The 144179-nt window shown below is 35.2% G+C and overlaps 1 protein-coding gene and 1 pseudogene across 5 annotated transcripts; one reads left to right on the top strand and one right to left on the bottom strand.

The window, feature by feature from the left end:
- Positions 1-70062: 70062 nt before the first annotated feature.
- On the bottom strand, positions 70063-138713 carry PTBP2 (polypyrimidine tract binding protein 2). 5 transcript variants are annotated; one of them, XM_019747019.3, is made up of 14 exons: positions 138570-138713; positions 136925-136955; positions 115551-115626; positions 103226-103398; positions 101957-102100; positions 96580-96744; positions 96387-96497; positions 90916-91111; positions 79041-79195; positions 77571-77604; positions 77086-77178; positions 72003-72219; positions 71824-71901; positions 70063-71654 (listed from the first exon to the last, which is right to left on the bottom strand). In XM_019747019.3, the coding sequence occupies exons 1-14, from the start codon at positions 138575-138577 to the stop codon at positions 71522-71524; spliced, it is 1614 nt and encodes a 537-aa protein (XP_019602578.1). In that variant the 5' UTR covers positions 138578-138713; the 3' UTR covers positions 70063-71521. The 5 variants fall into 5 exon arrangements, with proteins under 5 accessions (XP_019602578.1, XP_019602579.1, XP_019602580.1 ...); XM_019747020.3 differs by having other exon boundaries at positions 70063-71651; positions 138570-138698; XM_019747021.3 differs by having other exon boundaries at positions 79041-79180; positions 138570-138698.
- Positions 98468-98567, top strand: LOC141568713 (U6 spliceosomal RNA; annotated as a pseudogene).
- Positions 138714-144179: the final 5466 nt, after the last annotated feature.

The following is a 144179-nucleotide window of genomic DNA, read 5'->3' as shown; positions in this document are numbered from 1 at the left end:
CACGATATATGATTTTTTAAATGTACTGTTGAATTCATTTTGCTACTGTATTGTTGAGAATTTTTACATCTACATTCTTCAGGGATATTGGTCTATTGCTTTCTCTCCTTGACATGTGTTTGTTTGGCTTTAGTATGAGAGTAATGCTGGCCTCATAAAATGAATTTGGAAGTTCTCCCTCTTCTTCAATTTTTGGAAGTGTTTCAGAAGGGTTGGTATTAACTCTTCTTTAAATGTTGGCAGAATTCTCCAGTGAAGGCAACTGCCCCTGAGTTTTTCTTTGTTGGAATTATTTTAATTACTGATTCAGTCTTCATACTAGTTGTGGATCTGCTCAGATTCTCTATTTCTTCATGATTCATTCTTGGGGGGGTTGTATGTTTCTAGGAATTTATCAATTTCTTCTAGATTATCCAATTTGTTGGCATACAATTGTTCATAATAGTCTTTTATACTACTTTTTTATTTCTGTGTTATCAGTTGGAATGTCATCTCTTTCATTTCTGATTTTATTTGAGTATTCTCTTTTTTCTTTAGCTAAGAGTTTGTCAATTTTATTAATCTTTTCAAAAAAGCAAGTCTTAATTTTGTTGGTTTTTTTCTATTGTTTTTCTGTTCTCTGTTTCATTTATTTCTGCTCTCACCTTTATTATTTCTATCCTTCTGCTAATTTTGAGCTTAGTTTCTTCTTCTCTTTCAAGTTCATTAAGGTATATAGTTAGGTGGTTTATTTGAGTTGTTTGTTCTTTTTTTATATATAGACATTTATAAGTATAAACTTGTCTCTTGGTGTTATTTTTGCTGTATCCCTTAAATTTTGGTACCTTGCATTTTCATTTTTATTTGTCTCAAGGTATTTTATAATTTCCCTTTTAATTCCTTTGACTGATTGGTTGTACAGAAGAGTGTTAATTTCCAACTTTTTGTGGATTTTCAAGTTTTCCTTCTACTTTTGATTTCTAGCTTTGTCCCATTGTGGTCAGAAAAAATACTTGGCATGACTTCAATCTTCTTAAATTTGTTAACACTTCTTTTGTTGCCTAACATGTGATCTATCCTGGAGAATGTTCCATGTGCACTTGAGAAAAATGTGTATTCTGCTTCTGTTGAGTGGAATATTTGTGTATATGTGTGTTAGGTCAATTTGATCAAAAGTGTAATTTAAATCAACTCTCTACTGATTTTCTGACTGGATATTCTATCCATTATTGAAACTGGGGCATTGAAATCAACATTGTGTTGCTCTCTATTTCTGCCTTTAGTTCTTTCAGTGCTTGCTTCATATATTTGGGTGCTTTCAAGCTGGGTGCTTATATATTCATGATTGTTATAGCTTCCTTTGAATCGACCCTTTTTAATTACATAATGTCCTTCATTGTCTCTTATGACACTTTTAGACTTAAAGTCTATTTTGTCTATTATAAATATGGCTATCCCTGCTTCCTTTTGGTGGCCATTTGCATAAAATGTGTTTTTCAGGTAGCCAGTTAGCTCAGTTGGTTAGAGTACAGTGCTGTTAATAACGAGGTTGCAGTTTCGATCCCCACATGGGCCACTGTGAGCTCTGCCCTCCACAACTAGATTGAAACAACTACTTGACTTGGAGCTGATGGGTCCCGGAAAAACACACTTAAATAAATAAAAGTTTTTTTTAATGTATTTTTCTATGTTTTCACATATAGCCTATGTGTTTCTTAAAAAATAAAGTGAGTCTCTTATAAAGAGCATATAATTGGATCATGTTTTTTTTTTGTTCATTTTGCCTTTCTATGTCTTTTGATTGAGAAATTTAATCCTTTTCCATTTAAAGTACTTATTGATAGAGATGAACTTACTATTGCCATTTTGTTAATTTTTTTCTTCTGTTCTGTAGCTTTTTGTGCCTCTTTTGCTCTCTTTTGTCTTCCTTTGTGTTTTATTGATTTTGTAGTGAAATGCTTTGATTCTTCTCTCTCTCTCTCTCTCTCTCTCTCTCTCTCTCTCTCTGTCTTCTATAGATATTTTCTTTGTGATTACCATGGGCTTACGTAAAACATATTTATAGCAATCTACTTTAAGCTGATAACTTAAATTGCAAATACTTTTGTTTTATTTTACAAATTTAATTTTTCTGTGTTGCTTTTTTGCCATGAGTATATATAATTTTTAGTAATTATAACAAATCATAAAGCTGTTATTATTTTTGAAATAAATTAATAAAGTGAGAGCCACCTAAGCAGTCCTTGATGAGGCAAATTGCGCAAGTAGTTAACAGGCCACATTTGTAGCTCCTTTAATTTCCTACAGAAAGTTTTGGGAAAAATTTAGGTCTAAATCAGAAGCTAAAAGGGAAATGAGAAACTACAACTGTTTCCACAAGTTCTAACAAAAATAGAAGAGATTTAGAAAAGAGGAGGCAGAAGAGGGAAAGAAAAATGAAAGGAGACAGAATACTTCTCTGTCTACTTACATTAACAGAGATGATGGAAAAACATAGTTTCTCGAAGTGCACTGCTCTGAATGAGACAAATGACTCTGTAGAATTACCGGATTCAATCAGGCTTCTAAGAACTAGGCATTTCTATTTGGTTGAAATGGCTGACATTCCACAAGCAAACAGGAGTCCTAGCTCTCAAGTTCTCAAAGGGTTTAATTGAATTGAAATTGTCTTAAATATATAGCACTGTTATTTACTTTCAGAAGATGAAAAATGAATAAACTAAATGGTTACTGTACATTTTACAGTTAAAATAGTCACAAAGTTTACCAAAATTGCTGCTTTCTAGGAAATCTGTAATCTACCCACAGAGAGGCCAAGAAAAACAAAATAAAATAATTTTTTAAAAAAATTCTACATTCATAGGCATTTCCATGGATATCTTGAAAGCTGCCCTACACAGACAGACTCATCTTTTCAGGATGATTCATCAGGGCCAAGCTCCGTGCATATGACAGCCATTTAGTTAAGAAGTATTATCTTTCTCAACCTTATATTTGAGCAATAAAGGACATCGCTCTATAAAATGGAGAATAACAGACATCTTTCCTCATGAAATTGTACAAGAAGAGATTTGTGAAATAGACTATGACATTCTGTTAACTATTTTATCCCAGAATTATCTAACATTCAGGTGAACCTGAATTAATCTTTCAACCTAACTAATCTAGACCAAAGATGTGGCAAAGAAATGAAACATTCACACAATCAAATGCTTTATAATAATTTGGCTTAAGACAAGTTTCAATATGATGTTTCAACTACTCAGTAACCCAAAGCTAATTAAAAAAACAATACACCAGACATGTATATGTGACAAAAGAGAAAACTCCAGCAAGCTTTTAGCCTGGGAAATTAAGGAGACAGCACAAAACCTGCTATTTTCGATTAACACCCTATGTTTCTTCAATCCCATGGCCTATCTGAAATTAATGAAACCTTTTCTACATGCTGCCTCAAGTTGTATGAATCAATCCAGAGTGTGAGAAAATAGAGCAAACAAATACTTCTCTCTAGTCATTGGCACTGATGTAAATATTACAGTTCTGAAACAACAAACACAAGAAAATAGCATAAACCACATGAAAACATACCTGTGGGGACTGCACGAAATAAGTCTGGATTCAGGTGGATTAAGTACAAACTTTATTTTAAAGACCATCTATTGCTCAGATCAAATCATCATAATGGCTATGATTAATTCTTTTATTTTCCATATAACTTTCTGGCACCCCTATCCCAAAATACAATTTCTGTTGCAGAATTCTCATAGCCCCAAGGAGAAAAAAAAAAGAAAACTTTATTGATCAGTGTTTTTGTTCAATTCTAATTAGGATTGGAAAGGTACTTGCACTGAATTTAAATCCCTTATGTTTACATAGTACACATGAAAATCAGGGTTATTAAAACAGACACTTCTGTAGATAATCTCTATAGATGCTTTAATCACACATTCTGCATTTTTAACCCAAAATTTCTGTTCTTGTCACATCTTTTGACGTTGGCAATGGGTAGGGCACGGGGAGAGATGACAATAATTGAATTTGAAGTTGATTTTGTGAAGCCTATTGAACCTGAGCCAAAGAAACAAAACAAAAAACACTTCACATAATACAATTCAGAAAAATAATCTTGTTTCCAAAACTCTACCTTAAAAAGAATAAAATATTATTCTCCTTTTTTTATCCACTTGTATTTCTGGTGTAATTCATCATACAGTTTTTATGGACAGTTTTGAAAGAAATTGTCTTATCTGTATTTAAGCATTGAGTAAGAGTGATCATTCCATTCCTGCAACACTTGCATTGCTGGTCATGAGGCTCACATTTCTTCACCCTATTCGTGTGCATGTGACACAGTTCTCTGTGGTAATAAACCCCACTGTGAGAAGTCTAGGGAAATAGAATGAAACTAGAAAGTCAAAGCAAGGTGGAGAGTTTCAAATGATGTTTGAAAGAAGACAAATCTATGAAACAGAAAATATCTATTAGCTAGCAAGAGCTGGAAGAGGGCAAGTTCTTGCGTAATGTGGAGGGCTCCACGCCATCTCTGGCTGAGTTTGGACAAAGAACAATTTTTGAAAAACTCTCACACTCCTTCTTTTTTCTTTATGTTTACCTCCCAACCTCACCACCCTTCAAAAGTTCAATTTTTTTTCTCACAACAAGCTCTATCCCATTCTTTCCCTTCCCTTCCAACTTGAAAGATTTCATTTCCCCTGGTACATACTTTTCTACTTCACTTTAACATCCTTTCTACTTAGCAATCAATAGCACCTTTTCCTTTTCATGCCAACAACCTAACAAATGCCCAGAATTCCTGACCTTCATTTTCATCATAATGTCCCATAATCTGACTCTCGCCCTTACCGTCATCACCTCTCCTGTTTACTATGTCCCATGACTGTCTGTCAGTCAGTATTATTGATATTTTGGGAGCATATTTGATACTAGAGATTCTACTGGAAACATTCTGCTCCCTTTTTAACTTTCATTATTATCCTACAATCCTTCTCTGTATTTTTTCTCTTAATCAGAATAATTATTATAATGATTATAAAAATTAAAACCAATAATTTATGGCATTTTATTGTATACATTGCATACTCATTTACTTGCCTTATTTGAATCTCCAACACTCCCGTCATTGATTTACTTCCTCACTGAGCTTAAGTGTAGTTAAAATTTCAATCATAAAACTGTTGAGATTAGATGCCAAAACTACCTCTTTAGTCCTAACCTCCTACCTCTACTCTAGTTTTTTTATTTCAAACTATTGTCATAATATTTCCTCTTGGAAATGTGCTTACTGGATCCAATTGAAATCATCCAAATTAAACATATTTTCTTCCTTCTATCTAATGTGCCCACCTACAGGCAAGAGTGATCTTCTCCTACCTTATTCTATCCCTAGATTTGGAATTTCTAGTGCAGTAGCCGGTGATATGACAAAGGCAAATTAGCAAGAAAAAGCCCCATCTGCTTCTCAAAATCCATTTTTCTTTATCCTTGCCCTGAGACAAGGGCCATTAAGCACAGAACAACATGCAATGTGAATAAACAGGCCCCAAACAGTGGATATTGATCCAACGCAAATGGGCTTGGTCCTCAAAATAAACAAACAAATTAGGTTTGTAAACAGAGTTTGGGGAGGATGGTTTTAGAGGAAGATATCCCTAGAATTGGCTTTTAACAAATTAAATGGAGTTTCTGAAGTGAATGGAAAGGTTTCAAAGGGGTTGAAGCATCTGGAAAAAACTCCAAGCTTAAAGAGTAATGTTTGATTCAAACTGACCAAGAGTGTCACCCAAGCTAAATATTAAACAAAGTATAATGAATATCTGTACCCCCAAGAACTGAAATGCTGTGAGAATGCAGACACATACACACACTTATCAATTATTCCTAGTGCTCTATTAAGGAGGGACCTATAGAGAATACTGGACTAGAGAAACACACCTAGCCAGCCTGGGCAGGGAGTCAGATTTCCTGGCCAAGAAAAGGGCTCTACTGCCAAGAAAGGGGTGTGACAAATTATTTCCCAAGGATGTCTCTGCTCCCAAATATATTTTATTATCCTATCCAGAGGATGCAAGATATGATCAGCATATAGTATAGACGGACAATTTCCTAAATTTCCCCCTAAGTGCAATTTTTTTTTTTTAACTGTCTTGTCTTTTTCCTTTACTCCTAATTGTTAGCTTGGTTAGTTTTGAGTGAGTTTTTAAATTTAGTCTATAAATTGTTTAACCATGAGGATCATGGTATGTTAAAGCATCTTTGGAATTGGATATGTGGGAAGAAGGGAAAGTCTGAATTGGGCAGCAGGTAATGAAATGTAATAGATAGCTATTGCAAAATCTTCCAAGGCCTCTTTTAAAAATATACAATAGTCCCCCTTATCCATAGAGGATATATTCCAAGACCCCAGTAGATACCTGAAACCACGTATAGTGCCAAACCCTATATATACTAGGTTTTTTTCTATATATATATACCTATTAAAAGTTTAATTTATAAATTAAGAACAGTAGGAAATTAACAACTAATGATGAAATAGAACAATTACAACAAAATACTCCAATAAAAGTTATGGGGATGTGGCATTATTAAATAAAATAATAGTTACTTAAACACAAGCACTGCGATACTACCATGTTTCCCCAAAAATAAGACCAAGTCTTATATTAATTTTTGCTCAAAAAGACGCCTTAGGGCTTATGTTCAGGGGGTGTCATCCTGAAAAGTCATGCTAGGGTTTATTTTCCAGTTAGGTCTTATTTTCAGGAAACCACAGTATGACAGTTGATCTGATCATCTAGATTACTGCTTAGTGACTAATGGTGAGTAGTGTATACAGCAAGGATATGCTGAACAAAGAAATGATTCACATCCTGGGTGGGATGGAGCAGGACAGCACCAGATTTCATCATGCTGCTCAGAATGACACGCAATTTAAAACTTATGACTTGTTTATTTCTGGAATTTTTTTCATTTAACATATTTGTTCCAAAGTTGACCCAAGGTGACTGAAACAGAGGGAAGTGAAAGCATGGATGGGGGAACTACTGTATTTTTAACCCACAGAGGAAGGCTCTGGGAAGACATATTGTTATTATGTGACCCATCTATGATGAAGGCATCATAGCTGAGGGGAACAGGAGTAGACAAACTGTTATACACATATTGAAACACACACACAAAGAAAATACACACACAATTTTAAAACAGTATTATAGGTTCCATGAGGAAGTAAAAGTAATATGTCTATAAGCTGCATGTAGCACAGTACTCAGAACAGAATAGGCATTAAGGAACAGTGTTTCAGCTACCTGGGCATTTTAGAAGAAGGTACAGAACAAGTAGGTGTAAAGGCAATTAAATAGGAATGTGTGGGCTCTGTGTTCGCACACTGAGTAACGGCTTCATGATGGATGAATGGTATGGTTGGTGAAGGGGAGTAGAAAGAGAAGAAGGTGCAACTTCCAAAAGCTACCACCTTAAAAAGGAATTAAGATTATAAACCATAAACTACAACATTTAAACTGTAAAATATTTCTTAACCTCTGTTGTTTCAAGTTTATTTCAAGTTGCGCCTGTATTATAAATGCCTTAAAATGCAAAAGTTCTGCGTTTTTGTGTTCAGAAACATTGGCAAAGAGAAGAACTTTGACCACGTCCTATCTGCAACCACTCTTTGTGGGATGGTGGTGGTGGTGGTGAGGGGAGTCATATACGAGGTCTGACAATTAAATTTGCAAACTCATCCTAGAAAAAGTGTTACTTACCTCATTGCTGAATATCACTATGGTCACCTTTGAAGTCCTCCCCTTGGGAAGCTATGCACCAATGCCAGTGCCTAGTCCACCCTTCAAAGCCATTTTGGACCTCTTTCTGGAATGGCTGTCAGAGCTGTCATCATATTACCCTTGATGTCCTGAATGTCATCCAAATGTCTTCCTTTCAATATTTCCTTTATCTTTGGGTAAAGAAGGAAGTCACTGGGGGTGAGGTCAAGTGAGTAGGGAGGATATTCCAATACAGTTATTTTTTAACTGGCTAAAAACTCCCTCAAAGACAGTGCCATGTGAGCTGGTGCATTGTCGTGATGCAAGAGCCATGAATCGTTGGCAAAAAGTTCAGGTAGTTTTCACCTAACCTTTTCATGCAGCCTTTTCAGCACTTCCAAATAGTAAATGTAGTTAACTGTTGTCCAGTTGATACAAAATTCATAATGAATAATCCCTCTGATATTAAAAAGGTTAGCAACATCGTTTTGACTCTTGATTTGGACCAATGGAACTTTTTCAGTGGTGGAGAATTGGCTGACTTCCATTGTGCACTTTGACGCTTTATTTCAGGGTTGGATTGGTACATCCATGTTTCATCACCAGTGATAACACAGCCCAAAACATTGTCTTGACTTTCCAAAAAAGTCTTGGAAAACTTTGACTCTCCTTTGCTTTTGTTCATCAGTGAGCTCCTTTGGGACCATTTTTGCAAATACCTTTCTCATGCCAAGATTTTCAGTTAAGATTTTCTTAACTGTTTCTCTATCAATGTTCACTTGGTCTGCTATGCTTCTCAGTCAGCTGATGATTTGGATGAACAATTCCATGAGTTTTTGCAATGTTTTCATCAGGTCTGCTCATTACTGGCTGCCCTGACCTCTCTTCTTCAGTGATGTGTTCTCTCCCCTCAGAAACACATTTAATCCATTTGTACACTGCTGTTCTCTTCCTGGCATTATCCTCATAAACTTGGACTAACATGTCCCTGATTTCACTTCTACTCTTGCCAAATTTAACAAGAAATTTAATGTTTGTTCATTGCTCTAATTCAAGCTCAGACATTCTCGCGACAGCACACAAAAACACTCAATAATGAACTCCACTGAGAAAGATACCACCACATGTCAACACGAACACAGCTGTGAGACACAGATATCCCAAGCTTATGAAACCTTACCGAGCTGTTTGTACAGTGCTTCCAATGTAAGTGCATGGTGGCAAGTTCGTGAACTTAATTGTTCCTTGTATGAGAGAGTGGGAAGGAACAGATACAGGAAAACAGAGTAAGCTAAACCTCTATAGCCAGTGAAAATGAAGAAAAGCTGAGCTCAAAGACCTCTGGACCTGAGCAGTCATTCTGGAGTTTTACAGTATGAAGGTCTTTTCCTCCTGGGCAGGAAAGTGTTCTGGGAATGGAATTACTGGTCAGGGAGCTCTGACAAAAAAGCAGGCAGTCTTAGAAGTTTGTATATAAAGTTGCCTCCTCTCCTGTGGAAGGGAAAGAGGTCATAAGCAATAAGGGTAAAGAGAGAAAATAAAGAAAAGTGCGCTGAGACAGAACCTGTAGTGCTTAGGGCGTTGGCAAAGGTGAAGAACACACACACACACACACACACACACACACACACGAGGCAACTTCAGAAATAGAAGCTATGCAGGCACAGAAGCCAAGGACAAAGAATGTTCCAGGAAGAAATAGTGAGGTATCAAAGAATGCTACAGAAATGTAAAGGATACAGGAACTGAGAATGGTCAAGATGAAGGTCATTGGCATGGCCCTGTCTATCTCTGGCAGGAGAAGAAAGTTGATGAGACAGAGTATGGGTAGAGTAAGGTACAGGCTTAATGGGAAAGCACCTGTTGCACAGAGAGACACATGTCTCTTGGCTTCTTGAGGAATATGGGTAAACACAGGCCAGAATCTTAATTTATGTCAAAAATGCTTAGTAGCTGCCTCATAATCATAGAATTGAAGTACCTTATCTTAAACCTGATCTGTAAGGCCCTGACAATGGGTTCCCAATTTCTCACTTCTCAGTCTGACCTTTATTTACTCTTACATGATCTCTTGGCTGCACCCTAAAGGGACCACTTGCTCTTTTAAAAAGTAACTTGTACTTTTCTATCTCTAAGTCTGTGATCTCACTGACCTGTTCAAAATATCTTCTATTCCAACTCCACCCTTCTTGTAAGGTCTGTCTTTAATTCAGCCCCTTTAAGGCGCATCTGGCCAAACCTACGAACACTCGAGCTCCGCAATCTGACTACCTGGGCTCCCTCCTGGTCTCACGCTTACACAAAGCATGACTGTCATCAAGGTGCTAAATGTCCTTGTGCTTTAGTTTCTTCATCAGTAAGTTGGAGTAATGGCATCTTCCTCTTAGGGTCATCATAAGGCTTACATGAGATAAAATGAACAAAGCACTTACAACGGTGCCCAGCTCTAATAAGCTTCCAATAAATGTAATAAATGTTAGTTTTACTAACCAGGAAGCCTACTTTAATCGCCTATTTGGAAGTTATCTCATCATTTTTGTTCTTTTAAGCAATATTGTCTGGTCTACTTACGTGTCATTTTACTACTTGAGATTTTCAGTTATTCTATTTGCCTTTCTTTGTTTCTCTTTTCAATTGGATTAACAAGTTCTCTGAGGAGCGAGGTCATGTCTCATAGCTTCCTTCTTACCCCTTACCTAAAATATTCCTTTGCAATACATAAATGCCTACAGTTATTTAGATGATATATATCTACCTAAGTCATCTGTAAAAATCCAAAGAGAGACTTTATTAGGAAACTGCTTATATACGTTTCGCTATACACAAAGACTCTTGAACATCTAAGATATTATTCAAATGTTCAGATCTGTAATATAATTAACTTTCACAAAACTAATAACAAGTAGAACCTGTGTGTGTGTGAGAGAGAAACAGAGATTACTGAACCACTAGGAATTGACCACAGCCCAGAAATTCAAAAAATAGTTTTAAATATTATTTTCCTCTTGACTACTTCTATTAAGTGCTACTTGAATTAATTTTTATCCACTGGGAAAGGCAATATAGTTTAGCAGACTTTATTCCATCATTGAAATGTTATGATGAAAAACAATAATTTCATAGGAGGTGAGATGGGACATGAAGATATTGTTAGATACTATCCAATCGAAGTTTTGAAGTTATTTTATCTTTCCAAAACTGGCACAGGGCTGCGTGTAGGATGAGGGTGGTAAGCAGCACTGCCTAATCCTCTCCCACCGTCAGGAGACTTCAGGGTCTGAAGTTCTCTGACCCTGTGAAGAAGAAAGACTAGAACCTCAGTGGTTGCCTTTTCCCTTGACCTTTAGGTACAGAAGTTCAGAGCTTCAGAGTAACCCTTCAGGGGACTCCTCTAGATAAAAAGAGACTAAAGAGAAATGACAACTAAGTATAATATATGATTCTTGATTGGATCCTAGATATTTTTTTTAACAAAAGGTGATTTTTTTAACAAAAGGTGAAATCCGAATACGTGTATTATATAATAGAACTATATCAGAGTTTAATTTCCTGAATGCAATAACTGAAATTTATTTATGTAGGAGATTTTACTATTGCTAAGGGATATTTGAGGGATATTTGAGGGAAAAGTGGCAAAGAATAAATGTATTTACTTGAACTAGCGTAGTTGCAATTCTAATGTTGATGGATAAATGGGCAGCCCTCATCATTCGTGTTGGAGTGAACTATTTCATTAAACTCATTTATTCAATAAGTTGTATTGAGCATCCATCATATATCAGGTTCTATGCCAGACTGAAACTACAAAAATAAATGTTAATCCTGCCCTCAAGGAACTTACTTTCTATAGAGTTCACTGTATGAGTCATCAGTTTCCAACATCATACTTCTTTATAGCATGTTTTGTTGCAGTATTAAATTATCTCATTTTCTCATGAGAAAAAAATTCTAATGAGACCAAATTCTAAGATTAAAAAGGCTGTTTTTGGCAATTCCAGATAGGTATGTGGCATCCATTTCTATTCTTTTCCTTTTTCCTTCTTATGAGCTTTCCTCTGGGGGATGGAAAAACTATAATCTTCATTCCTCACACATCCTGTAGCTAGAGCTATAAATGCAAATTAATTTCTGTCAGTAGATGCACTCTCATGAGACCTGGAAGGTGGAAGAGAATTAGAAAGCAATCCTGCTAACTAGCGCTGGCAAACATTGCCAAGGAGACAGTGGCAGTTGTGGTGGCTGGACTCTGCTTCCTGGGGTCTGGTCATTGGTTTTACCTTGGTCAAGTGACAGTTCTGGCAGCAGTTGGGGACTGGGAAGGGGGAGGTAGAAGCATCTTCCTGACTCCTGGATTGTAGCTGTGGGGGTGTATCCTTAAACTCATTAGTTAAGTTAATCATTAAGCCTTGACTCAAACTTCTCCTTTTCCAACAATTTTTACATTTCTAATACCCTATATTATATTCCTTACTGTTTACTGCTAAATGTTTCAGGTGTTCAAAGAGATCTGCCTACTAAATTAGTCTGAGCAGACACACTTTCCAACCCTGTTTGAGGTCTGAGAATTATTTGCCTTATCATGCCTGTAGTTCTTTGCTTATTCTAGTAGAATTTCGTGGTATGCACACACAGTTTATTCGTCAAGCAAATACACTGTGTATTCCAGTGCAGATTTCTAGAAATCTTGCTCTAGCTAACTCTCTCCTCTGCAGGGCAGTGCCCACACACTCTAACCACCTCAGCCTCCCTGGACTTTGACCTGACTCCACTGTTCAGTGACATCTCTGTGCTCTGTTTGGGTTCAGCTTCCTTTTGCTGCAGTATGGAATGGGTCGGTAGGCAGAAATCCAGGACAATTGTAGGAATAATTTTATCTGTTTTCCTTTTCTTAAGAGTCACAGCCCTGCTCTGCAAGTAATACAATGTCTGACAGCCACTGTTCAACATACATTTGTCCAATTTTCTAGTTGTTTAAAGTGGGCAGACACTTCAAGTACGCGTTATTCTATCATGGTCAGGTATGGAAGTAACTAAAATTTTTAAAGAGAAAATTTTCGTATTTTTAAAATAAAAAAGTCTTTGAGAGTAAAATTCCTTTAATTCACTTTATAGAACTCAATGAGAATTCATATTCAGAATGATGATCCAGAAACACTGTAATATTCTAAATCATCAAATAATCTACATTAAAAATATTGGAGCTATTTTATAAGAGTAAGACTACATAAAAATACTTTTTGAGGGCTAAAATGATCACTTTTTGGTTGTTTAAGTTCTCTAGAAATTACTTTATATGCCCTTTTCATTACCTGAGTATTCTGGTACATAAACTGTTTTATTACATTTTGTTGCTATTAACATTTTAATCATTTATATTTTCATGCTTACATGTGTATGCTTTATTTTTCATTTACCCTGGGCTGTGTGTGAATACTAAAGTATATTTTTTCATGTCTTTGATAAGTTGTTTTGGGGACAAATTCTGATTTATCTTTCTGCATAGCAGGGCAAGGAACACCATAAAAAAGAGTCTCATTTATTTCCCCAAGTAGATAATTGTCCATAGTGAGTTTCCTGAAAAAGAGTTGTACCTGGACACTAGAAAGAAGAAAGCTCAAATCATGCCAAAATGAAAAATTGAATCAGTGCCTGAGTAGGCTAAAATGGCCTTCTCCGCCCTCAATACAGCACTTGGCCTACTTTTTTTTCTTAAGATTTTGTTTCTGGCTCCCAGTTTGTCATTTCTGTAATGGGCTTTTAAATGACTTTTTCTTCAGGAAGGTAGCATTTATCATGGTGGTAGAAAGAGCCCTGGGATGGGACTTGGGAGAACTGGGTTATGGCCTTGCTGGTTCTCTACTTCTATGAGCTGTGTGATTTGGGGAAAATTATTTACCTTGTCTGAGGTTTGGAATAGAACAGGAGTTTTTTCATTCTGTTTTTCTTTTGCTTATTTGTTTTGGCAGTGGTTTTTAAGCTGCAGGATACTGTATCTAAAATAATATTTTATGAAAGTGCAATGTGAGCAAGAGATGAAAGTGGATCTTTCCTGATGGATGGGAATGCTTGAGGCTCTGTAACCACTCCTCCTCTCCCACTGGCCCCTGAGGGTACCTAAAGACAGCCCAGGGCTTTCAAGAGAAGAATGGAGAACCACAGGACTACATGAACCACCTTTCGGTTATAGCTTCCTCTGATTTCAGTTTTCTATGACATTTGCTCCACTCCATACCTTTCAACCATGACAGCCCAGAAGACAATTTCTTCCTCCAAGAATGGTATTATCACATCATAGAAAAAATTAAAAGAGTTGAGCACAGTCTTTTCTCTAACTCCTCTTAGTTGAGGGATCTTGAATGCAAAACTTTTTTCCCTTTATTTTAATTTTCTCAGTTTTATTAAGATATAATTAATATACAGCATTGTGTAAGTTTAATGTATTCACCATAATGAATGACTTGACTTACATATACTGTGAAAAGATTACAAGTTTAGTTAAAATCCATCATCTTATATAAATACAACATAAAAGAAAAAGAAAATTTTTTTTTCCTTGTGATAAAGGATTTCTCTCTTAACAACTTTCACATATACCACAGAGCAGTGTTAACTACAGTCATCATGTTGTACATTACATCCCCCATACTTATTTATCCTATAACTGGAAGTTTGTACCTTTTGACCTCCTTCATCCAATTCCCTCTCCCCTCCCCAACTCCTTGCTTCTGGTATCCACAAATCTGATCTCTTTATTCCTTTAAGTTTTGTTTGTTTGTTTGTTTGTTTTAGAGTTCACATATTAATGAGATCATACAGTATTTGTCCTTCTCTGACTGACTTACCTCATTTACCATAATGCACTTAAGGTCCATCCATGTTGTCTCAAATGGCAGGATTCCCTCTTTTAATGGCTGAATAAAATTCCATTTTCATATATATGTGTGTGTGTGTGTGTGTGTGTGTGTGTGTGTATAAATACATCCCACATTTTCTTTATCCATTCATTTGTTGATGGACACGTAGGTTGTTTCCATGTCTATTGCAATTAATGCTGCAATGAGCATGATGGTGCAGGTCTCCCTTCGACATACTGATTACATTTCCTTCAGATAAATACTCAGAAGTGGAATTGCTGGATCATATGGTAGTTCTAATTTTAATTTTTGAGTAACTTCCATACTGTTTTCCATAGAGGCTCTAACAATTTACATTCCCACGATTTATAAAGGATCCCTTTCTCCAATTCCTTTCAGCATTTGTTATCTCTTGTCTTGAGGATAGCCATTTTAACAGGTGTGAGGTGATATCTCATTGTGGTTTTGATTTGCATTATTACGCTACTAGTGATGTTGAGTACCCTTTCATGTATGTACTTATTGGCCATTTGAATATCTTCTTTGAAAAAAATGTCTATTCAGGTCCTTTGCCCATTTTTAATTGAATTATTTGGCGGGCATTGCTATTGAGTTGGATGACTTTCCTGTATGTTTTGGATATTAACACCTTATCAGAGACATGGTTTGCAAATATTTTTTCCCATTTCATAGTTTGCTTTTTCATTTTGTTGATTTTCTTTTTAGTTTGATGTAGACCCACTTATTTATTTTTTTATTTTGTTGCTTGTGCTTTAGGTGTCATTGCCAAAAAGTTATTGCCAAGACACATGAAAAGGAGCTTGTTTTTTCTAGGAGTTTTATGGTTTTGGGTCTTACAGTTAAGTCTTTAATCCATTTTTGAGTTAATTTTTGTAAGTGAAATAAGATAGGAGCCTAGTTTCATTCTTTTACCTGTGGATATCCAATTTTCTTAGCACCATTTATTGAAGAGACTGTCTTTTCTCCACTGAGTATTCTTGACTCCTTTGTCAAATATTAGTTGACCGTATATGCTTGGGTTTATTTCTGGGCTCTTTATTCTGTTCTACTGGTCTATGGTAATGACCACTGTAGACTTTGACATTTGTGTCTTCTAGATTTCATTCATCAATATGAGTAGAGATCTTTCACCTCCTTGGTTAAGTTTATTCCTAAATATTTTATTGTTTTTGTTGCTATTATAGATAGAATCATTTTCTTTATCTTTTTCAGATAATTGTTAGTGTATAGAAACACCACCAATTTTTTATGTTAATTTTGTATCTTGCAACTTTACTAAATTTGTTCATTAAATCTAACAGTTTTCTGGTGGCATTTTTAGGACGTTCTATATATAAAATCATATCCTATGCAAATAGAGACAAATTAACTTTTTCCCTTCCAATTCCAATACCCTTCATTTCATTGTTTTTTCTTGCCTGAATGATCCGGCTAGGACTTCCAGTATGTTGAATAAAAGTGGTGAGAATGGGCATTCTTGTCTTGTTCCTGATGTTAGAGGAAAAGCTTTCAACTTTTCACCATTGAGTATGATGTTAACAGATGGCCAATCATATATGCACTTTATTATATTGAAGTACATTCCTTCTGTACCTACTTTAAGAGTTTTTATCATGAACAGATATCAAATTTTGTCAAATGCTTTTTCTGCATCTATTGAGATGATCATATAATTTTTTTCTTTCATTCTATTAAATGACAGTACATCGATTGATTTGCATATTTTGAACCATCCTTGCATCTCTAGAATGAATTCACTTATCATAGTGAATAATCGTTTTAATGTGCTGCCGAATTCAGTTTACTAATATTTTATTGAAATTTTTGCATTTACATTTATCAGGGATATTGGCCTATAGTTTTCTTTTCTTATAGTGTCCTTTTCTGGCTTTGGTATGAGGGTAATTATGGCCTGGTAAAATAAGTTTGAGAGAGAGTCTCTTTCTCTTCAATTTTTGATAAGAGTTTGAGAAGAATTAGCATTAATTATTTTTTAGGTGTTTGGTAAAATTCACCAGTGAAATAAGCTGGTCCTGGGATTTTTCTTCATTGGGAGATTTTTGATTACTGATTCAGTCTTCTTATTAGTAATTGGTCTATTCAGATTTTTCTATTTTTTCCTGTTTCACTCTTGGTGGTTATATTTTTCTAACAATTTTTACATTTTTTATAGGTTGTGCAGTTTGTTGGTATATAGTTGTTCATAGTAGCCACTATGATCCTTTGTATTTCTATGGTATCAGTTATAATGTCTCCTTTTTCACTTATAATTTTGTTGATTGGGAGTTTTCTAGCTAAAGTTTTATCAATTTTATTTATTCTTTAACAGAACCAACTCTTAGTTTGGTTAATCTTTTCTATTGTTTCATGTTCTTTATTTCATTCATTTGTGCTGAACCAATTTGAGTTAATTTTATATTATAGACAAAAGTGGACTAACATATACAACATATGTTACACAAATCTCTTTATAGGTCAGGTTACTAGGTTCTTATGGTGAAAGGGATTCTCAAAGAAAAAAGCAATGTTATAATGAAAGTATTAGAATAGAATCAAATAGAATTTGATGTTAGTCTGAACTCCGTCACTTGCAAACTCTGTGACCTTGGGCACATTACTAAACATCTCTAAATGTCAGTTTACTCATCAATAAGATATCTATCCTATCTTTTTCAAATGAAGATAAAGATGCTTAAGCAAAAATAAGGGACTCTTCTTAAAACAGAAGTGCAAAGCAATGTAGACAAATTTTGCCTTTTTAATGCTTTGCCTAGAAAGAGTTATCTCTACCCATATTCCAGTCAGAAATGCTCAGAAAATCCTGTAAAGTAAAAAATTCTGTACACCACACACTAATTTAAATATATTTCTAGCAGTACAGAATTTTGTGAAGGGATAAAGTGACTTTGAATGGAGTGCTGTAAGCACAATGTTCTCTAAATTACATTATATGAAAAAGTAAAGGCTATTTCAGACAAAATAAATCATGTTGGTGCATTTCAATACCTCTCTATAATTAACATTCAAGGGAACTTCATTAGGTGATTATGTTATCACTGTGAAATATTACTTGGTTAAAAATATAATTCTGAAACTGTAATATATAACCTGAATGCTTTGGGCAGATGGAATTACTTTCCTCTAGGACCTCAAGGTACTTGGCAAACATTTATTCACTTCTGCTCAGTCTCTGTAAGTCAGATCAGGGTTTTTGTTTTATGGATGCAAAAATTAAGACCTATGGAATATTTGGAAGACTTGGTAGTGATAGTTCATCATACTTCCAACCCTGAAAGGGAGATTATATAAAGTTACTTACATCCATTTCTTGTCAATCTACCATGCTGTGCTTGGTGTGAGTGTTACAGAATTATACAGGTACAAAAAGATGCCTTTCTAAAGTTCAGAGTTGGGCTCTTGTTATGGGTTGAATGTGTCCTCCTAAAATTTAGTCTGAAGTCCTAACTGCCAGTATCTTAGAACGTGACCCTATTTGGAGATAAGGTCTTTATAGCGGTAATTTAGTTTTTAACCTCATTTCATGAGGTTACAAGTATGGGCCTTAATACAATATGTCTGGTGTCCTCATAATAACAGGAGATTAGGACACAGACACACTCAGAGGGAAGACCACGTGAAAACACAGGAAGAAGACAGCCAAGGAGAGAGGCCTGAGAAGAAACGAACTTCATTGGCACCTTTATCTCAGACTGCCAGTCTCCAGAATCGAGAGGAAATAAATTTCTGTTGTTTAAACCATCTGGTCCGTGATACTTTTTTATGGCAGCCCAAGCTCACTAATACAGATCCTATGGGAATTTGGATCCTAGAGCAAAAAAGGTATATATTGGAAATCCCACCTTCTACCTGGATTCACAACTGCTATTACTGAGACAGGAGTCAGCATATTAGAGGTGAGCAAGGCTTAAACGTCTGAACTCACCAATCCTATCTCTAGTAAACTTCTGCCTTTCTGTCCTCAGCATCCAACTCGGGCTGCACTTTGTGATTTGCAATGGTAGGAAGTCCCACAGATATAGTGTCTACTATGGGACCTGTCACTAATGAGCTAGATTGTGACAGCAGGTCTGTTTACTATTGGGCCTAGGTTTATTTATTTTTACAATGAGTGACATGATTTTGACATTAGCTTACACTACATTCTGCCTCATAAATTTTGATCACTTAAGGCAAGAAAAAATATTAGCAAAATATGATCCACAATCCAAATACAACCCATTGTCTGTTTTTGTACAACCCATGAACTAACAGTGATTTTACACTTTTAAATGTTTTTACTAAATCAAAAGAATGATAATGTTTATATCAAGTACTTTATCATATGGCATGCATTATTCTAACTCTTTGCATTTATTAATTCATTTAATTTCTAGAACAAGCCTGCGAAGTAGGCACTATTATTCATTTTATCAATGAGCAATCTGAAGCAAGTAGTCAAAGATCACACAACTAATGGGTTCCAATTGGACTGGAATTCACACTCAGGGAATCTTACCCCAGAGCCTGTGCTCTGAACGCGCCTCCCCATGTTGAAAAGGGTCGAGCACTAAGAGGGCAATACTACGGGACTACCTAAGGGCCTACCTAGGGGCCAAAGAGAGGTGCTGGCAACACATTTCAGAGTGTTCCCTGGGAAAAAAGACTGCTGTGCTGCAGACAAGCAAAAGAAGGTTTTGGAGGAGAATGAGGACACGTTTCTACCAGGATGACAGGGAACACTAGCTTTGAATCCCAATTAAGCAACATACTACCCCCAAAACAATTTCAGGCTTCTCATGAATAGACCTATCATACAAAAAAAAATGTATTCAATAATTATTATACTGATTAATAATATTCAATTATTAGTTTCAAAAATTGTCAACATTTGTTTTCTCTCTTTTAAATAAATAACTGCATAATATCCTAGATTTTGCCTCTAGGCCCACAAAACCTAAAATATTTACTATCTGTTCCTTTACAGAAAAAGTGTGTTGACTTCTGCTCTAGAATATTAAACTGTGAAAATAAATTTGGGCAATTGGAAAGATAATTGTAATCATTAATATTAACCTTCTTCTCCTATATTAGCAAGTTGTCAGTAAAATTAGGTACACTTCAGCCACCATGATGCTAATTATGTTTTAAATTTTAATATATCATTTTAAGTTTAAGACGTGACTATTGTTTGAATGACAGAAATACAAATATCTTTTGAATGAAGACAAAACAGAATGAATGAGGGTACAAAGAAGCACCAAACAGTGAGTGTTTTAATCAGATATTCATATTTTGTTCCTGTGGCCATGGGCCATGTAATGACAAGTGATAGCATTCTATAGACAAAAGGTAAAGACAGTATAAATCTTAGCGCAAGATGCCCCAGACGCAAGGTAGACATGCTCTCTACATCCTTATTTGGATGGTTGTTAATTTATTGTTTTGCTTATTTATTTACCTGGATACCCTCATATAGAAATTTTCCCACTACACACACTCTTGATTTTCATGAAAACATTACCATTATTTGTGTGAAATTAAATGTGAATTAGAAACTAAGTGCAAGTAATTCCTATAACTTTATCTAGATACTTATGCTTTAAAAAAAAAAAATACATGTAGTCCAATGAGCTGAGTTTCAGCCCTGAGTTCTTTTTCAGTTTGACATAGCCAGTCAAAATGTTCAAAATCTGTTCCACAGAAATGCTAATATATCACTATTTCTTTAAGTGTTAAAACTGGGTTTTGATTTCTTTATACAACTATACTATATTAGTGATTCTACTTTCACCATATTGAATAATACATAAAACACCTCAAGAGGCAAATTTCGGCAAAATTAAAAGCCAGTGTGTTTTATCATCTCCTCAAATTTAACATGGGTGAAACTCAGTTCTAGCACCTTGCCAAACTAATAAAGTCTCCTTCTGTCTGCTCTGTTTCTAAAAATAGTACCAAAATCCACTCAAGAATAAAATCTCATTGTGTTTTATTCTTTTTCCTTTATAGTTTCAACAACCAGTCACTAAAATTGTAAACATTTATCATGGACCTACTATAGGCTTTTTAACATCTAAGTGCTTCACACATGTATTATTTCTAATTGTCATAATAACCTTGCAAAGTGGGTTTTATAATTTAATTGATAAAAAATTCTTAGTCTCAGAGACGTTAAATACACTGCATGTATGTATCTTCTAAGTACTTGTCTAGATTAAAATCCATTGTGCCTGATTGTAAAGTGTTAATCTTCCAAAGTATTATTGATTTTTCCTTCACACAAACTTTCCTATCCTTCTGTTCTTTTCCATTTCTGCAATCCGGTTAGCTAACTCTGGTGCCAATTTCCCTCTTACCAGACTCACAGACTCCAGCTTCTCCCCATTCAATCACCTGCCCCCTCCCACTCTTACTGACCTTTGTATGAATGGAGTAGAGCTCTTGGAAAACTTTCCTAATTGACTCACAGAACAAGATCCCTTCTTTTGAACTTTTATTCTTTTATTGTTCTAATATTAGTTTAATAATATTAGTTTAATATAAGGACAATTTTGTCCTTGTATGATGATTATTTCATCTCTTTTCCTATTATAGTTAAAGATTTTACAGACAGGACTTTATACTCAAATATTGCTTAACATATGAAAACCCGTAATTTTTCTGTTCCCTAAAAGAATTTCTTTCTTTTGTTATAAATAGCTATTCTTTTATTCTTGAAAGTCAACAAGGAAATATAATAGCAGGAGGACCTTGCCGTGAGAAAACTTTTTTATAAATGTATGGTTGCCTGGAATAAGAATAGAATTGCACTTTTCCTAGAGAGAACTGTGCATCATTTTGAGTAGCATTCAAATGACTATCTTTGCTAAATCTCCCATCTTATTGCCGTCTTTGTTAAAGTCAGGGCACCAGGGACTTCAAGGTGAGATTTTACCGACATGGTGTCGAGCAACACGCTGTCCTCTCTTGTGTTTTCTAAGATTGCTTTATATTGTCTTCACATCTCAAAACAGCACTGCCCTTCTTTGCCCTGGCATTGCACTGTAAACTCCTATTCAATTTGTCATCCACCATGCTCCCAACATCTCACTCAGCATGACAGCTTCCTGAGTAATACCCCCACAATTTGAATCTGTGCTAAGAGTTATTTTCTCTCAGGTGCATATATTATCTTGCATGTCTTTATACTAAACCTCACCTCACTTTTGTTCAAGCCGTGCCCTGAATTACCTATATACTGCTGGCTTGGTAATATGTCGTCACCTTTATCTCTTCTACCAGCAAGCTTTGTGCTATTTGCAAATTTGGTCAATATCACTTTGACCTTCTATTCAAGGTCAGTTGTAAAAAGGATTGGATGGAAATGGTGGGCTCCAGCTCATGCCTTGATGGAGCACATAGGCCCATCCTGATAACCACTCTTTGTGTCATCTTTGTAAGCCATTCCAGTGTATCACCAACTCTCATTGTTCTCCAGACAATACTTATCTAATCTCTCAGCCAGTTGTGTGTGATTTGGGGTCAAGTGCCCTGGGAAAAACAGAAAAGCATCAAGACTATTCTAAGTGCCAAGGTGGAAAGGGCAAAAGGAAATACAATGTCCAAACTTTTTTTAGCTCTCCAATACGGGTATTATAAAGATGAACACCGTTTAGTTAAGGGCTGTCAGCTGCCTTATCCATCATTTCATGTATTGGATGTTTTAACCCCACTCTGATTTTTAAACCCAACATCTGCACTTTGTTCTTGTAGAGTCCATCAGGGTATTTACTTGCAGCTGAATGCTTATGTGTCACTCCCCAAATGTATTCACCACTTTATCTCAGGTTTATTTCAAATTGTTTATTAAACTTTCAAACCAAACCAAGTTCAAAGGTTCTCCCCCTGTGTGTTTGGATTCCAAAGACGATAGCAGCTAATGTGTAATTCCTTGAGAGGGTAGCAGAGCTCTGGTCTGGGGTGAGTAGATGGAGCAGTTAAAGACAAAGGGCTGTAATTATGTATTTCTGTGACCTCAATTCAATTCATTATCTTCATTCTTTTCCCCTGCCATGGGAACACTAGTATTATTTATTATTAAGAGGAATTTTGTGGTATTTTAAAAATTTTATTTAAATGTTATTCTTTTATTTCAGTTTTATTGAGATATGATAAACATAAGGCACTATATAAGTTTAAGGTATACACCAAAATGAATTACTTGACATATATATTGTGAAATGATTACAATTTTGGTCAATATCCATCACCTTATATAGATACAAAAAAAAAATGTTTTTATTCCTGATGATTATAATTTTTAGGATCTACTCTCTTAACAACTTTTACATATGCCATACAGGAGCGTTAACTATAGTCATCATGTATATTACATTCTCAGTACTTATTTATCTTATAACTGGAAGTTTGTACTTTTGACCGTCATCCAGGTCTTCCTCTTCTGACTGCCCATCTCTGGAACCACAAATCTGATCTTTTTCTATGAGTTTGGGAGTTTTTTGTTTATTTTAGATCTCACATATAAGTAGGATCACACAGGGTTTGTCTTTCCCTGACTGACTTATCTCATTTAGCATAATGCCCTCAAGGTCCACCCGTGTTTTCACAAATGGCATGATTTCCTCTTTCTTTTTTTTTTTTTAAAGGAAGAATAGCATCCCCTTGTGTGTGTGTGTGTCTGTGTGTGTGTATAATCACATTTTTATCCATTCATATGGACAGTTAGGTTGTTTCCATGTCTTAGCTATTGTAAATAATGCCGCAATGAACATGGAAGTGCAAATATATTTTTTAATTAGTATTTTCATTTTCTTCAGATAAATACTCCGAAGTGGAATTGTTAGATCATGTGGTAGTTTTACTTTTAATTTTTTGAGGAATTTCCATACTGTTTTCTGAAGAGGTTGTACTAATTTACAATCCCATCAACAATTTGCAAGGGTTCCCTTTCTCCGTATCCTCATCGGCATTTGATAGATACATCACGTCTTTTTGATGATAGTTATTCTAACAGGTGTGAGGTCATATCTCATTGTGGTTTTGACTTGTGATATGATTGCATTTCCTTAATTATGAGTGATATTGAACACTTTTTCATATACCTGTTGGCCATTCGAATGTCTTCTTTGGAAAAATGTCTATTTTGTTCCTTTGCCTATTTTTAATTGGATTATTTGTTTTTTTCTATTGAGTTGTGATTTTGTAGTATTTTCAGTATTTTGTAGTACTTTTAATATTTATGGATTTTAATATCTCTTATCTATAATTTTTGACAGAAGTAAAATGGCTCTTATTTCCATCTTTATTTCCCTTTTCACATTCACCTCTCAGGCATTGCCACACTTTTTTTCCTCAGACTTTTTAAAGAACTGTTTTACATAGAAATGCATCCCCAAGCGAACATTGTGCTTATCAGTGTGCTTATTATACTCAGAGAAGCTGAAGAATTTCTCAACAGGTGGTATAAAATTTCAATTCATTCTACTCTAACACTTGGAACAACCTAGAATCAGTATCATTTCACTATCAAGAAATTTTCTTCTCTACTTTAGATTCCAGAAATGGCAGGGCTAAAAACATAAGTGAATATCCAGCTAGTAGACCCCCGCCTGCAGTGGTTCTCAACCAGGGGAGACTTCACCCCCAGGGGACATTTGGCAATATCTTGGAGGCATTCTGGGTTGTCACAACTTGGGAGACTGCTGCAGGTATCTAGTAGGTAATAGACCATGGATGCTGCCAATCATCCTATAATACACAGAACATTATTGACCTCTACATGTCAATAATGTCAGCGATGAGAAACCCCTGGTCTAATGTTTTTACAACATTACACTACTCCAAAAAAAAAAAAAAAAAAATCCAGTAAGGTAATTTATGTAAATTTACATATCTCTTAGTACTCCCTATGTCTCAGTTCCTCCCAGTAAACTTGAGGTATTTTCCCCAATACTTTCCTTTCCATCCAACTCTAGCTTGTCTATTCATCACAATTCTGACGTCAGTAGAAAAAAAACAACAACACATGTCACCACTCTACATGATCATAATCCTTTCTTAGCCCTAAAGCAGGGGTGTCCAAACTGCGGCCCACAGGCCAACTGTGGCCCACGATCCATTTTTTATTGACCCACAGCAAATTCCAAAAATATATTTAGTTTACTTAAATAAACCAGGTGAGGCAATACGTACCTCACCTCGAGTGAGTGGCCCGGCTGTTTGTGTGTTTTACCGCATATGGCCCTTGGTGAAAAACATTGAAAAAAGTTTGGACACCCCTGCCCTAAAGCTTCATCGAGTGTCCTTCAATTTCCATTTCTCTAGATCTAGGACCTCTTACAAAATGATTCCTTCTCCCTTTCTCCCTTCTGGATGCTATTGAAGGTTTTGGATTTTTATGTCATCATTCGACAAAAGCTCCTTAACCTATGGCTGCCCCAAGGCTGTTCAACTAATGGATATGTAACAAGGGGTGGAAGGGATTGGTTGGTGAAAAAAGAGGAAGAGAGGGGAAGGGGTAGAGAGAAAAGAAAGAGAAGACTGCTGAATCATACAGAACATTTCATCCCATTCTTATCTGGCAATTAATTTACACAATTTCTTTCTTCTTGCCAAGTGCAGCATATATCAAGTCACCCTCTTGGTTGCCTCACACCTTCATGGTGGGTCTATTCTCCAATTAATTTTCTACCTCATGCAGACAGACACTTACTAAGTATCTGATTAGTGATGCTGATGTCACTTGCTTTAATCGTTCCAAGCAGTCACAGCCACAGACCTCTCCAAGGAGTCCAGTGTCCTGTGCTGTGGTCTGATGTCCCAGTGCACCCAGAAGGTGTGACGACTGGTGTGACTGGAGCATGGAGAGGTGGCTGATGCTATCAGAGAGGAGATATTCTGCTCCTTCTCCCTCCTCCTGTGAACAACAGTCTTCCCTTTCCTTTCTCCTTTGGAAAGAAAACTCTACTTCCTGACATTTGTAACAGCCATTGGCATCTCCCACATGATGCAGCCCTGCATTTCTCAGTGGCCTCAATATTATTTTCAGATTTAACCAAATGTCATCAAGATAAAGAATGTTGACGGTGTTTTGATCTGTGGACAGAGTAGAACTGAAAATTATTTTATATTCTTTAAGCTTGAATCAGAGCCAGAATTTGCACTGGTCCAGAAGATAGGAGATAATTGATCTCATATTCCAGATAAGAGCATCTGATTTCTTTGCCAAGCAACTTTTTATTAGATAATTAATAAAAGAGATCTCTCCCTCTGTTCCATACTTTTACTGCATTTATAGGTTACATGCCACTCTACAAATATAGGGAGAGGTACATAATCATAAATATGTATATTTTATATGGACCAACCTTTTTTATTAATGACATCATAGAACATAGTTCAATTCATATGTAAATGTCCCCATTCTGCCAGGCATCATGCAAACAAAGGTGAGCCAGACCAAGTAGATACAGTCCAGTGGTTAGTGAGGGCTGTCAACAAGTTAGGTGCTGTGTTGTGTCTTTTACAAACAAGCTATCATTAATCCTTACAATAAACTTATGAAGAAGGAATTTTTTATTCTTTTATAAAAAGAAAGAGCCTTTTACTTTCCCAAGGAGATTTATCAGAAGGTTTATAAGATGATGTCAAAGACCTTTCTTAAAGATTTGTATGGGTTGGAATCTGTCTGCAAATTCTGATGTGCAAAGCATTTTTTTTTTCTTTAATTCAACTAAATTTCTGTCTTATGTGTCCGTTCTGCCAGATGGTGGAATCTTCATCTCAGTCAGTTTGGGGTTGCAGTCACTTCCTGGGGATGTTCATAGTACCTAGGTAATACGTGTGTGGAGGGGAAAGGTGGTTGGCATCTACAGCGACAGCCACCTTCCTACCTGCTCCAAAGGACTGGTCCATGCAAGCCACACCCAGCGCATCCCACACATCCAGTAAAAGGCCACTTCCAATGTGCCAAATCCCTCCTGCTGTTGTTGCTGCACTTTGGGGAACTAAGGTGCTAAAATCCTATGGCACTTTCCTTCATGAGATCATTTTGAGATGCCATAGTCCCATAGACTGGAGAATCCTGGAAGAGCTTTAGACCTGTCTGCTGAGGTGGACCACATGCCATTACCTATCTGGGTACTGCTCCCCTCAAGGATATAGCCTTTTATGCTGTCAATCACACATCTCTCTGAAAAAGCTGCCATCTTCTCTTCGTCTGGGACCCTCCCCTGCTGCTTACTCATTTCTCATTTCTGCTCCAACTCCTTCCTCCCCACATAGGAGAGAATTCATGTCTGGTGCTGGGGAAAAAACTGCTTTTATGCTTTACTATTTTCTCAAATCTATGCCCTGTCTTCCCCTGAGGGCCAAACTAAGGCTTTTAAAAATCCAAAGGCAAGGGTGCACTTTCTTTTTGTTTGTTTTCTGCTTTTCCTGAGACAATAATGCCTGAGACAATTTATTCCTGAGAATAAATGTCGTAGCTAACAGAATGAGGAAAAGTCAATGGATAAAAGTGGGTAGAGGAGAGAGGCTATCTTTGCTGTTTCAAAAGACTAAGAATTATTCAGGTAGACAAGTTAAGGAAGGGGTTCCAGGCCAATGGAACCTAATGTATAAAAAGTCATCAGAAAACACACAGCGGGTGTTTTGGAATAGATGAGGGGCGTCTTGTAAGGTGAGGGATGACCGACGTGTTGGGAGGCAGTGGGGAGTCAGGGAGCAGAGTGTGAAAAGTTTGCTAATTCAAGGATTGAGTGTTTGTGACGCGCCCACCAAATTCCTATGTTGAAACCCTACCCCTCCCCACCCCCCAGTATGATGGTGTTAGAAGGAGGAGCCTTTGGGATGTAATCAGACTTGGATGAGGTCATGAGGATGGAGTCCCTATAATGGGATTCATGCCTTTGTAAGAAGACGAAGAGACACAAGAGCTTCCTCTCTCTGACATGTGAGGACACAGCAAGAAGACAGCATCTGCAAACCAGGAAGTGGGCTCTCACCAGATCGCAAACCAAACTGACCCCAGCCTTCCAGCCTCCAGAACTATGAAAAGTAAATGTCTGTTGTTTCAGCACCCCCACCCCACCCCATACACACACACCCCCCCAGTCTGTGATGTTTGCTATATAGCAGCCAGAGCAGTAAGACAGAGGTAACGAATGAGTTTGGGTTTTAGGAAGCACGTCCTGGCACCATGAGAACAGAAACCAGATCTCTTCTGGGTTTTCCATAATTGTAATGCTGAAGCACAGGGAAGGTGTCCGTAGGTACATTTAAGAGAGAGTAGCATTTCACACATTAGAAACGCTGCCAGTGAAACTGTCCCATCATTTATGTAAAATGAATCCTCAAAAGTGATGCAGGCCTGCAGATTTCAGAGTAACACACCAGACAGGAAACTTTGATACTTACTCCCTTAATTTCTATGTCTTGTTTACCTTCTTCACAAATGTCTGTGATATTTTTTAGAATCTTTTATTTTAAATTGTGGTTATTAACCTAATTTGACTTTTCAAATTAAAGAAACTGAAATGTAGCAAATACCTAACCGGAGTATAGGTATGTTTTAAACTGAATTTAAGTGCTTACATGCTTTGATTAGTCAATAGGAGATTTCCCCCAGTATCAAGCCCTCATTTTTAATTAAAAAACAAAACCCTGATTAGTTGCTTACCGCATGTACTTAAATAATTCAGGAAGGGTATAGATAGAATTATAAAAAAATTACTGAGGAGAGATCTTATGTCTATATATGGGTTATCATTTATATAAAGCCTTGGGTTTTTTTGTTTGTTTGTTTGTTTGTTTTTTGGCTTTATTATTTAATTTATAATATTCTTGGCAGCTCTTATTTTCTATGATTTCAAAAAGGGGTACCTCATTGTACACCTGAAATCTATGTTATTTTACTAACAATTTTCACCCCAATAAATTTAAAAAAGGGGTACCTCATCTTACCTCCAGACTGAAGCCTCAAACTGTCTGATTTCAGGGTATGTACTGAAATTATAACCACTAAAAGCACTTTTAACTCTACAATTGAAATAAAGCAAAAAAATACAAACAATATGCCTTTTCTGTGTAAAACAAAATACACTTAATTTATGCTATTGTGTTATTTGATATGTCAGACTTTTTGATGAGTACAGATTTTGATAGGGAAAAGGGAAAAGGGGGAGCAAAGGGATTGGGTAGTTAAAGTAGACAAAACTTATAAATAAAGGATTTTTGTTTTTTTGTTTTTTAATGTCAAAAACAATTCATTGAAACACAGAAGACAAACACATTTTCACCAGTCTGCTGGGAACATGCTCACTTATTAGAATCACAAATATCCTCAGAAACTATATTCTCCCCCAGTGTAAGTAATTTATGTTGATGTTTAAGTCATTGGCTGCGTCACTATATCTAGTCCAGTTCTAGTACTGGAGTTACAATGCACTTGTGTGGTACAGTCAATTGTGAGATGTTGTAAGTAATTTGCCACCTTTAATAAATACAAAGGTATAGGGACAATTGGATTTTTCATAAACATTAGATGATAGTCAAGATTATATCACTATAATATGAATTTCATTCACAACTCAATATGTTCTTTAGTGAAAAAGGAAAAAGTGGACTAAGAACTAGGCTGCCAGGATTTGCATGTAAACTGTACCCCACCTGGTCTTTGCTGTACCCTATGACCTGGGTATGTCCATAAGAGTATACTGCACATACAAAGACCATCTGTTTTATGAGTCACAGCAGAAAAAAATGGAAAACCGTTGATCTATTGTCACCAAAATCAAAAGTAATCTATGTTCAGAATCCAGGTGATTTTCTCAAGGCAGCCAGGCCCAAATCAAGGTCAAATCGATACCCTCAGGGGCCCTTGTGCACCACTTGACCTAGTTAACAAATATGGAGGCAAAGCAAAAGGTGACATTATATTTGAAACTTGAAAGACTGCTTTTCCTCTGGCTTTGATGAATTGCATAGATATTTTCCTTAATCAAGTCCCTGGGTCTGAGAAAGGCAAGTTAAAGCAAACAGTCTGAAGACAGGCTAATAGATTAATGGAAACATTGAAGAGTTGAGAGAGAGTATAGCATGAGATAAAGTGAATAAATAACTAAAATGTAACCACTGGGCTCTCTCTAATAGCCTCCTGGGCTACACGATGGCTTTGGTTGATTGGGTACTAGGACACTGCAAATACATGGGAATTTAATTACATCTAAAGGAAGGGCTTTAAAAGGCTATGTTCTGAGAATGTTTAATGTTCTTACAATATCTTTCAAATTGTGGCTCTAAAACCACATGTGGCATTCCCACATAAATTGGATATACAATGTCTACTGTGTTTTCATGACACATCAGTGTGATGGCCATACCGCAAAGGGAAGTGGGGTGAGTTTGGCATGATTTACTCTTAATTAATAAGGTTGATTCATGTTAATTGTGCTTCCTTTTCTAACTATTTGTAAATATTTTTCTAAAAGCAAATCCAGCCGGCAACTCATCTGCTTGTAGTTTGAAAAACTTACCCTTCTTTCCCCTCATATTTTGTTTTTGTTTTTATTTTTTTTAAATCAAGACCAACATCTTCAGTTTGAGGGTACCTCTTGAGGACTTCTCATTTCCTCCAAAACACTAAGTACCATTTGAAGGTTGTACCTGTAAGTTTGGAGAGCAATCTGGGAGGCAATCCCTCCACACTAGGACACTTGAACTTTTCCCTCTCTCAGGACTCATGTCTAACAAAATTTTCTGCTAATGATAATTTTCTTTGAGAGGAAAATATCACGTGAGTTTAATGACTCTTTCCTGTATGTCTCTCACAAGTAGACCCGAAGCATCGGTTCCTCTCATTGCTTTCTTAAACTTCTGAGAGATAAAACTGTCAGTAGAACAAGTCAAGAATTTATATCATAATGTTTCCTTTAAAGATGGATTTCCTCTTCTAGGCCATAAGTTACCTGAAGGTTAAGACCATACTTTGTAATTTCCTATTCCTGAATCTGAGTCATAATACTTAACAGAGTGCCTGGTGCAGAAGAGATACTCCATAAAGGCTGAATTTCTCTATTTTATCGAGTTGACTATAAGGGGAAATGTCAAGGGAGATTGTCCTAGTTATTCAGATTCTGATTCCATTTCTCCCTGACCTTGTCCAGGAGGATAAAGGAGATCCCAGGCTACTGAGGATTTCTGACACTAAGCACTGAGGGGAAGAAGGGTCTCTTTTCCCAAGTAAAGTTATCTATTCATGACATGGTTCAGTAAGTATGTGCTTTTAAGATTCTTATTAATACCGTAATTTGCCATGTACAATCTGCACAATTTTTGCCCAAATTTGTGAGGGGAAAAAAAAAGGATGAGCATTATACATGGGTAGTACTAATTCTGTATCTATATAAATGTTTTTAATTCTTTTATTTATGATTATGAGTTAAAAGTGTAAGTCTAGAAATCAATAACGATATCTGTACGCAAAATAATACCCTGGAATGAACTTACTTATGACAAAATTGCAACAACGAAGAATTCTTGGCCGTCTAGAATACAAAAAATAGCATAAATTTGTTAACAGTACATAAAATTTCTTGTACCTTGTAGCTGTTCTTCTGTTTTGTAATTATTTGTTACATAAAATTTCTTGTACCATAACATGTTAAAAAGCAAATGCTAAAATTCCTTTATAATACAAAAAACAAGTACTTAAATGTAAACAAACAAGAGACATCATCAAAATAGCGGCGTGAGGTGAGCCTCTGTAAATCTACCCTGAAATTTACAACTAATTGAACAACTATAACTCCACAAAGGACTGCCTGCACAGCAGACAGGCAAGACGAAGAGGCTCACTACTGAATTCACTTAGAGGTGGGCGAATCGCGTGAGCGGGGGAGGAGGGAAGGGAGAAGTGCTGAGACGGAGCCACGGGGGCACAGGACACAGACCTAGCTCAGTGCTCCGAGCTCGCTGCATCCCAGAACTACCACAGCTGCGGGAGAGGGAAGAACTCGGACTGCTAGGGCTCCGCTTATGGCCTACAGGGCTGAGGGGGCAGCATATAACACGGCTGAACCCAACGCTCACGGCAGAGACGGCAGAGCTAAGACTGAGGGAAAAAGGCTAAAAATGGTGGTTAAGCCCTCACTGCCGAGCAGAGAACGGAAGCCTTAGGCACTGAGACTAGCCGCCCCCTCCCTACCCTCCCAGAGCTCACCCCGCCCCCACCTGCCCAGTGCTTGAAGCGGAACGGTAACAGTGTCAGACCAAAAGAATAGAATATTTGCTGTTCTGAGAACTGTGGACCACAGACAACAGATTCGCAGCCCAACTAGTTCTGGCAAAGAGGAGGGAGCTGTGGAAGCAGGACCGGCTGTGGTGGTGGTCGCCGCCATTGCTCTGGGCCACCTCTCACAACTCACCCCGCTCCTGGCCCCACCTATCTGGGCGGATCTCTGCAGGAGTAAACAGAACTGCTGAAACATACAGGCTCTGAATCAGGAGCTGGAAGAGCTTTGGAACATCAAAAGCTCTCCGCATACCCACCGGGACACTGCGCCCTGTGACGCAGGTGAACTATTAACAGTGGAGAAGCATGACTCCCAGGGAATCCCCCCATTGTGTGAGAAGCTGGAATAGTGCAGAGAAAACATAGCACTACCATGTGAGAGAAAAAAAAAGGGCTGCAGCCGGAGAAAAAATAAAACATTCTACCAACAAGTAATGGAAAACAAAAGAAAGACCTCTTCCTATCAACCTGTTGCAAAGGCACTCCTGTAGATGTCTAGGAAGAGAAATAACAAATCAGTAATTGCCATGAATAACCAAGGCAACAAGACAGCTCAGAAAGAAAGTGAAAAGTCTCCAGAAAAGGATCTTAAATGACATTCTCTTAAATGACAGAGAATTCAAGATTGCAGTTCTGAAAAAACTCAACGACATGCAAGAAAACACAGAAAAGCAGTTTAATGAACTCAGAAACAGAATCAAAGAACAACATGAGCATTTTACAAAAGAGATTGAAATTTCAAAAAGAACCAAATAGAATTTCTGGAGAGTAAGAACTCAATAGAAGAAATTAAGAATGAAATAGCAAGCTTAGGCAGTAGAGTTGACCAGATGGAGGAAAGAATCAGTGACATCGAAGATAGAAACCTGGAAATGACACGGATGAAAGAAGAAAGAGACTTGAGACTTAAAAGAAATGAAAGAACTCTACAAGAACTTTCTGACTCCATCAGAAAGAGCAATATAAGAATAATGGGCATACCAGAAGGAGAAGAAAGAGAGAAGGGAACAGAGAATACATTCAAAGAAATTGTCAATGAGAACTTCCCAAATATGTGGACAGAACTGGATCGTCGAATCCAAGAAGCAAATAGAACACCTAATTACCTCAATCCCAACAGGCCTTCTCCAAGGCACATTGTATTGAAGCTGTCTAAAATCAATGACAAAGAAAAAATCCTCAAGGCAGCCAGGGAAAAGAAGACGGTAAACTAAAAACCTACAAAGGAAAGAAAGCCCATTAGATTCTCATGAGATTTTTCAGCATAAACTCTACAAGCCAGGAGGGAGTGGAACCAAATGTTCAAACTATTGAAAGAGAGAAATTATGAGCCAAGAATAATATATCCAGCAAAGATATCCTTTAGATATGAAGGAGGAATAAAGACCTTTCCAGGCATACAGAAGATGAGGGAATTTTCTAATACACGACCTGCACTACAAGAAATACTAAAGGAGGCTATTCGACCACCATCAACATGGACTATTGTGGCAACCAAAACATAAAAAGGGGGAGAGTAAAGGCCTGAACCGGAATATGGGAATGGAGAAAGTTAGCGTGCTGAAGAAAATGGGATACTCTAAAAATCAAACTTTCTTTTACATAAACTTAACGGTAACCACTCAAAAAAAAACACACAAAAAACAAACAAACAAACAAAAAAAAACAACAACAACCAGAACTGAAATATATACTGTAATAAAAGAAGAAACAAAGGGAAACATCCCAGACTACCACCACACAGAAAAACTAGACAACAACAAAAAGGCAAAGAAACAATGGAGACACAGCCTTACCAGAAAACTAAAGATAGAACGACAGGAAATCCTCACATATCAATAATCACCCTAAATGTAGACTGATCTCACCAATAAAAAGGCACAGAGTAGCAGATTGGATCAAAAAACTAAACCCAACCATATTTTGTCTCCAAGAGACACTTCTCAGCTACAAGGACAAGCATAGACTCAAAGAGAAAGGGTGGAAATTGACACTCGAAGCAAATTGTATCCAAAGAAAATCAGGTGTAGCCATAATGATATCAGATGAAACAGACTTCAGGGTGAAAAACATAACAAGAGACAAAGATGGACATTTCATAATGGTAAAGGGGACTATACAAGAAGAAGACATAAGAGTCATCAATATTTATGCCCCCAATCAGGGAGCACCGAAATATACCAAGGAACTACTAACAGAACTAAAGGGAGAAATTGACCAAAACACAATTATAGTAGGGGACTTAAATACATCATTCACAGCTATGGATAGATCATCCAAACAGAAAATAAATAACGAAATAGCAGCCCTAAATGACACATTAGATGAAATGGACATAATTGACCTATTTAGAGCACTTCATCCTAAAGCATCAGACTATACATTCTTTTCTAGTGTACATGGAACATTCTCAAGGATAGACCACATATTGGGACATAAAATCAGCCTCAGCAAATTTAAGAAGATTGAAATCATACCAAGCATATTCTCTGATCACAAGGCTTTGAAATTGGATATCAACTGCAAAAAGAAAGCAGGAAAACCCACAAATACATGGACATTAAACAACATACTTTTAAAGAAGGACTGGGTCAAAGAAGAAATTAGAGGAGAGATCAAAAGATACATAGAAACAAGTGACAATGAAAATACATCCTACCAAAATTTAGGGGATGCAGCGAAAGCAGTTTTAAGAGGGAAATTTATCTCATTACAGGCCTATCTCAAGAAACAGAAAACTCCCAAATAAATAACCTCATGTTACACCTTAAGGAACTAGAAAAATAAGAACAAGTAAAACCCAAGGTCAGCAGGTCAGCAGAAGAAAGGAAATAACAAAAATTAGAGCAAAACTAAATGAAATAGAGAACAAAAAGACAATAGAAAAAATTAATGTGACAAAGAGCTGGTTCTTTGAAAAGATTAACAAAATTGACAAACCCTTGGCTAGACTTACTAAGATAAAAAGAGAGAAGACACTGATTAGCAAAATCAGAAATGTAAAAGGAGAAGTTATCACGGACACCACAGAAATACAAGGGATCACCCAAGAATACTATGAAGGACTATATGCCACCAAATTCAATAACCTAGAAGAAATGGACAAGTTCTTAGAAATATATAGCCTGCCTAGGCTGAACCATGAAGATCTGGAAAATCTAAACAGACCAATAACTAGTAAGAAAATTGAATCAGTCATCCAAAAGCAAAAGTCCTGGAGCAGATGGCTTCACTAGTGAATTCTACCAAACCTTCAAAGAGGATCTAATACCAATCTTTCTCAAACTCTTCCAAAAAAATTGAAGAAGAGACAGTACTCCCTAACTCATTTTATGAGGCCAAAATTGCCCTGATACCAAAACCTGGTAAGGACAACACAAAAAAGAAAACTACAGACCAATATCTCTGATGAATACAGATGTAAAAATCCTAAGCAAAATTCTAGCAAATCGAATACAACAATGCATTAAAAAGATTATTCATCACAACCAAATGGAGTTCATCCCAGGGGCACAAAGATGGTTCAACATCCGCAAATCCATCAATGTGATACATCACATAAAGCAAATAAAGGACAAAAATCATATGATTATATCAATTGATGCAGAAAAAGCATTTGACAAGATACAACATCCATTTATGATTAAAACACTTAATAAAATAGGTACAGAAGGAAAATATCTTAACATCATAAAGGCCATATATGACAAGCCCTCAGCTAATCTCATAATTAATGGTGAAAAACTGAAGCCCTTTGCTCTACGTTCAGGAACACGACAGGGCTGTCCCCTATCACCTCTGCCTTTCAACATAGTGTTGGAAGTCTTTGCCAGAGCAATCAGGCAAGAGAAAGAAATAAAAGGCATCCAAATTGGGAATGAAGAAGTTAAATTATCACTCTTTGTAGATGACATGATGCTATATATAGAAAACCCTAAAGACTCCACCAAAAAGCTATTAGAAACAGTCAACAAATACAGTAAAGTTGCCAGCTACAAAATCAACGTACAAAAGTCCATTACGTTCCTATATACTAACAATGAAATCTCTGAAAAAGAAATACAAAAAACAATTCCTTTTGCAATTGTAGCAAAAAGAATAAAATACCTAGGAATAAACTTAACCAAGGATGTGAAAAACCTACATGCTGAAAACTATAAGACATTTTTGAAAGGAATTGAAGAAGACACAAAGAAATGGAAAGATATTCTGTGCTCATGGATTGGAAGAATCAACATAATTAAAATGGCCATATTACCAAAAGCAATATACAGATTTAACGCAATCCCCATCAAAATCCCAATGGCATTTTTTAATGAAATAGAACAAAAAATCATCAGATTTGTTTGGAACCACAAAAGACCCCAAATAGCCAAAGCAATCTTAAGAAAAAAGAACAATGCTGGAGGTATCACACTCCCTGACTTTAGCTTGTACTACAGGGCTACAATAATCAAAACAGCATGGTCTTGGCAGAAATACAGACATATAGACCAATGGAACAGAATTGAGAACCCAGAAATAAAACCACATAAATATGGAGAGATAATTTTTGACAAAGAAGCAAAAAACATGCAATGGAGAAAAGACAGAATTGGATAGCCACGTGCAAAAGAATGAAACTGGACTGCTATCTGTCACCATGTACCAAAATTAATTCAAAATGGATAAAAAACTTAAGCATAAGACCTGATACAATAAACTGCATAGAAGAAAACATAGGTACTAAACTTATGGACCTTGGGTTCAAAGAGCATTTTATGAATTTGACTCCAAAGGCAAGGGAAGTAAAAGCTAAAATAAACAAATGGGACTATATGAAAAAAAAAAAAAGAAGTTGTGGTATATATACACAATGGAATACTATTTGGCGGTAAGAAAAGATGATATAGGAACATTTGTGACAACATGGATGGATCTTGAGAGTATAATGCTAAGCGAAATAATTCAGATAGAAAAAGCAGAGAACCATATGATTTCACTGATATGTGGTATATAAACCAAAAACAACAAAAGAACAAGACAAACAAATGAGAAACAAAAACTCATAGACACAGACAATAGTTTAGTGGTTACCAGAGGGTAAGGGAGTGGGGGGTGGGAGATGAGGGTAAGGGGGATCAAATATATGGTGATGGAAGGAGAACTGACTCTGGGTGGTGAACACACAATGGGATATATAGATGATGTAATACAGAATTGTACACCTGAAATCTATGTAATTTTACTAACAATTGTCACCCCAATAAATTTTTTGAAAAGCTAAAAAAGAAGTTCATAATTACATTAATCAATGTTATTTTTGTAAAATTAGAATAAATTTTGTATATTCTCAAAAAAATGTAAACAAATAAAAATGTGAATTGAAAAATTAAAATGAAATATTTTTTCCCTAAAAGTTTGGGCCAAAATTGTGGGTGCACATTATACACGGGAATGCATTATGCACGACAAATTATGGTATATGAATAAAGTGGGCTTAGACTTAGTGCAGAGAGGACCTCCTCATCCCTAGCCTTCTGTGTTAGGGGCCACGGAACCCTTGTTTGGAATTTTTCATCCTCCCTAGAGCAGTCATTGTCTTATGGTGCCCAAAGCTTGCTGCTAAGTTTAGACAAATCTGTACAATGGCTATGTATTATTCTTTCAGGATACTTCTATTTCTAAAAGTGTACACATCCAAGAGGAACTTGCTTCTCAGAAGATGCTGAGATGCCCTGCTTGTGGGAAACTGCCCTGCTAAGGCCTTGGCAATGTGCATATTGCTTTGTGTTTGCAGAGGGCTCTGTGAAACATGCAGGCAAGTAGGAAGTCATCCTCACTTGGACAACATACAAGCACCTCAAAGACGACATGTCTAAAAACAAACTCATTTCCTCCCCAACAAGCCCAGTCCCCTGCCTTCCCATCTTAATTATTGTCACCTTCATCCATTGACACACTCATAGGAGAAATCTGACAGCTACTCCTAATGTTTCCATCTTTCTCATTACCAACCCCACTTCCTTTCCAAGGCACCAGAGTCCTGTATATTATTTCTACTTAATTGCTGTAAGCTGTCCACTTGTATTTACTGTCGTACCCAATATATGTAATCTCCTCCTAAGTACAATCTTATCTACACAGTCATCGTTTATCCTTCAAAACTCAACTTGAGCATGTGGATGAAAAAGGGGCCACATACTAAACCTGACAAGCTCCAGGGAGGCCAGCATGGCAGGCCCTACAAACTCAGAGACCGAAAGTAACTACATAGGATGGTCTGAACATAACAATTCCTTAAAGTGGGTCATGGCTGGTAGTCAAGTCCTAGGCCTGTAGCTTCCTTGACAAAGGTCAACCTTTACCTTAAGTGAGCCTGTCTTTTGTCTTTTTGCATCTAAGATAAAATACCCTTTGGAATGTCAGAGTAATCCCTTTTTCCGGACCCCTAGGGCACAGCCCACCACACCAGAGCAGGGACTACAGAACCCTTCATTATTATCTTATTCCCCAATACCATCTCTATGTGCTATAAATGTTAATTATCAACTATCCTGTACCCATCAATGTAAAAGAAGTATGTGTCTCTCCCTTTTACTTTTTATCCAATCCCAGAGATTTCCCTGCTTTGCTTTCTCCCACCACCTTAATCTACCACCAATGGATTTAATGTAACCCTCCTAAGGTCTCCTCCTTTGATTATAATGTGTAAAAAATAAGCTGCAAAACTGCCATTCTCCAGAACATTTTCTTAATCCATTGAGATTTTGTTTCCCAGCAATTGTCATCAATTTGGCTTAAATAAACTCATTAAAATTCCCTACAGGTTTGGACATTTCTTACATCGACAAACATCACTTCCTCCAGGCAGCCTTCCCGAACCCAACACTCTGATTTTGATGCCTCTTATAGATATATCTGTCAAGCACTTACCTTCTGCATCTTGAGCACTGACTACCTTATGTCTCCTCCATTATCTCCTGAGTTCTTTCAGTGCTGGCATCGTGGCTTTTTAACCCCAACATCCATAAGACTGTTTTCAGACTGAATGAATGAGGTGGGTTTTGTTTTTTTGAGATTCTTCTTCCTATAGATTCTTGCTTGTAACTGAAATTTTTTGTTTAAAAAAAAAACCCTGCCTTTAATCACAGATCTGTGGGCCTCAGGCGTTGCTAGAAAGCCAGCCTGTGAGTCAGCTCTTAACCTGCCAACTGGGAGCCACCTGTCTACCAAGCACACACTTGAATTCTCAAGGGCAGTGGCAAGACCACAAAGGAGAGACTCTAGTGAATAAAAAGAAAGAGGGAGCACCAAGAGTTGAGGAAAAGGGGGCCTTCATCCAGCCGGGTTCACAGAGTTGCTGTGAAGAAAAAAGGAAGAGTCCCTGCAGTTCCTTTGCCAGGGATGGCAGCAGGGAGCAGAAAAGCAAAGATGCCTGTATTAACCTGTAGGAATACAAAGAAAGGGGCTGGAGAAACCATCTGTGTGTGTGTGTGTGTGTGTGTGTGTGTGTGTGTGTGTGTGTGTGTTAAGTTGTATGAGTTTTTTAATAAATTCTGGATATTAACCCATTATCAGATGTATCATTGGCAAATATCTTCTCCCATTCAGTAGTATGTGCAGTAGGACTGGAATCGGAGTGTACCCAGCCAAGCCTCTGTGCTCAGAGGAGGTGATGAAGCCGGTCCCCAACTTTGTAGAGAAAGAATTTGCTCATTGAGGGAAGATAAAGCTGACCCTCCCATCACACCCCGCCCCCACACCTCCGTCCCCCATCCCCACCTCCAAACACACACAAGTTCACCTGGCATCTTTTGACTACAGGCAAGGAATGCAAGACTACTAGGAGCTGTGGAGACCTCTTCCATTGAAGGAGTAAGCAGAGATCACCCGTTGTTCCAGAAACAGTGGATACAGATAAGGGGTGGCCCTAGTTGGCAACTGACCCCTAGAGGGTTACTAATTTTGACACCAAATCCCTTTCTGTGAGTCATACTGCCATTTCTGACTGCTATTAAGTAAGCATCCATTCCCTACTTAGCCATGTGAAGAGTATCTTCTGACTTAGTTGAGCCCCGTTGGGACAAATTCCTTTGATCAGAAATTTTGTTTTGTTTCAGCTCATGGAGACAGATCACAGTGAGGCTTCTGAGAGTCAATAAGGAAATGTTAATAGATTTTCTCTCACTGGGGAGGAGTACCAGTGTTTTAATCATCTTGTGGCTGCTTAATTAACATTTGTTGGCATTATTTCTGCTACTGTTAGCAAAATGTAAATATTTAAATGGCACGTATTTTTCATGGAGCAGAACTGTGAGCACAGAATTTGAGGTGAAGATCTGGCCTCATCTTCATCTCAGCTTCCATTAAAACACCCTCTTAGCTTTTGGCAAATGTCTTAACTTCCTGGCTTTTCTACCTCGATTTCTTCACCCATAAAAGAGAGAGAATGCAAACAGCTCTAAAGGGGGTTATAAAGATTAATCACCAACTGTCCGGAAAAAAATCTTTGAAGCTGAAAATGGGAAAATGTAGCACTTCCACCTGTAAGCAGGACTCAACAGAGGAAGAACATGAAGGGACTGGAATTATATACAGAATTTATTCCACCTACTTTGTATTCACTCCATGTAGCTGCTCAGGGTGATGCATTTAGCTATACAAGCAGAACTCCGAGATATTGTGGGTTGAGTTCCAGACCACCATAATAAAGTGAATATCACAATAAAGGAAATCGTCATCTTTTCTTTTTTTTTTTCTTTTGTGAGCATTATTTAGATGGATTTTTATTTATTTTTTATTTTTATTTATTAGTTTAGGTGTACAAAACAACATGATTAGACATTTATACATCTCGCAAATTGATAACCCCAATAAGTCTACTGCCCCTCTGACACCATACATAGCTATTACAATACCACTGACTGTATTCCCTATGTTGTACTTTACAACTTGTAAATATATATATATATTTAATTATAGTTGACATTCAATATTATTTTATATTAGTTTTGGGTGTACAGCACAGTTGTTAGGCATTTATATAATTTATGAAGTGATCCCCCTGATAAGTCTAGTACAAATCTGACACGTTATATAGTTTTTACAAGATTATTGACTACATTCCCCACATTATATTTCATATCCCTGTGACTATTTTATGTCTACCAATTTGTACTTCCTAATTCCTTCGGCTTTCTCACCCATCCCCCTAACCCCCCTCCCATCTAGTAGCTATCAGTTTGTTCTCTGTATCTATGAGTCTATTTCTGTTCTATTTATTCATCTAGTCTGTTCTTTAGATTCCACATACATGGTCTGACAATTAAGCTCATGAACTTACCACCGTGCACTTACATTGGCAGCACTGTACAAACTGCTCAGTGAGGTTTTATAACCTTGGTGTATCAGTGTCTCACAGTTGTGTTCATGTGAATGTGTGGTGGTGTCTTGCTGAGTAGCATTCATTATTGTTGTGTGTTTCTGTGTGCCGTCGCAAGAATATCTGAGCTTGAATGAGAGCAACGAACAAACATTACATTTCTTGTTAAACTTGGAAAGAGTGGAAGTGAAATCAGGGACATGTTAGTCCAAGTTTATGGGGATAATGCCATGAAGAAAACAGCAGTGTACAAATGGATTAAATGTTTTTCTGAGGGGAGATAATGCATCACTGAAGAGGAGAGGTAAGGGTGGCCAGTAAAGAGCAGAACTGACGAAAACGTTGCAAAAATTTGGCAAATTCTGCGTCAAAGTTGTTGGTTGACTGTGAGAAGCATAGCAGGCCAAGTAAACGTCAATAGAGAAACAGTTAGGAAAATCTTACCTGAAAATCTAAGCATGAAAAAGGTGTGTGCAAACATGGTCCCAAAGGAGCTTGCCGATGAACAAAAGCAAAGGAGAGTCAAAGTTTGCCAAGACCTTTTGAAGAGGCAAGACGATGTTTTGGACCATGTTATCACTTGTGATGAAACATGGGTGTATCAATCCGACCCTGAAACAAAGCGTCAAAGTGCACAATGAAAGTCAGAAATTTTCCACAACCAAAAGAGTTCTGTCAGTCCAAATCAAGAGTCAAAACAATGTTGCTAACCTTTTTAATATCAGAGGGATTATTCATTTTGACTTTGTACCAACTGTACAAACAGTTAACCAAGTTTACTATTTGGAAGTGCTGAAAAGTCTGCATGAAAAAGTTAGACGAAAATGACCTGAACTTTTCGCCAATGATTCGTGGCTCTTGTAACACGACAATGCACCAGCTCACATGGCACTGTCTGTGAGGGAACTTTTAACCAGTCAACAAATAACTGTATTGAAACATCCTCCCTACTCACATGATCTGGCCCCCAATGACTTCTTTCTTTCCCCCAAAGATAAAGGAAATATTGAAAGGAAGACATTTTGATGATTCAGGATATCAAGGGTAATACAATAACACCTCTGATGGCCATTCCAGAAAAAGAGTTCCAAAATTGCTTTGAAGAGTGGACTAGATGCTGGCATTGGTGCATAGCTTCCCAAGGGGAGTACTTTGAAGGTGACTGTAGTGATATTCAGCAATGAGGTATGTGGCACTTTTTTTAGGATGAGTTCACGAACTTAATTGTCAGACCTCATATCAGTGAGATCATAATATTTGTCTTTCTTAGTCTGACTTATTCCACTTAGCATATCTTCTAGGTCTATCCACATTGTTTCAAATGGTAAACTTTCATTCTTTTTTATAGCAGAGTAACACTCCATTGTATAAATGTACCGAAATTTCTTCATCCAATCATCTATTGATGGACATTTCAGTTGTTTCCATATCTTGGCTATTGTGAATAGTGCTGCAGTAAACATGGGGAGCATATATTTTTTCGAATTAGTGTTAGATTTCTTTGGATAATACCCCTGACGGGAATTGCTGGGTCATAATGTAATTCTATTTTTAATTTTTTAAGGAAACTTCAGTAGCTGCACCAATTTGCCATCCCACTGACAGTGCACAAGGGGTTCCCTTTTCTCAACGTTCGCTTCAACACTTGTTGATTTATTGATGATGGCCATTCCGACAAGAGTGAGGTGGTATCTCATTGTGGTTTTTATTTGCATTCCTCTGATGCTTAGTGACATTGAGCATTTTTTGATATGTCTATTGGCTATCTGCATGTCCTCTTTGGAGAAATGTCTGTTGAGGTCCTCCACCTATTTTTAATTGGATTGTTGTGTGTGTGTGTGTGTGTGTGTGTGTGTGTGTGTGCACGTGTGTGTGTGTGTGTGTGTGTGTGTGTGAATGTGTTGAGTTGTATGAGTTTTTTAATAAACTCTGGATATTAACCCATTATCAGATGTATCATTGGCAAATATCTTCTCCCTTTCAGTAGTATGTTTTTTTGTTTTGTTGGTTTCCTTTGCTGTGAAAAAAACTTTTTAGTTGATATAGTCCCATTTGCTTATTATTTCTATAATTTCCCTTACCCAAGGAGCTACATCAGTAAAAAATATTCTAAGGGTAATGTTTGACAGTTTACTTCCTATATTTTCTTCTAGGAGTTTTATGGTTTTAGATCTTTCATCCATTTTGAGTTTATTCTTGTATATGGTATAAGAAAGTGGTCCATTTTATTTTTTTTGCATGTATATGTCCAGTTTTCCCAATACCATTTATTGAATAGACTATCTCTACCCCAGTTTAAATTCTTGCTTCCTTTGTTGTAGATTAAATGACCATATATGGATGGATTTATTTCTGGGCTCTCGTACGTGTCTGTTTTTATACCAATACCATGGTGTTTTGATTACTATGGCCTGATAGTACGGTTTGATATCAAGGTAGCATGATACCACCATTTTCTTCTTCTTTCTCAGGATTGCTGTGGCTATTCGGGATCTCTATGGTTACATATAAATTCTAAGATTATTTGTGCTAGTTCTGTGAAAAATGTCATTGGTATTTTGATAGAGATAACACTGAATCTATGGATTGCTTTGGGTAGTATGAACACTTTAACTCTATTAATTCTTCCTATCCATTAGCCTGGTATATGTTTCCATTTATTCGTGTTCTTTATTTTCTCTCTTCAATGTCATAATTTTCTGAAGACAGGTCTTTTACTTCCTTGGTTAAATTTATTCATTTTTTTGATGCAATTGTAAATGGGATTGTTTTCTTCATTTTTTTTCTGATAGTTCGTTATTAATGTATAAAAATGCAACTGATTCCTGAATATTACGTTTGTATCCTGCTACTTTACTAAATTCATTAACCAGTTCTGATAGTTTTTTAATGAAGTCATTAGGATTCTCTGTATATAGTATCATGTCATCTGCAAATAATGACAGTTTTACTTCTTCCTTTCCTATTTGGATGTCTTTAATTTCTTTTTCTTGTCTGATTGCTGTGGCGAGGACTTCCACAACTATGTTTAATACAAGTGGTGAAAGTGGGCATCCTTTTCTTGTTACTGATCTTAAGAGAATGCTTTTAGCTTTTTCCCATTAAGAATGATATTAGCTATGGGTTTGTCCTATATGGCCTTTATTATGTTGCAATACGTTCCCTCCATTCCCACTTTGCTGAGAGCTTTTGTCATACATCGATGCTGGATTTTGTCAAATGCTTTATATGCATCTATAGATATGACCATATGATTTTTATTTTTCATTTTGTTTATGTGGTGTGTCATGTTAATTGATTTGCAGGTCTTGAACCAAACTTGTATATGAAGAATGAATCCCATTTGATCATGGTGTATGATCTTTTTAATGTAATGCTGAATTTGGTTTGCTAATGTTTTGTTGTGGATTTTTGCACTTATGTTCATCATGGATATTGGCCTATAGTTTTCATTTTTTGTAATGTTTTTGTCTGGTTTTGGAATCAGGGTAATGATAGACTCGTCAAATGAGCTTGGGAGCCTTCCATCCTCTTGAATTTTTTGAAATAGTTTGAGAAGGATAGGTGTTATTTCTTATTTCTTATTTGAATGCTTGGTAAAATTCACCTGTGAAGCCATCTGGTCCAGGACTTCTGTTTGTTGGGAGCTTGTTGATTATTGATCCAATTTTGTTGGCGATAACTGGTCCATTCAGATTTTCTTTTTGATTCAGCCTTGGAAGATTATATGCTTCTAGAAATGTATCCATTTTTTCCAGATTGTCCAATTTGTTGGAGTATAGTTGGCTCATGGTATTTTCTTAAAAGTTTTTGTATTTCTGTTCTGTCGGCTGTCACTACTCCTCTTTCATTTCTGTTTTTATTTATCTGGGTCCTCTCTCTTTTTGTCTTGATGAGCCTCGTAGAAGTTTTGTCCATTGTGTTTATCTTTTCAGAAAATCAGCTCTTGGTTTTGTGGATCATTTTCTTGTCTTTTTTGTTTGTTTGTTTGTTTGTTTGTTTGTTTTAGCCTCCATTTCATTTATTTCTACTCTGATCTTTATTACTTCCTTCCTTGTAATCAATTTGGGCGTTGTTTGCTGTTCTTTTCCTAGATCCCTTAGGTGTAAAGTTAGGCTGATTATTTGACATTTTTCTGCTGTCTTAAGGTAGGCCTGCATTGCTATTAATTTTCCTCTTAGGACTGCTTTTGCTGCGTCCCACAGATTTTAGGTCATTGTGTTTCATTGTTGTTTGTCTCAGGGTATCTTTTAATTTCTTCCTTTATTTCATTGATGATCCATTCAATATTTAGTAGCATGTTATTTTGCCTCCATGTGTTTGTGTGCTTTTCAGTTTTTTTCTTGTAATTGATTTCTAGTTTCATATGATCTAACCCTTCATATGATTTCAGTCTTCATAAATTTATTGAGACTTGTTTTGTGGTCTAAAATGTGGTCATTCTTGGAAAATGTTCAGTATGTACTTGAAAATAATGTATATTCAGCTGCTCTGAAGTGAAATGCTCTAAAAATATCAATTAAATCCATCTGGTCTAGTGTCATTTAAGACCTCTGTTTCCGTGTTGATTTTCTGTCTGGAAGATCTGTCCATTGGTGTTTGTGGAATTCCTCCTCCTGGCATAAGACCCCAGGGCTGGGGAGCCCAAGATGGTGCTGGGACCTTTCCCTCCTTTGGGAGGACCTCCACCAAGGCGGTGTCCCTTCCAGTGTTCAATCACTATCTGTGGGTTTGGAGTCAGCCCATTTCACATCTTCTACCAATCTCAATGCGGCCTCTTCCCCAGATCCCGAGTTATAGAAGTTCTGTTCAGCTAGTCTTGAGATGATTATTGAGGTTGATTGTTATATAATTTATTTGTAATTTTATTGTGATCCTGGGAGGCAGTAGGCATAGCATTTACCTAATCCACCATCTTGGACCTTTCAAGTAGTCATCTTTTTGCTGCTGGCGGGTCTTGCCTTCAATTTGCAAAAAACACAACATCTGTGAAGCACAATAAATTGAGATGCCTGTATGTACTCACAGAGCATGGTGAGCAACAAAATATTCAAGAGAATAGGCTAGATAATCCTAAAAATATTGTTGTTCACTGAGAAGCTGTTTATTTCCAACTGTAGATAATGCCCAAATAAATCCATTAAATAGATCCAATCACAGCCTTTTTGCTTAAATTTCTAGATTCAAACTGTTTACCTGACAGGAAAAGAGAAACTGCAAAAAACAAGGATTTTAAATGTCATAGAACAGGCAGTCCTGAAAGAGAAACATTATCATTCATGTTCAGCCTGTAAGAAGGGAGTTTTTAAATATCTTGCAAGACTGCATGGAGATTGGCCCATCTTCAGTGGACTTCCAGCCCTTAAACTGTGCTCATATAACACAGTGGTTTCCATGAGCAGGGACCCATTACAAAAGGCTGTAGGAAGATGAAAGGGGCTGGAAAGTGAAGTCTGGAACATCTTACACTGTCTTTAATAGTGAAAAATTACCTTCATTCTAAGTCCACTTTTATCCTAGTCCCTAAGTTAAAGCAGATTCCTAGGGCTTCCATTTTGAACTTAGCCAAAAAGTGCTGCTTTAAAAAAAAGGGATATTTTAGGAGGTGGAAAGATTATTAAATTAGGTATTCTATTTATAACTCCAACATTGCACAGCAGTGGTGGAACCTTTGCTTCCATACCTGTAAAATAGAGACACTATGGAGACTTACAGTGGAGTGATGAATGTGCAGGCTTCAGATTGAACCTTCCAAGTTTAATTCCATACTCAATTGCATGCATGCAGCTAACATATCTGGGATGAATTACTTCTTTCTTAATTTCCTAACCAGTAAAGCAAGAATGTAATAATCATAGGGGATTTTGTGAGACTGAAATGATGACATATATAAATTGCCAGAACAGACAAGGGCCCATGGTTAGCGGTCCATTAAAAGTTAGCTACTATTATCATCTTTGTCATCATTCCCTTCCTCCAGATTCCCCAGAGTGTTTTCTGTAAAGCCCAAGTGAGTGTAGAAATGCATTGCAAACAGCAATGAACTACATGAGTGTAAGGTATAAACATTTTAAATAAAAAGTCCATACCTGAGAGTCTGAGATAACCCAGACAATGTAAAAGTCATAATAAGCAGCTCTCAGAGAGAGGTAGCACATTCCACCTATGGCTTGAAAGAGTCTTCTTTGTTCAACAGATTGGAGCTAGGTGTCAGGAAAGCTCACTGCTTGTTGCAGCCTTAATGTTGTATGCTAGCGAAATTCTTTCACTGATCTATGCCCCTGTTTACTCTTCTCTCCAGTGTGCCATGGTTTCCGCTGCCTCATTCAGTGATCCACACAGGCAAGGAGGCTACTTCTGCCCTGGGAGAGAGCAGTGTTTCCCGAACAAAAAGCGTGCGGAAAGTTCAGGAGGTGGAAGAGGAGAGTAAAGATTATGAAACGTGGAAGAGAAACATGAGGATCTGTAAGCCCAGAGCTGCTTTTCCAGCAGCAGGCCTGGGGCACGTGTGATCTACACAGAATAGGCATCAACAGTGGAGGCAGGATGGGGAATCTAAAGTAGGAAGGGAAGGAAAAAGAGAAAAGGCAGATTGCCTATGTTATTGGTAGAGAATGTACAAATTTCAGTCTGTCAACTCAGCTGAGAAAGAAATACAACACTGTTTTTCTTTTATGGAACTCATTATTGGGTCCCTATTTCTAAGCAGAAGATACGCTCAAGCAGTTCCTGTCCTGGTCTTTGTAGCTCTCAAACACCCCCTTATCAATGAAGTGTCTCCTAATCACATTATATAAAATAGCATCCTCAGACCTATTCCAATCTCTCTCTACCTTGTTCTGCTTTATTTTTTTCTCCATTGCACTTGTCACTACTTGATATATATATATATATATATATATATATATATATATATATATATATATATAAATAATCTAGTTTATATATATATATCAAATATATAAATTTGTTTGGATATATAATTTATAATACACATACACACACGTATATATGTATATATACACACATGTAGATACATATATGTGACAATTAAGTTCGCGAACTTGTTGCAACGATGTTGCTAACCTTTTTTGGTATCAGAGGATTATTCATTATGGATTTGTACCAAGTGGACAACCAGTTAACCAACTATACTATTTGGAAGTGCTGAAAAGGCTGCATGAAAAAGTTAGATAACCTGAACTTTTCACCTACAACTCATGGCTCTTGCATCACCACAATGCACCAGCTCACATGGCACTGTCTGTGAGGGAATTTTTAGCCAGTAAACAAATAACTAGATAAAGAAAAAATTGAAAGGAAGATATTTTGATGACATTCAGGACATCAAAGGTAATAGGACGACAGCTCCGATGGCCGTTCCAGAAAAAGAGTTCCAAAATTGCTTTGAAGGGTAGGCTAGACCTGGCGTCAGTGCATAGCTTCCCAAGGGGAGTACTTCGAAGGTGACCATAGTGATATTCAGCAATGAGGTGTGTAGCACTTTTTTTAGGATGAGTTCGCAAACTTAATTGTCTGACCTCGTGTGTGTGTGTGTGTGTGTGTGTGTGTGTGTGTGTGTGTGACTTGTTTATTGTCTACCTTCTCCCACTAAAATGGAAGCTTCATAAGACTTATTGAGCTTTAAGACCACCTGTGGCAAGCCGACTTAGATGACTGTAGACCACCTATATCAGCGTAACTTAGTTGTTTGTTACAGAAAACCTATTCCCAGAAAAGGCAAAGCTGTAAGCCCATGAATAACACTGCTGTTTACTTCAGGAAATTCCCTCAGAAAAATTTATCAAAGACAATGACCAGCTCACCTGAACAAACAGTTTGCTTATTAACCCGTTTCCTTAGCAAGACTCACTTCCAAGCTCACTCCTCTGTTTGTCAGTCCTGAAATATTATGTCACAATCTGTTCAATTCCATTCAGGTCTCCACTTTGAAAGACCCACCTTAAGCTACTTGAGCTCAGACCCCAAACTCAAAAGTTTACTTAAGTTTACTTTTCAGTTCTCCTTTCTGAGACATACGTACCTAAAACTCCATTAAGGTTGTGTTCTCTCTTACTGCAGCAAGTTCTAATAAATTTGTCTGGTGATAGAACTGACAGCTCATCTGGTGATATTTTGGGAAATAGCAGCGTTGTTTTAATTCAGTGTTGGCTGTGCACAAACCAATAATAGAAAGATAATAGGTGCTCTATGCGTATCTGCTGAATGGATGAATGAACAAAGAAATAGGCATAGGGTCTCCACCTCCTAGTTTCTGCAGTTCATTGGAGGGAGGTTATTCATTGGCACCAGGTCTGTGGTCCAGACTGGCATCTGTTTTGACATGACATCAGTCATCCTTTTGAGTCCTTGGCCATTGAATCCTAAAGGATGCTGATAGGGCATTCCTTTGTTCTTATTTGTGCTGGCTCTTTCAGGCCCTGATGGCATTCTTGGTTGTTTTTGTACAGTAATCATTGTGCTGCTTCCATGCCGCACAAATTGCAAAAAAGTCACTAGGACCGACTTAGACTTTTCTCCAGCTTTTTGCCATTTTGAGTTTATGGGAAGTAAGTTAACTGTTATGTGCCATGCTGGTTGTTTTAAGCCCATCCATCTCAGCACACTAGGCATTTCTTCTACGCTGTACAATATTCCAAACTTCTACTTGGGGAACTGGAATTTGCCAGTGCCCAAAGCCAAGGGTTGGTAAATGTTTTCTGTAAAGGGCCAGATAGTAAGTATTTTAGTCTATGCAAGCCATAAAGTCCCTGTTGCAACTGTTCAACTCAGTCATTTTAACATAAAAGCAGCTACAAACAACATATAAATGAACAGGCATGTATTTACAAAAACAGGCAGCTGGCTCATGGGACAATCAGAATTTGCTGGCGCCTATCCTAGGCTTTCCTAGGGAATAGAGGACAGGCCTTCTCTACTCTTGGATCTACAAATTTATTGAGGTTTGATCACTTCTCCCCAAGTCTCAACCTACTTTGGGGGGCAGGATATATAATTCCTCCTCAGCCCTTGTAAACGTGCTAATTTCTTTGTTTTCCCTTTAAGTATTTCTTTCTTCCAAGATAAAGTATTGGGGACAAGAAAAAGCTGGCTTTGACAAATAACTTCTTCTTCCAAATCTATTATTTTATCTTTGAACCTCAGTTTTAAGAAATGCTAAGTATTTGATTCTCTTATCTATTCTTCTCGAGGAAAAAATGTATTATTTGTCCAAGTGGGAGAAAGTAAAAATATAATAAATACGATATTCCAGGATGAAATATCAACTAATGTTTCAAAATATCATTGGCATTTTATTATAGCATGGTTACTAGGGAGGATGGTAGATGGAGATGGGAAGAAGACTCATGCAGTCCATCACTGGGATAACTGAGGGAGTGCATTGTGACAGCAAAACATCCACGAGGGGTCCCGCTTTACAGGGGATGAAAGCAGCTGTGAGTCATGATGTGGCAGGCCTTTCTCTCACTAACTCAATGGATTGAGGCCAAAAGGTAGGTTTTCTGCCATTCAAACTGAGGAGAGAATTTTGGTGTGACTTCTAGAAAGAGAAATTTGACGCTTTCTGGGGTGGAATCAGAAGAAAGGAGGCAGATGAGAATTCTAAGATGATGTCACCTAGGCACTCTGCTCATTTTCTTCAGGTTTGAGAACTAGATAATGATGAATTAACAGTTTAGTAAAATCAGAGTGTGGTTTGGCCTGGAAAAAATGAGTGTGAATTGAACAATGGCAAGGGAATCTTCCCAAACAGGTATAACCAAAGATATATTATACATATAGTTGAAGATCCCCCACGTGAGTTTTAATACATATCACAGAAAGTGGCTACCATTTGGAAATGATCACAGTGGTGCCTCCTCTAAAAAGATGGCTTCCCACTTGGGGGTAAAAAACCTGCCTTGCATTTATATAGTGTCTTAGGATTTCCTTGTGCTTTCTTATCTATGCCCATTGACACGTGTGCCTCATAATAGGAGTCAAAGGTCTAGGATTAAGAAAAGAAAAATATATTAAACTGAGTAGTATTTTTCTAAAGGAAAGAAACCACTTTGGAGGGTGGGGAACATTGCAAGGAAAGAAATATGAAAAAGGAAACTTTAGAAAGCGATAACGAAGGAAATGGATTTCAGAGTGATCATGAGCACAAAGGCAAACGAAAAACTAATTTGAAGCAATCAGTGGGATACAAATATTTGGAAAAAGAGGAATGAAAATTAAAAGTAAAGAAGTACAGGTACATATGTAAAATTTTGATGTCAAAGAAAAGCTTTTACAATAGATATTAGATGGAAGATGGTGGGTATCAAAAAATTATGAGTTTTGAGTTCCATGAGTTTTATTTTAAAGTAACATTTATAATATTTTGGAAATTAAATCTTATAATTATTCAAATTTATAACAAGAAATTTTAGATGTCAACTTAAAATACTTTAAGGGGTACATTTTCAAAGTACTTTTAGAAGGTACATGAACAAAAAATACTGAAGATCATAGTTATATAAATATATAAATGACTTTCATTTTCTTTTTTTTCCATTAAAGTTTATTGGGGGGGACAATGATTAGTAAAGTTACATAGGTTTCAGGTGTACAATTCTGTAATACATCATCTACATTTCACATTGTGTGTTCACCACCCAGAGTCAGTTCTCCTTCCATCACCATATATTTGATCCCGTTTACCTTCATCTACCACCTCCTCTATTCCCCTTACCCTCTGGTAACCACTAAATTATTATCTGTGTCTATGAGTTTTTGTTTCTTTGTTTGTTTGTCTTGTTCCTTTGTTGCTTTCAGTTTTATATCCCATATACCAGTAAAATCATACGGTTCTCGACTTTTTCTGTCTTACTACAGGTAGTAAAGGCTATGTATGTCTTGTTTGTATACTGTGCCCTTCGGATCTAGTGCAATATCTAAGACATAGTACAAATTTCATACATGTTTGGAATTAAGGAAGATTATTTTTTATAGAAAATTTACTATAAAAAGGGGGAAGAAAATAGTTTTTTGATACCAAAAAAATTTGTAGCATAAAAAAATCACAACAGATGTAAAGGCGGTAGAATGTCCTTTGGGAAAGCGCTATTTCTCTATTCTTATGTGCTAAGAACTTCAGGGGCTGAAGCAAGTGATTCAGTCTTGGCCAATCAAAGAATCAACACCCTAGCTACTGGGATTGGTTCAGAGGAAGGCACATGACCCCAACTTATCCAATCAGAGACATTCTATACTCGAGCCATAGTGATTATCTCACACATTGGCATGTGACCCAAACTGATCCCACTAGGCTAACTTCTGAGGCTGGAGGAATTACCTGGAAGTGAAGTTCATCATCTGCAAAACTGGGATAAGAATATACACTCGATAGGATGTTAGAGGATTAAATGCAGTGACATCTGTAAACTACTTCCTTAGTAAATTTGGCAGTTAAGTCATTAATGATTTGGTAAGAGAAGTTTCTGTGGGATGTTGGTAACAGAAGTCAGACAGCAGTTGACTGAAAAAGCAATAAGTCATGAGAAATAGTGAGTGTAGATTACACCTGTAAACAGTGTGAATGTAAAGGGGAGATAACATTATAGTTAGAAAGGGGCATAGACCAAAGAGGTGCATATGTCTGTGTGTGAGGGATTATTTTATCAATTTGAATATGTTTGTTTATAGGCTGAGACAAAATCCTAAGGGACAATTTATAGATAGAGAAGACAGAGTAATTCATGTAGGAGTTTCTAAAAGGACAGGAAGAGGGGCATTAAGAGAAATTTTGACTAGAATAGGCTCATTCTCCGAGACTGAAGAAAAGGGCACATGTGATGGTAATGTTGATAGGGAGAGACTGAATTTCTATTTTGATTATAAACTTGGGTTGTGAGTAGGGAGTGATATCACAGGATCATACCTCCCCCCCAATTCAATTCAATGAAGATTTTTAAGTTTTTTAATTTCAGGTTTATTGAGGAATTGACAAAATTGTAAGATATTTGAAGTGTACATTGTGGTGATTTGATATATATTATATTCATACATTGTGAGAGAATCCCCCAAATCTAGTTAATTAACATATCCATCACCTAATTTTTTTTGCAGAAAAATAATAATTATACAAGTGTTATCAATATGTCACCGTTTCACATTAGAACCTCAGAACTTATTCATCTTATAGTTGAAAGTTTGTATCCCTTTACAAACTTTTCTATTTCCCCCATCGCCAGCCCAACAAACATGGCAACCATTTTTACTCTGTTTCTGAATTTGATTTTTTAAAATTCTATATGTGATACTATGCATTATTTATCTTTCTTTGACCTATTTCACTTAGCATAATGCCCTCAAGGTGCACTCATGTTGTCACAGATGGCAGGATTTCCTTCTTTCTCATGGCTGAATAATATTCCATTTCATTCTTTCATATATACATGTAATTTACATAAATAATATGCATATATATATATATAAAATCTCATATTTATCTGTTGACAGACATTAAGGTTGTTTCCATATGGCTTTTGTGAATAATGCTGCAATGAACATGGGAGTGCAAATATCTTTTCAACAACCTGTTTTCATTTCCTTTGTATACCCAGAAGTGGGATTACTGCGTTACATAATAGTTCTAGTTTTTACTTTTTTGAGGAACCTCCATACATTTTTTCATAGTGGTTGCACCAATTTACATTTCTACCAAAAATGCACAAGTTTTCCTTTTCCTTCACATCTTCACCAACACTTTTCTCTTGTTGATGGTAGCCATTCTAACAGGTTTGAGGCAATATCTCATTGTGGTTTTGATTTGCATTTCCCTGATGATTAGTGATGTTGAGCACCTTTTCATGTGTCTGTTGGCCAACTGTATGTGTCCTTTGAAAAATGTCTATTCAGTTTCTCTGCCCATTGATTTTTCTTTCTTTTTTTTTTTTTTTACCATTGAGTTATATGAGTTCTTTATATATTTTGGATATTAACCCCTTACCATACATAAGATTTGCAAATTCTTTCTCCTATTCTGTAGGTTGCCTTTTTATCTTGTTGATGGTTTCCTTTGCTGTACAGAGCTTTTCAATTTGATGTAGTCCTGTTTGTTTTTGTTTTTCATTGCCAAGGAGCTTATCCCCCTTCTTCTAGTTTTATGGTTTTAGGTCTTAAATTTAAGTCTTTAATACACTTTGAGATGATTTTTGTGTATAGTGCAAGATAGGGTCTAGTTTCATTCTTTTGCATGTTTTCCCAACACCATTTATTGAAGAGACTATCTTTCCCCATTGTATATTCTTGACTCCTTTGACATAAATTGACTATAAAGATGTAGTTTTATTTCTGGGCTCTACATTCTCTTCCATTGATCTATGTGTTTTTATGCAATACCACAGTTTTTATTACTCCAGCTTTGTAATATATTAGGTTGGTGCAAAAGTAATTATGGTTTAAAAGGTTGTAATTGCAAAAACCGCAATTACTTTTGCACCAACCTAATAGTTTGACATCAGGAAGTGTGATGCTTCCAGTTTTGTGTTTTTTCTAAAGATTGCTCGGGCTAGCAGTCCTTTGTGGTTTCATACAAATTGTAAGATTGTTTTCTCTCTTTCTGTGAAAAAATGCTACAGGTATTTTGATGGGGATTGTATTGAATCTATAGATGGATTTGGATAGTATAAACATTTCAATATAATAATTTATTCCAACCCATGAACACAAAATATCTTACCATGTATTTGTGTCTTTCTTTCATCAATGTCTTACAGTTTTCAGTGTACAAATCTTTCACCTCCTTGGCTAAATTTGTTCCTGGGGACTTTATACTTTGGACACAATTGTAAGTGGGGTTATTTTCTTCACTTCTCTAATAGTTCTTAGGTATAGAAATGCAACTGATTTTTAAATATTGATTTTATATTCTTTATTGAATTTGTTTATTCTAAGTTTTTTGGTAAATTTTTTAGGATTTTTCTATATATAATATGTCATCTGCAAATAGAGACAGTTTTACTTCTTCCTTTCTGATTTGGATGACTTTTCTTTTTCTTGTCTAGTTGGTTTGGCTAAGACTTCCAGTACCATGATGAATAAGGGATCATCCTTATCGTGTTCCTGATCTTGAAGTGAAAGCTTTCAGCATTTCACCATTGAGTATAATGTTAGCTGTGGGTTTGACATATATAACCTTTTAACATTGAGGTACATTCCCTCTATACCCAATTTATTGAGTTTTTTCTCATAATTAGATGTTGAATTTTATCAAATGCTTTTTCTACATCTCTTAGGATCATATAACTTTTATCCCTCGTTTTGTTAATGTGGTGTATCACATTGATTTGCTGATGTTGAAACATCCTTGCATCCCTGGAATAAATCTCACTTTATCGTGGTGTATGATCCTTTTAATGTATTGTTGAATTTGGTTTGCTAATATTCTGTTGAGGAATTTTGCATTTATGTTCATCAGGAATATTGGCCTGTAATTTTCTTTTGTTGTAGTGTCCTTGTCTAGTTTTGGTATCAGGGTAATGTTGGCCTTGTAAAATGAGTTTGGAAGTGTTTCCCCATCTTCTATTTTTAAGAAGAGTTTGAAATCCAAATGGACAATTTAGAGACAGAGGGGAGAGGTGGTTCTTCATAGGGCATTTTCTCTTCTTCATAAGGCAGGACGATGACCATTGAGAGGAATTATTCTTGAATAGGATGAACATGTTTTCTGAGACTGCGAAGAGCTTATGTGATAGTTATGTTGGCAGGGATGAGCTGAGAGCTTTCACTTGATTTCTATTTTGATTATAAAGTTGGGATAGGGAGAGGGGAGTGGTATTATAGGATTGTTTATTAAGTGAAACAGCACATGCATGCATGCATTAGGGCCATATGTTTGTGTGTGCATGTTTCTCAGGTAGGGGATTCAGTTACATGTGCTGAGAAGGGGAGCAGTTCATCAAGGTAAATTAAAATGACTGATAGGAGGCACTGAAGACCAAGTGAGACTAGAAATCCCAACTTTATTATGGCCTCAATCTGATAGTTGTGAGCCTAAGCCCAGGTGCGTGAATGGAGATGTCTGATTATAAGGCTGCACTAACAGAGTAGGCTAAACACACCACTAAACAACTGATATTTACAGTAAGTTTTGGACAGATTTGCCATTTGGGTCCCATCTAATGCACTCTTTATAGCAACAGCAATAATACTCCAAGGAGCTCTCCATCATCATTTTATACTTAATATATTCTAAGTCTATGATCTTAAATCATAGATGTTAGGTCTTAAAAGTCCTAGAGACATCTTTTAGGCCAACCATGATTTTCAAGATAAAAACACTGTTGTTCAGTCCTTAAGCTAGTTCCTTATTTTCGGAACTCAGCTCTTCTAATCTAGATCAGTGTTTTTCCCACTATACTGTAATTCTTTTCTTCCACTTAATATTTTTAGTTCTTTTTCTTCCTAGAGATCATATAGTCAATTACTTTACCATTAAAAGCATTATTCATTGTCAACATTTTTTAAAATGTGCAGCATTTTCTATTTTTCCAAGAAGGAATATTTTAGTTTATCTGCAATTGTATCAAATAATTATAGTAATTCTGTTCATGAGAAAATTTTCTTCTAAATGAATAAATTGTTTATTCAAAGTCAGATTTAAATCAGTGGCAACTCTCCTAGACTTTTAATGTTTTTTCTTATATACTAAGCTTCAGTTTTTTAAAACCGAATTTTTCATGATAAATATTCTCTAGATGAAAAAAAAAGAAAAACAATTGAACTAAATAAATGTAGTAAATCAGAGGCTACAAAGTCTTCAGTTTGTATAGACTTCAGTATAAACAAATTAAGAGTCTAAATAAATATTTATTTTTATTAAGAACTTATTTAAAGTTTAAGTAATCATTTTTGAACTATATCTTGCCTGATCAATTGGGGAAAAAAGCTTAGTTTAATAAAAGTATCCAGGGGGAAAAAGTGCTCTGAAATTTTATTCTAGGTAGGATCTTGTATTGTATTATTTCAAATAAATGGTCTTTATAGGCCTCACAAATTCTTGCCAGATCAAATATAAATGGAGTGAAACTAACCTATACTTCATAAGGTCATCAGTAAAGGTTTAGAATTTAACAAATAAAGTACACATGCTTCTAGGCGCAACTTAACATTTAGATCAATACACAAAGAGAAATCCTATTTTGTTTGCAATTTTGGTATATATCCTCTGATTTTTGAAACATGTTAGTTTCATCCATTTAAGAATTATGTACTCTAATAGTAACAGATACTGGCACATACCGCGTTCCCCCAAAAGACCTAGCCGGACCATCAGCTCTAATGCGTCTTTTGGAGCAAAAATTAATATAAGACTCGGTCTTACATAATGTAAGACCGGGTTTTATGTAATATAATATAAGACCGGGTCTTATATTAATTTTTGCTCCAAAAGACGCATTAGAGCTGATGGTCTGGCTAGGTCTTATTTTCGGGGAAACACGGTAAATTGTTTAGATAATTATGGTCTTTTTTTTTTTTAAAGTACTTACAGTATCAGAAATTAATAGAAATGAAGAGTTTTTGTTACCACAAAGGGATTTTTTTTTTCTTTTAACAAAACAGTACATAAGATTTTGAGCTACTAGTGAACAGTTTTAAGAGAGATGCTTTTGTTCTTATTTTGGTGAATGATTTGTCCTAACATTTTCAAAAATCCAACAAGTATTAGACTTTACTTAAGTATTGTATCACAGCCACATTAGTAAATCATGGCTGTTGTGATAATCACAACTATCAAAATAACTTGATAGTCAAATTAATTCCAAAATGGAAAATATACTTATATGGCACATAGTACTATCTCTTATCTCTGTTAAATGGACGGCTGAAAGTCAGCCATAGTCACATACTTTTGAGTTAATACATATTGTACTCGAATCCTTTTATTAATACCACACAACCAAAATCTGATATGTAGGATTTGGCAAAATTCCTGGTTTATCTATAGTTAAATACATGAAGATACACACATGGTAAAAGTACCAATATACAGAGTATTAGTCTCAAAGAACGCTAAATTGAAATTTATACTAAAAAATATAATAAGCAATGAAACTTCTGTGATTGACTGATTGGCATTTCTCAAGAGTTACATGAATAAATTTGAACCCAGTCAAAGCAGTATTTTAGCACTTACTGATTTCCTATGATAAAAATAGGTTTCCCGAGATTGAACCTGAGAATAAATGAAATTTCTAGCAGCTTCATTACAGCAATAAGACAACTTTAAGGCAGTGCTTCTTGAAATTATAATCACATTTGTGAATTTCAAATAAAGCTCAAGTTTCAATTCTTCAAGGTCATGATTACATATTTTATTTTAAAGTAATTTTAAAGAATGGATGAAAATCTAAAAGTTTGTAACTGAATATTGTTTTGGTGCCATAAGATAGGTTTTAAAATATGATACTCTGGGAAAAACATCATGCTGAGGAGGAGCAATGCAAAGCTTTCAAGTGTTTTATAAATCAGATCATTACTATCAAATAAGCACTATAAGCAGTCAATAGCTGTAAGAAATATATAGCTACTGGCCCCCTTTTAATGGTTTGAAAAATATGGAGAAACTAATGATGTGAAATGCTTATTAGACTTGATAGTTATACAGATATAAAGAACCAGCACAAAAATGATAAGCTGAACCACAGAAAAGAGATTTTGAAGCAATTACTAATCAGGAAAAGATTCTAATAAATCAATCAGCATTTCAGTTGCTCTTCATCAGCTAGATTCATGGTATTGCAAATTATTTACATTTTTAAATGGCTCACCTGGCTTAGCAATGATATTCAAATAATTTCCATAATGTTACCTGACAAGGACATCTTAGAAAATTGCTTATTTAACTCTGAGATTTCTAATGGAACAAGGGGAGGGAGAAGAAAAAAACCCTACTAAGCCAGGTAGAGGAAATATAAAGAAAAAAAAAAAAAGCGCCATAACTAAAGGAATAAAATTTTAAGAAATATCAACACATATAAATTCAGCCTATCTACACAGAGTATGTGTGTTGATATAGAATTGTGTGCTTCTCCTGATATTATAAGTCATTTATATAATTAAAGAATACGTATTGATTTCTAACCCTTTTTTGTACATTTGGTGAAAATCATACAATACATAGGCCTATTTGTATGTTGTTGACTTACTGATTAGCAAATATTGAAGCTTCACAGCAGAACAATAGAAAGTGACAATACTGCATTAACATTACTTTTTAAAAAAAGTTTCTGTCCAGAAACACTTCTGAAGTGAAACTTTGTCTGGATTTATCTAGTAAGTTCCATGGACCATTCACATTTTTCCCTGCAGTGGAATTTCATCATATTATACACCTTCCCAGAAATTACTTCTTAAACTATTCTGTGCTGAACAGTGTGTAAGCAAAGAAAGAAAAGTGCTTCAAAGATAAAACAACAAAGAAGGGGGGAAAGTTCTTAATCAGATACCCATTTGTGTTGAAAGTATGGATTTCCTCTTTTGGGCTCTTAGGAGGATACGACATTTGACTCAATCCCAGCCTCAATGAGCACACACACAGTCTATTTGGATAGACTTGAGAGAACATGATATAAAAATTTCTACCCACTCCTATTGCGTAAACTACCATCTATATGGTATGGCCATGGGCTCCCTGGATATTATCTCCACTCCCACCTTTTCTCTGGGTTCCATATATGCTTTTACAATGTAAGTGGATGTTCCAATGGTTCTTTAAGAAACTGATGCTCTAAAACCATACTCCAAGTGCTTCTTTTCCTACATTTTTAATACAAATAGCATAACCCTCTGGTTATCAACTTTCTTTTCCTTCACTTATTTAGTTCCCCAGCCCATCTCTGAAATATTTTTCAAATGCTCTCCATTTCCATTGCCTGAGTTCACAGCAAGTGTTACATTTGGCTTGCATTGTTTCATGAGTTTCCCTCCTGATCTCAGCTCCTCCAGGTTCTCTTCACTACAATTCATCCTCATTACTACGTTCGCTAATACAGATCTCACCACATAAAGCCATTGTTTAAATACAATTTCTATTCATAGGGAAGACTAAAATACTCAGCATGACAACTTACCAACTTTTCTAGTCTTATTTCTCGCCATCCCACCTCCAATACTATATTTCATCAATATTTATTCATGAACGTAATGTCTTTCCATTGATCTGTACCTAAGATGCCCACCATAACGATTTCTCCTGGCAAATAGTTACCCTTCAATACTCTAATTAGCATTTCCTCTGTGGCATTAGTTTATCCTTCCCATGTGCTCTCATAGCACAGTTATATTACACAGCTCTATTACAATCATGGCAATATAGTTGTTTTGTTTTCTTCCCTAGATTGTGGGTCATTTTAGCAAGTTTTGTTTGAACAGATTTGGCAAGTGCAGTGATACAGATATACAGTTCGTTAGTGGAGACAAATGACCAAGTCTGGGTTGAGAAATCAGGGAAGGGTTCCAGGAATACAATTCAATAATTTAAGTGCCCATCAGCAGGCTAGGAAAGAATTAAGAACATTACAGAAAGGAGGACAAACGTTATGTTCTTCTGTGACCTGTTTGCTAGTGGTAAATTTGGAAATATATATATATATATATAATATATATATATATATATATATATATATATATATATATTATATATATATATGGAAATAGGAAAAGGGAATTGACCTTGATCCTTACAATGATTTAAAAATAACTTAGATGAGTTGAGCCAATCCGCAAGTGTAAGATTTTGTTCATCTGTACTTAGCAATTCAAGCAAATATAGATTTTGATGTTGATCTGGGTTGGGATTAGTTGGGCAGATGTGGCAAAAGTATTACAGGTATAAAGGAAATAAAGATTTTAGTGAGTGGTTCAGATGACAGTTCTTGGTTTTAGAGTAGCAGGTAGAATTAGGAAGAATCAAGGAACACAGGCTCTTTGTTTTCAAAAACTAGATATACTAAGAGATTGATAAATTTAATGTTGTTTCATGAATCTAACAGGTATTTATTAAGCATTTACTATATGCCAAATATACTGTTTTAGGTGCTTGGGGATATAGCAGAGGAAAAGACAAAAATTCCCAAGATGTTTGTTGAAGTTCAAATTTTCAGAGGTAAAACAGTTCTGGAAGATACGAAGATCAGATATCATCATGGGAAGGAGAGAGACTCTCCTAAATATATCCCATGTGTCATAAGCATGGACAGGAAATCAATCAGGACATGTCAGTACTTAGGTCACAAGAGAAAAAAAGCCAGGTGTAAAGTCTTCAATAAATGTGAAGGAGTGAGCAGGAGGCTGTTATGTTGTAGAGATGAAAGCGGCAGGAGGCACAGTCGGGTGCACAAGTGTCACTGTAGTAGTGTTTACCTGGAAGTAAGGGATAGAGAAGAGCAGTTCCGAGACAAGAGCATGCCCTACTTTCTCATCACGCGGGACACATGAAATGAGAAGAATCAGGTTTTAGTTAAGGAGGAAACACATTCTAGGAACACCAGGAGGACTGTTTACGATGGAGGAGTGAGGTTCCACAAGCCCAGTACGAAGGGAAAGGGGAGTGGCAGTGGGAAGCTGGCTCAGAAACGAAAGCGCGGAAAAGATGAGTACACGGTGGATGATAAATGAGAAACTTACCTTCTGAGCAGGGATCAAGGAGTGGACTTAAGGGACTCACTGTTACAAAAAGCATAGGCGCAGCAGATAGAGCCGAGAGTCTAGAGACAGAGTTCCTAAGCTCCATTTCCAGCTTCACCACTTACCGAACCTGGGACGTGGGAGATTATGTAAAGTACATCTTTTGTGTAGAGCCTACACATAGCAATTCTTAATTACTAGCTATTATTAATGTGCTGAAACCCAAGAAAGTGATGAAAGTTGAATGGAGGCCTGTTCTGTAAGCTGGTGTCAGCAAAGGCCCTGGAAAATCAGAGCTCTGATCTGTAATTGTGGAAGCCAATCCAAAAATAAGTTCTTGGTGGAAATGGAGGTCTCTGTATCAAGAAACTGTGTGGAGGCCTTAGTACCCTGTTATCAATGAAAACAAATACCCACCTTAAGAGACTCAACAGCAAAGAGTTCCCTCACCTGGTCCCTGATAATGCTCTCACTGGAAAGGGAGCTTAGTTTTGTGTTTACTTGGCTCTGAACCCTAGAGCTTGAGGTAGGCAGGGCAGTGAGACAGGATAACAATATGGCAAAAGAAAACTGCATGTCTATGGAGGTTTATAATAGCATTATCACTAACAGGCTGCAGGCTAGAAGGTAATGGGAGGATTAGTGTTTAAAACATGGGACTCTGGTAGTAACATCTACTGAGCCTCATTGGCCCTAGTATAAAAACATTTGCCTCACGCACACTGTTGCTACAGGAATTGAATGTACAAATGCACCTCCAGTTCAGTATATGTAAGCATTACTAGCATAGTCTTTAAATGCTATTACTTGCTACAAGACCACAACTATAAATCCAGACCTACTGGACATCAGATATGTTTCCTGTTACCCCTGCTCCAACATGTGTACCATTTCCTGAAGCTTTACTAAACTCCCCATTATCTGAAAAAAGAAAACATGTTCTCCTGCTCACCCTGTAGGAGAAAGATGGAGGACAGCTGAGAGAATGTTCTGGTTCCCTAATGCAAAAGTGCATGTAGATCTTATGATAAAAATGTACAAGATTTACATCTAAAGGACAGAAGAAATGTTAATGTAAAATACCGTCAGGGATGTTATATAGGTAAGTGACCGGGACCAAGAAGGATAATGTTCAACAAAGATCTTTTCTTCATCTTCAACTGAGGGACACAATACGGATAGTTGGCTTTTAGTGTTGGTTGTACAAATTACAGGAGTATGTCTTCTTCTGGTACTGCAAATCTAACAAAGCTAAATTAGGTCTACGGTTGATTTTGATCATGTCTTTATCATATCAAGTAAAACTATATAGATTTAGGTTTTTAGAGAGTACAAGCTTCCCTAACCACCCCCCACCCCCACCCCCCAAAAAAAGAAAGACAGGGAAAGAAAAGGGTTCACCTGTGATTCCAGATCTCTGCATGAAGTGTTGGTTGTTGAGTCTAGATAGCAAAGGACACACCTATGTTTGTGTTCTTTCAGAAATCCTGTCACTTTGCTGCTGCTTTCTGACTCGTTTTATAAATTGTAACATTTCCTACCACTGCTTCAACTAATCTATAAGGAACCACAGACTTCAGCTCTCCAACCCCAACAAGCAGATTCTAACTAGTCTTGGAAAAAGAAACTCCTGTGTACTAGTATACTAGTAACTGTATATCACGGTCAGATTTAGAATTTAGTAAAAATAGTGAGATGCCAAATGAAAACAAAATATGAGTTAATTTTGTAAATTATTTTGCATTTATTAGACCATGTGTTAGACAAAGATGGTCTGAAATTTATGCAGTAAATACATTATACATAGAATGAATGACAGTTCTTTGATCTCTTTAGGTCAAACACTATTAAACTAAATCACATCTGCTCAGTAACAATTCTTTTAAAGTATGGGTCAAAAAATGTGATAGTATTGGAGTTTCTAAACTGGGATTTGACCTGGATGTCAACTCCATACATCATCCTGGTTTGGAACAATAAAAAATAAAGGAGAAACACAGAAAAAGAATATACGTGAGGGAGAGAGAACATATAGGTAAGAAACCTCTCAAGTTCTACATCAAGCACAGTGATTCAGTGATCAGAAAGGAAATGAATAGTAAATTCCATTTATAATAAAGCTCAATATTCCCATAGACATCCTGTCTACTTGACTTCAAATAATTTTCATTAAATTACATGACTTTTGTATACAAAATGATAAGCTGAAGTAGCAAATATAGAGGCACAGGTAGTAAAGTAGGTTGAATTTTCAATCATTAAACTGGTTTTGTGTGTGGCTGTAAACTCATGAAATGCTTTGCAAGTATAATTCTACTGGAAGTAGCTAAATGGTAAATTATGGTTAACACGTTTTTATTAGCAAGTAATATTTAAAATTACTGTGAAACTTCAGTTTAAAAACCATGGTTATTACATTCTTATAAAGGGGTCTTTGTTTATCTACGTTGATTTTGACTCAACAAAATTGACATTTCAGATTTTTTATTTCTCTACTACTTAAGAGTAGGGATTCTCAGAATTCTCAAGTCAAAATGGCAACCTTAACAGCACTGGAGAGTGAGTGAACTTGTCTTCCTAAGGAGTCTTGAAGCACAGCTTAAAAGGGCCCTAAAGAGCACAGTGGCTTTGCAATTTCATCTTAAATCACATAACTTAAAAGTTTTGTGTTCTTTTGATATGTACATGTTTAATACGAAAATTTTTTTAACTACTATAAAAAAGGACAATTCAAAACCATGCAGTATGTTTGTTCCCATGGCTTTGTCTAACCCTTATATAAAGCAGCATGGCCATGGGTTTCGTATTGTCAGAGGATAAGACAGGCTTACAGTACGGGTCTTCCTTTTAATGGCATTCAACCCAACTTACTTTTACATCAAGTTTTATTTGGGGGTTCTTAGATGTTAGATAAGTTTAAACAAGCTTAAAATTTGTGTATTTTTTTAGAATTAGAAAAATCCTTTGTATTTAAAATGATTATTTATTTAATGAACAGGGTAAATTACCAGTGTATGTCATGTCAACCCCGTTCCCTCCTCTCTTAAATGTTTTACCAGTAGCTGTTTGGAGTCCAGCTGCTTTCGCATGGCCAATAACCTGGCCTCTTCCTATCCAAATACATCTCTCCAGCCTTTCCTTGTCTCATCATCTATGACCTAGCCATGCTGAATTTTGTTCTCCAAGGTGCCATAATCTTGATGCAGGTTTCAGTTTTTTAAACATTCTGTCTACAATTCCCTTTCTCATCCCTCCCTCGACCCCAGCTGGCTCTACCTCCAAGAATCCTTTCCTAACTGATGCAGTTGAGTATCCTGTAACACCAGCACCCAGTTGTTTCCCCATAAAACTTATCAAATAGTTGCTTCTTTACTGATCTCACACCAGACAGAAAACCCACGATAGGAACTGTTTTCTTTGCTGTTTCACAGTATCTAAACCGGCACGTAGTTAGCCTGTGACATTATTTGTTAGATGAAAGAATGAATTCTCAAGAGGTTAAAAGTAGATAATTAACAAATAAAATATAAACCTTGTGAAAATTAAGATTCTAGTTGATAGAAATCCATAGTGTTAGGGGCTAGTATTTCATTTGAAAGCATTTACACTGGATGTTTCATAGTGATAATCTTTTAAACAAATCTACATCTTCATTTCTCTTGTAGTTAATTTTATAAATATTGGCAAATAATTATTTAAAAACAAAAATAAAGTCAAGGGAATAAATTGATAAAAATAACTTATGTACATTGTGTTATTGTGGTGTAGAGAAAAAAGAACATGGGCTTTGAGGTTGAAAACTATCACCATTCACTCAGAAAAACTGTAATTACCTCCTTAAAATTGGTCCAAAAGGTGAATTTGTACCTACATTCTAGACATTCTCAGTTATGTACGTACAGCAGTTTATAAAGTGCTTACATAAATAATGTTGTTTGAAACTAAAAATGACCGTTAAGACACAAAGGGTGTTGATGCGAAACAGGCTAACATGCCTTGTTCAAGCTACACTGATCAGTAACTGACGCCCAAACTCAAACCCTGTTTTCTGATGTCCAATATCACATCTTGCTATATAGTCTGTCATAATGTGAATTAGACTAGAATTTCCTTGGAAGTGAACAGACAGTTCTATAACACAATATAAACATTTACAGAAACTGTCCCACTATGCAAAATACACAGTAAAACCCACTAGGTTTACGGGAAAAAATGGGGTTGGGGCACAACACTGAAGAACTGCATCAGTGACACAAAAACAAACAAAAAAAATGTCAGCAGTTTTACATGTAAAATGGTTAAGAAATTAATACTGCTATAAAATACCTTGCAAAGACCTGATGTCTGCTTGTTGGAAGTATTGCATCTTATGAGTTACTGTGTTTAGAAGAGTTATCCAAAATTGGACAGGAAGTTAACTCCAGATGTGGTAAGTTTGGCTAACACATGTGGAGAACTGAAGTAGCCGACAGATGTTTGAAGTGTGTACATGGGTGTAATTCTGTTTCTACACAGCCCAGTTTAGCTGGGTGCAGTTTTCTGCTTTCATCAATGATTCTCATGTGCATTCTCAAATTAAGTGTTATACAAGAACCAACTGCACTGTTTATCTTAGTATTCCCCACAACGCATACAGCAAGTACCCAAAAAGTATCTTTTGAATAAGAGGTCTAAATACCTATTTAGGGGAAGGAACCTCCATATATGGAATGCCAATGCTCTTCCCCAAGCAAGGGAAAAGAAATTGTATTAATGGAATAGAACTGTGTTTCACGTACTCCTCAGCGTGAACATGAGGCAGATGCTATTTCCATTCTACAGATGAGAAAATAAACGCCTTTAAAAGTCTTACTGGTTAAGATAAGCTACTAGGTAACTCAGTGGGTTTCAACAGTTTAGTCTAATGTCAATGCCTATGCTTCTTCTAAAATAAAAGACATTTGTAATATACTATATTTATACTTTACATTATAAAATTCCAAATTTAGTAAAGAAACTACAGCAATGTTACTGTACTCCCCTTAGAGCTCTTTTACTTACATTTCTTTAAAATATTAATTATTCCTTTGAACATATGCACTTTAATTTCTAGGAATCATGACTTAATGAATTGGAATCACCGTTTAGAATTTTACAAGTCTCCTTAAAGGAGCTCTTGAACACCCAATTATATGACAAATCCCCCCTTCCACTACAGTTGACCATGCTGGTGATAAACACACGAATGCCTCAGATTTCTGAAGAGTTCTACTAGTGATTTCAGCCAGCTGGAGTTGTTACAATCCCAAAAGTTAAAAAACAAAAAATTAAAAGACAAAAAGGTAAAAGGATTTTAAGCTGAACCAGACAAAATAGTAAAACATCTGAATATTAAATACAATGCACTTTCATTTGTCTGTTCATTAACCAGAAGTAAAAAGAAAAATCTAATTGGTTGATTATGGTTATAAAAATGTCACAGCAGCAAGGCACTTAACTGAAGACGGAATTAAAAGAGAAATAAACAGCCTAAGTGATGGACAGCTTAAGCAGTAACAAGGTTTAGAGACAGCAATGGGGGTGTTAAGCAGAATAGAGAAAACCGCTAGATACAAGAAATTAAAATTCTCCTAAGGATATGGGTCATAGCCCATGAGGGCATACTATGGCTAACTCAGAGAGAGTATCCATCATCACACAGCAAAGCTCAAGTATTTCAACTATAATAACTGTGCTATGCAAGTGGAGTGGGGAAAGGGATTGAAGAAATGTTCACTGTGCAGTGCATAGGAAAGCTATTTACTAAAATGACCCAAGGGCATCACTTTATTATATGATAGAATCAGGGCTTAAGAGTGTTCATTTATAGTCATTTAAAAAATCAATTCGCTTGTAAGGTAAACTTTCCCCGTCAGGCTAAATTTGATGTTTAGTACTAAATAAAAAATCATTGATTTGTTATTACCTATTAACTTGTGTATTACAGTTTTAATTATGAATAACAGCAAGCCTCTCTTTCCCTTATTTAGTATAAGACATTGGAGGACTGGACTGGAGACCCAGGGAGCTGTATTCTAATTACAGGTAAATCACTATAAATATGTTGCTAAACTATTCATTTGATCTCTCTAGGACTGTTCATATTTAAAACAAGAACTTAGAAACTATATACATTTGTAGAGTTTATATATATGATCCTTTTCAGTTCTACAATTATTTTAGTGTTGTAAACAATACATGTTTGAACTTAAAATTACCAGTAATTTTCACTTAGGAAAAAATAACTTTTAAGCTGATTTTCATAGAATTGAAAAAGGTTTACCAGTGTGCTTCTCAAACTTTCCTGTCCACATGGATCTCACCCGCCAATCCTGTCAAAATGTGGATTCAACAGGTCAGAGATGGTACCAGAGACAGCTTCTCATAAGTTCCCGGGTGTTACTAACTGCGGCTAGTCTTGGGACTACATTCTGAATTGCAAGGTTCTAGGATCTGAAGAAACTGTACTGCTGACAAGCTAGGCCTGCCCACAGGAGCGACTATAATCATGTAAGGAAAACACGCCAAGAAGTCTGATGATAACATATGTCTGGGATTTGCAGTAATACGGGAGATGAGAAGTGGGTGGAGGAAACAAGAAAAGTTGTAAGTTGGTAACTCAAGCTGAATGTGGGGGTTTGTTAGTCTGCTATTTTGTGCGGGTTTGAAACCTTTCATAATGAAAAGTTAAAATTCCTTCACTAAAAATCCTACACAACACTATCACCAAATAAGGGGATAAAAACAAAGATGCCAAATACTTTGTCCATTGAAATGGGAGGAAGTTGCATGAAGGGTGGGTACAATGTGAAACTAGAAAAGATGTTTGTGTTTAAGAATCTTACACTTAACTTTGAAATACTAACAGTAGCTCCTTTTTTACCTTTTACATCTTCAGGAGAAACCTGAGACTCAAACAACTATTTATTGAAAAGAAATTAATTTAAAAAACCCTTAAAACGGGTTAAATATTATGAGATTTGATAAAGGGAGTATCAATGTCCAAACATCCTTATCTTATAAAGTATGAAAAGTGTTAGGTGGAAAAAGTAGTAAGTGCACAGGTGTTCATTATGTTTTTGTTTTTTTTCTGCATATTTGAGCATTTTTGTCCTTAATGTGAGTAATCTGACACTCTTCAACCTTTATTTTTATTTGCAAACTCTGAAGAAAAAAAAAGATTAACTTAAAGGGAATAAATATATTTAGGAGAGTAACTATAAAAATTAAGAATTTCTACAATCAAACTTCTTATAGTTAGGTGAAACAGATAAACACCTATGCAATCTCAATTTCACTAAATAATTCTGTACCCATTTCTCTGATCCCGGATGAAGGGGGTAGGGACCTCTCTACTCCTTCTGAATAGATACTTACACAGTTTGCATTGTCCGTTATTTTATAACAGAACAAACCTAAGGAACAGAACCTGTCAGAACAAACTTGACACCAATATACCTGTCTCAAAAAAGTGACCTAAAATATTTTGAGTAATACAAATAGCACCCTAATCAGAATCCTTTAAAAAGTAAGTCATAGCATCACCGATTACCCTTACATTTTTAAATACCTGTATGTATGTCTTCCCACCCAAAGCAAAAGCAAGAGGACATGTTTCTTCCCAATAATATCAAGTATGTTTGTTAAAACTAGCAATGGTTGACTAAGATTAGTAGATCTTTAGCAGACACAAAAGATGAAAGATGAAACTGCAGCAAGAGAGCATGGCAAATCCAAAAGATCTATTACTGCATAAATCTAGAAAAACAACAACAACAAAAGAGATAGAGAGAATTAACGAGCTACAATAAAAGTTCTGTCTTTAAAGCAGATTATAACAGGGTGGGAAATGTTAATTCTGTGTCCTCCTTGGGAAGCAGTCACCATCTTTTAAATTAAAAAAAACCCGCTGGTATATTTTCACAGCATCTCGGTTTATTTATGGAACAAAGCCATGGAATTGTAATATTATTACTCCTTTCCCACCCTGGCAGAGAATAAACATGAATTCAGAAGCACAGTGGAGTGAAAACAAAGAGGAGAGAGAAAAGGCAGCAGAGAAAGACAGAAGGTGAATACAGAGCTACAGAAGTGTTTATTGAGCATGCTACAGAGGTAAGCAGAGTACACACAAAAGGAAATTAAACAACCATCAAACCTCCCAACTTTGTTAGAAAATTAATTTTTAATTGTGCCGCTTTCAAACTATACTGAATTTTACATTTCTAAAGATGTAAAAACTCAACTAATAGAAAATATACATGACCATTCTGTCTACATAGATAACAGAATCTATGAATCTTGAAACTAAGTACATCAATTTCAAAAAAGTATTGGTCATTTAAACAGAATCAACAATTCAGATTGACAAGAACTGTTCAAATTAATTTGACCTGTAGATTCTGAGCCATGTTTTTATTAAAGTCAGATCTATTCCTAAATACAAAATATTTTGAAGATTTATTAAAACTGAATATTACAATGCAAGGTAAATTAAGACTAAAGGCACATAAACTTTGGTCCCACCTGGTTGTCAGTTTTAGAAAACTGCCACAAAATTAATCTTCCTGCAAATTTTTGCAGTACACTTTCTTTATCTTTGAAAAATACATGCACCAGTTCCTGAACTAGCTAGACCAGTCTTCACATGCTCAGAAATCCACAACCATATTCCAAATCTTAATTACAAACTAAGGATGGCAATATATATTTAAATGCACATAAGTCATGTCAACTCCAAAAACATCTACGAAAAATATTCAGCCACAAACAAGACATTACTTAGTGCTGACATTTATATGATACGTCCCACAAGAGTGTGTACAAAAAGGTTAAGATTCCACAATGCTTTCCACATAGGGCTCAAACTTACAGAAATCACTTTGTTGTCTTAAGAAATTAATACTCTGCATCTTGTTAATTTTAACTAATGCCTACATTCATAACTGAATCTAGACCAGAATGGTGAGATACAAAGGCCAATGTGTTTTTTTTTAAAGCAATAAAGCCTAAGGTAGTAAAAACTAAAAAAATGCTGCTTTATTCTTCCAATATCCTGTATCTTATTTGACTAAATAGAAAGAAATGTGACAAGCCAATAATTCAAAATAAATTCCAAGCAGGAGAAACAAAAACTTAACCTTTTTACACACCCCTGCCTAAACATATTGTAATTCCCATGTAACAATGTGCCCTAGACAACCAATTCCTTTTTTCTAGTAAATGCACAATAGCAACACTAGTTTTCCTTTTAAGGCACGTATGTCAACTAAGTTGAAAAAGAAAATTAACCTGAAATTTTAAACAGACAATAAAAATGGCTTCCCTATAGAACAGATGAAATACAGCAGTTAATAACTCTGCCTTTACATATGCCATTTCATTTTAGAACCAAGGAATGATAACAGCATGAAAAAAACAACAAAAAACAAAGAAACAAGGAAAAAAATCAAACTCTGGTCCCGACTATTCTGAACAGTCAATAGGTGATGACACCAAACAATGTGATTCACCTCCTATCTTCATCTCCCCTTTTTTAAATTGTTGACTTGGAGAAAGACACTCTCAGATGATGGTTTTCACCAAGGTTATAATTATGAAGATCAATCAAGGCCTGGATAGCTTCTTCCACTGTTGCCATCTGAAGAAGAGCCATTTTGTGATCTCTTCTGAAACAAAATTATAAAATTAGATACTTCATAAAAATTAGGAAAGGCTTAAATACTTGAATTTTGTCCATTTCAGAATCAAAAATTTCTATAAACAAAAAGAATACTACTTGAAGAGAACTTTTATTTCTATCCAGTGACTAATTTAAAGACAAGAAAGCTTGCTTACTGAAAAAACTTAAATGCTTTCACAGTGCCCCCAGTGTTAGCAAACAGTGTTCGTAGATCCTCTTCTGCTACTGAAGGACTAGGAAAATTGGATGGAAACAAAGAGTAAAGATTAATAATAAATTTTATATTTTAGTTCTAAAATGTATATCTTTAATAAACTTCAGCTTTAATACTTACGGGATATTGGATAGGTGAAGGGTTGCAGAAGGAGGAAAAATGTTCTGAAAATTTTTGGATCCAGGTTTCTTAAAACGATGCAGTGGGGAATTACCAAAATCCTTTGTAAGCCCTTGATCATCAAGTCCTTCTCGAGGTAGTTGTACAGTCTGATGTTTAGATAGAGTAACACGAATAATTTTTCCATACATTTTCTGTCCATTAAGATGGTTCATGGCTATAAAAAAATAAAAGAATGCCTATTTAGAAAGTTTTAACAAAGTTCAAAGCAAAAATACGTATTTCAGATTACTTTAAAAATCTGACTTCTCTGATTTTATAGTCAGTCAGGAGTTTCTAATAACTACTGGTAACAAGACTTAATTCACTTGTACTAGACAAGGCATTCTGGCAAAACAAGCTCTTTCACAGAACGAAGATCTAGATGATGAATCTTTCTTGCTTCACAACTCTGATACATCAGACACTCAGACGCCTAAGGAGGAAACTCAGCCCTCATTCATAACCTTTCCTTCCTTATGCTCCACATCCTATTGCCACATCCTACGATATTCTTCCCCCTAATCATCTCTCAAATTCATCTTTTCTCCATTTCTCCACTTTTCATTGCCACTATTTTTGATCTGGATTAACTCAATCCATTTACTAATTTGTCTTCCTGTTGTATTTTTCTTTACTTTTCTCCAATCCATTCTTATACAGAGCAGTTGGAAGACCTCTGTATATTGCAAATCTAATCACATCATTACCTATTTAAAACCCACAGGGGTAAAGTCTAAACTCATTCTTGAACACTGCTTATACCTTTCCCAGTGTGATCCTAACACATCTCTCCCACCTCTTAGAACAGGTATGTATTGATGTACAATACCAACCTCTGTGAGAGCTCAGAATAAGTGGTAAGACTCAAATGGTAAGGCAGGAACCATTCAGTCCTCATGGAACTTACGGTACCTGAGCACTGTGCTCCTTGCACTTTCTGTTCCAGGTGTACAAAACTTACTTCCTTAAACTAAATGCCAGTTTGTCTTCCCCTTAGCCCGTGTGCATGCTGTTCTATCTGTAACAATTCCCCGTCTCTTTCACTATCGCTTTTAATCTATTCATCCTTCACTGTTACTTCCTCAGGAAGGCCTTTCTCCATCCTCTGCAAAGGTTCAAAGCCTCACTAGATATTCCCCATGCAATACTCTTTACTTCTTTTTAAATGCATCACATTTGAATCTATATCTTCCTTCAGACTGTAAGGTACAGGGAGGGCAGGAATCACAGTCTCTCTCCAACACACAGCACAGTGCCTAAACACAACAAAACATTATGTAGCTACTTCTTGAAATATCAACTGGGTTATTATCAAAACTAAGTGAAGAGAACTTTGGATTGAGATTAGAGAACAGTTATATGTTTTATGTTTTATTCACTATTTACAACCACTAAAAAGACCATTTTATAAGTCATATACTTTTAACTAAATTCAAAGTCTGATTTTAACTACTAAAAGTATTAAGAATATTAATAACAGAGAGGTAAAGGCAATGTGGGAAAGTGGGTAACTAAGAACAGAATCCCTATTCTCAAAATGTTTTGAATTTGATTAGAATACACAATCTGATATAGGAGATATGAAGAATTTAAATCACACTTACTTGTATAGAATAAACCAGTTAAAATAATAGGTCTGAAAAGGAAAATGCTATAAAAGTATAAGGTACCATTCATAAAAGAATCAAAAGTAAATTCCCATTTCACTTTCTACTTCCTTAATTTGTAAAAACAAGTTTACTCTTTCTGTTTTACTACAGTCTTATATATTTGTAAGTTTTTTTCTTAGATTTTCAACTGAGACTAACAGAAAAAAATCATCTCAGGCCTGAATTTTCTCACTAGTTTCTTACACTGTATTTCACATATACATATAAATTTATGCTTACACTTATAAAATCAACTAAATTATTGATAGTGATGGTACATATACTTCTTTCATAAAACTTACTTGAATTTAAAAGAATTTTATAAGTTCTATAATTCTATTGTTTTAAGTGAACAGAACTTTGCTTATGATAAAGTGCTATTACCTCACACAAAATGTGTTTCAAGGAATGAGTTTGGGGAATAAAGTGGTATTAAGAAGTAGACTTAAGGCTATCCTAAGAAAGCAGTCTTAGTGCAGCTTTGAAGTTATGAAAAGACTGAACAAAGAACAGAGCTTTGAGACACTGATGGGCAGGAATAAGAAAATAATAAAAGGTCCTAGGCATAGTAATAAACAGGAAATGGATAGAGAAATGGGATTAAAATTGAGCAAAATATGGGCGTCCGGTTAGCTCAGTTGGTTACAGCGTGATGTTAATAACACCAAGGTTGCCGGGTCGATCCCCGCATGGGCCACTGTGCCCTCCTTAAAAAAAAAAAGTAAAATAAAAATAAAATTGAGCAAAATAACCAAACAGCTATCTGAGGAAGTGGCCAGGTAATGAGATTCTAGTCAACTAACTCTTGACAAAAGGATATGAAGTGATCTGAAGTAGATGGGGGCTCGGGGGGTGGGTGGGGGGGAGGAGGAGAGGTATTTAGAATACCATGGTTTTTAAAGAAAAAAATATTTGTCAAAAATTGAGGTACACGTAATGATTAAACAAAATGAAGCAGATTGTTTGAATTACTAATTTAAAATGAATCAAGTTTAAATAATGGGACTCATATCTTGAAATCTACTGTTCCAAGAAAATAATGGTATAAATGGACAAAGCAACCAATGATAAAGGAGAGAAAAGTAAATACTGCACAGTAGAAATGGAATTTTTGGTTGAATACAATTTTTTAACTTTTCCTAATCCATCTTTGAAGAAGCCATTAACAATGAAAAGCTAAAAGATACCAAAAATTTACAGATATAGGGTGAGTTCATGTAATGTGGAAATGGAACTATATCAATACTCAGTATCCTTTATAATTCAAAATATTCGTGTTACCTCTTCCATTTTAAAAAAATTAATCTCGACATCCACTTGTCTATTTTATTAGTCTTTTCAAATGACCCAACTAGCTGTTTTTTTTTTCTCTCAACCACCTATAATTATGAATTTCTAGTATTGTTTTTATTATCTCCCTTGAGTTTATACCATTATTCTTAAAATTAAAACTTTCTGTCAAAACATTGCTTTCACGGTAACAGATCTAATTTGTATAGTACTTTATCCTTTAGCTTTACGTGATTTTAAATTCCCATTAAAATAACTTCTTGGGTAACAAAATCTACCTTAGCAGCAATGAGAAATAATAAATTATTTGCCACTACATATAGTCCAAAAACTATAAATCATACTATTAGTAAGTCAAAGCTTTAGTGAAAAGATCTTATAAAAATTAGGGCTTTTTACAAATATAAGTATTGTTAGGCACTGAATTGTATTCTATGTTGAAGCTCTACCTACCTCCCTACCTCCCCACTGACCCCCCACCGCCCTTGTGACTATTTGGAGATCAGCCTTTGAGAAGGTAAAGTTAAATGAGGTCATAAGGGTAAGGCTCTAATCCAGTTAGACAGTGTCCTTAAAAAAAGAGGAAGAGATACCAGAAAACACAGAAGAAAGGCCAGTGAGGACACAGGGAGTGGCATTCGCCAGCAAGCCAGGAAAAAAGCCCTTACCAGAAACTAAATCTGCGGGCATTTTGATCTACCAGCCTCCAGAACTGTGAGAATATAAATTTCTGCTGTTTAAGCCACTCAGTCTGTGGTATTTTGTTATGGCAGCCCAAGCAAATCAATGTGATAAAAATTAAAAATATTATTTAAAATAGTCCTTACATAAAACAAAACCAAAAACTATTCAGAAGAATTTGGCTTAATTCTACCTGAGGTACTTCTCAATCATAATGATTGTGTGTATCTTATTTATGAGGGTAATGCCACCCATAGCTCACATAATGATTAGGGGAAATATGAAATATTTGAGAATGCTTTGTTAACTATGAAGCACTGTAAAATGCTACTTACAATGTACATTAAAAACAATGGCAATGACTACCCTCATCAGACTACAGAAGTGTATGTACACACGCAGAAGAAAAAAAGATTTACTAAGCATCTATGACATGATCAGCTCTTTTACGTCTGTTCTTAAAGACAGATATCTCCATTTTAAAAAATGGAAACCCAGACGTAAGTTTTATACACTGTCTGAGCTACCACAATAGCTAACAAGAAACACTGAAATTCAAACTTATTACTCCAAAGGTAAAATGTCCAGTACATCGTGTTGTTTGTGAGTCTCTTTGGATATGATACCAAAAATACACTAGTCCTTACATCAAAAATGGCAAATTTCAAAATTAACAATGTGAATACCATCAGTCTGAAACACCATCATTCCTGAATCTCAATTAACAAATTTACAAGCTAAGAACATACTGATATTTACAGTCAATCACTCTACGAGTATGCAGTTATATTCCAGATTTACGTAATCTGAGTTTGTGTATGAAGTCAAATGAGGTATTCACTAAAATCACCAATTATTTATCTAAATAATGTAAGTGTAACTTGACTAAAGTACATTTTAAGATTCCAAAAGGCATTTTAAAAAGGGATTAATGGTGCATTTGGCACATGCGAACCCGGCATTTTTAAAATACTTTTTCCATGTGGACTCTTTCCATTACTAAATTTAGCCCAAATACTTACAAATCACATTAGAATTAAAATAACATGGCATTAATCAGGATTCATGGATTATACGAACAGTTCACTTCCATTACAGGAAGTAACCAGGAATGAAACACCAAAGATCTTTTTATAACATCAATGCCATAATTCTTACATAAAATTATTGCAATTTTGGAGCCCAAACCCCTTTCCATTAGACTGACCATGAGAAACTGCAAAAGGATAGCAGAAAAATACAAATATGTTCATCATATACAACTATTTACATTAAAATATGAAAACTGACATTTTGAGCCCTCGCTATTAAAAAAAAAGGTTTCTTACTAACATGAAAGGGTTTTGTTTTTACTCACAGATTTACATTACATATTTAAAATCAATTTGAAGATGTATAGGTAACACATGGTTTAATCTTACCAAGTTGTGATTGGTTTCCATCAGCCATCTGGATTAGAGCACTGTCTTTCTTATTGTACAAAATCTTCACACGCTGCACATCTCCATAAACACCTTTTTTGGAGCCACAGAGAGTAATCCAAAAATGGAATTAATCTGATGTGCAAGTCAGCTAAAGATCATCTTTCTGACATATTAATGAAACACCCAGACACCAACATTCTTACAAATGAATAAAGAAAGATCAAGATTTTGAACAGTGAATTTTGAAAAGAATAATTTTTGATAAACCCTCAAAGCTATGTGAATGATATTAAATTAAAGACCATGCAAAATAAATCAGCATGCATTAAAACAAATTTTGTGTCTATGGAGAGTTTTAAATAGCAAAGAAAAATAGCAAAAGATTTACTATTCAACTTTAAGCCAAAGTGCTAGCTAAATAAGAATTAAGGTGAAACAAAAATCAAATCAATAATAAAAGTATAGTGCTAACAATAACATACCGAAGAGGGTAAACAGACTTTGGGGCGTAACCATCTTTAGAAGGAGAGAAGAGCAAGCAGCGTAAGACAAGAAGAGAGAAGAGTCGAGGAAGAGCGGAGATGAACAGATCATCCATAACGAAGGGTGGTTCCCGCAGAATGGTGAGGTGGTCATGGATCATGGTTCAAGGCGGTTAATTGGGGCAAGTTGGTCCGAGGAACATTTGTTCAAGCACAGAAGCATGAACATAGGGAATGGTGACAGGGAATGAAGACAAGGACAAGGAAAATAAAGGATAAGACAGGGAAGGGAACGGGCATTTGGGAAAAGACAAGGAAGGGGAAGGTGAACACACAGGGAAAAGGATGAAATGGGGAAGGGAAACAGCAATGCAGAAGAAAAAAATAAGGAATTGGGGAACAAAAAAAAAAATAAAATATAGGTCAGTACATAGGAAATGCAGGAATTTGGTCAGAAAATGGTTGGTTTATGTACTGTACAAGAAAAACTGAGTAAAATGTAGTCATCCAAGACAAATATGGGTAAAGTACATCTATATCAAAGAGTAAATTACAGCATTTCATCTCAACATGGGGAAGGAAAGCATGCATAGGAATTTTAAACTTTGAACTTTAATTGCATAAGCATGGCTGGTTATGAAATGCAGGCAAAATTCTTAAAAGAAAAACAAAGGCACTCTGATTCAAACATTTTAGCATGCAGAACTATGAATGACAATAGTATTAAATGATAAAATAAGCTTAATGTTCGTATTAACAGAGGCCAATTAAAAATGAAACAAATATTCAAATTAGACACCGTAAACTGATACATTGAGCTTCCGACATTTCATACCAGCTTTCATAGCAATCAAAATAAAATATACCAGACATAAAATGTACAACTAAAAAAAACTCAACAATAAATTTTATTTAACAAAAAGGGGGGGATAAAGTTGAAAAATATTTTTAGAAGACAATGACTAATAACTGCAAAGAAAAAATTACTAAGAAAGACTGGAAGAGTGCCTCGTCAAGATCTTTGGAAGAACCTTCAAAGAAAAATGTATTAGAGTAATTCACATAAAATAAGATTTAAAAAAATGCAATGACACATAAGCATGAAATGAACAAGCAAATAATTAGAAAAGGCAAAGAGCAAAACTGTTTTACAGTTAAATCTGCAAATTAGATTACATTTGCCTTTGAGAACAACAAAAGGATAAAAAGCCAAACTACGGTACTTCACCATATTTTTCTTAGGAAAAATAGGTAGTTAGGTTAAAAATATATATAGATTGATATGATCGTCTAAGGAAATAAAGTATTACTTAAACAAGTACACAGATTTTATCCAGAAGTAGAAACATACAAAAAATTCTTTGACTAATGAATGTACATAAAAAGGCAAGTGCAAAATGAAATAAACATGAAAAACTTTCACAAATGAAATGGAGCTAAAGAATAAATATTAAAAATTACTTTACTAACCTCCTCATTTAAATTGCTAACCAACAGGACTGTATTGCCACCAGCTGAGACTCCAGGCATGCCCACTCGGCCAGCAGCAGCCGCGGCAGCAGCCGCTGCTGCATTTGGAATAGCCAAAGGACTCAGAGCTCCTGGAACAGCTGCAACAGGAAGCCCTAATTTTAAAATAAAGCATATTTTACGAAATACACACAAGTCGTTTACAAAAACCAATTTAAGCACGATGGCTGCATGGCTTAGGGCTGACCCTTCCAAATGGTTCCTGAAAATTAATTTTTGTAATATTTAGGAAAATGTTTGCTGGTATACAGTACTTAAAGAAAAATAAGTGGTTTCAGTGAAATCATTAAATTATTAGAACTAATACATACCTGTATTCTTAAAAATTTAAATATAAAATATTCCATTTCCTATGAAAAAGCAAACAAAAGCATAAAGAATATATTACCAAGTAAGAGACTTGAAAAATTCACTTCTGTGGTTTATAGCGAGAAGCCTAATATATTTAAAAAATCATCCTCAACATAATAGTAACTCACACTTTTTTATATAAGTGCTATCTATCTTCTTCGTAAACTCACACTTGAAATCAAACAAGCAAAATTACAGCTTATGAAACTAGTAAGTCCATCAGTTCCTACGGACAGTTCACCCTGAACATGATTTAATTCAAAGGGCCTACAGAAAATGTTACCAAAATTTGTTTGCCTTAATTCCACACTTTAGTTATAACGAACATAAGTTTCTCAAATACAACACTACCCCAGCAGAATAAGAAAACGTCACTCTATCACAGGCTTGTTCAGTATTTTCTTACGCTTTGCCTACCAGTTTTAGTATTTCCTTATTTCTACTGTTCTACTTTCCAATCTTATTGTTTTATCATCTTTAAGATACTTCACTCATTTATTCTAGACAGAATTCCCTGTGTCTCAGCATCTTTTATCCACTTTTCAATTACCAATGAACTCAGAAACTTTCCATCCCTTAAATTCTTACATACCAGCTTATTTCTCAATAAATATTAGTTCACTAAAGAAATAAACATGTTTTCTTTATCCCCTTCTCATGATAAAGGAAACAAATGACATACCTGGGTAGAACTGGCCCTTAGCACTGTTATCCCATAAGCTGACGTTTTATTTCTTCTTTTCTCTTTCCAGCCTTCTTGTGTATGTCATAGAGGTGTGCTGTTTTGGTTTCAGAAACCTTTCTTTTAGCCAAGTTTTTAGCTTTTTACTTTAGAAACTACTATGACCTTTCATTGTCAGTCTGAAGGTTCTTTAAAATTCACAATTCCTTAACCTCTATACTTTTTTTTTTGACTTAATACTTTTCAATTTTTTTTCATCTCTTCTTTCTGAGTGCTCCAGTGGAACAGTATGTTTCTCATTTACAGTCTTGCTCTGGATGAGTTTTATTTTATACCTTTTTGCCCACATCATGTTTTGGAATCCCCCTTTTTACTTCTCCACTTTTCTTTTTTAGAATTTACTTTCTATTTTGGAAAATTTCCAAGATATACAAAAATAAAGAGACTAGAACAATGAACCCCATGTACCCATTACACTGGTTAAACAATTATTAGCTCATGGCCAATCTTCTTTCACCCATTCACCAATTTTATTTTTAAAGTAAATCCCAGAAATAAGGATCTAGTTTTAAAAGAGAAGCTTATGTTTAGTATTCATGCATAGTAGTCTTTAATGCCTTTTTGGATCTACCAGTGTGGATTCTTTAACCAAGTATTCTACGGCATTACTCACTTCTCCATGTTAAATACCATAGCTCTCACTCCTCTTTATAGACTGTTTCCATTTAACATTCAGTTGGTACCACCATTTGATGCCGATGTCAAGTATAACATAAAGATACATTCCTAACTCCTACACATGCACTCACCTTTGTTTTTGCATACTCTTAGAAAGTGACTCCCTCCCTCTTTTCTTAAAACATTGTTTTTCCATAGTTTCACATAGCTTTGGCTGAATATCATCCAACTAAAGTTGACAACAACACAATTATTTAACACTGGCAGAAACTCCGGGTGTAGGCATTGCATTGTCAAATCATTCCTATTTCCCTGCCTTTAAGATATTTTAGTAGAAAAAGTAACTTAAAATTCTGTTAAGTTCCTCGGTCTTAATGGCATACAGTTGATGGCGCATGGGCGTACACACGTGCATGCACACACACACACACACACACACACACACACACACACACCCCTACCCATGAAGAAAAAAGTTCATTGTCAATCCTCAAATTCCTGTTTAGCAATAAAAGCTATTTTTAAAAAATCCATCAAAGCCATTTTACTGGCTTTTACACAGGCACACAAAAAAATTAATTTCTGGTTTCATTTTCAATTCTAACAGGCAAGAAGCAATAATTCTCAAGGCCTACCTGGCCAGAAAAACTTCACTGACAAACTAATTAGAATTAGTTATCAAAATTAATCTCACAAAGCTCCTAATCCTTAGCATTTTCTCTATACATTTAACCCTTACGAACATGTTTATTAAAATATTTTGTATCTCCTCCTACTTATCTACAAGAGTCGTCTTGAACTGTTTCCCACATTGAAGTTCTCTTACTACACCTTTTTTTCCTCCCTCCCCCGTCCCATTTTTCAGCCATTCATTTCTAACATTTAAATCCCTCTTTCTGACTTCATTCTTCCAATTTCCTAATTTTCCTTCTCCCATACAACCACTGCACCACTTTTGGCCTTCATGGTGATGAGGAGGCCCCTTTCTATCCTCCCTTGGCTTGATTTTACTATGTAGTCAGTGTTCTAGCTTACTTCTTACTAATCCGGGAGTGCTCTACAATGCCAGGCTTGGATAATTCAACCTTATATTCTCACTATGCTTTCATCTGGGTTTGTGAAGTACTAAGAGTGAAGCACGCACGCGTGCACACACACACACACACCGAAACTGATTCCACAAACAGTCTGTTATGCAACACTAGATTTCCTAGTCTATTCTCAAAAGTTCCCTAAATTTCCCACTGATTTAAGTCCTGTATCCCACTCTCAACCTCATCATGTTCAGCAAGCAGCTTGTAAGACTGAGATAGGAATTCCCTCAATTTTTTCAATCAATTTCAAGTCCTCTCTTCTTTCATCTGTCCCTCCTTTTCCTTTCCTTCATAAAGATAAAGAATGGTGAAAAGAAGATGGACTATAAAGCCAGTGATTTTATTTGTGGTTCCAGCTCTGCCCCTCCATTTCCATGTGAGCTTGATAAAAATCCCTTCCAGTTCTCACAATGATCCTAAAAAGTATCTCTGTATTTTTCTAGACTCCAACATTTCCACTATACTCTTGGTCCAATTCATTATAATTAATTCTAAAACTGAAGCTAGCCTTAAAAACAATTACTAGCTAATATGAAATGAGCATTCATTATATGCCAGGCATTGTACAAAGGTCATTGAACATTAACATTTAATCCTCACAATAGTCAGGGGTTGCTATGATTATATCCATGTGGATATATCCATGTGGTTTCCACATGTGGAAACCAAGACAGTGAAGTCGAGTCAGATTTTGAACTCAGGATATTTGGATTTGAAGTCCATACTCTTAGTGATTATGCATATTTCCTCACTATAAACATTTCCCCTTCGGCCCTCCTTTACTCCTAAACTACCATCCAATTTCTCCTTTCTTTCTATATAGCAGTTCTTGGAAGAGTGAATACTTTCTTATACTGACACCCTCAATCCATTATAATTTGATTTATACATACTATTGTAAACAATCTTATGGAAACAAGTGAATAGGCACTTCTAATTTTAATCCCTTTTATTTTATCCCTCAATTTCGTGCCTATTTTACCCACAGTATAAACGTGTACTGTTTAGTTTCCATTTCAAGTCTTTAACCCTTTTCCTCTTATACTTTGGGAATCTTAAACCAAATTTTAAATATCACACCTCTGGCCTCCAAATTCACAACCCACGGAATGCTTGTTCCAAGTCTTAGGCTGGATTTCCTACTGTCTAGTTGACTCCTCCACAAGTTTAATTCTTCATAAGGAATCTTATCAATAAGATGTCATATTGTTACTTTGTTTAATTTTTTCATTTGTTTTCATTCTCATTTCATGTTTCTACTTTAGATTCACAATTACCTTAGACAATTACCTTATTATTCTTAGGTCTCTGTAGTGCCTAGCACAACGCTAAAATGACTGTTGAATAAAGCAATAAATGAATAAACCAGGATGCCACTGAGGTGAGGAAGAATCCTGTTAGGGACGTGAAATACACATACTCATTATTTAAGAAGGCTATCAAAAAATCTAGCAAGTGGAGCAAATAGGAAAGGTAGATTCAGAGAGAATGCCACTTTTAAATTAAAATCAAAATCAACAGGAAAAATATATAGAGAAACTAAAAGGAAATAGAAATGTGAAGTTAGGGAAAACTCAGGGGAAAAAAATCAAGAAAACAATCTAAATTAAATTTCTTATATGTATTAATTGCTTTCTTGGTGTATCTTTCAAGAACTAGTAAAAACTGCATAATTTTTACCTCCTTCAGATAAAGAAACATGTTATACTATAGTCACAAACATATATAATTTTTCTTCTACTAATTGCAGAAGCAGCAGTAATATACTTTAGAAGGCTTTTATTTTAGCCATATCGTATATATAAAACTGTCAAATCTTAAAAAAAAAAAAATCACAAAAATTTTCCAAAATAAAATATACAGTCTGATTTTATTTAAACCTATGTTCTGTACCCAAAGGATGGAGTCTATTACCACAGAATTCAAGCTGGTTAGCCTTAAAAATATGAACATTTGGATGAATAGAAGTCTTCAAATATTTCTCATGGAAAAGGAGAAGGTAAATATAGGATTAATAAAAATAAGAAATTTCTTAACACTACAGCTGAAAACAATAAAAATGGGTGAATGTAAAAGTTCAGTTCAAGCAAAGACAATGTGATCATCCATTAAAAACTATATGAAAATCCTGTCCTGAATAGTTAAAAGGTGACCTATGGATAACGTTTTAGTCTAAGTAATAAGCTTATTCCATTTGAGAATGCTGGTGAGTCAGTAATGTTTGTATAACATCTGTGACCCATCACACAAACATACTTCTTTTGCTCTGAATACAAATAATTCCAGATTTAAACACTTAAATATTACTTACAATGGACTAAAGAGTTAAACAAATTCTCTAAACGTTATTGCTTCAAGTTAGTTCGAGATTCAGAACTTACAAAATTTTACCTACTGAGAGAAACTACCTCAACTCTTGCAACTTCTTTTCTAAAGAGATTTTAAAGACTTAAAAATTAGTATTTTTAAAATTCAGCCACAGCAAAATGAAAGATAGTTCAATAATCCAAAGTACTCAACATCACTTTTAAAAAATGCACATATGAAGAAGTAGACATCTCCCAACTATAACTTCTTACTGCTTAGCCGTTAAAACAAATAAAATGAGAAAACCAAACTTACCGGACAGTGAATTAGTACAGGGTATGTTCATATGACTTCTCACCAAAAATTTCTGATTTATGTTCAACATGATAAAATATTGTTTTAATCACATTTTTTTGTATTTTGATATTACAGCATTTGGTGATACACTTTGAAAATCTATGTTATTTAATATTTCTGAGAACTATTTCTAGGATGTTTGTGTATTTATAAATATTTTGGTCTTTCTTGAAGGATAGCTTTGTTTTTACTTGCAGGATAGTCTGCAACTGATGAGTTATTTGGTTTGACTTCATGGTCATAATTCTTTTTCGCTATAATTAGCCTTATTAATGGAATATTATAGAGTTTTGCAAAATTAAGATTTGGGTAAGTTTTAACATATATTTTGTGAAAACCTGAAAATATAAATTCAGTTTACTATATTTTCGCTTGCATGTCATATATACTATATATGTATTATATCTATGTATTAGGTTGGTGCGAAAGTAATTGCGGTTTAAAGGGTTAAACATAACTGCAAAAACCGCAACTACTTTTGCACCAACCCAATATTATATCTATGTATAAAACATATATGGTATATACATATATACCATATATGTTATACATATGTATTCCTATTTGGTTGCAATTTTGAATGGAGATAAGAACAAGACTCACTTTTGGTTCTATAATCATAAACAGATTAAATACTAAATGGACTTGGCAACAAAAAAATCGTCATGGCAATAGAATATATCTTAGTATATGGAAAAAAGTACAGGACTTACATATTTACTACATGTATGACATTATTCTATATTAACTCCACAGAGAAAAAGAAAGCAGGCTAAAAAGTCCAGCTAACCTATAGTACATTTTATTCTATCGTTTATTAGTTAGGAGCGTGGACTTTGGAGCCAGTACTGTCTCCGAGTACTGTCTGGCTCTGAGTGCTGTCACAGCCACTCACTAATTATGGAAATCTGAGCAAACTGCTAATCTCTTTGTGTCTCAGTTTCTAAATCGGTAAAATGGGGGCAATAAGGGTAACTTCATTTAAGGATGATGTGAGAACTCAAAAATAAAGGGCTAAGAACAATGCCTGGCACATAACACATTCAATAAATGGTTAGCTATTATTAGTATCCATACCCATTCTAAAACATAGTATTTCCCACAAAATATATAACATGAAGAACTCTAAGCAATAGCAGTGGAATCTAACTCATTTTAAACTAACCCCAAAAGATGTATCTAAGCATTTAGAGTGGAGCCAAATTTTTATAGGGAGAGCAAATGGTGGTATAAAAAACAGCTAATCCCTAATCAATACCAATTATCCAAAAGACCCCACTCCTTAGGAACTGCTATATGTGTTTAATATATTTTTTTAATCAGCATTCTTTTTAGAAAAGTCTATTTAATTGCCAACATTAAAGTAATTAACTGAAAGTAGCCTTACAAACTCATGAAAATATCAAGTAATAATTTTGTTCTCCTTAACCTCTGGAGCTACTGAATGATTCAGTAAGAAACATACAGGAATTTCCAAAAAGCATTCATGTTTGGAGAACACTGAAACCTTGAATAGCCTAAATTTATTAAAAATATCTAAAAGACAACAATGAAAGAATATATCTTATTTCCTAAAAACAAAAAATACACACGCAAAAGGAAAAACATAGGCATCATTCAAATATATTTTAAGAAAATATACAAGTACTGCACTATTAGCTCACTGCAATAATACTAATTAATTTCCAATCAGTCTGGCTTAGTAAAAGTTTTCCCCTCATCACTCCACTGTAATAGCAGTATTTCATAAAAGATGTTTTTACTGTACATCTTACAGAATCATAAGCAAAAAAAAAATAAACAGGCAGAGATAGTATGTACACGGGTACAAGAAAAAGAACACCTGAGAAATGTTAATCCTTTGATTGAGTAAATAATTCACATTCTTATCTGGAGGTTATTTTTTTCTCATAACTAGCTATAACAGAGAAGTGATTTATGTGGTGTATTGGTACTGAGAAAATTCTAATCTTCCTGGTTATTTTATGGGGATAAATTTGTTTTCGAGGGGAAAAAAGCATCTTAATTTTAATCAGTTTAGTTCTTTACTCACCCACCCGTTTCCTTTTTGGGGGCCATTGGGCAAGACAAAAAAAAACCCCAAAAAAACAATTATTACATAAATAAAACTCATCACCGCTAGGCTAACCACTCGGACTACCAGAAACCAGAAGCAACCAACAGTCTCTAAAGATGAAAGCAGAAGTTGGGAAGAATGTAGGCTGTACCCATTCATGAACTAGTTTAAATAATTAACTAAAAAACGAAAGCTGGATAGCAACACCATCCACTAAATTAGCAAATAAATACAAGAATTAACTGTCCTGCAAAATCTGCTTTACTAGGTAAATAGCCCTAGTTGATGAAAGAAATTCTACTTTACACAATGTGATGTATAGATGATGTATTACAGAACTGTACACCTGAAACCTATGTAACTTTACTAACCATTGTCGCCCAATAAACTAATTAAAAAAAGAAAATAAAGAAATTCTACTTTATAAAGATTTTCAACTAATGTAGAAGGAATGTGTACATTAGGGAGGGAAAAAGCAACAGCTGCACCCCCCATGTGAAATAAATTAAGGCAGCAATCGTTAGTGGATACTAAAACTATTAGTACAGAAATATAATGGAAGGATCAGAATGTTACTACCTGAACCCACAATCAATCTAAAAGCATCACTAAAATCAGGAAAACCAGATGTTTTATGCTTCCTACTGAGATACAATACGAAGCACAAGGAACACCTATAAAGTATTCTGCTTAAACAAATATAAACAACAGAATCTGAATCTAATCAAGCTTTTGGACCTAAATGCTAGTTTACGTAAAAGATGCAGTGGATGGAAAAAAAAAATTAAAGTGACACTACAAGGAAACAGTGAGACCAATCCAGACTGTGGGACTTTAAAAAAGAACAACTGGGTTTCTTCAGTAAGTCAGTGGAACTGGGGGGTGGAGGTCGGGGGTGGAGGGAGAAAACAGCAGGAAATGGATTTGATCAAGACTAGTTTGGTTGTACTTTAAAGTCACCTGACTAAGTATCACTGGAAGCAAATAAACGTACAAAGATTTATTTAGTTACCATCCCAGAAGACATGAGCTCACTAAAACAATATTCAATGGCAGCGACAAGGGGTGTTTGAAGAATACTTTAAAGAGCAAAACAGTAAGTGGTTCCTGATGAAGATCAAAATATCCACCACACGTATCAAAAAAGTTACAGAAATGTCCTATAAATGGATACTTTTACATTGAGATGAATTACAGTGGTACCTCTGTTTTCGAATGTAATCCATTCCAGAAGACTGTTGGAGTTCTGAAACGTTCGAAAACAGCTGACAGCTAGGCCTCAGGATCTTGCACTCAGCGGAAGCCACGTAACATGTTCAACTTCCGAGGTGTGTTGGAGAACCGAAGCATTTAGATCCAGGTTTACGGAGTTCGTAAACCGAAATGTTCGTCAACGGAGACATTCGAAAACCGAGGTACTACTGTACTTAAAAATACTTTTCCATAAACTGGCCAGTCTAAAATGTGTGAATAAAGATGAAACATCAGCTCATATCAAATGTAAACATGATACTTAATACCTATTTTACATGTATTGAACATCCCAACAAAATATATAACATGAAGAATCCTGACAACCAATTCAGAGACTTATAAATACCTAATAAGAACTTAAAAATTATAAAGTAGATCACAAAATAAAAACTAAAATAAGAATCTGACAGTCGTATCAAATGAAGATCCTAACAAATTAAAAAAGAATATTCAACGCTGTTAGAGGGGAAAAGTGGAATAGCCAGCCTTATGTACCATTCATGTTTAAATTATCACCGTCTAGAAAGAAATTTGCAGTAAGAATCAGAAAACTTAAAACATTTTCTTTGACCCAATAAACTAATAATTCTAATTCTAGGAATCTAGCCTAAGGAAATAGTTTGAGATAGAAAAACACTGTTGTGTACAGGGTGTTTTTCACATGCCACTCATATGAATAAAAAATATGGAAGCAGACTAAATGTCCAACAAAGTTACTTTCTAAAAAAGTATGATATATCCACTATCACACTATTCAGCTATTAAAATTACCATTCCCCCCAAAAAATCTTAGTAAAATGACAATTACAATATAACACAAAAATGCAAATACAGTGATTTTAATTTTGTATTTACATAGGAAAAAACATATATACCAAACTCTAACAGTGGTTATCTCTTGTAAATTATCCAAACTACTCGAGTCCATTATTTGATTTGTAAAACTTATAAATTCTCCTACTTTCAAAAACTTTTTTAGGATAAAATAAAAAGCCCAGTTATATATAACAAGATGCAAAACTTATTAAAACGGGTAAATGATGAAGTTATTTAGTAAAGGAAGGTGATTTCACACATTTTCACCTGTCACAAAACGTTTTCTTTTTACGTATTAGGCAGAATGAAGAAACAAAAATACATTACATTAAAATATTCAACACAGAGCTGGAAAGAAACTGGACAATTTATTAAGAACTGAGCAACTTTACGCATATGCTTTTTATGCAAAAATGTAGAACTGGAAAAAAATAAAGGCACAGAGTAAGATAGAAACTAGTTATGCCAAGGTTTCACAATTTTTTATGAGACTTTTAATTATTACTTTTTAAAAAAATTCACCAAGGACATGAGATTGCAAGGAAGGTGGTGATGAATTCCCTAGGAGAAAAAAAACCAGGTGACTTTTAACTGTGACGCTCCACCCAGAAATCAAATACAAATACATCTAACCTTACCCCAATGGGCAAAGGCACAAAGCTCCTGTGTTTGATGGTACCTGAAGTTTCTTGGTATTTTACCCTTATTTCTTTAATGAGTTGAATTTTTTAACTTCTCAGAAAACTATATATAAAATATTGATGTTATCTTCTACTTTGTTGGGTATCTTAAGGATTAAATAATGTATCTGCCAAGTCCCTAGCGGAATGCCTAGGACTTAGAAACTATTTAATAAATGTTGATTCTTTTCTCTTCAATAAAATAATACAATTTCTATCAGTAAAGAATTTAAGAATCTATAGTAATAATTATAAGAAAAAGCCTTGTATAACTCATACGGTCCCACTCGACTTTACCTTTAAAAACAGCACACCATGAAATTGTCAATATTAACTTATAAGGTAAGTTAAGAATAACTTACCTTATAAGTTATTATTAAACTAGGAATATAAAGTGATAGAGACTGTCAGGAAAGAATGTTATAAACCTAAAGCATCTATTATAGTCATGATGAACAGCTATAGCTTTTGTAGATGTAAAAGAAAATCAGAATAAAGGGTCAGTTTTGTCTGAAGTCACCAGAATTAATTTCAAATATCAATTGCTTCTCTTGTGCATTAGTGTCTCTGTTCATATATGCATCACTTATATTACTACATATTTACAAATGGAGAGCACAAATGTTACATATCCATAGCAAATAAATGTCTATTTCAAGAATTACTCGATTATAATGCTTTTCCTTTTTTTTTTTTGACAGACATAAACTAAACTGTAAAAGCTAGTTTGGGACTCATTCATCTTGAGTTCCACATGGACAGAAACTCTGAATATAAACTTACAAATGTCAGAAATCAAGAATTTCCCATCCACATCCAATAAAAGAAACTGCAAAATTTTATCTTATGTTATAAATCATTTCACTCATTTTATTTACAAAATAACATTTTCCCCATTTTTTCTTCATCTTGATTCCATTAACTATTAGCTGCACATTTTGTATTTTTTTGTTGTTAAGTGGGTCAAATTCATTGTAGTACAAGGTGAAATAGAAATGATTAAGACAAAATCAAATAAATACCAAAATAAATTTTATAGAAAATTCTCGTTTAAATTGTTTTTTTTTTAAAGAGAGGCCATAATACTCCTTACTCCCATTATATTTTTTGTCTGTTAACGTGTTTCTATGCAGTTTTAAAACAATCAGATTAGCTCTAAAGAATATGCACAAGGGATCTAGACTTAGACTTCGACGTAGACAGTGTGACATCAAGTTTAAAGTGTAAATATTTTATTAAGAACTCAACACTATTTCACTAGAGTTTTGCTTCTTTTATTTGGGAAAGTGAGAAAGATGAGCATAGTGAAAGACTGAACTGATACAATTTTAATATAACTGAGGAAGAACAATTTAGGTTTTCCCCAACAGAATTCATAAGCCTTCTTACCTGAGAAAAAGAAAACGTAACTCAATTTCTTAAATTCCAAAATGGGGGAATCATACTTACTGGTGGTTTAACAGTCATTTTCTCATTTGGCAACATGGGAGAAAAGTGGTATAGACAATAAAAGTCATACCTAAGAGGGATGTCTCCTTGGCAAATGCTGCAGCAATAGCTGGGTCCAATGCAGGTTGTCCATCCCCAGATGGAAGGTCAGGTCGAGTATAATCCCTACTTTTATCATTGTTGTATTTTACATTCAAATTCACAAGTTTGGAAAAATCAATCCTTAGAGTACAGCAAGCATTATAAATATTCTGACCATCTAGGGCCTGTAAAAATGAGTAAAGTATATCATCAATATTAAGGAACTAAAGTTTACAAAAGGTAGGACTTTGACAATAAAACTCAACAATGAAAACCTGCACATAAAAGTCACCAGGAAAGGGATTAAATGTCATACATCATTCTTTGCTATGCCAGCTGTACATGTATTAGTTTTCAAAAATACTATCTTCTTGAAATACAAAGCGCCACTTAAATCTAAAATACAACCAGTTAAGCACATGTGATAATACTTTTAATTAAAAAAAACTGCAAATAATTTAATTTTAAAAGACTAACAAGGGTCACTAGTTAGTAGTCCTTCCAAAGTAGTACCATAATAGCCTACACGATAATTTTACTATATATTTTTCGGCTGTGTGGCAATACTTATAAGAATTGGTATAGTTTTATAATGTAATTTCTGTTTGAGGCACTTCAAGCCAAATAAATATCACTATGATGAACAGCAATTCCCATGAAATGGGCAAAAGCCATTATCTTCCTTTAGCCTGAAGTGTCTAACCGAGTAAGAATAATTTGTTGAATTAGCAAATACAACGACATCCCAGTAGTTCTGGAGTAGAAGAGTGCCAGCTCTAGAGTTTAAGTCTACACTCAATTAGATCATCTTGAGCAAATTACTTAACCTCTCTGACTCTCAGTCTTTCTTAATCTGAAAACCAGAGATGATAATGACTGCCATGCTTCCTCACGGATTATGTGGATTAAATAAGAGATTATATATACGAAGGTACATCATGAATTATGAAGAACTATGCTGCTGTTATGATTATTGTATTTTTTTTCCTGTTCCTATATAACCACCGTATCTACTCCAGCTAGATGTAAACCTGGAACAAACTAGAGAATAGGGAAATTTATTGTTAATTTTTCATTAGAATAAACCTTTACTGTATACCCGGGGTGCCAAAAGAAAATGTATACAAGTGGACACTTTGGTCAACATTGCTCTAGCAGTAGTTGGCTGTCATCAGAAATGCTTGGACACTGGTGGTAACCATTTTGAGCACCTCATGTGTTTGCAAAATTCCAAGAAATAAGAGTAGCACACAAATCAGTCTTGTGTTCAGCAATCAGGATTGCAGTGATCTTGCTGGAGCACAGAATTCTGACTGGAAAAGCTCAAGTCAATATGCAGAAAGACCGCTCAAACGTGTCTACTCACAGGGAAAGTTGAGAACAAACAAAAATAATCAGGAAAAACATTTTCATAGTAAATATTAAGAATTATGGCTAAAACATAGTAAAACTTAGGAAAGATGTTAGACATAGAATGCATAAACATCATAATGAAACACTACATATGAATTAAAAACAGGGAAAGTCACAATAAAACTATTTCCATTTTATTTCACTGCTGTTTACTATTTATCTATGTCTCTTACTTTTCTGAGAAGATTGCCGGGGGTCACTGACTTAGCAGATGCTCAGGGAAATCTTAGGCTCCAAACTCTTTAAATATCTACCTTTAGCTAGTCACAAAAAATTTACCAAATCAAGTACATAAAGTTTCATCATACTAATAAAACACTTCAAACTAATTAGTTACCAATATAAAACCACTCCAGACTACTAGATAATGGAGGATTTTCCTAAAACATCCTGAAATCATTAGTTTCATCTTAAATCCTCCAACCATACGCATGAGGAATGCATAGATTGTATAGATTGTAAATACTAAAAAGATGTACAATTAGGCAGATGTCAAGGAGAATTGAATCTCTGCCTAAGAAAATAGAAAAGGATCATTTCATTAGGTCTCTCACAGACTCTGCAAAAAGCAATGAGTATTAGGTACGAAGGAATGAATAGCATGATCTTACTGCTGCAAATATTTTACCTCATGTTTATTGTTACTATTAAATAATTAATGAAATACAATTTCCTAGAAGGAATCATTAATGAGAAACAATCCACTTGTACGCTAAAATAAAATGATCATTTTAAAGGACTTCCAAAAGACACTAGCACTATTCAGTGCCAACTATAGATATTCCTAATGGGTAATGCTCCTGAAAAGCTGTTTTTAGTAACATACAAACAAAAAGAGCTGTTTTCTACTCATGTGTGTTATAATTTTAGGACTGTATAATACAAATAATTTTAAAGTCTGGGCGCAAAGCAGATCACATCATAATAGGTTACTCACTATTAAAAAAGACTAGGATATTTCTGATGTATCTGGTAATACTATTTCTCGAAAATATGGCAACTGAACTAGATAGTCATGGTAAGGCTTATTTTTTTGCTCAGTACACTGCTTGCCAATAAACAAGATTTTCAAAAAAGGCATTAGGGCGTTTTCTTTAATAACTGTGAGGACCACTTAAAATATTTACTTCTTATTTAATAATTATGATTGTTACTATGACTTGTGATTATCACTGTACATGTCAACTCTCAATATACACATTACCTTTTGATATTGACTAAAGAGGTTTTTAAAAAGACTGTTCTGAAACATATACAAATTCATGAGATTGTTGCAGTACTTTTCCCTCCAACCGTCACTAACAAATCTCCATTGTTAATCTGCTTTTTTGCTGAGTTGTTATTCTGTAGCAAAATGCTAGGAGGAAAAAAATTCCTATTTACTGAAAGTAACTGCCAATAATAATAACTAGTATATGGAAAGAGTTTGGCTCTGTCACTCAAGCTGCATTTACTAGCAATGGTTCCCACAGCTTTCAAAAACGAACAAAACAAAACAAAAAAACCCCAACCAGCCAACCAACCCACCCCAGAGTACTGGGCTCCCAACTCCAAAGATTATGATTTGTTAGTTCATGATGGCCTAAGCTTATTTTAAAATAAGCAATCTATATGACAAAAACATAGGTGGGCTATGGACCATACTTTTTAAAGTATGGTCCATAAATTCTCTTCCCCCGCAAACCTGAAGGTACACTTTGCCTGTTAAATGAATTCCCAGTGTTTAAGAGACATTTTTTCATCTCTCATTCATTCGAAAAATTATCACTAGAAGTAGAGAAGTAGGCTTGAGATTTTCTTCCCAAACTCTTATTCTTTGCCTCTAATTTTTACATGACCTCCATTGTTTTAACAAGCATAAAAATGTGACAACTAAATTACAAAGTTTAGAACCAACTGACTTTATAATATATTGAGAAAGGCGGGAAGAGACCTGTGACACATCAGGTGCCGGGAAAGTTGTGACATGGGAGGAAAAAAATCCCAATACCTATAATATGCCATATATTGTGCTACGTTCTAGGACTACAGAAGAGAGCAAAGCAGACATGCTACCCACTCTTATATAACTTACAGTCCAACAGAAAAAATATCATACATCATATTTACAATTACTTATAAATATAAATAATTAAAGTAATTACAAATATGATGTATGGTATTGAGAACTAAGAAAGGAAGGGATCTAATCTAGATGAATGGTTACAGATGATCTAAGAAGAGATTTCTACACTGATACTTGAAAAAGGTATAAAAGAAGCTGGGCATAGAGAGATGATGAGAAAACAATATTAGCAAATTGAATAGCAGGTTGTAAGCCTGAGAGATCAGAGAAAATATAGCATAAGCTATAGTTTGATGCTTATTATCTGTGCAGAAAAGATTGCGTAAATGAAAACCTCAAATACTTACCGTAATTGAGGTATATTTTATAACGAGATTAAATGTAACTACAGATTACTCCAGACAAGATACACATATAAACTCCTTTCCCCATTAAATTATAACGCAAATGCAGTATAATTCCTAATCAAATTCGATTTCATTTCTCCTTTACCAGATATTCTTTCTTGATCAGAAAAGAATGGCCAAAAAAAAAAAAGAAAAGAAAATCTACATTAAGAAAACTGCACTATATTTAAATATGTTTGAGGCTGTGAAAATGACATAGAAATCATGGCTTCTAGACTGTCTGCTATTGATCAAACCTCATACATTGATTTTGGTAACTCTAAATACCAAATATCTTCAAAATTGGAGGGCTGGGAAATACTAAGAAAAAAATATTTTTGGAGAAAAAAATTCTAATTGTTAATTTATGCCTGGAAGGGAAAAATATAGTAAGATGAGATCGTGTAACTTGGGAACAAGTAAACAGCAACATACTACAGAAAAGTAGACATAAAAAATATCCACATTACGGAGTATGCATTATGATAAGGAATTTATCTCTTTAAATCTCAGCACCCCCTTGTAATACAGGAAAAATTCCTGTTCAGTTTACAACATAGAGTAGTAGTCAGAAAAAATGCATTAACACTTGGCAAACTAGTCCAATTATGCTAATATTACTGGTATAGTTTTTCTGCTACCCAAAGCTATGTTTGCTCCCCAAATGAAATTCTGAAGATGAAAATGCAATAAAGCAACAATCAAAAATAGTCTGAGTTCCAGACAAGTTATCTTGATCTGGAGGAAGCATTTGAGTATTACAGACCATAATTAGTCTGAAAGGGAAAGAGTGAAAGGGAGAAAAAGAGGTAAGACAAGGGTAAGACAAAACCATTGCTTTAATGGTTTAATAATGTAACAACAATGATAATATGGCACAAGAAGTTAAAGAGGTAGAGCAAAGTAGATTTAAATTAAGATACACAAACAGATGATTAAAGCATTTAAAAAACAAAACTGTGGTATGCAGTTTTCAATGACAGCCATGACAAGGAAGACTTTACTTCTTTTAATAGTTTTTTACAATTAAAATATAATTATGAATGAAAAGTAGACTAGGAACCTATTCAGAAACCTGTCTTTAAAAAAAAAAAAAATCTTTAAAAAGATTATTGGGTATAGTCTTTAAATAAACTGAAAGCCTATCGCAGCATTTGAACCACATATGTACTGATATATTTCACTGAAACTATCTTGATAGCTAAATTAATTACTTTGAAACCCCCACCGGAAAACACTTAAAAGTCTTATACAGGTGTGCATGCACAACACAATCCTGCTATATCCTCAAGAGCATAAAACTTTGACCTAAATCAAACAAAAATGCAATAATATAAGGCTATGTTGCAGATAACTATAGATATGACTATCCTTAAAAATAAACATATTTTTTATCACAAATTCTAAGCTTTTCTAATATTATCTTAGTGATACCAATCTGTGCCATGTATAATGCTACATGGCATTGCTAAGTTACATCAGTATTAATAACGTTGTTTTTTGTTTGTTTGTTTGTGTTTTTTTTTTTGTGTGTGTGTGTGTGTATCACTAAGATACACAAAAATATCACTATCTCAAAAAGAGCTCTAGACTTACTAGTTTTGCTTGTTGAGCATTTACTGGATCACCATACTGGAGGAGAGCTTGAAACTGGTTATTTTTTGTAAATGTGATTATCTTCAATACAGCACCAAATTTAGAAAATATCTGTTAAAACATTAAAATCAAAACATTATCTACTGTTATTTCTCCAATTTATAGGTTAACATGAAACTTAAATAAAACTTACTTGGTGAAGAACATCAAGTGTTACAGGGTAGTACATATTGTCAATAATTATTCTAAGCACTGGACTCTGGGCTGGAGTCACTGCACTCTCACTAACTGTGGTGCCACTAAGAGGAGTATTTGCTGTCTGGACAGCTGTCACAGCTTGAAGAACTGCTTGAGCACGCTGAAAATTGATAGATAAGTACTTTAGAAACACACCCAGTATTTTCACTTATATTTTGCTACATGTTACATACACTATCACCTCATTTCTTTTCTAAAACACATATAAATTAAAACAAAATTTAACACTCAATAAATACTTTGAGCACCTGCTAGGTATTGTCTATTTATAATTCAAATATTCGAGTATTTACTAGAAAACATTATCTAGAGTTTGGGACTAATGGTGAACAAACAAAGATACGCAATGTAATTTATTTTCAAAAGAACATGATGCAACTACATTTTCTAATTACATGGCAGGAATTTGAAGAGAATAATCAAACTTCAATCTAACATTATTCAGTCTATACAAAGGGCACATGACAAACCTTAAGAAGTGGATTACTCGATTATCTGAAAGAACTCCCATACAGCTTATTATTTCTAATACAATCTTAAAAGAATATCCAGAATAACAAATTCTTTTTTCATACTAGTGTAACTTCTGACAGCAAAATTTTTAGAAGAGAAACTGATGTACACTACAGTATAAAGCCATTACATTCTCAGATATACTTCAAGATAAAATATAAAGGGTATTCTCCATACATTATAGTATCTAAAACACAATCAACTATAAATGCACTATTATTTTATATATGACTAATAAGATACTGCTAATTAAACAATGACATCAACTATTGCAACATACATCTTGATTTAAGATTTTAAAATGTGAAAAAACATACATATGGAAGCAATACAGGGCCAGCCCGGTGGCTCAGGCGGTTGGAGCTCCATGCTCCTAACGCCGAAGGCTTCCGGTTCGATTCCCACATGGGCCAGTAGGCTCTCAACCACAGGTTGCCAGTTCGACTCCTCAACTCCCGCAAGGGACGGTGGGCTATGACCCATGCAATTAAGATTGAATACGGCACCTTGAGCTGAGCTGCCGCTGAGCTCCTGAATGGCTCAGTTGGTTGGAGCACGTCCTCTAAACCACAAGGTTGCCGGTTCAACTCCCACAAGGGATGGTGGGCTGCGCCCCCTGCAACTAACAACGGTAACTGGACCTGGAGCTGAACTGTGCCCTCCACAACTAAGACTGAAAGGACAACTTGACTTGGAAAAAAATTCTGGAAGTACACACTGTTCCCTAATAAAGTCCTGCTCCCCTTCCCCAACAAAATCTTTAAAAAAAAAGCAATACAGTATTTTAAGGAAATCTGTCTACTAAATCACGTTAAATGCTCTAAAAGACTGCCTTCATTACTACCGTTTCCCCAAAAATAATATCTAGCCGGACAATCAGCTCTAATGTGTCTTTTGGAGCAAAAATTAATATAAAACCCGGTCTTATTTTACTATAAGACCGGGTATAATATAATACCAGGTATAATATAACATAATATAATACCGGGTCTTATATTGATTTTTGCTCCAAAAGATGCATTAGAGCTGATTGGCTAGGTCTTATTTTCGGGGAAACATGGTATTATGCTATTCCTAAATACTGTAACAGATTCACTGATAAGAAAATAATTTCTACTTTATCTAGAGTCAAAAACAAATCTATATAAAAGGAAATAATTATTAAATGTAACAATGATAAATACCTCTATATGCTTTAACGTTTAAAAAAGCTGTATTGGCAGATGAATAAGAATATAAACAGCAGTGATGAATGAAAAGGAAGAACACAAAAGAATTAGGACACTTATGAGAATAAACAAGAATGGTCAGTGCTCACTTCAGTGGCGCACGTACTAAAATTGGAATGAGAGATTAGCATGGCCCCTCATCAAAGATGACACACAAATTTGAGAAGTGTTACATTTATTTTGGAAATGCTACGTAACACTGCAATATATATCAAATTAACAGCTGTACACCTTAAACTGAAACAACGCTGTATGTCAATTGTATCTCAATAGGCTGAGAAAATGATCATTTCACTGAAATACAATATAACAACGGGTTGTATTCGCTTGGGACTCAGAGATCATGTATTCGTCTAGTCAAACCCCAAAATTTAAATGCTAATTAAACAATAAGATGACCTATAAATTTGTTAGCTAAAGTGACTAATTCAAATCCAACATTTTGAAACACATAATATTTAATACAATAAAGATATTTACACTATATGGAGAATATAGTTATAAAGAAAGACACGGATAAAAAGATTTCTAGAGCAATGTTAAGTGTTTCAATATACAGTTAAGTACTCACTTAATGTCATCAATATGTTCTGCAACTTTAAGCAAAATGATGTAATGAAACCAATTTTACCATAGGCTGATATAAACAGGAGTTAAATTCTTATGGCATCTCTTCGTTATGATGTTATTCAAGGACCTGCTGTATTTAACCCAATACACATTTAAATAAAGTTTTAAAGTAGCTCACTGCAATATTACTGTTTTCATTAGAGAACATGTCCCTTTTCAGATATGAAATTACAACAAGCATGGAAAATCACAACTAAGGAAAATACTAACATCTGCTATTTCAAATAATGGAATGTCTTTTTAAAATGGGAATCACATGATCAATGGTACACTATCCAAATGATACAAGGTTAAAAGTTTCCTCTGCAACCCTGTCACCTCTCTACTTTCTCCTACCAACACCTCACCAATTATCCTGGTATGCTTTCCAAAAATGCAATCTACATATACAAATACATATGCATATGTCCATTCCATACAAGCATATAAGTACATATTCATTCCATACATTTTTTCCAGTACTATTTACTGTTCTCTATCGTCCTTTTTTTAGCTTAATTATGGTCTCCCTTATCATTAACAAACACTTCATAAATTTTAATTTATGAAGCAGAGTTGGCTTGGCAACACAGATTGTAATTAAACTCTTTATTGAAACATTACATATACACAGAAAACAGAAATCCTAAGTGCATACAACTCAAAATATCCTAAAGTTGGACATATCTGTGAAATGACTATCTAAATGAAAAACAGAACATTATCTAACTACAGAAGCCACACTCATGCTTTCTCCTAGTTATGTAGATGGAACTGTATAGTATGTGTTCTACTTTGGCCAAGAGATGGCTGTGTGTGAGCTAATGAAAGTAGCAAGAAAGATGAAGGAAACTAAGCAGATATTAAGGAGAGGGAATTGATAGGACTTGGTGATTTGAGGAAGGATTCTGGAAGAATTCATGGATGATACATATTCATTTGTTTCTCTTCTATTATGAAACCCTATTAAAATGCCTATTAAATGAATACAAAATGGAATAAATACAAACACTAAAGAGAGGAGGTCATAATTAGCTAAGAATACTTTTTGTCAATTTCCTGCTACACAGAAAATGAATGGAACCAAATGGAGAGAAGACATAGTGAACACATAGCAAACAGAGTTTGGACTGGTTGCAGCCACAGAAATGAGATTAGAAATTGGCAGGTTCACAGGAGGAAGACAGTGAAAGGGGTTAACAGAAAGTCAAACAGCTTAACTTCTACTCCCCGCCTCCCCCTACCATCTCTTTCCTTTACCATTAAAAAAACCACAAAACCAAAATTAACAACAAAATGCTTCCTTGAAGGAACCAGAAATTCTAAAGAGAGTTTTGTTGGCCCAGAATAAAGACCTCTTTGGCATCTGAGGGGATCCCAGCTTAGTATCCAATTCTCCATTACTTTACAGGAAAGCATGACAGTCAATAAAACCTAATTGTCCATTCTGAAATTTGAACTGACAACTGGGGGTGAGAAGAGGAAGAGAAAGCAAGATAAACATAACAGCCAACAATGAAGAAAATAAGACATAATTTAGAGTATAATGAAGTATTTTAAAAATACCATTAATTAGTATCCTTAAAGAATTCTGAAGTCATAAAACATATCCAGTAGGAATGCAAAAAAGGACAATCAAAGTTTAAAGAGCTTTTGAAAATTAGAAATATGGCTGCACAAATTTTTTTCCAACAGAAGTAGTTTACACTGTTACCCTGTGTCTGAAAAAACCCAGACTGGAGTGCGTGCCTTATTCCCTAACCACTTTCAAGTCTGTTACTCAAATGTCACTTCTTGGTGGAGCTTTCACTGGTTATTCTATTTATAATGACAAACCTCCCTCTCCTATATACATCTATCTATTGCTGCCTTATCTTTATTCTTTACATGTTCCTTTCATTTGAATCTTTTAAAATAAAGATGTATTCACAAATTACTGAAAATACTAATTTATGAGACTGGGATATTAAAAACCATTTTAAATTATAAGTAAAAAGATTAGAGAATATTTTCTTGTGATGTATTTCCTCAAGTTAAACTCTTAGAAATACTTCTGGTTCAAAAGGAATAAAAATTATTACCAAATTTTAAAAAAAGAAAACAAAAACAGCTGAAATTTTAGTCTTTTAGTCAAAAAGTTTTATATGCTTATTTTTCATAAACTTAATAGTTTTAATAAATGATCTTAAGTCACTTTTTTATGAAGGTTAAAAATCTATGGGAATTATTTTTCATTAAATTTTCTGTAAGACGAAGAGCCAGAGACAGTTTAGATTTTAATGAAACAGAAAAATGTAATTAGCTATAAAACTGTATTAAAAGAGCTCTGGTTTTTAGATCATTACTGAAGTCCATGCATTTAGGTCTAAAACCAGTCTTATACTATTTTTAAAATATATAATTAAATAGTTAATATCTTCTACATTACATTTTTAAAAGATCTATACATTCATATATTCTCAATTCTTACATTTCCCCAACACCCCCGCCCCGGAAAACCATTAACAAATCTTAACTAGGAATTTTTTCCATAAGAAATTAAGACTTATAAAAAGTCAAATAGCCAGAGGCATTGAACTTCATACCTTAAAGTCCAAGCAGAAGAGTTGTATAAATAGCTTATACTAACAACTTCTGCCTCCTAAACAGTTTCTATACAAACATTTTAACTTGCAATAATAAACAAAAAACAAGAACATTTGACCAGGACCTTAGAAACACTGAAAAAATATTTAACGAATTCATCCAGTACTAACTAAAAATATGAAGAGATCACACATAATTTTTGTAAATGAACATAATATTTAACGTAAGGGTGTACTGCAAGAAAATGTCTTAAAAATAAAGAAATGTCCATAGAAACACCCTCGGAATGGTTAAAAATTATATTTTCTGTTAATATATTTATGAGATTCTTAGTATGTTCTAGGCCACTTCATTTATGTACCTATTCATACTCACTTGATTTAATGTATTATCTGTTTTCAGTTCTTTGTGATTGGAGTACTGGATATAAATTGGTTGGTTACGAAGATGAGGTGTCACAGCAGAATAGTAATTAACCATAGTAATAGCTGCTTCTTCTGTTGCTAGTTCCAAAAATGCCTGAAAATTTAAATAGCAAAAATTTTAACACTATGAATTAAATTCAAATAAACTTTAATATCTGTGTAATCTATTCAGCTAATTAGAAAATCAGTATCTAGAATATAATCTTTCAAGTTACATTTAGATGCTCTAATAAGTAAACAAGTAAATAAAATCCTTTATTGAAAGTTAGGTATACAATTAAAGCTAACCTAAGAAGACAGCTCTTGAGTACATGGTGCTTCTGCCTTCCACCTCTGATTTTCCCTACACCACAAATGTATTTCCCCCAACAAAAGCCAGAGAAAATTAAATCTAAATGTTTTCTAGCATCAGAATTTTACCACTCCTAACCTACCGAATATGAGATCTGTCATTTTTAAAGCGGTATAATTTAATAGAGAAATATAATTTCTCTATTAAAGCATTATAAAGAAAAAAGTTAACACGTTGCATACGGCGGGGTTTAAATCCCTCGTGAAGATTCTTGTGATCTGTACGCAACATGTTAAAAATGTCAGCTCATTAGTAACAACTATATTTAAAAGAATGTTAAATTCTTCCAAATAGTATTAGAAATTTTAAACAAAATTTGATTTTTAATATACCTGGGTCTTACTGCTACTGGTATATCTATTCAATGAAGAATATCTCAAATTAATGATTATTTTCTTTTAATGTTATCATGTAAATATTTCCATGGAATACTTTCAAAGGATGAGATGCTACTATTGCTTCTATTGATTACCGATATTACAAACAGCAGACCCACAATAAAAAATGTATTAGGTTGATACAGAAGTAACTGTGGTTTAAAAGGTTAAAAATAACCGCAAAAACCACAATTACTTTTCCACCAACCTAATAGTACTTCATTTGTATTTTCCACAGTCTCATTACAATTGTTCAATTAGAATCATACAGTAAATTCAACAGGCAAAATCTGAAAACTATAGTGAGACATTCATTTTAGTTCCTCAGCATTAGTTTCCCACACACAACTACCAGGAACAGTCAGAATAAGACTTCTGTTACATTCTTTTAGAAAAGAGTGACATTCTACCCTTTTATTATAAGATAGCCAATTCATACCTGCTGGTTAGGTTGGGGCTTAACATTTTATAAGTCCTGAAAGAAGCATACCTGATTTTTTCCTTTCAGCATAAGGATGTTGGTCACCTTTCCAAAAGGTAAGCCTAAAGCAATAACTTCAGTTTCTGTCACTTCACCAGGTAATTTTCGAATATGAAGTACACGAGAAGGAGCACCATCCATTTTATCTTCTCCTTTAAATTTTTTACTATCATTACCATTAGCTGGAAGACATGAAAAAACAATCTTTCTTATATTACTTTTCCTTATCTGCATTAAAAAGCAGTGTTTATTAAAAGAAATAAAAAACACAGCTAAATATACTTGAATAATTCCAAAAATTAAAAAACTGAGGTTTCAGAAGAAAAGAGAAAACGTTATCCACCAATTATTACTAAATATGAAATTAAGTTACCGATTAATTAAAATTACCACTGGGTAAATGTTTCTGAGCAGTATATGTAAAGAATAGTAACTGATAAAGCAGAACATTAAAGTGCAATTTCATAAAGAAATTGTCCAACTGTTAACATACTTTATCTTGCAATTTGTCTTAGATTACACAAACAGAAATTTTTTAAAATGTGAAAAATTTGACCTAGCAAAAATTAAGATTATAATTTTACTTGAGAAATTATAAATTGTTCAGTTTGGGAAACACATTCAAAAGTGGGATCAAAGAGGGTAATGCTGTAAAATGATTACAATCAATCCACAGTATGTTTACCTACAACGTGCTGCTACCAATTTAATATTACCTAATCTACCTAAGTATTTTCTTGCTATCAACATCTATATACTAGAAATCACTCAAGGACTTATTCTGTTACACTCTCAGCTTTAAAGTAAACTTATATAGTTAAATCAACAAATTAGTTACCTGTCTTTAGTCCATAACTTCACCAAAAATAAGAACCTTACTAAAGATATAATAAAATAGGTTTTACTGGAAAATTGTTTGCAGAACTTGGCAGTGTATCCATTATCCATACTGGTGGTTTTTTATCTTCTCTGGACTCAAGAATATTTCTAAGACTAACTAAAATGAAGGATCCTTACAAATTGAGAAATATACATGCATTATCTATTTTGTATATAGTTTTAGGTACTTTATGGTATTCCCCAAAACATTCACTATCTATAACTATATATATCACTGATACCTAACAGTATCTATAAACTATATATATCACTGATACCCAACAGTATCTATAAAATTCTAAGATCATCTTGATCTCTAACATCTTCAAAATTCATTCACACATTGATAATTTAAACAGTTACTGAATATTAAGAATGTGCCTGACACTGTTTTGGGCTCTGGGGTGTAGCAGTGAACAAGAAAGTTCAGTAAGATCTCTGATGCTCTCCTACGGTCTAGTAGGAGAGGTAGGCTAACTAATAACATAAACCAGATAATTTCTTACAGTGATTAAGTGCTGTGAAGAAAGTAAAACAGTGATGTGATCAATTAAAACTGACTTAGCGGAGGACTGGAAGATGGTGTGGCTGTATGATCAGAGAAGGTATCTTTAAGACACAATGTGTGAACTCACTTAATAATTTACTTGTCAAACAATACTTAAAACATATTTTACTCTAAGAGTTTCCCTCAAGTTTATGGATAGTATTTTGGCTACTGAATATACTACCAAAGAAGTCTTGCTAGCAAGCTCTCACCTTTCCAGGAATATGCAAAACTATAGTATGCTCTGCACGCATCCTTTCATAACTAAGGAAGATTTGTGCGTGCACAACACTTGAACTTATCAGAAAGAGGCAAAATTTTGTATTTTGTGGCATCTTATTTAACAAAATCATCATCGGGTCTGTTAACTGAAAAAGTAAGTTAAGCGGGGAATCTATATATGTATATATACATATATACATAAATATATATATTAAATCATAATTGGCATACAAATGCATATTCTTTTCATGTAAGAGAAGAATATTTCTTGGCAAAGCAATATAGAATCCTGATAGTTTTTGCTGTTCATTCATTTCTTTGAATAACAACAAATACTTCAGAATCCAACCTAAAGCCTCAGGAGTTAGAGATTACGGCATCAGGAAACTCAAACAGCAAACTTAAGTTTTTCCTAACTTAGTCTGCCCTTTTACTTCTGGCAAAAGGACAAGAAAAAAATACAATGAAGATACCATATAATACTGTACCTACAGGGGGAAAAAATAACCTTCTTTTTTCAAATGATTTGTAAAACATGATTCCCCAAAAGCAAAAGGTTCCTAATCCTATTATTAAGAGAACAGTTTGTTTTGAATTAATTCCTAGACAGTGGATGGTGAGAAGTAAAACAGCTGAATAATATAGGAAGATGTGATATTTTTGGCAGTCCAAAAGAAAACAAATAACCTAGGTTTTGCTTTTTCCCCTTTTTTTTTTTTTGAGAAATATAAACAAGATGGTACTTTTCCTTTACATCAACATTTTTTTAATTAAAATTTATTGGGTGACAATTGTTAGTCAAGCTACATAGCTTTCAAGTGTAAAATTCTGTAATACATCTATATTTAATATTCATATTAACTAGTGGTAAAGAGAGAAAATGGTACAAAAAGAATTAAAACTTGGAGTATTACTCCCACAGCCTGTGCTTTTAACCCAATGCACTAGGAGGATCCCAAAGACAAATTTCACCCTACACAGGAGGTCTGACAATTAAGTTCGCAAACTTGTTGCAACGATATTGCTAACCTTTTATTGATAGAGGGATTATTCATTGTGAATTTGTACCAACTGGACAGTTAACCAAGTTTACTAGTTGGAAATGCTGGAAAGGCTGCATGAACAAGTAAGAGGACCTCAACTTTTCGCCAACAATTCATGGCTCTTGTATCATGACAATGCCCCAGCTCACATGACACTGTCTGTGAGGGAGTTTTGAGCCAGTAAACAAATAACTGTATTGGAACACCCTCCCTACTCACCTGATCTGGCCCCCAATGACTTCTGTTTTTACCCAAAGATAAAGGAAATATTGAAAGGAAGACATTTTGATGACATTAAGGACGTCAAGAGTAATACAACAACAGTTCTAATGACCATTCCAGAAAGAGTTCCACAATTGCTTTGAAGGTGGACTAGGCACTGGCGTTGGTGCATAGCTTCCCAAGGGGAGTACTTCGAAGGTGATCGTAGTGATACTCAGCAATGAGGTATGTAGTACTTTTTCTAGCATTAATTCTCGAACTTAAAAGTCCGACCTCATGTGGTGGCCAAGAGAAGATCTGTCTTTTTCTTCCAAAGACCAAGTAACTAACAAAACTTACACTCTCTTCACGCTACCTGATACTCCCTCAGTTAATAGCTTCAGAGTGTGGCTACTAAAGTTCTTATTTTAGTGCTAAATATTATGAAAATCTTCATTTGAAAAAATGATATGATGAGAATATGAAACTGGAAAATGACTTTTTTAATCATAAAACTAAGCCTGCTTTCAAATAAAGACCCCAGGCCTGGAAAGGAGGGCAGAAGAAAAAGTATGGCCCTCAGCTTATGAATTATCTAGGCCATTTATTCCTCTACCAGAAAAGGAAGTTTGGGTCTCTCTGGGTTACAGATCTATGATTCTTCAGAAGACAAAATACAATAATTTGGATTTCTTTCCGTGATTTCTTCCCTTCTAGTCCTCAGGTAAATGTGGAAACTTTTGGTTTGGGTATGTAAAACCAAAAATTATCATTTTTAAAATTTATGCAACAACAGATGTAGTAATGCTTTCTGCTTATGCTTATAAGTGGTATATATATTCTAGAAATCTTTAATTATACCATTTCCCGTATAATATTTAGCTTCTGAAAGCCTTCTGCTTAGGGAGGACATTCTACTCAAATTCAAGACAAATAAAATGTAAAAACTGTTTCTATTTGAATACTTCTCTTACAAACTCAAAGTGGTTTTCTACCTCAATTCGAAAGTGAGTATCTTCATTTTTGATCAGTCCCAATCCATCTCTTTCCTCTTTGACTGACCTTTGTTCTCTACTAGCTTTAACCTGTAATTCTCACAGGAAACGGGTCTCATCATGATCATGGGTAATTTGTTAAATCCTGCCCGTGGCTGAAGAACTGTGAAGATTCTCAGCATAATCAAGTCTTTCTGTCCTCACAGAACCCAACGATTCATCTCTAGTTGTCTTCCTACCGACTCATCTGATACCTGCTTTGAGCCCCCTGTTTACTCATTCAATCCCCAAAATGGTTGGCATTCCCCAAGCTGTTTCGGTCCCAAGGTCTTTCCTTTACTTGCTCATGTAAGTTTACTCCAGTATGTGGATTTCAAAATTCGTGTTCTCACTGAATTTGTAAATATTACTTTAGTCCCACTCATTCACCAATATTTTAATTCTATTCTTTCAACTGCTACCAACCTGAAGTGCAACATTACAAAACTTTATTACACTTCGTCTGTCCAATGAAAACTATTTTAAAAAATGTAATTCTCATTCTTCATGTCTTTCAGAATCTAGTATTTATAAAAGCACTGGTAACTTCCTTTATCAAAAATGATATGAGAGGCAAAACAGTTTAATTCCAAGCTGTTTTAAACATTGGGGTAACGCAGTGTTATAGAAGCTGGTGTTAAAAATAAATAAAAAGAAGCAGAGATAAGAAAAATGAAAGCTCATACTCTTTGCACTCCTATATGGAAAACAAATTCTAATGCGTTGACCATAAATGCAGTTGTATACAGATAGACAGTACTTCTGTTATTCTGCTAGCTGTTTAGTTAACTCCAACAGCCACCACGCAAAAAGTTTACTAGGTTTATTTAACTGCATTTCCAAGGAGTTGTATAGCCTAATTGCTGTAAGTACCTAATGCATGAGCTAGAAAAACATAGAAAGCTAGACTAAATTAGAGGAAGGCTCATTAACTCATATATGCAAGATATGTTAGAATCCTCATAAACACTCAAACTTAAATCAGTGTACTGGAATACTCTCAAACTATTACAACAAAATGAAATGACACCATATCAAAACTGTCTGCATGTGAGAATTAAAATGAACACCTCAAAGAGTTCTGACTACACATACCAGAATTTATGAAATGATGTCAGTTATTTCACAAATAAGGCAAAAGTCACCCTTTTAGCAATAACAAACCCTGCTATTATAACAACATGTAGTACAGGTAGAAACATGTATACTTAACTTAAAGGGATATTCCATTTCCACAGCTCTAAAGAAATGATTCAAAATCCTGTATTTTGAAATGTTTCACTTATTTCTAAAGGAAGTAGTTTATTACAAAATAAGTCTTAATGCACTGAATTATTAGATATTTCCCAAGACACAGTTTCTAATAACATTAAACTTTCTGACTTCTAAAATTATTTTCTTTGACATAAAAAATAGGTGTACAAAAAACTTCTGGACAGGGAAAGGCTGTTGAGATAGATGCTGTTGGAAACAGAATTCTATAGTAAAGTCAATTAAAAGAAACATTTTGGATAAAGTTAGAAGAATGAAATCCTGTTCAAATCTGCTAACCATAAAAGTGTTTTTGTAATTATATCTGTAAAAGCTTTTTTTGAGACATCTCGACAGCAATAGTATATTTTTCCAGGCAAGTATAATCACTAGTTTTTAAAGTCTTTTACAGTATTAGGTTAGTGCAAAAGTAACTGCGGTTTAAAAGGTTTCAATTACTTTTGCACCAACCTAATATAAGCAACAGTATTGAAACTGGAGTCTGTGTGAACATATAGAGACTCGCTCACCTTTCTGTTAGGAAAAAAAAATAATCTTGAAACTAAATGTTTCTTCTGTGCATAAAGGTAAAATAAATGGAATGCATGTAAACTTCTTGTGTTAAAACAGATTTGAAGGAATTTTATTCCATCACTACAAAGAAAATGGACTCACTCTTTAGTCCTAAAGTACATTAAGTATCATTCCTAAACATACTTTTAAAAATGCAGTAACGTATTATTCTTCCTTTTCAGCAAAAAGAAATCTCCTTTTCTATTTTTCCTTTGTTAATGGGACTATATCATCCATCAACTCAGCGATTCTAACAAAACTCTTAATACGTTTCTCCCAAACCAGTCTAGTTCCAAATAACTCAATATTATAATTTCTTGATATATCACTTCCTCCACGTTCTACTTCTGAGACCCTAAAATTCAAGACATCGATGACTCTAGAGTATTAAAATTTTTTTAACTGTCCTCCCTATGTATAGTACTAACGCCCCTCCACCCTTTACAAAGTACAAATGGAATAAAAGTCCTTTATAAAATGTAAATCTGGTAAAATCCAAGCTCCTTAGTGTATCAAATGCTATATATCTAGACCATAGCCTATGAGGACTCACCTTTAGTCAGTCCCCTTTGCATATTTTACGGTCCAGCAAAAACTGTAAGTAGATGATGATTCCTAGGGGTAGCCTACTATTTCAAACAAGTTTTGGATTTCTTTTACAATTTTATCAATTGATATAGAACACATCCATCATCCCAAAAAATCCCCTTGTATTTCCTTTCTGTTAATCTCCAACCACGACAAGCAACTACTGCTTTGGTTTCTATACTAAAATTGATCTGCTCTTTAACTTTAGAGAAATGGAACCACACAATATGTACACTTTTGTGTCTGACTGCTTTGCTTCATATGGTGTTTACTAATACTCACTCATGTTATTGAATGAAATAGGTCATTCCTTTGTTATTAGTAATACACTGTGAGACTATATCACAATGTATCGATCCATTTTATTTTTTAATAACATTATTTTTCAGTTACAGTTGACATACAATATTAGTTTCAGGTGTACAACATAGTGATTAGACATTTACATAACTTACAAAGTGATCACCCCAATAAATCTAGTATCCATCTGACACTACACATGGTTATCAAAATATTGACTATATTCCTTATGCTATACTTTACATCCTCATGACTATTTTGTAACTACCAATTAGTACTTTTTATCCCTTCTCCCTTTTCACACATCCCCTAACCCCCCTCCCATCTGGTAACCTTCAAAATGTTCTCCATATCTATGAATTTGTTTCTATTTTGTTTGCTCATTTATTTTGTTCTTTAGATTCCACATATAAGTGAAATCATACATTTGTTTTTCTTTGACTTACTTCATTCAGCAGAATACCCTCTAGTTTCACCCACGTTTTGCAGATGGCAAGATTTCATTCTTTTTGGGGAGGCTAAATAATATTCCATTGTGTAGATGTACCACTTCTTCATCTACTCATCTACTAATGGACACTTAGGTTGCTTCCATATCATGGCTATTATAAATAAAGCTGCAATGAACACATATGGATGCCCATGTCCCTTAGAAGTTCTGTGCTGAGTTTCTTTGGATAAATACCCAGAAGTGGGATTACTGGATCTTTTTGTATCTCATTGTAACTTTTGTGTTAAAGGCTACTTTGTCTGGTTATGTATTGCTACCCCAACTTTATTTAATTTCATGAAATATTTTTTCCAGACCTTTATTTTCATTCTGTGTCTTTTCATCTGAAGTGAGTCTCTTCTAGGTAGCATATGTAAGGGTTTTATTTTATTATCCACTCAGCCACCCTATGTCGTTTATTGGAGTGTTTAATCCATTTTACATTTAATTGTTGATTGATATGTACTTATTGCCATTTTATTATTCATATTTTTAATCTCTTTTCTTCTTCTTAAAGAAGTCCCTTTAAAATCTGTGATACTGGGGCCGGCCCGGTGGCTCAGGCAGTTGGAGCTCTGCGCTCCTAACTCTGAAGGCTGCCGGTTCGATTCCTACATGGGCCAGCGGGCTCTCAACCACAAGGTTGCCAGTTCAATTCCTCGAGTCCCGCAAGTGATGGTGGGCTCCGCCCCTGCAACTAAGATTGAACACAGCACCTTGAGCTGAGCTGCAGCTGAGCTCACGGATGGCTCAGCTGGTTGAAGCAGGTCCTCCCAACCACAAGGATGCTGGTTCGACTCCCGCAAGGGAGGGTGGGCTGTACCCCCTGCAACTAGCAATGGCAGCTGGACCTGGAGCTGAGCTGCGCCCTCCACAACTAAGACTGAAAGGACAACAACTTGACTTGGAAAAAAAGTCCTGGAAGTACATACTGTTCCCCAATAAAGTCCCGTTAAAAAAAAATTTTTTTTTAAATGTGATACTGGTTTGGTGCTCATGAACTCCTTTAGCCTTTTCTTGTCTAGGAGGCTCTTTACCCTTCAATGCTAAATGATAGTTTTGCTGGGTAGAATAATCTTGATCGTAGGTCCTTGCTTTTCATCATTTTTAATATTTCATGCCAATTCCTCCTGGCCTTCAAAATTTCTGTTGAGGAATCCAGCTGACAGTTTTATGAGAGCGCCCCTGTAGGTAACTAGTTGACTTTCTCTTGCTGCTTTTAAGATTCCTTGTCTTTAACCTTTGGCATTTTAATTATGATGTATCGTGGTGTGGGCTTCTTTGGGTTCATCTTCTTTAGGACTCTGCACTTTCTAGGCTTGTGTATCAATTTGCTTCGTCTGGTTAGAGAAGTTTTCGATCATTATCCTGTTTCCCCGAAAATAAGATTCAACAGGACAATCTGCTCTAATGTGTCTTTTAGAGCAAAAATTAATATAAGACCCGGTCTACTTTTACTATAAGACCGGATATAAAATAATGTAATATAATACCATATAACACTGGGTTCTTATATTAATTTTTGCTCCAAAAGACGCATTAGAGCTGATTGTCCGGCTAGGTCTTATTTTCGGGGAAACACGGTATTTGTGACAACATGGGTGGACCTAGAGGATATTATGCTAAGTGAAATAGGTCATGTAGAGAACAATACCATATGATTTCACTTATATCTGGAATCAAAAAGACAAAATAAACTAACAAAACAGAAACACTCATAGACACAGAGTACAAACTGGTTGCCAGATGGGTGGCAGGTTGAGGAGCTAGGTGATACAAATGTAGGGGTTAAGAAGTACAAATTGGCAGTTACAAAATAGTCACAGGGATGCAAAGTACAGCTCAGGGAATATAGTCAATAGTATTGTAATAACTATATATGATGTCAGATGGGTACAAGACTGATCGGGGGTTCACCACGTAAGTTATAAATAAATGTCTAACCACTGTGTTGTACACCTAAAAGTAATATAATATTGACTGTCAACTGTAACTGAAAAACTAAAAATAAAATTTTTAAGTCATGTTGATTATCTGTAAGACAATTTTACTTCTTCCTTTCCAATCTTTATGGTTTTTATTTTACTTGCCTTAATATAAGCAAAAAAGCTGGAAAAATTATGAAAACAGATACCCTTACTTCATTCTTGTTAATAAGAAAACATTCAGTATTTTACCATTAAAATGGAATTTGTTGTAGATTCTCAGAACATGTTCCTTACCTACCTTGTGCAACTTCCCTTCTTTTGATATTATTCTGATTTTCATCATGAAAATCATTTTCATCATGTAGTTTTTCTCAAATGCTTTTTCTGCTTCTATTAACATGATGGGTTTGTTTTTCCTCTATTCTATTATTGCGATAAATAACACGGAGTTCATTTTCTAATTTTAACCCTTACAATCCTGGGGTATGTCTCAATTAGTCATCATAAATTATCTTTTCTATACTCCTGGATGTGATTTGCTAACATTTGTTAAGGATGTCAGCGTTTAGGTTAATGAAAAATATTAGTCTGAAATCTTGATTTCGTATATGTTAGGCATTATCAGTTATAGTAGCTTTATAAAGTAAAGTAGCTTTATAAACTATTTTCTAAAAACATACCCTGAAGATGGCAGTTACTTCTTACTTTGAAGTTTCACAAAATTACAACAGTGAAACCACCTATGTCTAGAGTAATCTTTCTGGAAATATTTTTTTATTAAAAATTCAACTTTTATCATAGATACAGAGCTAATCTATATTATGGAATAACCAATTATAGCAGTTTTAGTAAATCTGATTTGTAAAGAAATTTGTCTATTTCATCTCATTTGTTGAATTTTTTGGCATTACTACTGTTTATAACAGTGCCTTATTTTCTTATTACACTGTAGTGATATCTCCACTTTCATTCCCAATGTTGGTAATTTATGTTTTATTTCTTTTCTTGATAAGATTTTAAACCTTCTAATACAGGTATTTTCTAATATAGATAGTTATCTAATATAAATATAGACCTATTTTCCCCCTATGCATTTCCTGGACTGCATCCAAAAAATTTTGCTATGTATTTTTCATTTTCATTCAGTCAGAAATATGCCTTTATACCTTCAGCCATGTGTTGTTCAGAACCATGTAGTTCAATTTCTCAATATTTGGTAATTTCCTAGATTTCTTACTGTTTTTAATTCCTAGTAAATCCCACTATGATCAGAAACTATATGAGCTTTCAATTATTTGAAATTCATTGAGAATCACTTTACGTTCTCATATATGGTTTGTCATGATGAATATTTATGTACACTTAAAGAGTTATACTGTGTGGACAAAGTGATTTGTGTGGAAAATTTATCTTTACATTATTGTGACTATATTTGGTAAGTACTTCATTACAATTTTTACTTAACTGTACTGTCAGGGATGTGTAGTATGTATACAGTGAGGTATACATACAAGCATACCTCAGAGATAATGTGGGTTTAGAGACCAACACAATAAAGCGAGTATCACAATAACGTAAGTATCACAATAAAATGAATCATAATCTTTTTGCTGGTGGAGGGTCTTGCCTTCAATTTATAAAAATACACAACATCTGTGAAGCACAATAAAGCAATGTGCAATGAAATGAGGAATGCCTACATAAACAAGCAATGGATACCTGAAGGAAATTAATATGCTTTCAGTCTTTGACAATCCTTTTATTGCCCAATACATTTAACTCCTAAAGCAAATAATTTAGTGAAGGTTTTAGAAAAGAAGAACTTTGGTTATTAGGTTAAAAATATAAAATGTAAGGTTGTAAGGCAAACTCATTCGATCATCATCAGATTCAAATTTTGATCCATCAGCCATAAAACTAAGGTCTAAAAACAGTATATTTGTTTACAAATATTACAACCAACATTATTATTTCAGACATAACTTAAGAAAAAAAGTAATTATGAAGATTAAATAAATCATCTTAAATTTCCAAGCAGATAATATAAAGGAAATCAACTCAAAGATTTAAAATATTGTTACAGCAAAGAAAAAGGGTTGAAAGCATACAATAAAAACAACTATGTAACTGAATCTTTTGGTTTCTATTTACAGTTTGGGCTTTTGGGTTTGTGAAATAGAGAATTAAAACTGTTTTTTAACACGCAAACAAAAACTAAAATCAAAAGTGAAAAAAAGGTGAGATAAAAACAAGGCTTTTATTTTTGTGATTTAAAAAAAGCAGACTTACCGTACTTCCCTGAAAATAAGACTGGGCCTTAATTTTTGCTCCAAAAGACGCATTTAGGGCATATTTTCAGGGGATGTCTTATTTTTTCCATGTGCAACAATCTGCATTTATTCAAATACAGTTATGTCATCTTCTTCTGGAACATTATCATAATGTACTAAATGTGTCCATCTGGCTGAAGATCTTAACTGGGCTTATTTTTGGGGTAGGTCTTATTTTCGGGGAAACACAGTAGTTACTTGCCCACAGAAGTCACCATTTTCAGGTTTTTTCACTTGACATAATATACTCTAGTAGTTAAATTTCCTCTAAAATGTTAAGACAGGGGATTGTAATGGTGGCACTAAATCTTCTATTTTGAGATTTGGATCTCTGGTGTAATCTGATTTAACAAGTGTAATTTAGCTTGAGACTTTTTGAAAGCCTTTCTTTATCTGCTTCCTTTCCACCAGGCCTTGATGATTCTGCTTGCTGTACATTTACTATGCAGGCCAGTTTCAATGTTTCTATTTACTTCAGCCCAGTGCTGGCCCTGTGACTTGGGAGAGGTTTTGCATCTGCATAGGATCAACTCTTAGCTCCAAACTTAAATCTACATAACACATGCAAAGGTTGTGATAACCAGCTGAACTGTCCCCCCCCCCCCCCCCCGCCCCCAAAGAACAAAGCCCAACTCAACAGAAAATTCCACTACAGGCCAAACTGATTTATATCCTGGTTAGAAAATATAGACCTTAAGACCAAACACTGGATGCCGTAGATTGCAGTAGTTTCCAGCAGACCTTTCTCTTACTTTAGTAAATCTTCGTTCTCTATTTCTACCTGCCTTGTGAATGCCTTCAAGATCAGTGAGCAAGCAGCCACAACATAAAATGTTTAAACAGAAAGCTTTTAAAAATAAAGGCTATTCTGGTAAAAGAGACTAGATTATAGTCTTCTAACATGCTGTCCCATAAAATGGCAAATAACTCCAGAATGATAACACTTACCTGTAACCACCACGCTGCTCATATTAGAATTTGGACTACTGAGAACACTACCTGAGAGTAGTTCGTCAGATCCTCTCTATAAAAAAAAAAAATTAACATAAGACATCTTTGATTTTAAAATATTAATCTGAAAATCTGTCACTTACCTATAACTTTTCAAATAACCATTGAAAAACAAAAATGTCAGGTGTTTCACTACTGAGAATAGTTAAAAATTTTAATCTCTAAAATAAAAATTTTAGTATGAATCTCACTCCCCTTTCCACAAAGCCAACAGTTTCCTTTCTTCCTTTCACCCAAGTCCAAGAGACAATAAATAAATAAAAAATGACTTGGTTCCATAATCAAAAGCTTTGGAGAACTACATCAATTTTTTATAAACACTCTAACGCCATAGCATGCTGGACTTTCTCACATCCTGTGAAAGTCTTTGGAAAATCAGAACTCCACAATGGTGAGTTGGACAACTCATCATCATCATCATCATTAAAATGTATTAGGTATATACTTCAGTGACTAGAACACTGAAAGCAAAGCAAAATCTATGTAATCATTTTTTTTCCTTCCAATATAAACAGAGACTGAATCATAAACATAAATTCGTATATTTTCAGAATTGCACAGCTGTTCAAACAAGCCAGTGTTGTCTTAGCTATTTTTAAAATGTGTGTACTTACAAAAATATGAGTAGATTAATTAAACTGTTTTGCCTATTTTAAGTAGCTCGTTTTACATATGAGAGTACGTATTAATATTTAAAATAGCTAAATCAATGATAGCTGACTTAAACAACTAAAAGTACAATGGAGTTGAATGCAACCATCAAAATGAAAAAGTGTATAAAGGAGATAATTTATCAAAGCATTTGAGAAAGTCCAAAACAACTCAAGTTAACCACAAACGATATATGTGTTTATTAAACTCATGAGTTGTATTGTAACAAATATCAAAATTGTAAACAAATATTCATAAATCATCTCCATAATTGTTTTACAAGCTTTCTACTCATCAAAGGCTCAGAGAAATGCATGAGAAAAATTAAAATATAGTATTAAGCCACATTAATACTACGTATGCATGTCTAATTTCTTGTCAAGGTATGGAAGATTCAGCATGGCGTAGTTTTATAAGAACATGATGAACAGAACTAAACCCTGAAATTCTCAAAGTATGGTCCCTAGACCAGCATTAGACCTGGAAATTTGTGAGCAATCCATGTTCTCAGATTTACCCCACACCTACTGAACAAAAAACTGAGGATAGGATCCAGTTTTAGTAAGCCCTCCAGATGTTTCTGATACAAGAAGTTTAAGAACCAATGATATACATTGTTGGTTTACAATCAATGTTTCCTAGTTGTTTTTTTTCACTTTTCTTAATCAGTTTTAGGTTTAAAATAAAATTGAAACAGATTTCCTATAAACCCTGTACCCTCCACACATGCATAGCCTCCCCCACTACCAAACTCCCCCACTAGAGTGATATATTTATTATGAAGGTAAACCTACATTGACACATAATCACTCAAAATCCATAGTCTATCTAAGGGTTCACTCTCGATGTACATTCAATAGTTTTGGACAAACGTACAATGACATGTATCCATCACTATATCAGTTTTTCACTACCCTAAAAAAAATCCTGTGCTCTGCCTATACATGCCCCCCACCCAAACCCCTGGCAACCATTGATCTTTTCAACGCCGCAATAGTTTTGTCCTTTCCAGAATGTTATAGCTGGAATCATACAGTAGGTAGCCTTCGCAGATTGGCTTCTTTTACCTAGTAATATGCATTTAGGTTCCCCGTGCATAGCTCATTTTGTTTCAACGCTGGAAAATCTTCCACTGTATGGATGTACCACAGTATTTAACCATTCACCTACTAAAAGACATCTTGATTCCTTTCTTGTTTTTGCCAGTTGTGAATAAAGCTCCTATAAAAACATCCATGTGCAGGTTTTGTGTGTATATAAGTTTTCAACTCCTCTGGGTGAATACCAAAGAACACAAATGATGGGTAGTATGGAAGAGTTAAGTTTTGTAAGAAATGCTTAAACTGTTTTCCAAAATGGCTGTACCATTTTGCATTCCTACCAGTAATATGAGAATTCCTATTGCTCCACATTCTAGTCAGCATTTATGGTTGCCAGTGTTCCAGGTTTTGGCTATTTTGAAAGGTGTATAGTGGTATCACATTGTTTTAATTTGGATTTTCTTGATGACACATGATGTGAAACATCTTTATATATGCTTATTTGCCATCTGTATATCTTCTTTGGTTAGGTGTCTGTTAAGATCTTTGGCCCATTTTAAATAAGGTTTTCTTATTGATGAGTTTTTAGAGTTCTTTGTGAATTTTGGATAATGTCCCACTCTATTGGAGTTCTTTGTATACTTTGGTTATCTCCCAGTCTGACTTGTCTTCCAATTCTCTCGATATTGTCTTTCACAGAACAGAACTTTCTGAGTTTAATGAAATCCAGCTTACCAATTATTTCCGTCATGGATTGTTTGGTGTCTTATCTAGAAGCCATTATCACACCCAAGGTCATCTACACTTTCTCCTGTTATGTTCTAAGAGTTTTACAGTTTTGCATTTACATTTATGTAGGTCTATGATCCATTTTGAGTTAATTTTTGTGACAGATGCAATGTCTGTGTCTCATTTCATTCTTTTGCATGTGGATATCCAGTCATTCTAACACCATCTGTTGAAGACACTATCTCTGCTTCATTGTATTGTCTTTGCTCCTTTGTCAAAGATAAGTTGACTGACTATATTTACCATTTACCGGGGGCTCTAGTCTGGGTCCTCTATTCTGTTTTGTTGGTCTATTTGTCTATTCTTTCACCAAGACCACACTGTTTGATTACTATAACTTCATCGGAAGTCACAGTAAGTTTGGTAGTCCTCCAATTTTATTCTCCTTCATACTGTGTTGACTATTCTGGGTCTTTTGCCATATAAATTTAGAATCACTTTGTTGAAAGTAACTTGCTGAAATTTTGATTGGGATTGCACTGAACCTGTAGATCAAGCTGGGAACTTTCATTCATCGGGGTTTTGTAGTTTTCCTCATGTAGATCTTGTACATATTATGTGAGATTTATACCTAAGTATTTCGATATTTTGGGTCTAATATAAATGGTATATTTTTAATTTCAAATCACACTTGCTTACTGTTACAGTATAGGAAAGCAACTGGTCTTTGTACGTTAACCTTGTATCCCGCAACCTTGCAGTAATCACTTATTAAATCCAGATTTTGTCACTTGTTGCAGCTTTTCTACAGTCTCTCATGTCATCTGTGAATGGTTTTATGCCTTCCTTCTCAGTCTACACACCCACTACTTCCTTTTCTTGCCTTACTGTACTAGCAACGACTGCCAGGAGGATGCTAAAAAGAAGTGATGAGGAGACGTCCTTGCCTTCTACCTGATCTTAGTGACAAACTTGAGTTTCTCAAACATTAAGTACGCTTTTATAATAGCTATAGTTTTTGTTGTAGATGTTCTTTACTAAGAAATTCCCCTCTATTCCTAGTTTACTAAGAGTTTTATCATGAATGGGTGTTGTATTCTGTCAAATGCTTTTTTCCTTCATCTAGCAATATAATGTGACTTTTTTCATTTGTACTCTGTTGATATGATGGATTAACCTATATTTCTTCATTTTTATGACAGGTATGGCATTAGAAAATTAAGAAAAAAGGTTCTGTAGTTTAGCTTCCACCTACTAACTATGTAACTGGTAAAGTACTTATCTATTCTAAGCCTTAACTTCCTCATTTGTAAAATAGGGTAACTTCTATATCAGTCCTTGGAATTAAACGAGGTAATGCAGGCATCCCTCAAAGGCATTGTGATTCAGTTCCAGACCATCACAGTAAAGGACTATGGCAATAAAATGAGTCACACAAATTTTTTTTTCATTTCCCAGTGCATATAAATGTTTATGCTATACTGTAGTCTATTAAGTGTGCAATAGCATAATGTCTAAAAAAACACAACGTACATACCTTTAATTTAAAAATATTTTATTGCTAAAAAATGCTAACCATCATATGAGCCTTCAGAAAGTCACTCTTATTGCTGGTGAGGGTCTTGCCTCAATGTTGATGGCTGCTAAAGGAACCGGGTGATGGTTTGAAGGCTGCGGTGCTGTGGCAATTTCTCAATATAAGACAATGAAGTTTGCCACATCAATTGACTCTTCCTTTCACTGAAACACTTAGAGGACCCGGTAAGGTTATGAACTGGCCTAATTTCAATGTTGCTGTATCTCAGGGAATAGGGAGGCCCAAGAAGAGAAGAGAGATGGGGGCACAGCAGGTTGGTGGAGCAGTCAGAACACACACATTTATCAATTAAGTTCGCCACCTTATATGGGTGCAGTTAGTGGCACTCCAATACAATTAAAATAATAACATCAAAAATCACTGTTCACAGATTACCATAACAAATATAATAAAAAGGTCTGAAACTGTGAGAAATTACCAGAATGTGACACGAACACATGAAGTGAACAAATGTTGGAAAAATAGTGCAGAAAAACCTGCTAAACTCAGGGTTGTTACAAACCTTTAATTTGTAATAAATGCAGTACCTGCAAAGCATAATAAAGTGAGGTGTGGCTATACATGGACTGTGATTAGCAGGCAAAGAGCCTGGCTCACATCAGTAGTGTTCACTGTAATATTCCCAAGTGTAAACCAGCATAGGGTCCATGAATAATTGTTGACTAAGTGAATAAATGCTGATAACTATTAACTCCCTTTGGTTCTCAAAATAACACTTCGACTTCTCTAGTTTTCAAAAGTATATTTGACCTCTTTTCAAATATACATTTGTCGTTTACTCTTCAGATGTTTGCTTACTTGTTAATCAAAATCCTTCCACCTCAGTGGATTCAAAAGTAATTCTGGAAATGAGGGGTGGGGAATATTAGGTCTACTGAAGCTTAAAAGAAAGCCTGTAATTCTGATGTGGGTAAGCAGGACACTTGCTTCCTCCTTCCTGCAACGTCATCTTTAGGAATGGCAAAATTTTGTTAATTCATTTAATTTTGTATCAATGGTCTTTTCACCTCAAATGACCTGCTGCTAGGAGAGTAGGTTTAACAGCCTTTATAACAGTCAGAAGAATAACAGGTTATTTACAATTCAGAGATGTTTTCACAAAAATTACTGAATATTTTTATAAATGTTATTACATTATTTTTTATAAAAAAGCAATTATATTTGCCTTTCCACTGAGTACAAAGCTTATCACTATTATGTCCAGAAGTGATTTTGCAGTACTGATAATGTTAATATTTCCATGTTAACTGATGAAACAATTTTATTTGAAATACCTCAACATACCATAGCTGCCTAACTTGGAACAGGTATAAAATCAAATGACTCACTGGAACAGTGATTGGTGGCTATTCTGCAGTAATGGTTGTTGTAACAAATTAAATTAGTAGCACTTAAACTTGGAATCACAGTCTCTACTAAGTATGTACTTTTTAATTTAATTCATCTAAGATAAATGTCAATTGATCTTAGATTCAATTAAGGGAAAAATTAAGTGCTAAGATGGGCACTAATGTCCCTGGTCAATTTGACCACAGAAACCTTTCTTCCTGTATAATAACAATGACCATTCACCAGAAACTAGCATGCCACAAAAACAATTAGGGGGTCAGCCTGATGACTCAGTTGGTTAGAGCAGGAGCTCTGCACAAGAGGATTGCTGGTTCGATTCCCACATGGGCCAGTGAGCTGCGCCCTCCACAACTACACTGAAGAAAATGAGTTGCCGCTAAGCTTCAGGAGGGGCTCAGGAGGGGCGGCCAGATGGCTCAGTTGGTTAGAGTGCAAGCTCTTAACAACAAAGTTGCCGGTTCAATTCCCACATGGACTTTTCCCTGCAACTAAAGATTGAAATGGCAATTGGACTTGGAGCTGAGCTGCACCCTCCACAACAACTTGGAGCTGATGGGCCCTGGAGAAACACACTGGTCCCCAATATTCCCCAATAAAATTAAAATGAAAAAAAAAATTTAAAGGGAAAAAAGAATAAATCTGGTTGGTAGTACCAGTCAAAAAAAAAAAAAAAAATTTAGGAAAATGGTAATATAGGAAAATACAATCTATATGTCAATCAGAGAGAGGTGTTTAAAATAAAAAGTACGGTTTAAACGACATCTGGCATTCATTCCAGTGATAGAAATTTCTAATTTTTTTCTACTCACTAATGTACATTAGTCCAATACAACTACCATCTATCACTCCCAGGTGGAAGAGCTGCTGGATGTACCAGAAAGGCAAACAAAAACTAAAGGCTAACACTGACCAGAATCCCTGGGCTGTGCTATGATTCAAGACTGAGGGCTAACAAAGATTTTCTCCTCTGGAGAACAGAGAACCATGACAGAAAAACATGGGTCAAGGATGTAAATATCAACTTCCTGAGGAAAATTAGACTATCAGAGAAAAAGGGAGGTACTCACTCATGTGAGTATTTCTGGTGTCACTGAACAGAGGTGCTGCCAAGGAGCTAAACAAGTGGCCCGAGTGCTACCTACATACTAGAAGTTGTGAGTTCACTAACTCAGAAACCCATAAAAATACAGAGCACAGGTAGCAATGATACACTGAAGAGGATCAACAAAACCAAAAGTTCATTTTTGTAAACAAGACAACAAAATAGACAACCGTCAGGTAAGAACAATCAAGGAAAAAATAATCAAGGAAAAAACTGTACAGCTCTGCTATACCTCATCAGACCATACAGACCAAAGCAAAAACTTAGGGAATAATGAAGCAACAGATTTAAGAAACTTGGCCCAGTGAAAAACCTCATGGAGCAGACTGACACCACTTCCTTACATCAGCAGGACTTTTTGTTTATGAGAAATAAACTTCTGGTCTATTTATGCCACTACATTCTGCATTTTGTTATAGCTTAGCCTTTACCCTAAAATACATACCTGTAATATGCAAAAATGGCACTGCAAATTTTAATTTAATTGGTTATTTCTAGAAGAACAAATAAATGAAATTGAATCCCCACCCAATACACATACAAAAAATAATTTCCTCATGTATTACAAATGCAAAAGGCAAAACTTTAAACATTTTTAGAAGAAACATCTTTATGACCTGAGTAAGGACTTTTTAAATTAAAACACAAGAAATATAACCATAGAAGAAAAGTAATGATAAATTCTACTACAAAGTGGCCACAAAAATCTCTACAAAGAAAAACTGTATCCCAACAACAGATGAGAACTTAAAATCCATTATTAAGCACTGATTTGCAAAAATTACTATGAAAGACATCCAGAAGAACAAGGGAAAAGTTAAAATGGGTGGATAAAGAATGGGAACACATACTTTTCACTAGACTGGCAAAGGGAACTTGTGGCCATATTAAAACCCTACATGTTAATACTAACAACTTTTATTCATCAAAAGACAGCACAAAGAAGTGATAAAGCAAGCTACAAACTAGGAGAGAATATTAGCAACACAACCAACAGAGAATCAGTAATTATATAATAACTGCAAAATCAGTTTAATCCAAATTTTTATTAGTCAAAAATACAAATAGGCTTTTCATAGAATTTCACAAAAGAAGAAACACTAATGGCCACAAACACGTTGTACAGGGGAAAAAAAAAGATGTAACACCTAATTAATAATAGGAGAAATAGAAAAACCAAAGAAGATACTACACACTAGACTGACAAAATTAAGAAATTTAACAAGTGCTGATGAGGATCTGAAATAGCAAGAACACTTGTGCACTATTAGTAAGAACATAAATTCAAATAATATCCTATGTATCACACTTTGTAAAGTTTAACATACCCTCTTTTGATATATACTTTCCAAAACTCTTGCATACAATGCACAAAGAAATAAGAACAAATGTGTTCAGAGTAGCATGTTTTTAAAATCAAAAACTACACAACCCAGATCAGGGTATTTTTACAGAATACTACATAGAAATGAGTATTATACAACTATACACAAAAATATGGCTATTAGAAATACTACCAAATTAAAACAGAAGTCAAGTTAAACATATGGGTATACTATTTTCATAAAACAAAACAAAAAAACCCACCTATAGAACATATTTTTGTCACATAGACGACAAAATCATAAAGAAAAAAACATATTCATGGCAGTCACTACACAGCAGGGTAGCAGGAGGAGAAAATGGAGCATATAAGCATACGCAACAATATTGATAACATTCACTATTATCAATTCCAAATATAAATTTAAAAAACTCAGCCCCCCCAAAAATAGAAAATGTAAAAGCGAAGTTCTCCCCAGTCCAAAATTTATTATCCTTAAATTTCATACAATTCTTTCCAAATATTTACGAGTCTTTATCTTTAATATTCATACAAAACATACATCTACAAAATATTCTTGCTAAAAATTAAGCCAGAATCTGATCAAGACTCATCAAACTGCAAGTTTACAGGAAATACAGAGGATACGAGGAACATTTGAAATGACAACACAGAGGTATAATCAGCAAAAACAAGAAAGTGCAATTTTTCTGAAAACTAAAAGCTAGATGACCCAGTTTCCCTAACAAAGAAAATCAAGAAAGGGGGAGAAGGTAAGTTGATGTATAGATATAGAGACTCAAAAGACATTAATCAACATATTCCCTTTCCTTGGTTCCTGATTCAAAAGGGAAAAAAGTAAGACATTTTTTAGGGAACTGGGAAATTTTGACCGCTGCTGGAGATTAGATAACATGAAGAAATTATTTTAAATTTTATTAGGTTTAATAAAATGGTATCAGTGTTATCTTCGAGAGACTGTATCTGTTAGAGATATTATACATACTGAGGTATTTGGGAATGATTATGATCTCTGAAATTTCCTTTCATATTCTCCACCAGGAAAGAAAAAGAAGTGTACAGTTGACACTTGTACAGTTGACGTGTGAACAATCAGGGGTTGGGACACGAACCCCCTACGCAGCCAAAAATCCATGTAAAACTTTTGACACCTCAAACACGTAAGTTGTCCCTCAGTATCCACAGAGGGTTGGTTCCAGGATCCTCCACCAATACCAACATCTGCAGAGTCTCTAGTTCCCTATATAAAATGGTGTAGATCAATGTATACAGTCAGCCCTTTATATTTGCAGACTCCCAACCATGGACCAAAAACAGTGCAGGTATTTACAGAAAAAAATTTCGCATACAAGTGGACTTGCACAGTTCAAATCCACTAGTTCAAAGGTCAACTGTATTATTATACCATTCACACACTACCGTATGCCTTGAAAGCTTTACAATAGTTTTAAAAATGAAAGACATTGATTAAAAAAATTGAAGACACAAATAAACGTAAATATGTTCCATGCTCATGGATTAGAAGAATACCGTTAAAACATCCACACTACCCAAAGTGATCGACTGATTCAATGCAATCCCTATCAAAATTCCAATCGCATTTTTCATAAAAACAGAAAAAAACAATCCTAAAATTTGTATGGAACCATAAAAAAATCCAAATAGCCAATGCAATCTTGAGAAAGAACAAAGATGGAGGCACTACATTCCGTTTAAAATATAGTACAGGGGTGGCTGGTTAGCTCAGTTGGTTAGAACGTGATGCTAATAACACCAAGGTTGCCAGTTCGAGCCCCGCATGGGCCTCTGTGAGCTGTGCCCTCCTTAAAAACAATAATAAAATAAAATATAGTGCAAAGTTACAATAATCAAAATAGCATGGTACTGGCATTAAAACAGACACATAGGTCAATGGAACAGAATAGAGTTCAGAAATAAACCCATGCCTCTACGGTCAATTAATTTACAACAAAGAAGGTTAAGAAAATACAATAGACAGTAACTTCAATAAATGGTGTTGAGAAAACTAGACAGCCACATGCAAAAAGAACGAAACTAGACTGCTATCTTATACCATACACAAAAACCAACTCACAGTGGATTAAAGATTTAAATTAAGACCTGAATCCATAAAACTCCTAAGAAAAAAGTAGGTGGTAAGCTCCTTGGCATTGATGTTGGTACTGAATTTTTTGGATTTGACACCAAAAGCAAAGGCAACAAAAGCAAATATAAACAATTAGGACTACATCAAACTAAAAAACTCCTGTATGGCAAAGGAAACCATAAATAAGATGAAAAGCAACCTAAGGAAAAGAAGAAAATATTTGCAAATCATACATTTGGTAAGAAACTAATACCCAAAATATATAAAGAACTCATACAACAAAGGAAAAAAACAATCTGACTTTAAAAAAAAGGACAAAGGACGTGAATAGACATTTTTACAAAGACATACAGATGGCCAATAAGTAAAAAAAAAAAAAAAAGTGTTCATCGCTAATGAACACGTATGTTCATTAGAGTGTACGTCGCTAATCATTAGAGAAATGCCAATCAAAACCTTAATGAGGTATCACTTCACACCTGTTAGAATGGTTATAAGGATGACTACTATCACAAAGTGAAGAAATTAAGTGTTGGTAAGGATGTGGAGAAAAGGGAAGCCTTGTGTGCTGTTGGTAGAAATGTAAATTGATGTATCCACAATGGAAAACAGTAGGTGGTTGCTTCAAAGAAAAAAAACACAACAAAAAAAAAACTTTTTAAGTACAATTTTATGATCCAGCAATCCCATTTCTGGGTATTTATCTGAAGAAAATAAAAACACTATCTCAAAAAGATATCTGCACCCCCAGGTTCACTACAGCATTATTTACAATAGCCAAGATATGAAGATAACCTGTGTCCTTCGACAGAAAATGAATAAAGAAAACGCAGTACACAAATACAATGGAATATTACTCAGCCACAAAAAGGAAATTCTGCCATTGTGACAACAGGGATGGGCCTTGAGGGCATTACACAAAGCAAAATAAGTCAGAACGAAAAAGACAAATACTGTTATGTAACTTTTATGTGGATATTTTAAAAAACAGAATTCATAAAAACAGGACAGATTGGTAGTGGCCAGAGACAGGGGATGGAGGGGAAGGCAGGATGGGCAAAATGGGTGAAGGTAGTTGAAAGGTACAAACTTGCCATTATAAGTTAAATGAGTCTTGGGGAATGTAACATACAGCATAGTGACTATGAGTTAATAATACTGTACTGTATGTTTGAAAGTTAAGAGAGTATATCTGAAAAGTCCTAAATAAGAATTCTAATTATGTATAGTGATGGATGTTAACTAAACCTGCTCTGGTAATCACACACACACACACACACACACACACACACACACACACACCTCAAATCATTATGTTGTGCACCTGAAATTAACACTATTTACCTCAATAAAAAGAAAGAGAACTCTTAAAAGTTAAAACCTGTTGCCAAAGGTACCAATTGATCTTTCTTTATCTTGAATGCATTTTTAACAAGAAAATAAACGAGTTCAGGATCTAATTTAAAAGTGGACAAGAAACAAAAAATCTAGTGTGGGCACAAAGATAAAAACAGAAACTGGTAAATTATGTAACAAAAAAATGCAGTCTGTTTCTTTAAAAACACCATTAAAATAACGTCTCTGAAAAGAGAAAGAAAAGGAAAATACAAATGGTCCATATTAATAAAAAAATTTGTTAAATGCTGTACTAACTTTGAGACATCTGAAACTATGTAAAACAGGTAATTTTCTAGAAAAATACTGAATAACGGAATAAACCAGTAACTTTGGAAGAACTATTTGTCAAAGAAGTATCCCTCTTTCACTCCCCTACATATATATCTACATATATATACACATGGCAGAATGATGGGAGGCACATTCACCCTGATTAGCTTTGCTAAAATACTGGTGATTTATTTTTCTTTTTGCATTAAGCGTTCAGTTTTCTGCATTAAGCATTTCTTTTATAATTAGAAAATATATCAAGGGGAAGAAAAGGGAAAATTCTCCAAAGAAATATTATAGTTCGCTGCCTGAGTTCAAATGTTATCTTATTAATAATAATGCAAATATAATGTTCCCTCAATTAACTTAGAAATTTAGTGCAATTATAATCAAAACCCAGTCTTCAAGGAACTTAAGCAACTGATCTTAAAAGACATACAGCATACAGTAAATGTCAAGACAATACTGAACAACAAAGTTGTGAAATTCACACAAGAAGACTTACTGTGATGTTACACTAAATTAAGACAATGTGGTACTCATACAGGAATTAAACAATGAAACAGAAAAGATAGCCCAGAAATATATAGGAAAACCTGACAGGTGACACTGCAGATCAATGGAAAAGACATTAACTATTCAATGGAGCTGGTACTAAATTTGTTATGCATAGGGGAAAATCATTAAACCTTTATCATACACTACACAAAAATTAAGTTCCAAATTAACTTAGGCTCTAAATGTGAAAATCAAAATTTTAAACTTTCAAAATAAAATCCACAAGACTATAAAACCTCTTCAGTTAAAAAAAAAAGATTTCTTAAAAACGGAGACCTAAATGTGATGTTAAAATTTCCAACTTCTATTCATCAATGTAAAAAAAAGTCTAAGACAGGAAGAAGTTATATGCAGCATGCATAACTAACAAAGCTTTAGTATCTACAGTATATAAAAACTTCTAGAAACCAATAAAAAAAAGATAAAAATTACATTACGAAGAAAGTGGACAGACTATATGAACAGAAATTTAAAAGAAGAAACATGAATGGCCAACTAAGAAAACACATCGTTAATACTCAAGGAATTCAAATTAAAACAAGATACCACTCACACGTACAACATGTGTACAACCATTAAAAAGTTCCAACAATGCCAATTATCAGAGAAAATGTGGAGAAACAGGAATTCTCATACACTAAGAATGGAGTATAAATTAGCACAACCACTTAGGAAAGCAACATGCCAATACCCAATCCACATGAAAATAGACACAACCTATAACCCAACAATTCTGCTTCTAAACTCAAATCTTGACATATGAGGTGATCAAACATAGTGAATGTTTAAATAAATTAAAAAATGTATGACAGTAAAAGACACATTGCCATTAATCCCCCTCAAAATACTCTCCCTCACTTCAAACACACTTACCCATTGTTCTTGCCACTTTCTAATGAAACAGTTCTGGAAGTCCTCTTTCATGTCTTTAGTTGCACTGTCGTGGCTGCCTTGATGTCCTGAATCATTTTGAATCTGGGGAAGAGCCAGAAGTCGCACAGTACCAGATCTGATGAACAAGGTGGTGAAGACATACCATAATGTTTTTATTTGACAGAAACTGCCGTATACCAGAAGCAATGTGTGACATGGAGTGTTGTCATTATGGAGGATTTACCGCACACTTTAAAACACACCTTCTCTCAACCCTAGCTCACACCCGACTGCATCGAAAAAGCTGAAACTTGTCACACACTGTTACTAAGGTTCATGTGTCGCTTTCTGTATTGAAGATCCCTGCCTTTCCATTGGATGGCACTCGGCAGCAGCATTCACCGTATTTTGTCATCACAATGGAAAGGCTCCACGTCACACATCCCTTCCCGTACATGGCAATTTCTGTCAAATAAAAACATTATGGTATGTCCTCATCCACCTTATTCACTGGATCTGGTACTGTGCAACTTTTGGCTCTTCCCCAAAGTCAAAATGACCATGAAAGGTAAATGTTTCGAATTGATTCTGGACATCGAGGCAGCCATGAAAGCACAACTAAAGACACTCATGAAAGAGGACTTCCAGAACTGCTTCAGAAAGTGGCAACAATGGGATAAGTGTGTTCAAAGCGAGGCGGGGTATTTTGAGGCGGATTAATGGCAATGTGTCTTTTACTGCAATGTTTTTTTATTTAAACATTCACCATATTGTTTGATCACATCTTGTACAGTTGGTGACAGAGGAACAATAAAACAAAGTCTGTGCCCTCAAGGAGCATCTATTGTCTCAGTGTTTTTGAATCACCAGTTTCTAAGAAAGTTCTGTCATTAAGTGGACACACTATAAATGTGTGTAATTTGAAACCCTAATATAAATACCATAGCAAGCATTATGTAGCATTTTAAGAAAAATCTAAATCTAAAAACCCAAGTTTTTAGTAACTAGCACATCCAGTTACCTTCAACTATTACAAAAAAGTTAGTTTTAGCATTATTTCATTGTAATGATCTAAGAAAGCCAATGATGGTGAATTCAACAGCCATTATCACAACATAAACTATACATTTAGCATTTTTATATCTAGTGCTTTCACAGTACTATTGAAACCCAACTTGAAGAAAAGCTAACAACTTATTTTAACAAATAGGTCCTTTATTAATTGTCCAATTACATAAAGGCTTCATTTAGTTAACTAACTAAAAAGAGAATGGCTACAAATTTCCCCATACTTAAAATCTGCATCCAAGAAGTTAACATTTTACCATATTGCGTACCATCATTTATTATTCTGCATTCATTTCATACATTTCTGTTTTCCCAAACAATAGGCCCATTATTTTGCAAGGATTTCACACTGGCAAAATGGTTAAGAGTATAGAAATGAAACCCCTGAAATCAATTACAAATTACAAAGGATGTAAAAAAATTTTAAAGAAATGCAACAAACTTCAAAATTAAAAATTCATAAAATTCCTTTCTTGTTTTACAGTCTCATTGAACTACACAAAAATCAATGAGAATCAACTACAGCAAATTTATAAAGGCAATGAAAAGTGAGATTTAAACATATCCTATAGGCAAAATGAAATTATAGCACTTAATATATTAATATGCCCAAAACTATACGAAAGTCAAAAAATAATACTCTAAAAAAAGTAACTACAACACACATGAATCAATTTTCTTTTCATACAGTTATAACACAAGAAATTAAGATCATTAAAATAGGTCACATATACAAAGATGCAGTTCACAGGAAAATAAAGTCAGATTTTTAAAATCTCACCCTTCAAAATATAAAAAAACCACCTTAAGCATAAAATTAGCTGATATTCCATTTTTATAAAACCCGAACTGGCAAGGGTATGGAAAAACAGACACTCCCAAACACAGTTGTGGAAAACAAATGCCTTTTGGCATTGTGGTTTTCATAAATTTTTAACTGTAAACTTCAATGACACAGCATTACTTCTATTTTAAATATTTCCACACTTTTAAAGTGCTAACAGAGTCAAACCAAAATGTCCATCAGTGTAGGAACTAAATTGTGGTGCATCCATATAACAAAGAATGAGTTAAATCTTTAACTGCAGCATATTATGTAATTTAAAGAAAAAAAGTGGAGTTCTGCTTCCAGCCAAGATGGTATTATGTGGACTGTTAACAGAAGAAGGAAGGAAGGAAGAAGAGAGAAGAGAGAAGAGAGAAGAGAGAAGAGAGAAGAGAGAAGAGAAGAGAAGAGAAGAGAAGAGAAGAGAAATCACATAAAATATATAGAACAATGGTTTTCAAGACTGCTGGACACCAGACAATGATAAACAATGATTCCCAAGAGTCAGAAAACAAATGAGGTCGAGTCCATGATCACCCCAGCTTACTCTCTTGAAACAAAGTCCAGGCCATGGCACAGCTCAGATGGGAAAACCGGGCCAAACTTCAAAAACTTCAAAACTTCAAACTTCAAAAACTCCCTGAGTTGAGAAAGAGCCAGAGTCCAGAAACCAAAGCAACTAAAGTTTGTATGGCCGAGTACCAGAGAAGAAAGAACTGCACAGAGAGAACTCCAGAATCTGCAGAGAATCCCACCAGTATTCAATGCACATACACGTATATAACTAGAATATGGGTAATGTAGAAGATATTTTTATTTTAAACTTTTAAAAAGATAATTGGTTGTCTAAACAAACAAAAAGAATGTAGTAGGATTTAAAAATTATGTAGGAGTAAAATGTTAAGATAACAATAGCACAAACACCAAAAGGGCAGTAGTATTCTAATATTCACATATTACATGTAAAGAGGCACAAACACTCCTTGAGAAAAGGCTGTGGTAAGTTAGAACTGTATGCTATAAATCCTAAAACAGCCACCAACATAACAAAACAGAGTTAAAAGCTAATCAGCTAACGAGATAAAATGAAATTTAAAAATCCAAAATAAAGCAGAAAGAAAAAAAGGAACAAAAAACACAAGGGACAAATAGAAAACAAGCAGCAAAGTGGTAGTTTTTAAATTAACCATATCAGTAATAATATTAAATGTGTACAGGCTTAACCAAAAGAAGATGGTGCAAGACTGGATTTAAAAATCAACTCACCACTTTATACTGTCTATAAGAAACACACTTTAAGGACACAAAAAGGTTGAAAGTAAAAAAATGGAAAAAGATATACCATGTGAACTGTATTTGAAAGAAAGCTAAGATAGCTGTACTGATATCAGAAAAAGCATTTAAAAAAAAAAGAATATTACCAGACATAAAAATGGTCACTGCATAAGAATAAAAGGGCCAATGAATGTATCAAGAGGATATAGTAATCCTAAACATTTGTGTACTAATAATAAAACTTGAAAAACACAAAGCAAAAAGTGGTAGAACTCTAAAGGAAAAACAGACAAATGCACAGTATAGATTTCAGTGATTCCCAAGAGTTAGAAAACAAATAAGGTCGCGTCCATGATCACCCCAAGCTTACTCTCTTGAAACAAAGTGATAGAATAGACAGAATTTTCTAAGTGATAAAATAGACAGAATTTTCTAAGTGATAGAATAGACAGAAAATCAGGAAGGGTAGAGATCACTTGAACAATACTATCAGTAAACATGAATTAATCGACATTTATAGAATATACCACTCAACAGCAGAATTTGCATCCATATTAAGTGCAATTAAAACTAACAGAATATATATTTGGACCATAAAATAAGTCTCAACAAGTTTACAAAGACTGAAGTCTTACAAATATGTCCTCTAATCACATGGAATTAAATTAGAAATAACAGGAAGATATACGGGAAAACCCAAATATTTGGAAATTAAATAACATACTTCTGAATGACCCATAGGTCAAAGAAATAAAAAATATTAGAATGTATTTTGAACTGAATGGAAATATGTCAAAATTTGAGGGATGCCTTAAAATAGAAATACACAGCACTAAACCTCTATTAGAAAAGGTATGTCAATATCAGCTTCAATGTCAAACTAAGTACAAAAAAAAGCAAACTAAATACAAAGCAGAAGGAAAAAACAGCAGAAATCAACAGGAAACAAAAAACCAGAGAAGACTTAATAAAACCAAAGGCTGATTTTGGGATTTACATTAATAAGATTAATAAACCTCTAGCACACTGATAAGGAAAAAGAGAAGACACAAATTACCAATATCAAGAACGAGAGAGGTGACATCACTACAAATTCTACACATATCAAAAGGATTAGAAAGTACTATCATGAACAACTCTACACAACTAAATTCAGCAACTTAGTTGAAATGGACTAATTCTAGAAAAGAAAAATTACCAAAGCTCACTCAAGAAGAAATAGATAACCTGAATAGTCCTGTATCTATTAAATAAATTGAAACATGTAGTTTAAACCCTCCCAAAGAAAACAAACACCACACAGCTTCACAGGTGAATTGTACCAAACATTTAAGAAATAGTATCATTTAGGTTGCTCACGCTAATATTAACAACAAAGTAAGGACACCTGTTCTCATTATTTTTATTCAACATTGTAACTAGATACCACAGGCAAGAAAAAATGCCATACAGATAAGAAAAAGATAAACGGTCTATGTAAAAATCTAATGGTGTCTACAAAAAATGCTATTAGATCTAATAAAGTGAGTTTGGCAAAGATGTGCAATGCAAGAGCAATATGCAAAAATAATTTGTATTTCTAATATAACTAGAAATTGAATTTTGTAAATATTTAACAGCACAAAAAATAACTAAATAGGGATAAATCTGACAAAAAATATACAAAATCTGTACATTGAAAACTCAAAACATTGCTGAGAGAAATTAGAGATCTAAGTAACTGGAGAGATATGTGTTCCTGGGTGAGAAAACTTGACGCTGTTAATTTATCAATTTTCCACCAATTGCTCTATAGATTCAAATTAATTCCAATAAAATCCCAGCAGGCTTTTTTAATAGAAACTGGGTCATGAAAATGTAAAGAACCCAGAAGAGTCAAAACAACTTTGAAAAAGAATAAAGTTCTACTTGATTTCACGACTTAACATAAAACATCAGTAATTAAAACAGTATGTTTTTGGCTTTGAGATAAACGAAATAATAAACAAATAAAAATGGGTTAGTGGAAAAGAATACAGTACAGAAATAGAATCATACATACATACATACATAATTGATTTTTGACAAAGGTGCTAAGGCAATTCAATGGAGAAAAGAATAATCTTTTCAACACATCGTGCTGGAAAAGTAGATGTCCACAACCAAAATCAAAAAGTTGATTCATACTTTGTACCGTATTTTAAAAATTAACTCAAAAACTCAAATGCAAAACCAAAAACTTTCCATTTTTATTAGAAAAAAGGGAGAAAAATCTTTGTGACCCTGGGTTAGGCAAAGATGGTTTAGAAATGACACCAAAAAGGTGATCCATACAAGAAAACTGGTAAACTGAACTTCAGATTTTAAAACTGCGGCTCTTCGACACTGTTGAGAATGAAAACAAAAGTGACAGAAAATATTCTGATAAAAGACTTGTAACCAGATTGAAGACTTCTCAAAACTTGGTAATAAATAACCCAATTAAAAAAGTGGGCAAGAGATTTAAACAGACAATTCACCCAAGAAAATATATATCTGCCAAGAAGCAAATGAAGACGTTCTACGTCAGACATTAGAGAAACGCAAATTAAAACCATTTAAGATTACCACCTCATACTCACAAGAATGTCAAAAAAGACAGGTAACAACATGCATTGGAGAGGATGTGGGTGGACTGGAAATCTCATACCCTGCTGGTGGCTATGTAATATGGTACAACCACTTTGGAAAACAGTTTGCAGTTCCTTAAAAAGCTAAAGATATGCCTACCATATGTTCCAGCCATTCCAATCATAGGTATTTCCCCAAGAGACTTGAAAGCATATGTTCACACAAAGACTTGCACAAGAATGTTCACAGCAGCTTTATTTATAAGAGCCCAAAACTGGAAACATCCCAAATGTCCATCAAGAGTTGAATGAGTAAACAAGGTGTTGTTTACCCATACAATGTAAGTAACAAAAATGGACTGATATACAACATAGGTGAATCTCAAAATAATTAAGTGGAATGAAATAAACCAGACCAAAAAAGGGTACATATTGTATAATTCCATTTATTTAAAACTCTAAAAAAAATGCAAACTAATCTATAGTGACAGAAAGCAGATCAGTGGTTGCTTGGAGAAAGAAGGCAGATGGGAGGGATTACAAAAGGAAAAAATGATACTTTTGAGGGTGATAGATGTTCATTATACTGATTTTGGTAATGGTTTCAAAGTGTATGCATATGTGAAACACTGTATACTTAAATACCTGTAGCTTATATCAAATATCTTAATAAAGCTGTTTTTTTTTTTTCCCCAAGGCAAGGTATGGGCCAGCACACATGGCATGAGTCCATTTGAGTAAATAAACAAGGACACTTCTGTGTGGTAAATGTAAACTAATAATTTCAGGAATAAATGCACCAGACATATTTTAACATAATTACCTACCTACACCTAAGAAATAGGACTGGGAATCAGTGAGAAATACTTCGCACTGAATTTTTAACCACGCATATTACTTTGATTTTTTAAAAATGTATGAAATCTTTACTTGTACATAGGTCTGACAGCAAAACAAAAATTCTTAACCACCATCCTAGAAAATTATATAAAATATAACGTTCTTCTTTTATATTAAACAATGGGGTAAAAATGGTTCGCAATTATTTTTATATCATTTTCTCCTCAAACTACTAATACAGAAAACTGGTGAAACCAATAAACCCTATTTACACACTCTTCTAGAAGAGTCTCATTTCTCTCTGCCTTCTCATTCTGGGTCTTGTCTAGTTCTTTCTCTCCTCATCCATTAGTAGGGGACAACTCAGATATGTATCATTTATTCTTGTACAAAATTCACTTTCAGAGGATATTTGTTTGGATAGTAACTACAATATCTACATCTTGCACTCTTGAGCTATTCCTCATTTCAAATCAACTTAGAAAACATCACTGCCAAATAATATTAACTTACCCCCAATCTACGTAATATGAACTTGACAAGTAAGTTTATGTATTAAAGCATGGACAAGTATTTGGTTCACTGTAAGGCAGAGGACAGAAAACACAAAATATCTCCAAAAGTATTCTAAAGACTATCACACCACTATAGATGAAATTTTAAAATTCTAAAATATGTTCTGAACAGTCAGCATCACTGGACAAAGCACACAGCCTCTCAAGACTACTTACACACTTGAAAGGGGAAAAGTATCATTGCATCCCACAGGTTATCTGAGTACAGTAAGCCCTCATTTAACATCATTGACAGGTCTGCAACTTTAAGCAAAACAACATACATAACGAAACCAATTTTGCCAAAGACTAACTGATATAAACAAGAGTTATAACAAAACAACGTTATTTGAGGACCTGATGTACTAGGCTTGGAAGATGTTGTGCCAAGCTTGGAAAATATATAAGGCAAAAATCATGCCCTAACAGGGCAGATAGGCTTACAAACACAAAATTGTAATACATCATGATGTTAAAATGTTCTAGAATTCAAGGAAATGAAAGGCCTACTCATTTGAACTAAGGTTTAAAGAATGAGTAGTTCTCCTGGCCAAAAAGTGATTATGAGGAAAGATTCCAAACGATCTCTATCTTAAGGCCTATCTTCCTTTAATAGAACGACAAACCAGTCTGCTGACTAAAATTTGAAGCTAATTGCCTGAACAAGTTTGTTTATTGTTTTAAGGATCAGGGTAACTGATTTCAAAAGTGGCTTAATATTGGCAAAACTATCTTAGTTTTCATAAGACAAAAAAATGAAAAGCTTAGCTTAGAAGTAAAATTTTATGATTTACATCAAATCACTTATCTGCCCATTTAAAACCTTAATTTCCCCTCAGACAACTGGGGTATTGTTTTATATTCACAAGAAGCCACACCTAAGAGTATTTTTAATTCCTTGAACACTATTCACCCCTGCTTTAAAATGTTATTCTCACAGACTACCTTTCTAGAAAAACATATGGTTGTCTATTTAAGTTCTAAACTACCGTATATAATTCAACTTTAAAAATGAAAACACTTTACACTTGCGTTTTGTTAGGTGTATTACAGTTTTCAAAAGCTATATGAAAAGTTCCATTAATGATGTTAATAAGAGATTCACCAATCCAGTTTCCATTCATTTCAATCTTTTCCTACCTTCACACCAACTGCAACCTCGGTGACAATTCTGTGAAGAAGAAGAAGAAAAAAAAAGTTTCAACCTCCTGTTATTATAATGGTTATTGTTCGAAACTTTTTAGGGTAGTTCATCATTCATAAATCTTCCACTCATAATGCAGATAAAAAAAAATACACAGCAGGTCAGTGACACTTCTTTGTACTATTGTCAACTTGGTTTTCTAGACTTTCAAAGGTGAAACAAAATTCACTATACTTACAGTATTTTGAAACACTTTAAATAGCAAAAAGAACAGAACCCCAAACATTATGCCATTTCTACAAAGCTACTACAATTAGGTTAATAATTTAAAACTTAAATCAACTCTAGCAATCTGTAAAGAAATCAAGAAACATGAATTTTACTACGTTTTGCCATCAATATTTCCATGTTGATCTGGGGGGATCTGCACTTCTCTGGATTTTTGTTTCCTCAGGAAAATAATCCCTTAGGTAACCTCTAGGATAAATTTTTAAGTTTTGTTACTGTTAACTTTTATGTGATCTTCACTCAGTATCTTTCAAAAACACCAAACTCCAGATACTTAATCAAAGTAAACTCCTTTTTCACTTCTGTCTAGTCAAATACTGTTGATTATAAATGTATTTTTTAAATGACACTTAATATCCCAAACGGGCTGAATAAGCCAGATTTTGGCCCTAGGGGGGGCCTCCTTTCTGACAGTTAAATTATTACTGTCTTCAGATGTGGAGCATTCAAGTACTTGGGAGAACCCTGGGCCACATCATTTGCCTCACCTCACTCAGCATCACTCTATCTCCATTCGGCCTTTCAAAGATGCAGCAGAGTCTGGTTTTTTGTAGCGGTTTTGTTTTTCCAAAAACTGGTCAAAGTATCTAAAAAGATGGCCCTGTGTTGACTATGTGCTCGTTTCTGCCATGACTGTTGGCCTTTGCCCATGTGACTGATGCCGACCGCAAACACTTCGTGTTTTAGATCATTTAATCTCTGGGCCCTCGTGCCGAACCTTGACTATTCTCAGGCCCCACAAAAAGGCGTTTTTCCGGCCTCCCGCCCCCACCACCAGACTCCAGTGAAAACAAAGGAGAGTGACATCGCCCTCCCCCTCCCTTCACCGCACGCCTCCCCGCCCCCTCCTCGGCGGCTCCCACTCGCTTCAGCGGCCGCTCCCGCCACCCGCATATCCCCACCCTGGGCGGGCCGAGCGGCCAGGGGCAGCCAGTGGGCACAAGCGGCCTGTTCCCTTCGCCCGCAGGCTTCCCCGAGGCCTCCCGCTCCGGCCACCACACTCGCCGCTCTCCCGGGTCCGGGTCCCAGGTTACTGATCGAAATGGCTCCGGGAGGGGGCAGGGCCGGCGAGCCGCTCTGGGCGCTCGCCCCATCCCCCGCCGCCGCCCCTGCCCCCTGGAGTCGCCCCCCGCCGTCCCCCAGGGCCTCCCCAGCTTCAGAGCCCCTTGCTCCCCGTTTTCGCCAGCAGAGCCGCCGGAGGAGCGGCGGGAGGGGTGTGTGCGATGGGGCGGGGGTGGGTAACGGCAGCGCGGCCCTGGGAGGGGCGGCTGGGGAACCGCCGCCCGGCCCCGGCGCGGGCCGCAGGGGGCCCACTCCCCTCTCACACACCTCCTGGCCAGCCCCGCTACCTACCCGTCCATCGCCGAACCGGACAAAGCTTCGCTCACAGGAACCGAGCCACGCAGCCAGCCAGACACACAAGCGGCGAGAAAATGGCGGCCAGGGCTCGACGGAAATTGCCGAAGGTGCCAGAGCGAACGGGGCTGCGCTCGGCGGAAAGAGCCGAGCGCGCCGGCGCCCCAGTGCGGGAGGCGCGCGGCGGCCGCGAGGACGAGGGGGAGTGGGCGCCTCCTCCGCCGCGGCCTCTGTGCTGCGGCGCGTGGGGCGCCCCGCCTCCGGGGTCGGACCTGCACCTGCGGGGCACGCGCCCGGGTTCGTTTTGTACGGTCACCTGAGGGAGCCCGGGTGGCCCTCCTGGGGCGGGGGGCGGGGGGGGGGTACAGCTCCACACCCCTGCCCCGGACTTCGGAGGGTGGGCGGCGGACTGCAGGGCGGCCCCACTTTTCGCCTCAAGTCCCAGCTTGGCTACCCTCGACTACGTGGATCAAGGAAAAGAGATACAACCTTCCTCCTATGCTATCTTGTATTTGCAGACCCTCCCCATCCTCTAAGACAAAACAAAACAAAACAAAACAACTTTGCCTCATGAAACACGACCACTGCCTCCTGAAAGCAACCCTTTCCCAAGCAAGTAGATCTCACCAGACTGAAACATACGTCTTTGCTTCCAGCCACCTGTGTAGCTCATACCAATTGGAGGAAAAGCTGATTCTCACCTCAGTTAAAGATTCGTGGGCACCTGTAGGAAATAGTCACAATACCCCGGTTTGAAAAGGGCACAGGTGAGATGTTTTAAAGAGTTGGTAAGACAAATGCTACCAATGATTACAATCTGCCATGTGGGAGCACAAAAGGAAAAGGGGATGCGAGTGGTCACTGAATCTTCACCATTGTTTAGAGAGGGAAGAACCATTAAAATGGACTACACAAATCGATTTCCTTTTTGTCTCAGTGTGGGGGCAGAGCCCCAGAAAGCAGTTTCCAGGCTCTCGGCCTCACATAGACAGGTGCTGGCTCAGGTAGTAAATGGCCATCAATGTGATTGGATGGCCATCAGCTGTGGCTAGTTGGCCGTCAGCTGCAACCAGTGAGCCATTGGCCACTAATATAACTGCTGTGGCTGTGCTAGCAGAGAGGAGAGAGAGAAAGAATGGGGCCTAGCAAGAAGATGGCGGCTGGGCTGGCAAGTGTGGTTGGCAGTTTGCGGACAGTGTGGATCCAGCCTCCAGTGAGAGTATAGTGCCGCCAGAGAGAATATAGTGGTATGACTCCCCTACCTATGGCTCCGTGGGTGTTCCTTTTTGGCCTCACCATATCCTGCGTTATGTGGGGAGGAGGAGCAGAGACCCCGCAGGCCTCCCCGCACGACAAATGGCGCAGCGAGCAAGGTCCCCCGCACGACAAATGGCGCAGCGAGCAGGGTCTCCTGCACGACACTCAGTCTCAGTTTTAATTTTAATAGCATTTTGGACATTATCCTTTAATGTGTTTTATCAGAGGTTCTACACAAAATTTGAAAAGGCAGCCACTATGGAAAAGCAGTGGGTAGCGGCTCCCTTTCCTCTCATTCACACTTCACCCCCTATCTTGACACACACACAAATCCACTTCTAATCCTGAGAAATGAAAAATATTCCCTATGTCTCTCCAGTTATTCTCAGTGTCCACTCTGGGTTTTCCTTCAGGCAAACCTCTTACCCCTTTACTAATTGTAATTTCACTGTACTAAGTGGTAGTTTCTGTATAATTCATTTAATTATCTTATTTTTAAGTTGAACGAAACTTAAAGAGCATCTTGTCCAAATATTTTGTTATAGAACTCTTCAAAGCACTCAACTATTAATTCCTGATTTGCCTCAGGAACTGACAATCCTTGAAAAATATCATTTCCTACAACGCCTTCCCTTTGCTTTAACCATTGACTTATAATACATAAAGGACCCATTATCAGTGCCATTAATAATCACTTTTCACATATTTGTGGTTTCGTACATGTTATTTTCACTCAGCAATTAAATATGTAAGCTCCCAAAGGGCAGGAACTCAAGCATAATTCCCTGTATTTCCCACACTGATTCAATCAATATCGATTGATTGGCTCTTGGCAAAGAGAAACTGTTCCATGAGGGGAAGCCTGTTCTTAGGTGGCAAAAGAAATTATAGTATTCACAAAAACACATTTCTCTTATTTTTCTCTTGATAAAGTACAACACTACAAACAATAGTCAATATGCTTGCTTATTTAAACCCATCACTTTCTAGAAAAGATTTAAGGTTGTTTATAAGTCAAGACAGAAAGTAGTAGATGAAATAAGGAAAAAAACAGAAAAATATAATATGAAGTCAAGAATGAAACTAATGCAACAATGTATATCACAAAAACATGTTGATTAAAGACTGGGTTCAAATTTAGCTATTTCATGTAGTAGCTGTGTGACATTAGGCATGCTCATTAACCTCTCTAGGAAAAAATTTCCTTTACTGAAAATGATGGGAATTCCTTTACTGACAATCAAAGCTGAATTAAAAATAGGGCCTTCATCATAGATGTTTGTGAGGTCTAAATGCTTTAATGTATGTAAAGCAACTCCCTAGCTCAGTGACAGGCTACAGTACTCAATAAAGGGTGCTAGCATCGTCCTTATTATTTTTGTTATTAACTATTATTTACCTGAAAAGGAGTTGATCACAAATTTGGCTCTTGGATTTTTAACAACCAACAATATTCTAATAAATAAATCTATATAGAGGTTTTCACAAAGGCTAAACATGTCAGTACAGTAATTAGATTGGCAGGCATCCAGTGGAATAAATCTAGGGAAATGTCATAGATAAATTTCTAAATCCCCATCCAATCTAAATTTGTATGAGTTTATGAGTTAACCATGGGCTAGATTATTAATCTCAACATTAGCAGATTGCCAACCTTTGTAATATATGACAAGAATATATTAGTATTTATGAATTTCTAACAAAATAAGGCAATAAAAAGTGAAATGCCTATACAGTATTATTTTCAAACACATATCTCTTATCAGCATAATGATTTATTCTTTCCTTTCTGCATAGTAAATGTTTTAACCTTTTACAGAGATTTACACTTATGTGGACAATGATTAAATCTAAATTTTAGTGTATGGGAAACTAAAATGAGATCTAATACTGATGCAATAAAAAGACAAAATAGGATCTTGTTCATAATACTCTAACTTTGTTTCTAGCCCCACCTCTCATCCGCTTATAGTAGTGAAGACTTTAACTTTTTCATTCTGCAGTTTCTTCTTTTGAGAAGAGGGAATAATAATAGGATTAATTAGATGATTTTTTAGTATGTATTTTTGAATAGGTGATTTAAATTCAAAATAGAGAAACAAATTCAAAAGGTATAAAAGTATATACAAAATGCACTGGAAGGGCAAATACCCAGAGAAAAAAGTAGATTAGTGTTTGCCTAGGGCTGGTAGTAGCAATGGGGAACTGTAAATGAACAGTTTCTTTTTAGGATGATGGCAATGTTCTAAAACTAGATTGTGGTGATAGTTGTACTATATACTAAATATACTAAAATTCATTGAATTATATACTTAATACTGGTGAAACTCATAATATGTAAATTATATAGCAATAAAGCTGTTACGGAAAGAAAACTCATATCCTTTTTTACTCCTGTTCCCCAGCTACTGTCCTCTGTTCCAGAGGCAACCCATCCTATTAGTTTGTTGCATATCCTTCCAGAGATGTTCTAATGTATAACTATATAGTTTTTCTTTTGATTCCAAAGTAGTAATTATAGTACACAACGTTCTGCAACTTATTCCTTAACTTAAAAACATACATCTTAGAGACCTTTCCTTACCAGTACGTTTAGAGCTGCCTCATTCTTATATACGCTTATGGCTGTATGATATCCTGTCAAATAAGTAAATCATGATTTATTTAACTAGATCTCATGGAGGGACTTTTGGTAACCTCTAATCTGCTATTTACAAACAATTCTGCAATGAATATCCTTGTTTCTAAGTCACTTTTCACATGTGTGAATATAGCTGCTGGATAAATACTATAAATTTGTGGGTAAAATGCATTTTTAATGTTAAAAGATGCTATCTAATTGCCCTCTAGGTCCTTGAATCCTGTGGGATAATATTAGCAATCGTCATTAAAAAGGAGCTGATTTCTTTAATATATAAAGAGTTCCAACAAATAGAAAGTCAAAGGCCAACAACCAAATAGAAAAATAGATAAAGCATGTTAATAGAATATGAACAAACATTACAGAAAAGTAAAAACAAAAATGTTCCGCCACACTTATAATACGAGAAATTCAAGGTAAAACTGTCCTAAGATACTCTTTTTCACCTGTTAATGATACAGGAGAGTTAGCATGTCCCTAGGTAGACAGGGAGGTAGCTGGTGGAATAAACAAAGACAATCATATCCTAAAACTTCAGGTTTTGAAATCACTCCTTCGCTCCAAGACATAATGTAACAAGGCCTTGAGGTTAATCATAAAATTCATTTTGGCCTGACAAATGGAGCAGATCTGATAAATAAAGAGTGGGTTACTTTGCTAATTCCTTTAGGATGGGCAAGCAGAACAAACCTGGTAGACGAATTTCATTAGAAGGCGCCAGTTCCCTTCTTCAAACAAGTTCTCTTCTTCAAATAGCTCCCCTTCCCCAAGCAGGCAAGGGAAGGTATAAAAGTAAGAGCTTTTGCCTCAGTCATGGGGCACCCCCATTCGGGACCCCCTCCCGCTCGGGAGCTGCAACCTCTTCTCCTGCCTCTAATAAACTATCCTCTTTTTAAAACTTTTTGCCTCTCCCTGGTCCGTGTTTCCATTCTTTGGCTTCACGAGACATGATCCCGGCCCATACCCAGAAACTGCCGGCAGATCCAACATCACCTCCATCATCAATGCCTACCTCTCCCCAGGTGGACATAGCACAAAGCTTCCTGAGAAAAAGGATTCATTTCCAAACTATCAATAATGTGTGAAAATAGAATAAAAATACTTCTAGATACACTAAATGTCAAAAAATTTGTTTCTTATGCATTTTTTCTTTGAAATCTTCTGGAAGCTGTATTTCCCAATGAGGGAATACATCAGTAAAGAAGAAAACAGGATCCAGGAGACGCGAGATCCAACATGTAAGAAGAGGAGAAGGCTGCGGCCAACTGTTATGAAACTATGCGGCTGTGCAGCAGTCCTTCAGGTCCACTGCAATATGAGATTGCAAGGCTCCAGGAAAGATGTCTCCAAGAAAAAACATGGACCTCTAAGTATATAGCAAAGTTTTAGTGCTTAGGAAAAAAAATAAAAGGTACATGGAAATATTTTTTTCAATTAACCCTGAGATAAATAAAAAGTTGTAGAGAAATATCATAGTACTCTCCGTGGCTCAGCTATAAAAGAAAAAAAAAAATACATCTTCATAATAATGTGAGCACTGAATATTTATAAAATTAAGATTGTGAAACAATTTTGTGGGAGGATGGAAGAGAAGTAGGGACATGTGCGTGTGTGTGTGTGTGTGTGTGTGTGTGTGTGTGAGTGTGTGAATACAAATTCTCATATTCCAAAGTGGGAAGTCAATAGATAAAATGTAGAATTGATACATG

The sequence above is a fragment of the Rhinolophus sinicus genome, chromosome 7 (assembly GCF_057876585.1).
Source record: "Rhinolophus sinicus isolate RSI-liver-muscle chromosome 7, RSI-T2T, whole genome shotgun sequence".
Classification (NCBI taxonomy): Eukaryota; Metazoa; Chordata; class Mammalia; order Chiroptera; family Rhinolophidae; genus Rhinolophus; species Rhinolophus sinicus.
This window is presented reverse-complemented; position numbering and strand designations above follow the sequence as displayed.

What these genes read in the sequence shown, in the direction of transcription:
- PTBP2 (XM_019747019.3), bottom strand. An exon ending in TTAGCAATTTAAATGAGGAG is followed by an intron (nt 77,605 to 79,040) that starts GTTAGTAAAGTA and finishes CTCCTTCTAAAG; the next exon opens with ATGGTTACGCCCCAAAGTCT. An exon ending in AAAGCATTTAAGTTTTTTCA is followed by an intron (nt 71,655 to 71,823) that starts GTAAGCAAGCTT and finishes ATTTTGTTTCAG; the next exon opens with AAGAGATCACAAAATGGCTC.